This window comes from Eschrichtius robustus, chromosome 11 (genome assembly GCF_028021215.1).
Source record: "Eschrichtius robustus isolate mEscRob2 chromosome 11, mEscRob2.pri, whole genome shotgun sequence".
Classification (NCBI taxonomy): Eukaryota; Metazoa; Chordata; class Mammalia; order Artiodactyla; family Eschrichtiidae; genus Eschrichtius; species Eschrichtius robustus.
Window position 1 is genome coordinate 82,639,243 of NC_090834.1, and position 144,179 is coordinate 82,783,421.

General features: G+C 38.2%; 1 protein-coding gene across 1 annotated transcript; it reads left to right on the forward strand.

Moving 5' to 3' along the window:
* Nucleotides 1-10,616: 10,616 nt before the first annotated feature.
* BBOX1 (gamma-butyrobetaine hydroxylase 1) lies at nt 10,617-92,224 on the forward strand. Its single transcript, XM_068554793.1, has 7 exons — nt 10,617-10,929; nt 12,150-12,264; nt 30,182-30,380; nt 60,461-60,566; nt 65,364-65,560; nt 89,791-89,957; nt 91,716-92,224. The coding sequence occupies exons 1-7, from the start codon at nt 10,711-10,713 to the stop codon at nt 91,874-91,876; spliced, it is 1,164 nt and encodes a 387-aa protein (XP_068410894.1). The 5' UTR covers nt 10,617-10,710; the 3' UTR covers nt 91,877-92,224.
* The last annotated feature ends 51,955 nt before the right edge of the window (nt 92,225-144,179 follow it).

Sequence of the window (144,179 nt, forward strand, 5' to 3'; positions counted from 1 at the left end):
CCCTATTACATAAACAGCGCTGTGCTAGATCCAGCTGTTATCAGCTCAGGAGAGCCAACTGTATGCATCTCTTCCCAAATTCACATTCAGTAATGTTGCATTGGCAGTTTGAATTTGGCTGTGGTGGGAGAATTTACACCATGGCAAATGGAAAACACTACAAATTGGTTCATTGTTGTTGTTGCTGTTGTTATTTTCAGAGAGCCTCTTGTTAAACATTTACCAGCATACCACTGCTTATGACAACCTAACTGTTGAATAAAATATGTTCTATCCCCCAACCTTGAAAAATATACCTTCAAAATAATCTAGGAGACCAAGTTTGAATTTATAATTCCCAGATTCCTGTTGTTCTGCACCAGACTTTGACAGGGAAGGGAGAGCCAGCCCCTAGACTCTAGCCCCCAGCCTGCAGCCTGAGGCCACAGCTCTGTCCACTTCTCATCAATCTCACATTTCACCCTTCACTGGGAGGAAGATCATGTGGACACTCCAGAAAACACATGTAAGCTCATCTATCTACACACCACACACACATGTAGAGCTGCCCCTGGACCACCCCTTGGACCTAGGGTTTTTCATATCAGGGGTGCTGTACAACCTCAGTGGCCTAGCGGAAGAGAAGAGAATGGTTACAGACCCTGGTAGCAGACACACGTCTTTGCAGGTCTGAAATGTCAGGGTCTGGGTTCACAGAGCATCATCTAGAATGGAGGGATGGTACAGGCTCCAGGTGGGTCCCCTGGTCCCACGTGAAATCACCTATGGGGAGTGGTATGGATGCAGCGGGGCCAGAGTAGAGGCCCCTAAAACACAGGGCACAGCGTAGAGTCCTCTATTGTTTGTTCTAAGAATGATACTAAATACAGAAGTCTCAAAGTCCTCATGGAGCTCATATTTCACTAAGAGGACATATAATAGTTTAAATATCAAATATTTAAATATTTAAAACAAATTATTTTCAAGATCAAATTGGTTATATTACCACCCCTCTTTAAGATTAGTAGTGACTATTAATCATAAGATTAATAGTGACTATTTACGGACAGATTATTTATTCAGAAATTACTAAGTTCTTGGAGACTGAATGACTAAAAATTCAGAGCTTGGCTATTGATTTTAGTTTACAAAATGATTACCAATATTTACGTTTCATCACAGTATTTGTTATGATGTCTGAGGAAGGACTCAGGACAGCTTCCCACTCAATATAAGTGTTCCTTCTACCTACCTGAATGAGTCCTTTTGCAAATTCTGGGCTGGGCTTGCTCCTTGCTCATGGGTCCCATCACCCTAGATAATGAAAGTATTTTTGTTATTTACCCGAGAATTAGAAACTTGTGGGCACAGAGAGCTGGTTTTTCAGTGCTTACCAGCATACCACTGGGTTACACATATGTGTGGTAAATACTTCAGTGTAGACTAAAAAAAATTATTAACAGCTATTGCTTTTGGGAAAAGTAATTCAAAAGAAAGAGAAGGAAGGCTTTTCATTGACTGTATTTCCATATTTTTCTTAATAATAATATGAGGTCAGTGGGATTATGGGCCATTTTGGTTTTATTCTTTATAGAGAAGTATGTATAAATTACAGTCTTTTTAATATCAGTAAATATTTTTTGAGTTTTCAACCTTTATGAAATGACTAAAATTTAAACAGAAAGAATGCTACTATCTATTGACTGTATAGGAAGTATCAGGTGCAAACCCTATTAGTTTTTCCTCCTTCAAAAGTGGAAATGGTATAAGCAGCAGAATCTTTCCATAGGCACTAGATTTCACTGAAACTAGAGTTCTGCCAGTTAACAATGTTTTCTTAAGCCCAAGTCACCCTGCTTAACATCACCAGATGCTTCATATGATACAGGTATGTTGCCACTGGAGTCTCCAGGCTCCAATAGCTTTCCTCCTCTGGAAACACCACCCACCTTCAAATCTGCGAGTGAGATCTTGCTCAGTCTCATCAAATCCTGCCACTTGGACAACACCAAAGAAGGCTTTCAAGTAATCAAGACCATCTTTCATTTGGGCATGCTCACTGAAATGAGAGCATCATTCATTCTATTTCTGTTTAAAATAAAAACGGAGTTACAATGTGTTTCTAATGTCTAACTCATTGGCTGTACTTAAGTTCAATTAGCTGTACTTAACATGGAATTAACTTTTAAAATAAACTTTTCTTCAGCCTAAACCTAAAAGAAACACATGGGCAAAATATCAACATTTCTGGCTTGGGTATGGATGTCACCTCTTGTGCGTTTTGTGACCTTCTGTAGTCCATGAACCTCTACAGTCTCATTTTCTCTATCTGAAACCCAGAATTTTAATATTGTTTGCCACTGCCAGGATAGTACACTGAGAGACCATATATGAAAGCAAGCTGAAAACTGTAAAGGGTTAATACAGATAGAAGAGAGGCCTCAGGGAAACGTTTATTTTTTTTTTTTTCAATCTTAAAGAAGCTTCTCACAGTCAAGAGAAGGATTTGTCTGTCCGCTTTCAATGTCGGAATTAATTCTTTATGTGCAGGTGTTTAGACTTTAACCTTAACAGGTTTGTTTGTTTATTGTTGTTTTGTTTTCTTTCACTCTTCTGTTAGAAACTGTGTTCATGCAACCCATTTTTTTCAACAACGTTCTGAAAGCTGGAACAGAATTTACCTAATTTATTCCAGTAATTGTTACTAAAGCACAAAGTGTGAAAGAAAAGTCAGTGGAGTGTATGGACACCAAGGGGGGGGAAAGTGGCAGGGGGCGGTGGTGGTGGTGGGATGAATTGGGAGATTGGGACTGACATGTATACACTGATGTGTATAAAATGGATGACTAATAAGAACCTGCTGTATAAAGAAATAAATTAAATTAAATTTTAAAAAGTCAGTGGAGTGTATTTCTACAATATTATGTCATCTGAATGTTTAAAATATAATTAACTGATTGCTTCTGGCATACCTATCACCTCAGTTACTGTGGGTTTAAAGTGCTGGCAACACTGAGGAAGGACCCCCATGTCCACACACCTTCTCCTCCCATATGTGGGAAACAAAACCTGCCTGATTTTCACTGGATTCCTGCGTGTCAGTCTTTTGACCTGGAGACTTGGGGGAGGGAAGGAGGAAGATGGAGGAGGAGACCACTGATGAAGGGACACAGTTTAAACTTTACTGTGAAAGAGCTGACAGGGCATCATTAATGGAGGGGACGCTGCAGTTCTGGAAGCGGGGAGTTGTCCTGGGCAGGAGACCTTAGAAGAGGCTACGGAGAGTGGATCTGCATTCCCTCTCTCTCGCTCCTTCTCTCTCATTAGCTCTTTTGTGGCCGCCTGTCTGAGTCTCACAGCTGTGGAGTCCTTCAGGCAAGAATCAACAAGTTGTGGGCGGAGGCTCTTTGGGTGTCTTCCTGGGAAGGGTGGTGTTTGGTGGGAGGAGGGTAGAGGGCTCATAGGTCACTTTCCTGGACTTCAGTTGCCACCTGCAGACCTTCTTTTAATGGAATCTGGACCCCCGTTAAGAACTAGGACTTGAGACTTGCCCACCAGCCCTCCCCCTGCACCGGGCACGCACCTACTGAAGGCCCGGAAGCCAGGCTCTGGGTCCCTGGCAGGCTGCCCACCCTGGCCTTTCCCTTTTGTTGCCCTAAGGGCTGTGTGTTGGGAGTCAAGTCACTTGGCAACCAGGTGCCTTCAGAAAAGCCCCATGCTCTCTGGCCGTTACTGTTCACTCCAGCCAAAGCGGCAGAGAAAGGAGGGCATCGGGCTCAGGGGGGACCATCCCAACCTTCCTCCTAGCCCCTGAGAACTAGTCAAGCTCCCTCCAAAGAGACTCATATGGAATATTCTATGGGCACGGAGATACCACCTCATCTCCGCTCACCACCTCATCTCTGCTCAGGTGGGAGCTAGTAGCTCCTCCCTGTTAAACGTGCATCTCAATGTCTTTTCTCCAAGTGCGTTTTTCAACAATAAAGCTGCTGCTGTGAACAGGTGAGACAGGAGTAAAGGAGTTCCTTCACTTGCTGCTGCTGGCTCAGCGGCAGGAGGTAAGACAGGTGAGAACTGTTCTCCTTCTAACTATGGTAATGCATTGCACTGAGTCCTGGGGTTTTGTGGTTTTAGGCACTAGTAGAAGTTTAAGTATTTTCTCTTTCTAACTCCTTCTCCTCTAGGCCATAAAAGGTCTTTACTTTTTTTGTTTGTTTGTTTAATCTCCAAGCTCCCTTCAGCAGTTGCTACACCTTCAGATTGGGACATCCTGCCTCATTTGCAAACCTCAGCTGTGTCTGGGGGCAGGGCAGCAGTGGAGCTGCCAGGAGCAGGAAGGCTTCCAAGTCAGAGCACTACATCAGACGTAGGGAAACTGGGGGCAGATATATCTGGAAGGTGACGGGCATCAGGAGGCTCCCTGCCCAAAGGACATTGAAGATCAAAGCTGATGTTTTCTTTCCTTGGTAAATTTCGCATGACTTGGCACACAACGCACATCTGAGAACAGGTATAATTGAGCTCAACTTTCCCTTATTTTGAAGAGCTTGTGCATTCGGGTCTACGGATTGGGGGCGGGGTGGGGGGGTAGTAAACAATTGGAAATCCAGTCACATGTATCTCACAGCCATGTGGGCTGAGATGGGGATGGTCCATCAGGCATTAGGAATAGGCTTGATTTTGGAATGCAGTGGATCTGATTGCTTCTTGGCACTTCCTTTTCCCAATTATGTTTGGCTTAGTCTAGTAGTAAGATTACTTTGCAGTCCCTAAGCTGATCCAGGAAGCATACAGAGGGCACAGAGAGGATACTGTCTAAAAAGTAGACTGGGTGATGGGGGAGGGAGGGTTCTGGCTGGAAATTGGAAATGTTCACTAACTAATCCACAACCCAGCCCAAAGAAAGTGACTGTATATTATAGCTTGGCCCTTTGTTAAGCCCCCAAACTGAATGTAACATGCTTTTTTAGAATATTGGTCAATTAAGGCTATTGTGCCCTCTTTCAATTACTTTGCTTCCTGAATATAGCTCAAGAAGACATATGACAGGTATTTTGAATTGATTTTATTTGAAAACATAGAATTTTTCATAACGAATATATGTTCTGTTTCAAAGATTTAGAAACCTTCTTAAAATCTAGACCCAGTACTCTGTTTTACCTTGGTAAACAAATGAATTGATAATTTGAGTTTCAATCTGAATATAGTAATCCCACCAGACTGAAGCTAAAATTTTCCTTTTTATAATTTAGGAAGGAAGTGTTTGCATAAAATGTGATACTTAAAAAAAAAAAATGTGGCTTTAAATAAGGGATCAGTCAGAAGGGTAAACCTACTCAAGAGAATGGGCCAGTTTTACTAATGGCTTCATAGAATTCATTATTCCCATGAGAGTACATTCATGAATTATTAAGTAACTCAGCCACTTATTAAATCAAGTTAGAGAAAAAAAAGCAATAACTTCTAAAAGTTGAAAGGACTTAGGTAGCAAATGTAATGAGTAGAGTATGTATGTATTCAAACCATATTAAGGTTCACACACTACAAATGTAGTTTGGTCAATTTCTACCTTACCAAGTGGAAATTGAGTTTTATGAGTTAAAGGTTGTATATAAAGGAATAATAATATTTTAAGCCTTTATGGTGTAATGTCTGAAAACTTCTTCCTGTCCTCTCCTTTCAATGATGAAATGTCGGATGGTGAGGTCAACCAACAACCAATAATCATGAGAGTTAGCTGCTATTTTAATAGTACCTTTTTGGTAAATTGAAGTTATTGCCTGGAAAATTATTCAGCCACAGATTCTCCATGAGGTAGTCCTGTGTAGCGGTCACAATTTCTATTTCCTGTGCCTTCAAATCAGTTTCTTTACCTCTTGAAGCTTAAGATCATCTGTAAAAGGGAAGTTATGGCACAGATCTCACAGTGTTTTCTGGAGGATTAAATAAGATTTATGCAATCAAAAGCATCATTAGAGCAGCTAGAACATAAAAAGCGCTAAATACATGGTTTTGTGATATACCTCACACACCTACCCATATGATTTGCATGTTTCTTGCATTTTGATCATTTTTTTGATCCTAATACCACCTAAAAGCAGAAGGTCAAACACAGAGACTCCTGTTCTATGACAGCAAGTCTGATGACTCACCAGAGGAAGAGAAAATAGATATTAACAGATCCTGACATTTGATAACATGAGTCCACTCTATCTGGTCTTCCATTATAAAAATCAGTCCAAAAATGACAGCCTTTTATTTTGGATGGTGAGTAATCTAGTAGATGAATCAGCCTTCTCAGGTGTATATTATTAATCTCCAGCAATTTTAATTTTATATATAGTAACTATGCAGTTTCTGCATCAACTTCCTGAGAATCCTAACTAAAACCTCTGATTCAAAATTAGTTGTAATTCGCATTTGAGGAATTTTTGCAGTCTGTTGTATAGGACCAGAAGTTGTTCACTTTCTATGTGTGTACTGGACTGGCAAATCCAGGTTTGGGACAACCTCTCCTACTAGCCAGCAGTATGTGCTTGGACAAATCATACCCAACATCTCTGAGCTTCCACTTTCCTTGCATAAAAAAAGAGGCCACTTAACCCAGTGATATTGAAGATTGTTTCTTTCCAGCTCTGAGAGTTCTAGTTCTAAGTTTCTTTTATTTCCAAGATCAATACATAAAATAACTTTCAGAGCTACTTTCTTGATTTTCCAAACCAGCTGACAAAATTTGAGTTTATAAAATTTTAAAGATGACAAAAGTCACACCCATGGCTTCAGTAAGATAATCTCTAAAACAATTTAGTTGTGCAAAACAGGAGTGCCAAACACACTTCCGTAACTCTGAAAGGGAAAAATATGGTGAGTGAGGAAGGAAAACAACAAAAACAACAACAATGACACAGACACATCAAGTGATGGGATGAAATTAACAGAAATCTGTCCCATCAGATAGCAATCCCCCCTGACCCCCATCCAAGGTCTATTTTCCAGGACAGGTAAAACTACTTCCTCCCACAAAAGTCAAGCTGATATTTCATAAACTAAATTATAATTGTGAATAATAAGCAGAATAGTTAAGTATAAAATAAATAAACATTTTCATTTTATAGGACCTCTTTAATTCAGCAAAAAGGTCACACTGAGATAGATATAAAGATATATATATATATATCTAGGAGCATCAAACTTTTTCTTTTTTTCTCTTTTCTTCAGAGAAACACAACAGTTTATCAAATAACTAAATGGTCATTATGCTTCAACAGGGCTCAATTTTATTTAACATCTTTATTGAAGTATAATTGCTTTACAACGTTGTGTTAGTTTTTGCTGTATAACAAAGTGAATCAGCTATATGTATACCTATATCCCCATATCCCCTCCCTCTTGCATCTCCCTCCCACCCTCCCTACCCCACCCCTCTAGGTGGTCACAAAGCTCTGAGCTGATCTCCCTAACAGGGCTCAATTTTAACAAGTCAAATTGAAAAACAGATTGCAACAAATCACACACACGTACAGGCCTATTCATTTTCATGAAGAATCTGCTTTCAAGTTCTGATGATCCTTGATGGTTTCTTCCTGTTTAAATTTTCAGCCCATTTGCCCCAATACAGCTTTAAATAAATCAAGAAAAGTGGAAGAAACTATTTTCCCATTGCTCCCTGCTTTTGTTTGGATTACCATTCACATTTGTCATGACGTTGAGAAAGGAATTGTGAAGTGTAGAAATAACCCACCAAGTTCCTTCATAGATACCCAAACAATTTAACTTCAGCAACACCCAGGTCTTTCCAGTTCTTCCACCCTCTCCCAGGTGCCTCAGGCAGCCTCCATCAACCACCCTCCTGATGTGGCCACCGCTCTATACCCTCCTCAGAACATCCATTTCAGGAGGGCTCGGGGGAAGAGTCTCAGGTTCCCCTAATACCTGGGAATGCACTTTCCCTCTCCAGTTCAAATTTGCTAGGCAGAAGAAGAAAAATAAAGAAAAAAGAGAGAGAAAGCCTAAAAAGGAAGGTTGGATTGTAGTTAGTGTCTGTTAGTGCAGATACATCTATCGGTGTGATCACTTCAACAGTTAGTGGGACTTGGCACGGTGCCAAGTTACGTACAGAACAGTATTTATTGTGGTAGGAGATGCACCCTTCAAACAATGTATCCATTAAGAATTCAATGTGTTACGACCCAGCAATCCCACTACTGGGCATATACCCTGAGAAAAGCATAATTCAAAAAGAGTCCTGTACTGCAATGTTCATTGCAGCTCTATTTACAATGGCCAGGACATGGAAGCAACCTGTGTCCATCGACAGATGAATGGATAAAGAAGATGTGGCCCATATATACAATGGAATATTACTCTGCCATAAAAAGAAACGAAATTGAGTTATTTGTAGTGAGGTGGATGGACCTAGAGTCTGTCATACAGAGTGAAGTAAGTCAGAAAGAGAAAAACAAATACCATATGCTAACACATATATATGGAATCTAAAAAAAAAAAAGGTTCTGAAGAACCTAGGGGCAGGACAGGAATAAAGAAACAGACGTAGAGAATGGACTTGAGGACACAGGGAGGGGGAAGGGGAAGCTGGGACAAAGTGAGAGAGTGGCATGGACATATATACACTACCAAATGCAAAATAGATGGCTAGTGGGAAGCAGCCGCATAGCACAGGGAGATCTGCTCGGTGCTTTGTGACCACCTAGAGGGGTGGGATAGGGAGGGTGGGAGAGAGATGCAAGAGGGAGGGGGTATGGGGTTATATGTATATGTATAGCTGATTCACTTTGTTATAAAGCAGAAACTAACACACCATTGTAAAGCAATTATACACCAATAAAAATGTTAAAAAAAAATTCAATGTGTGAAATTTATAAAAGTCCTTTCTACCAAGACATTTTCAAGCTCATTAATAAACACTTTATTGACAATGAGTTAAGCTTAGCATATACACTGATACACATGAAAGTTTAATGATAAAAATAAGAAGGATTTTTTTCCTTAATTGTCTTACTCCTTGGGAGAACTTAAGATGGTATCATCTGTATTCTGATATTCCCCAACCTCTTTCTCCTGCTGTTTACTTGGGTAATTGCCATAGATTTTTCACTGGGCAGTGATGGTTCCAGTTAATTTGGGATAATATAACCAGACACTTAAATAGCATATAACACATAAGAACAAAAAAAGTAAACATAGTAAATTTTTCTCTAGCTCAGAGGTTGGCAAATATTTTCTGTAAAAGGGCAAATATTATATTTTTTGGCTCTTCAGGCTGTATACATTTCCTGTCACATGTTCTTGTTTTATTTTTTCAAACCTTATAAGAATGTAAAAGCTATTCTTACCTCATGGGCTGTACAAAAACTTCTGGCCCACAGGCAGTAGTTTGCCTGTCCTTGATCAAGTTATGTAAGTCATGCTTTTACTTCAGTAGATACAATCTTACTTAAATACAGAATAGAGTTCTATTTTTCCTCCTCATATGTAAAGCTAGAGTTATCATTCAAATATATATTAAATATCTTCTATGTGTGCACTAGAGGATACAAAGATCACCATGAAGTTTCAGACCTCAAAAAAAAAGTGAGATAATTATGAAAGTAAACAAAAAATAAGGAAGACTGGGCACAAATGGCATTGCTATTTGTCTGAAAGGCTCCAAAACGCCTCCTTAAAGATGTCTATATGAGTAAGTCTTAAAGGATGTGATCAATGCTGCTGAATGCATATTAATTCTATCTTATTTTCCTTCCTCACTAATAAAACATTGATTTCTGCAGAGCAAGCATGTGACTAGTAAACAGCTATGTCTCCCAGCTTCCCTTGTAGCTAAGGTTAGATTGTGATATAATTCTGGTCAGTGAAATATACTTGGAAGTAGCTAGATGGGGAAATGTTTAAAAATGAGGTACACTTAGCTGCCACATGATGTTTTCCCTTTTCTCTTCTTCCTCTCTGGAATGTAGATGTGGTATCGGTGATGCAGCAGTCATTTTGCAAACATGAGGCAAGAAGTAGAAGGAGAAAATCTACCAGTAGCCTGGGCTTCCCATGGTTCTGTGAAATCACATTACCATTACTGGACAGTCATGTTGGGACTTCTTTTCACACAAGAAAAATAAACTCCTTGCTTATTTAAGCCTCTATTTGTCAGATCATCTGGATACAGATAGGTTGGCTCATGAAAAGAAAAGTTTGTGAAAGGTCATCCCAAGCAATGGGGGCAGAATGAGCCAAGGAACTGAGATTTGAAAGTATGGAGGTTGAACAATAGAAAATATTTAGTTTGGCTGGAGCCAGTGTACTTGGGCATCAGTTAAAATAGCACAGGTATGATTATTACACTTTCAATTTGTGGAGTATTTTTCTCCCTTAAAAAATTTCCAGAGCTTTTATGCAAACATAAAAGTGCCTGTGTCATTGGTTCTGAACTTATTATCTAAAATTACTGTGAGAAAAACAAGGAATTCTTTTCATCTGGATCCTGACTCAGCACGTTTATCTTGTTTACTTTTAGTCACTGTGTTTCTGTTTACAGCTCATGAAATTCATCAGAACAAAGGTCCTAGCATTGATAAGTGAAACTGCAAACTCAAGCAAATAGCAGAAGCCAGAGTCCATTTGAACTGAAGTCAAGTTCAGAGCCGATCTTCCTGAGAGTCCTTTTAACACTGATTTGTCATAGCAGGTAACTGGCAAGATTTACCCTCAAGGACCAGAAACATGCACTGTGCCATCCAAAAGGCAGAAGCGCTGGATGGGGCTCATTTGATGCGAATCCTCTGGCAGGATGGTGCAGAGTCTGTCTACCCCGCTGTTTGGCTGAGGGACAACTGTCAGTGTCCCGACTGCTACCTGGATTCTGCAAAAGCACGGAAACTTCTCATCGAAGCTCTTGATGTGAACATCGGTATCAAAGGCTTGACGTTTGACAGGAAAAAGGTAACTATCTCTAAATTATCTCTCCCTTCTCTCTCACCTTAAATAAAGGAACTAGTCTCCAATAATTTACATAATGAATTATATTTTATTTGATCATATTTTATATGTAAAACCGTGATTGCATAGTCCTTGGTGCAAAGTCCACATGCTTACTGAATGGAAGCTTCTGCTATTATTATTACTATTTTTATTACTACTGCTATTATTTTTAATAAAATGTACAGTGTGGCTCATTATTCCTTCAGTGAGTGGCAGCCTTGAAGGCACAATCAAACTATGTCTCTAATAAAGGGAATGCCCCTGGGCTTCAGTTTACTCATCTAGAAACGAGGGATACTAACAAAATTTGTTCCTAGAGATGATGTGAAGATTCAATGAGCTAATACGGGTAAAAATCTTAGCATGTGGCTGGCATATGGTGAGCACTCAAAAACTTGTATTGATGAGTATTTTTAGTCAAATTCGTGAGTAAATATGTAAGGCTTTGTATGGGATTCCTGAGAGCGTAGCTGTCAAAACCACAAACTAGATGTGGCCTCACCCTGTGTTTCTCTCTTCCAAATTTGCCAAGATAGTTATCAGAAGCGCAAGTGTGACCATCAAGGTCCTCTCCCACTCCTGTCTCCATCTCGAATTAAAGACTTTACCCCCAGGGTTCGCTGCTTGCTAGCTGTGGGACCTTAGGTGTGTTATTTCCTCTTACTTTGCTCACCTGAAAAAGGTGAATATTAGTTATTGCTTCTCCCCCAAGTTGTATGAGGACTAAGTGGGTTATATTTATAGTGCTCATTGTAGAGTATACACTCAAAATGGTTTTATTCTTACTATTACTATCTGCCTCCTCATCAACATTACTATTTCTGACACTCTTGGCAGGAATATTAATTGATCTCTAACTTCAAGTCATCACAGAAAGTTTAGGGACCACAGGTTTTCAGAATATAGAACAAGAACTCAGATCTAGCCAGGTTTTATTTCTTTGTGATATTTAAAGGGCCTCAGATCTCAGCTGTATCCCCTTGGCTTTCAGTTTCCTTGTTTTCCAAAAGCTTATTCTATGCCTGTGAGTATATAAGTTAAAAAACAGAAAGAAAAAAGAGCAAGGGCTAATTCGATTCCCTGATAACCTTAAATAACATTCAGAAACAGCAAGAGTGGAGAATCAAAGTACGTAGAAGCATAATATACGTTTACATGATACTTGCTTTCTGTATTATAAGGTTCATATCACGTGGCCAAACGACCACTACAGTGAATATGAAGCTGGTTGGCTGAAGAAAAGATGCTTTTCACAGCAGGCCAGAGAAAAACTCCAGAGAGAATTGTTTTTGCCAGGTAACCTTGCTATGATCTTCAATGTCCTTTAAAACTTGTCCGGTAAGAAATTTGCTCAGAAGCAAATTAAAACCCTTGTGCTTTGGTTAAAATATTATTGTAATTTACGTGGAACGTTTAATGATTTACCAACACAGATCATGTAGGTAGAGATGGAAAGAAACATAGAGCAGTTCTAGACATTCTAAAGAGACAGAAAGAAAAGAAATGCAGCAAATATATATCCTTGTCATCTAACACAAAAACTGGCACACCGTAGACACTCCATAAGTGTTCCCTGCAAAGGAGCAGGATGAACCAGAGGCAGACTTGCCCTTAATAATTTTATCTAAGGCCAGAACCACACAAAATCAACAAGGCAGAAATTCCTAACCTGGCATCACATAAAACTATGTGATCCATGAACCTCATGAAATGATATACACAACATTGACAACATTGAGTGTGCATGTGAGCATGTGTGTGTGTGTGTATATGTGTGTCAGGCTTGTGCACGGCAAATTGCTTGGGGAGAGTTTATATGAATCCCAAGGGAATCTGTGAACACAGAAACATTCAGAAAATCTCCAGTAGACAGATTCGGTCGAAAAAGACTTTATTCTTTGTTGGTTTTTTTAAATTTCCTTTCAGTCTTTTTTCTTTTTTTATTGAAGTATGGTTGATTTACAATGTTGTGTTAATTTCTGCTGTACAGCAAAGTGATTCAGTTATACATATATATATACATTCTTTTTTATATTCTTTTCCATTATGGTTTATCACAGGATATTGAATATAGTTCCCTGTGCTATACGGAAGGGCCTTGTTGCTTATCCATCCTATATATAATAGTTTGCATCTGCTAACCCCAAACTCCCACTCCATCCTTCTTCCACTTCCCCCTTGGCAACTATGAGTCTGTTCTCTATGAAGAAGACTGAATTTTTGATCTGAGAGACAAAGTAAATACTTAATATAGATAAAAAGTTATTTTTTAAATACGACTTTTTGGAGATACACAGTAATACAGCTCAAACAGAGGTGCTGGGGAGAAGTGGGAAGTATTAATACTTTGCCCTCTGTGTATTTTGAAGATTTGTGTCATAAGATGATGTGGGTCAAAGGTCCACAAATTCATGTTTTCAAATTCTGAAAATTTGTATTTTCATATTTATTTACTAGATTCATATGTATTTACTAGAACCTTGACTTCTACAAACACACTAACAAGCCAACTTTCCCTGAACATTCTTTTCCGCTGTTTACCAGATATATCGGACCACTGTCCCTTTGGGCAACTGACCAGCCTTGTTGGATTTTACACACACCTCTTCTGGGATTTCTGGGTCATACACCAAGACAGAGATTTTATCTTACTCCTTTCAAATCTGAAATTCTCAAACATGTGTGGTAACCGCATGGTTTTCAATGTTAGACTTACAACAGTTTACTGGGTGTGTGGAGATGTTACTAAATAGCCAACTTGAGCCCCACAGCTTCACCTTGTCCCATGGTTATCAATAGGGTATGACGTGGTCCCCTTCCTGTTCAAGCATAGTCCAGTCTTATCAAGAGCTAGCTTCCTCCATTCTCTTAATCTCAACATTCTGACAACTGACAATGTTTTGCTCTAGTGCTTTCTGTCTAAACCACCAGGAATCCATTTTCCTCTTTATCTAGTCCAGCTAGCTGGTGGAATCCAGATGGATATCCAGGGAAAGATGTTTTTCCTGCCTTCCCCCAGTGAGTGCTTTGCTAGATTCTTCAAAGAGTCTTCAATTACTAAACTGAGTGGCAACTGTCTGGGTCAAATAGCAATATCACAAGTATATTATTATTTTTTATTTATTTTAGATTTCTTCTGGTACTCAAAATATTTTTCCTTAACTCTGCCCTCATTTTGTAATCCCGTTGGATTTTACTCTAATTTCCTTCGAGTTCTTCTTTTGATTATTTCAGGGAATAAAAGCCAACTTTTTATTATTACAGCTTATGCTTTTAAGCATTGTAAAAGTATACGGCCACCTCCTCCATTAATATTTCTTGATGAGTTCAGTTTTATAGCTTACATTTCTCAGTACTATCAGGCAGTAGCAGGATGGAAATGATACTACATTCAGTTAAACAGTGGAAAAAACTAGTCACACTGACAGGCTGCAATCATGAATAATATAAGGAGGACTGGCTGCTATTTAGACAACGGAAACTATTTTAATGGTTTAAAACAAGATCAGATTTTGAAAATATATTCTCAAGCTGTGCAGTTGGTAGGTGAAAGAAGAAATTAATGGACCATTTTTGAAATATTGCTTCTATGGCTTTTTGCCTGTAGAATTTGACACCTTATTTCCCTGCCATTGCATATTTTCAAACATTCATACTCAGAACAAGTAAACAAACTCAGTTACATTTCTCAAAGAATTTTGTTTTTAGTCCTCAGTGGCAATGTTTCCTCTGCTGCTCTTTCCTTAGAGTGAGGAAAGACTTTTAAAATCTGGCCTCAAGATGCAGATCACTTTTACTTGATCTTCACTTGGCACTAGATGTTGAACTCAAAAATGAAAAAAACATCAGCCAGAAAAAAACTTTTGTCATGGGACAGCCACAGCTGGAAAGAAGGCATTGGTAATGATTATTCCGTCATAAATTTCTATTCAACTGCACGTATATCGCGCACCTATCTTGTGTGAGAAGCTGTAAGGAAATACCGAGTTTTAAAAAGACATGGATTCTGCCCTAGAGGATTTATCCAGTCTAGGAGGGGACACTAGCCATGGAAACAAATAAGTATAGTACATCATTTTAAGTACATGGAAGTGTGCATAGAAGGTTAACTAGAATGTAGAAGGACTCTGAAGAGACAAGGAAATGGGACTCAAATAAGAGCTAATACTTGAGCTGGGTTTTGAAGGATCTGTCAGACAAAGATAGAAGGAAAGGAAATTCTCAACAGAGAAAAGGGCATGTAGAAAATCAGAGAAGCATAAAACAGCAGGGTAGGTGTAGGAAACTGCAATTAGTTTAAAATATGGGTGAAGTTAAAATTGCTAGGCAACAAGGAAGGAAGTGGCTTAAGTACCCTACTAAGAAGTTTAGCCCTAAACCCTTAGGCAAGGGAGTTTGCTCAGCACAGAGGTCAAGTATGTTTCCTTCCATTAGTTTCTCAGGCTGATTCTCTTCCTAAAATTCCAGAGAAATGAGTTTAAGGTTTTTATAAGTTTAAGAAGATTGCTTTACTTATTTTCTTTAGGATGCATTTTATATTTTCAGAGTTGTATCTTTCTGATTTTTACCAAATGCATATAATTTCGTAAATGCCTACAAGGTTGTGAATGTCTTCTTAGCTTCCTTTTTCTCTTGATGCATTCTCTCCCCCTCCAGTGTACCCCTTTGGTTCTTGGTTTGTACTTATCTTACTAAAGACGGTGAAGTGATCAGTGCTGTGTTGTAGAAAGGTCTTGGTCATGGTCATCTGTGCTGGATGGATTGGCGTGGGGAGTGCCTGGGAGCAGGGTAACCATAGCATGGCCTAGAAATCGTCCTGTAAGAGCCATTAAGAACTTAAACTAGGGAAGTAGCAGAGAGGATGGGGGTAGAATTTGTACTCAAGAGAAACATATATTGACCTGGAGGACAGGAGGTTGCCGGCCCTCTAATCTCTACCAATTTAAAAACAGACTGTTGAAGCCTCACATGTGAATGTTTCCAGATAGGTGGATGAAATGGAAGACTTTAATAAAACATTGGAAATATGAAGATTTTTTAATGTAATTGTTTTTTAGCCTCCATGTGAAATTGACATAATTATACACTCATTTTTTGTGACTAACTTCATGATGCAAAATTCCCAAAATAAAATTGATAAGACTAAAATGGGAAAAAAAATCAATCCATAGCATGATCTTATATATATGAACCTAAATATCTGTTCTTCTTATTAACACTCAGAGGCAGAATGAATGCTTGTTTTCCTATCTGTCTCCTTGAATTGGTACTGAAATGTTTGTATATTATTCTCTGACATCAATAGTATTTGTCATTGCAAATTAAGATTTAAAATGTGGTAATTTGAAGAAAATCTTTTGTTCTATGGAAGTGGTCTGCTCAGTTTTCTCAGCAGTGCAGGGAGTGAGTACATTGCACGGTCAGAGAAGGATATTTCCCCTCGTTTCAATATGCCCCACTTTAGCAGAGCAAGTCTTCACCTGTGTACTTTATCAGACTACAACCCTTCAGTGCATAGCTATGACTCCCTCTTTTGTTTCGAAAGGAATATGCCACAAGAGGAGTGAAAACTCTCAAGGAGATATAAGGTCCCTCTAAGATCTCTGTGCCTTGCACATGGTGAAAAACAAAAAACAAAAAACAGAGCTCCCCCTTTCTTACAGATGGCATGTGTTTCGTTGAAGATGAAGCTTTCTATTATAGTGCAAAGAACAGAATTGGTTTGGTACCCAGGCTATTTTTACAGAAATTTTCCAAAAGAGAAAAAATCACTATCTTTTAAAAAAATTAACAAGTAATGTACACAATAAACATGCCTAACTCCCATGTAATATTGCACCTATGTCCCTAAGCTTTGCCCCATTCTTCTGCCTTTCTTAAACCCCTAGAGGTGGGAATCTGCAGTGCATGTCAGGGATGGGTGAGGGCATTTGTTTCACATATTACTTGGTAATTATAAAAAGGACTGGGAGTTTGTTTGTTTCAAGCTGCCTTAGAATGTTCCAACTGTATCAGAACTGCCAGGTCAGAATGGCTTCAGAAGAGCTCTGTTAAATCAGCTGCATTAGAGCAATCAATTCACCATGTCACATACCAAAATACATTCCCTTCCCAAGAAAGACCTTATAAAAATTCCTTCCCTGAAGTCATCCAGGCTCACACTATCTGATGCACAGGTGGGAGAATGGTTCAATGTCTTCGTAAGTTTAAGAAGCAAGTCTGTATTCTACTTTGCCTGCCATATGTGAAATGAACCTATTGACTTTCAGAGAAATGTCTTTGGGATTTTGATGAAACGAATACAGGTATCTTAAATGCTTGTGAGTTTACAAATGCATATTTTGCTTCACTTTTTCTCTGTGCCATAGTGATGTCTTCCAATGTGTCTTATTCTTTTCTGAATTACATATCATTTATCCCACTCAGTTTCTGCATTGTACTTGGTAAACATGGGCGTAATATGTAAAGGGTCTTATATCCCTCCATGGACTGTGAGTCAGTGAGTACAAGATGGGAGATTCACAGCCTGGGAAGTACCCTGAAGTGCTGTGTACCCAGCAGAGGCCCCGAATCTGCAGGTTGTTCCCACAGCCATCTGCCTAGTTTTTGATTCCACTTGTAAACTCTAGGTCAAATCCTTTTTCTTTTGCCTTTTCTCATCTCCATCCATACCTCCAATTAGAAAATACATAACCACATACTCAGAGATAAGTATTGGGTTGGCCAAAAAGTTTGTTCGGGTTTTTCGTAAGATGTTATAGAAAACCCGAACAAACGTTTTGTCCAACCCAATATTAAAGATGTCTATTTTACAACTAGATACATTACAGAAATACTGGGGGAAAAAGGCCTGTGTACTACATCTATTACTTTTTATAATTTAAGAAACATTAATTATATTCTTTTTAAAAAATCATTTTTTATTACTTAACAACTTCATAAAACAAAGTATCATGTCATCATCCAATGTTAGTGCGAAATAGTATTTTGAAAAGCTGGTGTCTTCAAAAGCTGATATCTTTAAAAGACTTGAAAATGTTTGAGGATATTTTTGAGAACCTAAAACAAATCTATTTTAAGGAAGAATTATTATGTTGTATTCCCTTTCATATTTTTTCAGTATACTTACCACATCAAAAATTAAGAAAAATATACCAACTTTTTTTACTCTTGGAAAAGTAATTTCTAGAGTTACACTAAAGTAAATTTATTTCTTTTCCTTCCTTTTTCTTTTCAAACAGGGTAGAGTGGGCTTTTTTCAGTGAGTGAAGAACTTCCATTTCTCACAAACAAGACTTACTTTTTCTTGCAGCCCAGGAATAAGTTTTATAACATTGGCAATTGGACTGCAAATTTAGAATTTATAAATTTAGAAAATTCCAAAGTGTGGCAATTTCAAGAAGTAAAGTTGGATTGCTTTATATGCTGGCTTCACTTTTACCAAACCTACACATAAGTTATAAACAATTACTTCTCACTTCTGGTTCTACTTTGTTCTTCAAGATGACAGAACACAGCAGAACAACTATAGTTTTGGGATAGTAGATATCTTCATCGTACTTAAATTTCTCCCTTAAGATTCCATTCCCAAACTTTCAAATATGCCCATGGAAAACATTGATTTTTAATTTCTTTTTAAAGTTTTCTATCCCTGTAGGAAAAAAATTGATTTTTAAAAAGAATTTTGATGTTGCTATTTACCCATTCTGTGTATTTGCCTAATATCTAGCTGAGCAAATTAGATAAATAATTTTTAATCACTGCTCCATTGAATGAATCCTCTAACTTTATTCTTTTCCTCAAAATTCTGTATTTTTCTCAATCTGTAACTTTGCTCTTAATCAAAAGAGCAGTGTAGCACTGAAATTAAAAGTGCTCTTGAACTTAGGTCTTTCTAGGTCTGTGATCTTGAGCAATTTACTTAACCTGTCTATGCCCCTAAATCTTTAACTGCATGATGGTACCTACTTATCACCTTGAGTAGCACCATGTTGAGAGAAAAACAATGTCTCACTTTACATATTAACTCACTTCATCTTCACAAGTTTCCCTTAAAAGCAGTTGTAAATAACTACAGAGAACAGCCTTGAGAGGCTTCTTGAACTTCTTGAACAGTATATGTTTACTGTTCAATGAAACATATGAAACAAAAAAATGTAGAATCCTATTAGTAAAATTCTTTCTCCTTTTTTCCATTAGCTGTCAAGCTTCCATGCACATCGCCTGTTTGCCCAGAGAAGACTGACATTCAAAAGGTTTTAGGGGGAAAAAGTTGTATAGGTTGTCCTTCTTGCCAACAACTTAGTGGAAGCCTTTTATTATCTCACACCTGAATTACTGAAATAACATGGCCTCTGTGTTCACTCCCAGCTTGCACAACTCTGCAGGGTAATCTTCCCGATGCCCACCATCGTCTTTCTTCCCCCCTGGCTCTGGTGTTTCACTGCAGCACAATAAAGTCCAAAGTCTTCCCTGGGACTTTCTAATCATCCCACAATCAAGTGCCCCCTCAGCAAGCATGTGGATTCTTACTTTTGCCCAAACTCCGTTAGTTTCTCAGATCACTTATTCTATTCTTTCTGTCTGGCCAAACTTCACCTTTCCATCCTGCAAGGTCCAACTCACATCCCAAAGAAGCCCTTTACCAACCTACCCGATATTTATATTTATCCCCAAGTCAAACTACAAAATAAAGGCCAGAAAGAAAGCAAGCCCAGGAAATGGACATAATTTCACTGGTAACACTAAAATGCAAAGCTATAATATAACAATGGAAGCATATATATTTTTCTAGAAGAATTTTGTTAGAATTCATTAGGAGAAGAAGTGAAAGAATGTGGTCTGCTAGGAAAGTGCTTCCCCCCGTGAAACAACACAGTGTTTCGAAAGGAGAACAGTTTTGGAGTCAGCAGAGGGGCTTTGACTTTCTGCTCTGTGAACTTGACCTTGTGTCATAAATGATCTGACTCTTACTTTTTCCATATGTAAAAGAGGCAATGCCTCTCAGCTCCAGGATGTGAAGAAAAAATGGGAAAATGTAAGTACTTTGCTTAGCTCAGTGCCTGCCACACTGTGGATGTTCAAACCCTGTTAGGTCTTTCCCTCCCCTTCTCCTTCTACTTAGAGAGCCATGAACATAGCAGAGGCATAGTAAAGAGCATTTAGGTAAGGTCAGGAGAGAGAAACAACAGTGGCATGATCACCTCTTATGCGTGAGTTCCCCTTACTTGACGAATAATCATGTATAATTCCAATTAAACACTTGAGAGTGACTCAGAGGTGAATTATTGCCACGAAAAGGATTTTAGTTATTCAGACATTGGTTTGAAGTCTGGGCCAAATTTTTACCTACCTGACAGATAGTTTCCTTTAAATAATACTAAGGAAGGCAATGAAAAGACTGGTCAACTATGACCCTAATTCCAATCAGTGCTGTAAAAATGTTTACTGAAGCTGGGATGATCAGCAAACTTGGGGAAAAGTGGTGAGTTATCTACTAGTTAGTTAAGGATCACTACAGATGAAAATACCAGCACTCAGTAGATATATTTCATGTACAAACCTAGATACCTGGATGAAAAAAATTCCAGACCCATCTAGATGCAGTCCCATCACCATATAGAAAACAGATAATATGAATAAGGCAGACAGAGGAAAGGTATCTAAAGAGAACAATGTGCTCATGCACGGAGGAAGCAGAGTCTCTCAACTCTAACTTCACTGAGACATGATGGAAGTTTCTAGCCCAGAACAAATTGGTCAAGCACAGTATATGATGGACAACCAAAAAGGAGATTTATAAAGTGATTTACTTGGAGCAATAAGAAAAAATGAGGAAAACCAGAGAAAAGGTGAATCCTCTGATGGGAGCAGATGGTCTTAGATAATCCTGTTTCACACACAGTCGTTCCCATCTCAGTTGATGGCAACCCCATCTCTCAGGCAGCAGGATCATCCTAGACTCCTTATTAACCCTTATACTACACACCCAATGTGTCAAGAAAATCTACTAGCCCTATTACCAAAACAATCCAGAATCCATCCACATCTCACTATCTCCACCACCAACCCTCCATCTGAACTACCAACATCATACGCCCTCTTCCTCCCCTTCCTCTTCCCCTACTCCTTTGCCAGTCTTCCTTCTTCATATCTTTAAAGCATTGCTATATGCCAGTCACAGAGCTCAATGCTTAATATGTATTACTCTATTTAATCCTAGCAACAACTTTACAAAGGCAACATCATTGTAACCAGTTTACACATGAGGAAAATAAGGCTGATAAAAGTAAGTAACTAGTCCAAAATCAAAGAGGCAAAGAAGTAACAGAGCCAAGATTTGACTGAAGAACACCTGCTTTATTGAATCCCTTTCTATCATCCTCCATCTCTTCTATGTGCTTGCAGCAATTTGTGCTGGCTACTCTTTTTGTGTCGCTGCAATTATCGCACTGAAGGGTCAGTGTCGGTGTATTTGACTGTCATCCCCACTAGACAATTGGAATCCAGCGAAATCGCTAATATTAATAACAGGTACCATTTATTGAACATCTTCCATGCATTATATTTATTCAGCAAGTACTTAATGAGTGTCAGCTATGTACCAGCTGCTGTTCTAGGTACTGGGAATGCAGTGATGAACAAAACAGAGGTAGACTTTATCTGTAAGGAGTTTACATTTTGGTAGAGAAAGAGATCACGAAATTTACAAATTTATCTACATTACATCAAGTGGCCATAAGGACTTGGACACAGGCAGGTTGGTCGATGTGGCGATGGGGTGTATGGAAGTCTCTTCTGAGTCCTTCTAATTTTTTACTGAAATATGAAGCAAAGTTATCAGCTAAGCATGAGTAGGAGGAGGAAGTGTGGGAAGTTTGAGGACAGGGAACGTGAGAAACAGTCAGCTAGGGGAGTATGAGATAGAGTTAACTATAGATTAATGGGTGTGCAATAAAATCGGTCATCATGGTATGTTTTCCTCCAGCCATGTTCAGCTGCTCTGGGTCAAGTGCAGATTTAATTAAGTATACAATGTCAAGTTCTTTCTAGGTATCATCTCATTTAAATTTCCCAACAACCCTGCAGGTTGTTTAACTCTGTATTTTCCAGATGAAGAAATTGAACTGAGAGAATGCATCACTTTCTGAAGGTCATGTAGACGGAAAGTATCAGAATTCAGATTTGAATCCAAATCTGTCACCTTCAAACCTTGAGTTATGAATTTTGACACAAAGTCCCTATCAAATTGGACCCACATCCTCAACTCTATATGTGCTTAGTATGTTCTCAGTGAACTAGCTTCGGAAACTTGGCTGAGGAGGAATTCTTACACATTTTGGTTGACTGAAAAGTTAATATGCATCAACAGACTTGAGACTGCCAAAACAAGGTTAATTAGATTTAGGCTGCCTGAATAAAAATGTAGTAGCAAGCCCACCGTGCTGGCACGCCTGTAGTATTATGTCTGATCTGAGACGCCCAGGCTGTTATGGGACATCAGCAAACTTGAAAACATCATCCAGAGGAGAGCAGAGAGGGTAGTGCAGGGCTTGGGAGCCACAAAACATGAAAAATATGAGACAGAAAGAGACTATTTAGCCTTGGAAAGAAAAACTTAGCTCAGTGACTGTCTTTATACACATCTCCAAGACTGCCATATTCTGTGTGATTCTGGAGCACAGAATTAGTGCCTAAAAGAAGGTGACAGAGGTAGATGTGCCTCTGCATAAGGAAGAAGATTGTGTTGATTGGAGCCGTCTGGAACCAGGATGAGCTGTGCCATAGGGAGATGTGTGCTCTGGAATTAAAAGCCATCAAGAGGGTGTTCTATAACCTTTTGAGGGATGTCAGAGGGGATAGTCACAACAAGGACAGAGGGTGAAACTGAATTTTCTGTTAGTCCTGCCAATTCCAAGGAAGTCTGAGATAATAATCTCCCTTCTCAACATCCTTTGGTGTTTGTTATCCTTTAACAAATTTTTTTCTGAACATCTAGAGTCTAGTTCTTTGTGTGGGTATCCCAGCTCTGACATATATTAGCTGTGTGATGTTGCATAACTTAGGTATGATCCTGATGTCTGTCTAATCTATAAAGGGGGAATAATATAGAACCTCTATTATGGGGTTGTTGTGAGGATTACAGGCATCACTCCATGTAAAGTGCTTAGAAGGGTGCCTGGAATTATAAATGTCCAATAAGTGTTCACTCTCATTTTTTCAAGAGTTTTTCACACACTCCCCTTTAGTGCTGCTTCATTATTTCATGAGTTCTTGTTTTTTCCAACTAAATCGTCACTCTTGTCATAGGGCTGAGCATATATATATTACCGGGTACTTAATAGTTCAAAACAAAAATGTGTTTCTCTTCTTTCAAGCAACGTAAACTTGTTTAGAAGCATCTTTTGTACGTTCTCAGGGAGACTTTTCAAGTTTGGTGGGATTAGCACCTAGAGGAAAGGTTTTATGGATTTCTCCATCTTTTAAAATACTAAAGTGTGCTCAAACACTCCTTTTTCAAGGGTTGTTTCTTGTTTCCAGTCATCATTAGGAAATAAGCTAAGATTTGTTTAGGATACAGAACATAGCAGTTTTCTGAAAATCTACTGGGTGCAAGCCCTAGGCTATATACCAGGGGGGAGGAAGAGTAAGGGGGCAACAGTGGTGAGGAAATAAAGATAAGCAACAGGATCTCTATAGTTTGCAAGGATCGTACAGTCCAGTGGAAAAGAGAGAAAGATAAGGACCTGCCTGACCCACACTTGCTTACTTTTTCCCTTCATCTGCGACACCCACCTCTTTGTCTCATGGGTCCTAGCTTCAGTGACTTTGAGTTCCTCCAACAATCTAAGAGATCACCCCTCTTCCTACTGTCTTTCCTTCTTAGACACTTTCCCTGCCCTTTGCGTGACTGGCTTCTCTCACCTCTCAGGATGTGGCTTAAACAGCTTCTTTTCAGTTACACCTTTCTTATCTGCCATGTCTAAACAAATAAGTTCTCCAGCCCACTCCCAATGATTATTTGTCAATATACCCCATTCGTTACACCCATGACACTTGCTACAACGTTTATTTTTATGTATTTATTTGTTTGCTTCCTTGTTTATTCACTTTTTCCACCCCAAAGGCAGCAATCACATCTATTTTTATTCACCAATGCAACCTCTTTCACAAAGCCAGACTTTCTACGTGTGGAGTAAGTGAAAGATCCTTTCAGCATAAGGTGGTGAGCACAGGGTCTGAGGTGTGTATTGGTGCTGGGGATCACAGAAGATAGCCATCTAACCCAGTCTTGGAGATCCTGAAGGAGGGCATTGCAGAGGCTGTCACTGCCCCATCAGACCTCCTCAGCACCCTTCCCATACTTGCCAACAGTTTGCTATTGCAAGACTGCCAAGCTCCTGGAGGGTTCTCTCTGCCTGAGGGAGCATGCTTGGCCAACACACAGGGAAGGCCAGAAAGACCAAGGAGTGAATGCCCAGAAGCAGCTCTCAACCAATAAGGGGTAGGTGGGGGGGGCCTCTGCATCTCAGCTTCCTTGCCGCTGGGTGGGACAACTCTGTATCTGAGTAGAGTCTACAGTGTTGCCATGAGGTCCAGCAGGGCTGAGCCCCAACTGCAAAAGCAGTAACCCGTTCATTAAAACACCTTCCAGAGGCCCCCTTCCCTTTCTCACTTCCCCACTTCCTATTGGTGCCTCCAGGGAGACCTCCTTAGTAAATCGCTTGCATTCAAATCCTCATCTCAAGGTCAGCTTCTGGAAGATCTCAATCTAAAAAAGGACAAGTGACCAGAATCTTGAAAGGTGTTTCGAGTTCACTAGACAAGAGGTAAAAGAATTTCCAAAGAGGGCAGGATTTCCTTAGTGCAGAGAAGAGAAAGTCCCAAAATCTGGGGGTCAGGTTTTGATTATGGCTGGGCCCCTGCAAGATATTTATAGGAAAAGATAGTAAGCAATCAGCTGATCCTCAGCACATGAGATTAGCTGTTTCAGAGCCAACAGCACAGTTCCGTGCAGGTAGACAGAAGGTCCTAAACTCTTGAAATAACACATTGCAACCCTGCATGCTGTACTCATGAATCTTTAACTGAAGAGCTTCTTTGTGTCTTTTCCTTTTTTGAAATACAACTCAGGATCCAGGAATGTGAGGCTTAATCCTGAAAAGGAAGCCTTGTACAAATGGTTTCTTGAAAGCCAGCGTGCAGCCTGTTCATAAATTTTATGATGTGTGAAGCACATGTTCAAGGAAGTATTTATTAGTAAGGCCATAAGTTAAATTAGAAAGGGTGGTTCATGCCTTAAATATTCCGTCATTTTCCATACTGTTTATGTTTCCAGACCCAAGTGTGAAATTTAACTTTTCTTTTAATGTATTCACCTAACAAATGATTTACTCTAGGCCAACATGTTTTCTTATGGTCCCCAGTAGTGATGTTTTGCAGTTGGGGGGAGACTGGGAAAATGCTTCTAAATTACTTTTTCAATGTCAAAGTTTCTGTGCAGAAATCATAGAATGATCTTACTGGTGGATTTATTAAGAAGATGTAGTTTATTTCTCCCGGAAAGTTGGAGTATTTTATATTGGGGATGTTTTGATGAATTTGGAAACTGGCTAGTCATTGTGCTGTCTCTGAAAGTCACAATTGGCATAACTGAGTCTGTGAGTGGCTCGTATTAGGACACAGATCCTGTGATAGGCTGTGGCCCTTGGTCACTGATTTTTTTCAAAGCTCCTGCCAAGGCACACCAAAATAGGAGCTATAGTTGGAAAACTGTAAACTCTGTAGAACTTAAAAGGTATTGTGACCAACTCCTGATAGTAAAATCCTATGAATTTGAAATTATTTACAGTACAGACTATGCTATGTATGATATTAACAGCCTTATACTGAGCTTTATACTGAGTCTTTGTGTGAATATGGTTAATTTTACACATGTAAAGAGTAACAAATTTATTAAAAGAATCTAACTCATTTTGTATTTTTAAAACAAAGAATATCATGTGTGTATGTGCATGTGTGTTTGAGAGCGTGTGTGTGTGTGTGTGTGTGTGTGTGTGTTATTCTATAATGGGAAAATGAGTCATGTAGAAACAAAAATTCATTAAAATATGCTATCATTATATATAGATGTATATAGTGTGTGCCCTTAGCAGAGCCTTCTTGAATCCACAAAATGCTCAAAATACAAAAGTTTTGAAAATATTTGCATCTTGTGAAAGTGTTTTTTACATCTCTATTTATTACATTTCCCTGCTACACAGTCACCAGAACTCTCTGGAAAGTGATAAAGGCCTTAAGTAAAACCAGACTGGATCACTGACATATACTGGCATGAATTTTTAAAAAGAAGCTAGCTGATTTTTAAGCCTTGGTTCATTTCACAAAAGCAATGAATAGCAATGTTGTCAAAGAGTTGTGCCATGAAACCTAGTCATAAAGCTTTTTCTGCATTTAAAATCCTGACTGGGAGCCAAGGTTTATCTTTAAACACTCATGCTTGAACATGTCCAGACAAAGTGTTCCTAATTGTAACTGGCCCTGCTTTCTTTTTCATCTAGAAAGTAGATTTCCTTTGTAAGGGATAGAATAAGCTGTGGACATTCAGACAGAGGACTTAAGAATACATGTAACCACAGTATTTCAAGGCATTAAGTGTTTATTTTCTGTGTAGTTGTTGAAATTACAGACTTTGGAATTAGTCACCTGAATTTGCCTAACTAGCTCTGCAAATCATTAGCTGAAAGACTTGGATCTCTGTTCCCTTCTCTGTAACATGGGAATACTGAAAGCATCTATCGCATATATTTATTATGGACATTAAAAGAAATAAGGTATGGAGAGCACCTAGCACTGTGCCTGACACCTAGAAAGTATTCAGCAAATATTAACTATTATATTAATATTATTATTATTATTATTAGTCTACTATGTGCCAGGCACTGTACCAAGCTCCTTGCATAATCTCGTTGCATGGTCAACATATGACCTGCAAGGTAAATATAAGTATGGTTATTTTATAAATTAAGAGATGGAGGATCAGCGAAAAGATAAGGAAACAAGCTGGTAAGAAGCAAGACAGTGACTCAAACCCAGGCCTCTTTAGCTCCGTGTTCTTTATTCTATTCATGTCCTGTTTCATACAGTATCAGTGATATGTGGCTACTTAAGTTTAAATTTAAATCAGTTTGAATTAAATGAAGGAAAAACATTTAGTTCCTTCGTTCCACTAGCCACAGGCCAAGTCTCGATAGCCACATGTTATTAGTAGCTATGATACTGGATGGTACAGATAGAGAATATTTCCTTCATCTGTTCTATTTGACAATATTGCAGTCTAGACCATACTATCTCTCCAGGCTGGTTTGCTCTCAACAGGACAAAAATTTTTTTCTTTTAAATATTATAACAAAGGCTCATCAATTAATTACTTAACCCTTTGTAATAAAGAAAACACATTGCTATAGATGGCCATGTAGATCGTAGCTAATCCATCTAACAGTCTACACAGGAATGAAAAATTTGCCCTTGGCCAGATCATCACAGTGCCCAAGACCTAGGAGAATCCTCAGCTGTAATCTAGATGATCTCTTTATTCAATAATAAGAACCCATGGAGATGGGAAATCCTAAAGCCAATGTGAAAATGCAAGATGAGTCTCCACCTCTCATCTACCTCTAATACTCTGTGGACCTATAACTTTCATCTGGGGCTCAACAAGCTTAAAGCTGTTTTCAATATTTTTTAAGTTTCTGGGTGTAGTCTACTTAGGTGTAAGCTTTGGAAAGAGGAGATAGTGATTAATTATGTTGTTAACACTGATATTTTGCCCAGGAAATTTTTCTCTTAACTGGAAGCCAAATGACTTTTCTAGCTAGGTAGCCAATAAGCAATATTTATGATATTTATCACCTTCTTTTCACGGACCTTTTTGATTAGTATCAGATATTACAATCTGGAGACTGTAAATGCAAAGGGCAAATGGGAGTGGCAAAGCAAACAACCATATAATCCAATATTCAAAACAAAATCAAATAGATTGCCTCTTTGAACAGAAGCTCTTTCATATAAAGCCAACTCTTGTTAGAGAGCAGAGTGGTGCAGCAGAACCGCGCTGGGCCCATAAAACCAACTTTGATTTCAGAAGAAATAGTTGAGGCATGAGGGACAGACCTGAGGAACTTCATGCATATAAAAGAGCAGCTGGCATCGTAGAAGGAGCATTAGGTAAGGGATCAGAAGATCTGATATCTCCATGGTATCCCGAACGTACTTCAACTATAGCATCTACCATATTATGTTTTAATTGTCAGTTTCCGTGTCCAAGTCTCCCATAGACTATGAGTTCCTGAAAACCTACTGCCTATCACAGTGTCCCACGACATGGTAAAATATTAGACTTATTGAAAAAATAAACCAACAAATAATTATTGGGTAGCTAATAGAATCAAGGAAGACCAAGAACCTGTATTTTACACCATACACCCTCCAAAAAAATTATGCTTATATCCCAAACCCTTCACACCCCATTGTTATCGCTTTAGCCAACTTGCTCTGGCCCATGTGCTGACCTGCTTCTCTTTGCCAAGCTGACTTGGTTTAATAGTAAATTCTAAGGTTTTTCTCTAAAAGCACTTGATAAGCAACACTGAAAAAAAAAGGAACAGAAACGGCTATAGTTCTTTCAGTTATGGTTAGTCCCACAGAGAGAAGCGTTAAAACAAAAATTAGGAACCAGTGGCTGAATATAAACTCGACTTCCTGAGAAGATACAGTAAGTCACTTGGGCCTGTGGAATGTATTCAATACTGAAGAATATTAACATTGTCCAAAATAATGAATGCAGCCACTAGGGAGGACTCATTTAGAGTTTGCAAATTAGGCCCTGAAAATTCTGCCTCATTATGCATTATGCAATATTATGCAAACTTTGGCAATATATGTGTTTATAATCTGATTAGTTCTTCCCCCCGCCCTGCCCCAACACACACCTACTCATCTCTGTGAATGTCCTCATGCAACTCGCTGGTAGGAGATCAGGAAGTGGCTTCCTGCACCTGTAAGTATCTTTGCTACTACTAAACCAACATCTGACTCCTAAGAAATCCCTGGTTCTGCAGAAACAGCCATGCTGACATCAAAGAAGAAATGATTTCCAATCTACAACTACTACAAGGGAACACTGACCCAATCTTTTATCTTAAACTGGAGGCTCTGGGGTTGTTTTCTGTAACATGACGTATATTTCCCAGTTAGAAAAAGGAGGCATTGCACAGGATGATTTTGAGATCATAAGTCCTCATTCCGTCACTTGTTAGGAAGGCTTGCCTTCCTAAGGCAAATTCTTTCCCCCAAAATGAAGAAATCAAGTGGATTAGCTAGAGTGGTCTTTGCTGAATGCAATTATTAATATCTGAGTTATTTTCCTTGGCAAAATTATGTTTCCTCTGTGTTCTACCTCCTTTGAGAGAGCCTGGTTTGTAAGCAAATTATTTTCTACATTTGTTTTCCTTTCTGTTTTTTCAAGTAAACACTTTTATGAGTAATAAATCATGAGGAATCAGAAAACAAAGAAAGGCATTTGACTTTATCTCATGTGGCATTGTCACCAAAGTGTTTGTGCATGCCATGAGCACAACTTTCACCTTTTCCTCCCCATGGACAGCTTTTGCTGACTCCTGTGAACAAGTTGACCCTAGAGAAAGCTTCTTATCAGGTAAAATAAGAGGAAGAAGGAGAGTTCCTACCATGGCAAGCACTTCTCACCCCGACCCCCAGGGATAGGCATATGCTGTTCTAGCACGTGATTGTGATTTTATCTCTATTTGGAATTGAGCAATATAACTTGGCTGTTAAAATACACAATATTTCAAGGCTATTTCTAAGCAATGTCCAGGCAGAGAAGCCCTAAGGACATATGCATCAAGAGCCATCACAAGCTAAACAACATTCTCTTGTGTTATAGTGTGTCTTGTGTTATAGTGAATACCTGTCATGGGTCTTCCACGGTTGTAGGCAGAAAGCATAGAGTAGACTGGCTTGGGTCCAGGGAAGAAGAGCTGGTAACCTGGGCATTTCTAATATGACTGAAATTTAATCAATTCCATGATAGAACAAAGGTCAGCTTCAATGAACTAGTCCCTTCTCTGAGGTTCTCACTGTATGTTAAAAACAGTGCAATCCCATCTGGTTTCTTCTTTTTCTTAATTCACAGAATGTCAGTACTGGGGCTCAGAGTTCCAGCTACCTACTCTGGATTTTGAAGATGTTTTAAAAGATGATGAGCATGCATACAGGTGGCTCTCCAGGCTCAAGAAAGTCGGCATAGTGCGACTCACAGGAGCATCTGACAAACGAGGAGAAGTTTTAAAACTTGGGAAAAGGATTGGTTTCCTTTATCTCACATTTTATGGGTGAGTCACCAAATAGTTGGTATTCTGCCATCATATATAGGGTTTGATATACTTCCCAGACAGGGGACTCTTTTGATTGATGATATAGAAATTTCCACAATGTCTTGACAGGAAGTCAGATGAGAGTCTAAAAGTGGGATTTCTCTGAGAATGCCTGGAATGACGTCAGACGCCAAAGACAGGATAGTTAAAGGTCGAGGATTAGTTTGCTAGGGCCGCACAGCAGAATACCATAGACTGGGTGGCTTGAACAACAAAAGTTTATTTCCTCATAGTTCTAAAGGCCAGAAGTCCAAGATCAAGGTGCTGGCAGGTTTGGTTCTTGGTGAGTGCTCTCTTCCTCGCTTGCAGTTGGCCAATTTCTCACTGTATCTTCACATGACCTTTCCTCAGAGTACCTGCACTCCTGGTATCTCTTCCTCTTCTTATAAAGACACCAGTCCTATTGGATTAGGGCCCCGCCCTTAAGATTTCATTTAATCGGGAATTCCCTGGCAGTCCAGTGGTTAGGACTCCACGCTCTCACTGGAGAGGGCCCGGGTTCTATCCCTGGTCAAAAAAGAAAAAAACCAAAGATTTCATTTAACCCTAATCACCCCCTTAAAGGCCCTTTCTCCAAATGTAGTCACACTGAAGGTTAGGGTTTCATCATATGAAATTGGGAAGGACACAATTCAGTCCATACCAAGTGGGATAAAAGACTGTTTCTCTAAGGCTTTTTAAAAATATTCAGCTTTACAACTGTGAACGTTTATTAAAGTTTTACCTCCCAAGAGTTGGCACAAAATTAGGTTGGGCCCTGGGGAAATGAAACCAGCCACCAGATGTTTTAAGTAAAGCTAACATGCAGAAAATTAAGTCTACGCACTTTAGCAAGTAACAGGAAATACAATTGATTTTAACTTTGGAACAAGAGGCTGTTTGCATAAGAACTGCCTGAGAGGTAACATTAATTATGGATAAGAAAACATTAGCAACAGGAAACACTACCTGGAAGTGGGGGTATGACTGTATTTCTAATCTTTAGGGTGAGCCTGTCATTTGCGATGGAGACACTTATTCTTGGGCTCAGAGTAGAGGGCACTAAAAGTGAAAAGGACCTGCAAAATGCAAAGTTTGCAAACTGGTAGCACGCAGGCAGTATTCAGATGTGTTTTGTTTGGCTCACATGATGTTGAAAAAAAATGGAATCAACACTTAAAAACTGGGAGATTTTACATTAAATATGGAGCTGACTTTTCTTGAAAAATCAAATGTAGCAACAACTGAGCTTAAACCCTGCTTGCCAGCAACCTGCTGGAGGTAAGAAAAGGCTGAGCCCTGAAGAGAGCATACTCTCACTCTCCAATTTCACAAATTCTGCCCCCAACTCCCACCTCAGACCTGCAAGAGCCCTGCTAGCCTTTGACTTTGCCCCTAGGTTTGCTAATCTAGAGCAAGACCTCGTCTGTAGGTAAACAGAAGGTCAAAAATATTCAGTCACTTGCCTCCAATGATTTGAGTATGTTTATTCATGGCAGAAGACTCTATCATGTTTAGGCTTGGATGACCCAGTCCCCACTCCCATCCCAAGAACAAACTTTTACCATTAGCGAGTTTGTGTCATACAAAATTTTTATCTCCCCTACATCTGTAAGAATTTAAGCTGCCTTACAGATTACAGCAGCAGCAACAAAGGAAAGAGGAAGAGTCTTGAAATTATTAAGAGCCCCAACTGTATTATTTGCTCTCTATTTATTTTTCACAACTTTCTGGAATAGATATTATCCCTGAGTTCACTAATGAGGAAGCTGAAGCCCAGAGAATTAAAGTATAAACCCAAGTTTCCACAGATAGTAAACAAGGAACCAGAGTTGGAATCTGTGTCTGTCCCATCCCTGGGCTTTCTAATCTACCTCACTATCAATCATAGTATGAAGGAAGAACACGGAAAAGATGCTTTAGGGCGCTGGAGGTAAACAGAGCACTTCAAATATCTTCTAAGTTGTATTACTTCATTTTTATTTGCTGACAACAGACTTTTTGCATTGATGCCAACACATTTCACAGTTTCGTTACAGTGGCCAAGTTTGGGGCTCTTTGTTATGGTTCCCTAACTTCCACCCCTACCCATCACATTAAGGGTCAGATTCTTAGTCCTGATTTATGACTTGTGTTTTATTTTGTTTTGTTGTTACAAATCCTTAAAAAGGCTTAATAATTTGGCCACTGATCTAATATTGTGAAATTTATTGGAATGAATACTAAAGGTTTGTTGTCAAAACAAATCAGATTTCCTACTACTCTTCCATTCCCTTTGTCCAAGATCTTTGCATCTGACCACATAGTTTACCTACACAATTTCACCTTCAGCAGTTGATCACATTTCTTCCCTAAATCTCTCAAACTATACCACACTCCAGAGAATGCCTTTCTTTCCACCTTACTGCTTCTTCCACCAATGATTACCAAGATCTCTTTTTTTAATTTTCATTTATTTATTTTTTGGTAATTTCTAATTCCCTACCTCAAGAACTTAAGTCGTTGTTGTTGTAGCTCTGATTTTGTTTGTTTGCTTACTTGTTTCAGGGGGTTTTGTCAACAGAATGAGAAAAGTGAATATTTTCCCCGAAGTTATTTGCCGTTTCTATACTGAAGTTAGGGTAACATGAGATTTTTAAATAAGGGAGATATTTAGGACAATGTTTCTCAACCTAGGCTGCACAGTAGAATAACCAATTTAAAAAATACTGACATCTGGGTCCAATCTCCAGAAATTTTTTTTTTAACAGGACTTGGATTTGGCCTGGGTATCAGGAATTTTAGAAACTCTTCAGGTGATACTCATTTGCAGCAAAGGTCATAAGCCTCTGGTTGAGAGGAAGGGTAGTTCAAGAGAAGGCAGGTCACAGGTGGTGTGGAGCTTGGGTTCTTTACATTCTCTGAACTCACAATTATGTAGACTAAATGGCACTTGTCATGTTCTTCTTTGTACTGTGGTAATGCCTGGACATGATTTAGAACAGAATCAGTAGCTGCCTTAGACAGGGTCTCTCCCTTTCATATTTTTGTTTCTCCACTGGCCTTACTCTTGTTTGAAAAATAACTGGTTGGTGAGTGAGTAAACGGAAAGAATAAATGAAGGCAATAAATAATGAAGGCAATAATAATAATGCCAGAAAAAGGAGAGGGACAGAGAAAGGAAAGTGGGAAATGTTAAAGGTAAACTTTGCTTTCCGGGTAGATTTTTCAAGGAGCCTGGTTTCCGCTCTTGCTTAGTTGCCAAAAACAATAATAGCTTGGTGCTACTTCACACGTGCTTGCCTTGGGGAAACTAACCTAGTACTTTTCCATTCGAATAGGGTTACTAGTTTAGAGAATTTGAACTGCGTGTGTCTAAAGTGAGAATTATAATGTCTATTTTGGGGTTTTGGCTGCCATCTACATTGTTAGATTGTTGGTTGGATAAACAAAAACAGTAGATTCCAGAACTTTCTGTAGTTTTAGCATATGGTAGGCAAGGAATAAATGTATAATGAATAAATTCACACCTAGTTTTTAATAGACTATAAAGCAGCTGACGAATGCAATAGTTATTAGAGCATTTCATATTATAAAATTATGTTCACCTACTAAATCAAAATGGCAATAGCTTTGAGGATAAATGTTTACCTCATTTTCCATAGCTGTATTTTCTCAGATACTTGCCATTTTTTGACAGTGCATCATCTAGGCAATATTTTTTCATGCAGCTATGTGAAATGCTCAGTAACCTTACTGCCTTAAGGATGAAATCTTTCCTGGGAGAAAAGAATAAGAGTTGGTAAAGAAACCCCCATTGTCAATTTTGTCAAATACATATACATGTGGATCAGTATGTAAAAAGATGACCTTTTCAGGAGGATTTAAACCTTTGACTTGGAACAATGTAGTTTTTGCAGAGTGAGGCCAAAAGCCTCATCCCATGTCCCTGACCACACCCCGCCCCCACAAAAGGAATAAAAACAGCTTTCTGGATCATTTCTTTATTGAACAAAATATCTGAATTTTATGACGTAATTTAACCCAATGGGAAATAGTCATTGTAAACTACACTCCACTGCCATCTTCAATGACTGAATGCAAGTTAGAATAATGCATTCGACAATGCATCCCACAGAGTAAGTCTTAAAGAAAGTGCAATCACTGTCAATGAAAGAGAATGTCCTGGTTGGTGGTATTGTCGTCTTGCTCATCCATGCAACAACCATTCCTTGAATACTTTACCACGTGCAAGGCACCATGCCAGGCATTTTGTTCTGAACTAGATCTGGGTTTCTACTTTATGGAAAACTATCTTTGGTGATTGCTGTATATGGGTGATTATAAAGAGTTGAGTTGACTTCATCTAGATAATCTGGAACAATAAATATTCCATAAAACCAAGGAACAAACTGTAAAGTACCCCTGGACTTCTGGCATTACAAATGAGGGAACAAGATAGTCAATACATGCCAACAGTAATTAAAAGGTAACACATAGTGGAAGGGTGATACTCTCCCAGCCTGGTGAAAGCATGGTGAAGATGGGGCGATATTCAACTATCAATATGGCAACTAGAGAGAATGAAGCCAGACTCCTCAAACTTACACAGGCTACCACTGTATAAATAGGTGTGACATTACTACATACATATTTAATTATGACTATATAATTCCATACAGCTCCTCCTCCCCATCTCAAGCTAGCCCAACTTAGATGCAAACCATTTTATCCACCAAAGAGAGTTGGTAGGGAACGACTAAGCCATAGTTCCTTTCTCACTTTGCTCAGATTGCTTTCCTCCCTTCCTACTTAACACCTTCTTTCTTGCATGCATCTCCCTCGCTTTTGCATCTCCTGACCTTTATCCTGTCTACAAACAACCTGTTCCAAGTCCTCCTCTGATTTTGGCTGCTTTTTGGCCTTTTGTGCCCTAGTTGCTTGACCTATTAATCTTTCTCCTCCTGTGTTCCAACCACCATCCCTGCTACATCCTCCCTTGATCTGGTAGCCTCTGAAGTTTTAAGGGAGAGAACCCCTCTCCCAGCCTCAGCTCTGTGAGATCACTACCAGTGCCACATCCCCATGCCCAGGCATTACAAGAAAACAAAATAAGTACTTTACTACTCATCCTAGGAGCTAGTTTTGCATTCTGAACCGCCCATCCAGAAAGAGAGGTGGAAATTCCCTTCTCTCCCATATATTCCTAATATCTTGTTAGGCAATTTCTGTTTCCTGTGGAAGATTCCACTTTTAGGGATAATGCATGCAGTGTGAAAGAAAATAAACTACTGTGTTGTAAGATGTCACTACTGTTAGTTTGCTGGGTTGTAGTAATATTTGCTAGTCATCATACTTTGAGACTGTAATTATAAGACAACAATGAGAAGTTCACATGCTCTTCCCTAAAAAGGCAAAAGTATAACCTGAGAATTTCTTCTCTAATTAGTTGGACAACTAAATTAACTGGTGAGGTTAGGGTATTACTATTTATATATACTTGTGTGTGTGTGTGTGAGTGTGTGTGTGTGTGTGACACAGAGATGGGGTGGGGGAGGAGGGCTCAACATCGTATTTTTTAGTGTTTACCACTAATATTGTATATTAACTAGTTATCTTGCTTGTGACTACTAGCCAGGATAACCTTTGAAAATAAGGCATGTGTATCTCATTGCCATTGCCACCGTCATATTGAGCTCTTTGCAGGCAGAAACGGTGGCCTGCTCAGTACTAGCTTGGTGTCTCACACACACTTATCTCTCAGGAAACGTTAATGAAAGGGAATGTATGCTACGATATTGAGAAATTCCATTTGATCAAGACATCAAAAATTCTTTCTTAGCATTGTCGATATTTATCAGTCCTTAGAAAATTAACCTCATGAACAACTCATCAGAAAGTCAAGAGGAAGAAAAATACAAATTTCAACCGTAGCTAGCAAAACTCCTCTTTTCCAGATCAGAGCTCAGAAGTTCAGTTCTTTCTTCTTCTTTCTTCTTTCTAAGAATATTTTATTTTCTAGCACAAGCAAGATGCAGTAACACATGTAACAAGGATTAGACTAAGAAGAATAATCAGCTGAAAATTAAAAAATATATTTTTCTGAAACACTAACATCAGGAATAAAATAAAGATGATGAGAGATAATGAGGAATAGGGGTAAAAGCAAAGAAATTTATGAATCTTGGTGGTAGTCAAATTTTATCTTGTGGAGACAGCATGAAAGCTATGTAAATGCTGAATAAAACTTATAAGGCCACAAATTGTTGTGGAAAATAAATAAATACTTTGAAACACTTCCTTCCGAAAAGTTTAGGAAAGAATTGAGGACCCAATGCCCCAGGACATCTGTATTGCCTTACTGCCCAGAGAGCTGCCCACGGCACCAGTAGGGAAGCAGAGCTTAATCATGGCTTCACCACCAGCTATTTGTAGGTGAGAAGTTGGTCTAAACTTTTCTTTAGTTTCCCAGAGTTCTATGATTCTCCTCTACTGAGGCCTTGTTTCTCTTTCTAAAGGAGTGTTTTAATACCTATCATGCCCTTTGAGGCCTTCGGATGAAAATTTGCTGGAAAAATCTAAAAATGCTACTATTACTGCTGAGTTTTGCATTTGCATGAGTACCTTGCATGCAGGCTTCATGAGATGAATAACATAATGTCAAACAGCAAATGTTTCTATTGGGCTGTTTGTCAAATGCACCAGCCAAGCCAGTTAAGAATTAACATTATTGAAATAGCCTCTGGGGAGAACAAACATATCTCCTTTCCAGCATTCACTGGATTTCTGCTAGCATTTCTGTAAGCCAGCCCAGCAGCACTTCACACATTAACTTGTATTAGAGATTGAGGACGTATGAGTGAAAAATATGATTATTCTTTGGCATCTGGCTCCTTAGAAATTGCTCCTACCATTAGTACTCCCTCCAAATCTGACTTTGAAACAGCTACTTGCTTGATATACATGTTACTAGAAAACGTTTGTGAAGTGTGGGGACTGAAGAGGGGAAGAAAAAACAAGTTTACCCATTTTGCTGAAGTTTCTAGCCAAGAAATTGCTTGAGAAAACCACACAGCCCTTCTTGAATAAAAATGGCTATAAAATAAAAACTAACCTAGAAGCAATTCAGACTTGGGAAGAAAACAAAGAAAACTTGTCTGAGTTCTGAATTGAGTTGTAATTTCATCCTACTTCGTGAAAAATCTACACTGAGATTTCTTAATGAGTTGTTTTAGATTTAGTACTGATCACAGTATTTGAGGATTGGGTTGGGGGGAGCTTTAAAATGTGTATTCTTCTGAGTATTAGGGTTTCCCAAGCAGAGAAACAAGCTGTGTTCTTTCGGCCATTGTGAATCCCAGTTTATGTTATCAGCCAAGAGCCAGTCCCCGGAGTTCCCTTTGTAATATTAGGTTTCACGGTAAAGTAGCTGCCAACAAAACCACTTGAGTATGAGGTCATCTCATGAATGAAAGGAAAAATAATTTCTGTATCTGATGCTCCTCTAGAAATCACTTGAGGAAATTTATAGGCTACCCTACTAAGGCAGTTGCTTTTCCACAAGCCCTCCAATCCCCATTACCTCCTTGGTTATACTCTGTGCAGCCAAGACAGGCAGCTGCTGTTATTGGGATGGGAGAAAATAATTTTCTGTTAAGCACTTTTTATGTGCTAAGTATTGAGCTCCATGCTTTACCATCATGATCTTGAATCTTGACAATTCTGATAAGAATCATTATCCCCATTTTAAAAGTAAGGAAACTGAGGCAGAAGAATCAGCTACAAACTCAGGTTTACTTGACTCAACAGTCTGTAATCTTTCCTTTACAGCACGCCACTATGGTGGTTTGTTGATATTAACATTTTCCCATAGTCCCTAATGCCATAATAATTGTTGACTATCAAATGTGGCTTCGACTCATACTGCTAGCCCAGATGCAAGGGAATAATTTGACAGGATTATGTGGAAAGTTCTCAAACTAAACCATAATGACAGTACCAGACTATTCATTCCCTTCCCCTCTATTAAATTCAAATTAGAGCCAACTGTTTATGCAAAGGGAAGATGACAGTTGACAAACAGATAACTTGTCACAAGAGAAGATAAAGTTTATATTTTTTCCTTTTTTTTAATATTTAAATTTTATTTTATTTATTTTTTTATACAGCAGGTTCTTATTAGTCATCAATTTTATATACTTCAATGTATACATGTCAATCCCAATCGCCCACTATGTCACACCACCACAGCCACCACCCCGCCACTTTCCCCCCTTGGTGTCCATACGTTTGTTCTCTACACCTGTGTCTCAATTTCTGCCCTGCAAACCAGTTCATCTATGCCATTTTCCTAGGTTCCACATATAGGCATTAATATACGATGGTTGTTTTTCTCTTTCTGACTTGCTTCACTCTGTATGACAGTCTCTAGATCCATCCATGTCTCTACAAATGACCCAATTTCATTCCTTTTTATGGCTGACTTATATTCCATTGTATATATGTACCACATCTTCTTTATCCATTCCTCTGTCAATGGGCATTTAGGTTGCTTCCATGACCTGGCTATTGTAAATAGTGCTGCAATGAACATTGGGGTGCATGTGTCCTTTTGAATTATGGTTTTATCTGGGTATATGCCCAGTAGTGGGATTGCTGGATCATATGGTAATTCTATTTTTAGTTTTTTAAGGAACCTCCATACTGTTCTCCATAGTGGCTGTATCAATTTACATTCCCACCAACAGTGCAAGAGGGTTCCCTCTTCTCCACACCCTCTCCAGCATTTGTTGTTTGTAGATTTTCTGACGATGCCCATTCTAACTGGTGTGAGGTGATACCTCATTGTAGTTTTGATATGCATTTCTCTAATAATTAGTGATGTTGAACAGCTTTTCATGTGCTTCTTGGCCATCTGTATGTCTTCTTTGGAGAAATGTCTATGTAGGTCTTCTGCCCATTTTTGGATTGGGTTGTTTGTTTTTTTAATATTGAGCTGCATGACCTGTATATATATTTTGGAGATTAATCCTTGGTCCGTTGATTCGTTTGAAAATATTTTCTCCCATTCTGAGGGTTGTCTTTTTGTCTTGTTTATGGTTTCCTTTGCTGTGCAAAAGCTTTGAAGTTTCATTAGGTCCCATTTGTTTATTTTTGTTTTTATTTCCATTACTCTAGGAGGTGGATCAAAAAAGATCTTGCTGTGATTTATGTCAAAGAGTGTTCTTCCTATATTTTCCTCTAAGAGTTTTATAGTGTCTGGTCTTACATGTAGGTCTCTAATCCATTTTGAGTTTATTTTTGTGTTTGGTGTTAGGGAGTGTTCTAATTTCATTCTTTTACATGTAGCTGTCCAGTTTTCCCAGCACCACCTATTGAAGAGACTGTCTTTTCCCCATTGTATATCCTTGCCTCCTTTCTCATAGATTAGTTGACCATAGGTGCATGGGTTTAACTCTGAGCTTTCTATCTTCTTCCATTGATCTATGTTTCTGTTTTTGTGCCACTACCATATTGTCTTGAGTACTGTAGCTTTGTAGTATAGTCTGAAGTCAGGGAGTCTGATTCCTCCAGCTCCGTTTTTTTCCCTCAAGACTGCTTTGGCTATTCGGGGTCTTTTGTGTCCCCATACAAATTTTAAGATTTTTTGTTCTAGTTCCATAAAAAATTCCATTCGTAATTTGATAAGGATTGCATTGAATCTATAGATTGCTTTGGGTGGTATAGTCATTTTCACAATATTGATTCTTCCAATCCAAGAACATGGTATATCTCTCCATCTGTTGGTATCATCTTTAATTTCTTTCATCAGTGTCTTACAGTTTTCTTCGTACAGGTCTTTTGTCTCCCTAGGTAGGTTTATTCCCAGGTATTTTATTCTTTTTGTTGCAATGGTAAGTGGGAGTGTTTCCTTAATTTCTCTTTCAGATTTTTCATCATTAGTGTATAGGAATGCAAGAGATTTCTGTGCATTAATTTTGTATCCTGCAACTTTACCAAATTCATTGATTAGCTCTAGTAGTTTTCTGGTGGTGTCTTTAGGATTCTCTATGTATAGTATCATGTCATCTGCAAACAGTGACAGTTTTACTTTTTCTTTTCCAATTTGGATTCCTTTTATTTCTTTTTCTTCTCTGATTGCTGTGGCTAGGAGTTCCAAAACTATGTTGAATAATAGTGGCAAGAGTGGACATCCTTGTCTTGTTCCTGATCTTAGAGGAAATGATTTCAGTTTTTCACCATTGAGAATGATGTTTGCTGTGGGTTTGTCATATATGGCCTTTATTATGTTGAGGTAGGTTCCCTCTATGCCCACTTTCTGGATTGTTTTTACCATAAATGGGTGTTGAATTTTGTCAAAAGCTTTTTCTGCATCTACTGGGATGATCGTATGGTTTTTATTCTTCAGTTTGTTAATATGGTGTATCACATTGATTGATTTGCATATATTGAAGAATCCTTGCATCCCTGGGATAAATCCCAATTCATCATGGTGTATGATCCTTTTATTGTGTTGTTGGATTCTGTTTGCTAGTATTTTCTTGAGGATTTTTGCATCTATATTCATCAGTGATATTGGTCTGTAATTTTCTTTTTTTGTAATATCTTTGTCTGGTTTTGGTATCAGGGTGATGGTGGCCTCTTAGAATGAGTTTGGGAGTTTTCCTTCCTCTGCAATTTTTTGGAAGAGTTTGAGAAGGATGGGTGTTAGCTCTTCTCTAAATGTTTGATAGAATTCACCTGTGAAGCCATCTGGTCCTGGACTTTTGCTTGTTGGAAAATGTTTAATCACAGTTTCAATTTCATTACTTGTGATTGGTCTGTTCATATTTTCTATTTCTTCCTACTTCAGTCTTGGAAGGTTATACCTTTCTAAGAATTTGTCCATTTCCTCCAGGTTGTCCATTTCATTGGCATAGAGTTTCTTTTAGTAGTCTCTTAGGATGCTTTGTATTTCTGCGGTGTCTGTTGTAACTTCTCCTTTTTCATTTCTAATTTTATTGATTTGAGTCCTCTCCCTCTTTTTCTTGATGAGTCTGGCTAATGGTTTATCAATTTTGTTTATCTTCTCAAAGAACCAGCTTTTAGTTTTATTGATCATTGCTATTGTTTTCTTTGTTTCTATTTCATTTATTTCCCCTCTGATCTTTATGATTTCTTTCCTTCTACTAACTTTGGGTTTTTGTTGTTCTTCTTCCTCTAGTTCCTTTAGGTGTAAGGTTAGATTGTTTACTTGAGATTTTTCTTGTTTCTTGAGGTAACCTTGTATAGATATAAACTTCCCTCTTAGAACTGCTTTTGCTTCATCCCATAGGTTTTGGATCATCGTGTTTTCATTGTCATTTGTCTCTAGGTATTTTTTGATTTCCTCTTTGATTTCTTCAGTGATCTCTTGGTTATTTAGTAACGTATTGTTTAGCCTCCATGTGTTTGTGTTTTTTACGTTTTTTCCCCTGTAATTCATTTCTAATCTCATAGTGTTGTGGTCAGAAAACATGCTTGATATGATTTCAATTTTCTTAAATTTACTGAGGCTTGACTTGTGACCCAAGATGTGGTCTATCCTGGAGAATAATCTGTGCGCACTTGAGAAGAAAGTGTAATCTGCTGTTTTTGGATGGAATGTCCTATAGATATTAATTAAATCTATCTGGTCTATTGTGTCATTTAAAGCTTCTGTTTCCTTATTTATTTTCATTTTGGATGATCTGTCCATTGGTGTAAGTGAGGTGTTAAAGTCCCCCACTATTATTGTGTTACTGTTGATTTCCTCTTTTATAGCTGTTAGCAGTTGCCTTATGTATTGAGGTGCTCCTATGTTGGGTGCATATATATTTATAATTGTTATATCTTCTTCTTGGATTGAACCCCCTTGATCATTATGTAGTGTCCTTCCTTGTCTGTTCTAACATTCTTTATTTTAAAGTCTATTTTATCTGATATGAGTATGGCTACTCCAGCTTTCTTTTGATTTCCATTTGAATGGAATATCTTTTTCCATCCCCTCACTTTCAGACTGAATGTGTTCCTAGGTCTGAAGTGGGTCTGTTGTAGACAGCATATATATGGGTCTTGTTTTTGTATCCATTCAGCAAGCCTGTGTCTTTTGGTTGGAGCATTTAATCCATTCACGTTTGGGGTAATTATCGATATGTAAGTTCCTATTACCATTTTCTTAATTGTTTTGGGCTTGTTTTTGTAGGTCCTTTCTTCTCTTGTGTTTCCCACTTAGAGAAGTTCCTTTAGCATTTGTTGTAGAGCTGGTTTGGTGGTGCTGAATTCTCTTAGCTTTTGCTTGTCTGTAAAGCTTTTGTTTCTCCATCAAATCTAAATGAGATCCTTGCCGGGTAGAGTAATCTTGGTTGTAGGTTCTTCCCGTTCATCACTTTAAGTATATCATGCCAGTCCGTTCTGGCTTGTAGAGTTTCTGCTGAGAAATCAGCTGTTAACCTTATGGGAGTTCCTTTGTATGTTATTTGTCATTTTTCCCTTGCTGCTTTTAATAATTTTTCTTTGTCTTTAATCTTTGCCAATTTGATTACTATGTGTCTTGGTGTGTTTCTCCTTGGTTTTATCCTGTATGGGACTCTCTGCACTTCCTGGACTTGGGTGGCTATTTCCTTTCCCATGTTAGGGAAGTTTTTAACTATAATCTCTTCAAATATTTTCTCTGTTCCTTTTTCTCTCTCTTCTCCTTCTGGGACCCCTATAATGCAAATGTTGCTACATTTAATATTGTCCCAGAAGTCTCTTAGGCTGTCTTCATTTCTTTTCATTCTTTTTCTTTATTCTGTTCCACAGCAGTGAATTCCACCATTCTGTCTTCCAGGTCACTTATCCGTTCTTCTGCCTCAGTTATTCTGCTATTGATTCCTTCTAGTGTAGTTTTCATTTCAGATTGTATTTTTCATCTCTGTTTGTTTGTTCTTTAATTCTTCTAGGTCTTTCTTCAACATTTCTTGCATTGTCTCGATCTTTGCCTCCATTCTTTTTCTGAGGTCCTGGATCATCTTCACTATCATTATTCTGAATTCTTTTTCTGGAAGGTTGCCTATCTCCACTTCATTTAGTTGTTTTTCTGGGGTTTTATCTTGTTCCTTCATCTGGTACATAGCCCTCTGCCTTTTCATCTTGTCTATCTTTCTGTGAATGTGGTTTTTGTTCCACAGGCTGCAGGACTGTAGTTTTTCTTGCTTCTAAAGTTTATATTTTAATGTTTCACAATAATAATCTAAACTAGCATCCAATTCTTGTTCTGATGAAATAAATTAAGCACAGTTTTCCTTTCACACCCCAAAAAACTATTAAATATGCTTAATGTGGAAATCTCATAGTTTTTTGGGTTTTTTTTTTTTTTTGCAATGTAATACATTCTAAGTTTTTCCTAATGAAGGCCTTTTGAACTTTGGAGCAAATTGCTGTAACGTTTTTCTTTATGTTTTTAGAGGCAGCTGCCATCTTTCTATCATTACCTGTCTTCATTTTTATTGTTGGGAGTATTATTAACCTTTAAAAATAAATTTTCAAAAAATACTTCTCATGGTAGAATATAGATACAGAAAAATCACATAAAACAAATGTATAGCTTAATGAATTACTAAGGCAAACACCCTTAAATACCATCCAGGTCAAGAAATGGAACATTGCCAGCCACTCTACAACCCATCCACAAATCCTAACCAATCACAAGCCTCTCTTTTCTCCCCACATGTAATAGCGCCCCTGAATTTTAAGGTATTCACTCTCATACTCACTTACATTTTTTTCTAGTTTAAAGTATTAGCACCCAAGTGTGACTTCCTTAGCACTACAGTTTGGTTTCCCAACTTTTTAGTTTTCTGATATCTTTCTTCCTTACGTACAATCAGTTCTATTTGTAAACATAAATTTATTAATCAGCACCAGTGCTACGTCAATGTATTTCTGTTCACTTCGGTTGCCTGAAGCCCATTCTCTTGTAAATTCCTCAGGAAGAACTCATGGGAACACTACTCCATGAATTCTTGCATATTGAAAGCAACTTAAGAGCTTTATACTTGGAAATCAACTTGGCTAAATATCAAATTCTTGGCTCACAGCATCTCTAAGATGTCAGTATGGTTTTATTGGTAATCTAATTTTCTTTTCCTTATAAATAATTTGATATTTTTACCTAGATTCTCAAAAGATTTTATTTTCTTTGAAGACCAGTAATTTTATAGACTATTTCTTCATGTTGGTTGCTCTGGGGTAACTTTTTCAGGGAGTGTATGGGTTGATCTTTCAGTGTGCAGTTTCGAATCTCATTTTTTAAATTTCAAGAATTTTTTTGAGTTGTAGATTTTAGTATTTGTTCTGTTCTTTACTTTGAGTTTCTTCTCTTGAGGACACCTATTATGTGTATATTAAATCATCTTTGCCTATCCTCTTAATTTGTTACTTTCTCTCAAATCCTTCTTACCTTTTTAAAAAATTTTTTTTAATTGAAGTATAATTGATTTAGAATGTTGTGTTAATTTCTGCTATACAGCAAAGTGACTCAGTAATACACATATATACATTTTTATATTCTTTTCCATTATGGGTTATCCCAGGATATTGAATATAGTTCCCTATCCTATACAGTAGCACCTCATTGTTAATCCATTCTATATGTAATAGTTTGCAGCTCCTTACCCCAAACTTCCAATCCATCCTTCCTCCAACCCCCTCCCCCTTGGCAGCCACAGGTCTGTTCTCGTGATCATGGTATCTTCCCTGCCAGGTAAGTATACAAGTCTGTTCTCTATGTCTGTGAGTCTGTTTCTGTTTCATATATAAGTTCATTTCTGCCATATTTCAGAATCCACATATAAGTGATATCATATGGTATTTGTCTTTCTCTTTCAGACTTACTTCACTTAGTATGATAATCTCTAGTTGCATACATGTTGCTACAAATGGCATTATTTTGTTCTTTTTTTATGGCTGAGTAGTATTCCATTGTATATATGTACCACATCTTCTTTATCCATTCATCTGTCAGTGGACATTAAGGTTGTTTCCATGTCTTGGCTATTGTGAACAGTGCCAACATGAACATAGGGGGGAATGTATCTTTTGGAATTATAGTTTGGTCCAGATATATGCCCAGGAGTGGGATTGCTGGATCATATGGTTATTCTATTTTTAGTTTTCTAAGAAACCTGCATACTGTTTTCCATAGTGGCTGCACCAGTGTACATTCCCACCAACAGTGTAGGAGGGTTCCCTTTTCTCCACACCCTCTCCAGCATTTGTTGTTTGTAGATTTTCTGATGATGCCCATTCTGACTGGCGTGAGGTGATACCTCATTGTAGTTTTGATTTGCATTTCTCTAATAATTAGTGGTGTTCCACAGCTTTTCATGTGCCTCTTGGCCATCTGTACGTCTTCTTTGGAGAAATGTTTATTTAGGCCTCTGTACATTTTCTGATTGGGTTGTTTGCTTTTTTGTTGTTGAATTGTATGAGCTATTTGTATATTTTGGAAATTAAGCCCTTGTCGGTCACATGATTTGCAAATACTATTTCCCATTCCATAGGTTGTCTTTTTGTTTCATTTACGGTTTCCTTTGCTGTGCAAAAGCTTGTAAGTTTGATTAGGTCCCATTTGTTTATTTTTGTTTTTATTTCTATTGCCTTGGAAGACTGACCTAAGAAAACATTGATATGATTTATATCAGAGAATATTTTGCTTATGATCTCTTCTAGGAGTTTAATGGTGTCATATCTTATGCCATTTTGAGTTTATTTTTGTGTATGGTGTGAGGGTGTATTGTAACTTCGTTGATTTACATGCTCCTGTCCAACTTTCCCAGCACCACTTGCCGAAGAGACTGTCTTTCTCCCATTTTATATTCTTCCCTCCTTTGTTGAAGATTATTTGACCGTAGGAGTGTGGGTTTATTTCGGGGCTCTCTGTTCTGTTCCATTGATCCATATGTATGTTTCTGTGCCATTACCACATTATTTTGATTACTGTAGCTTTGTAGTATTGTCTGAGTGTGGGAGGGTTTTGCCTCCTGCTTTGTTATTTTTCCTTAGGATTGCTTTGGCAATTCTGGGTCTTTTATAGTTCCATATAAATTTTAGGATAATTTATTCTAGTTCTGTGAAAAATGTCATGGGAAATTTGATAGGGATCTCTCTTTCTTTTTTTTAACATCATTATTGGAGTATAAGTGCTTTAAAATGGTGTGTTAGTTTCTTCTGTATAACAAAGTGAATCAACTATACGTATACATATACCCCCATATCCCCTCCCACTTGCGTCTCCCTCCCACTCTCCCTATCCCACCCCTCTAGGTGGTCACAAAGCACAGAGCTAATCTCCCTTTGCTATGCTGCTTCTCCCCATTAACTATCTATTTCACATTTGGTAGTGTATATATGTCCATGTCACTCTCACTTTGTCCTAGCTTACCCTTCCCCCTCCCCGTGTCCTCAAGGCCATTCTGTACGTCTGCATCTTTAGTCCTGTCCTGCCCCTAGGTTCTTCAGAACCATTTTTTTTTTTTTTTAGATTCCATATATACGTGTTAGCATACAGTATTTATTTTTCTCTTTCTGACTTACTTCACTCTGTATGACAGACTCTAGGTCCATCCACCTCACTACAAATAACTCAGCTTTGTTTCTATTTATGGCTGAGTAATATTCCATTGTATATAAGTGCCACATCTTCTTTATCCATTCATCTGTCGATGGACACGAAGGTTGTTTCCATGTCCTGGCTACTGTAAATAGTGCTGCAATGAACATTGTGGTACATGACTCTTTTTGAATTATGGTTTTCTCAGGGTATATGCCCAGTAATGGGATTGCTGGGTCGTATGGTAGTTCTATTTTTAGTTTTTTTAAGGAACATCCATACTGTTCTGCATAGTGGCTGTATCAGTTTACATTCCCACCAACAGTGCAGCAGGGTTCCCTTTTCTCCACACCCTCTCCAGCATTTATTGTTTGTAGACATTTTGAGGATGGCTATTCTGACTGATGTGAGGTGATACCTCATTGTAGTTTTAATTTGCATTTCTCTAATGATTAGTGGTGTTGAGCATCCTTTCATGTGTTTGTTGGCAGTCTGTATATCTTCTTGAGAGAAATGTTTATTTAGGTCTTCTGCCCATTTTAGGATTGGGTTGTTTGTTTGTTTGATATTGAGCTGCATGAGCTGCTTGTATATTTGGGAGACTAATCCTTTGTCAGTTCCTTCATTTGCAAATATTTTCTCCCATTCTAAGGGTTGTCTTTTCATCTTGTTTATGGTTTCCTTTGCTGTGCAAAAGCTTTTAAGTTTCATTAGGTCCCATTTCTTTATTTTTGCTTTTATTTCCATTACTCTAGGAGGTGGGTCAAAAAGGATCTTGTGATTTATGTCATAGAGTGTTCTGCCTATGTTTTCCTCTAAGAGTTTGATAGTGTCTGGCCTTACATTTAGGTCTTTAATAAATTTTGAGTTTATTTTTGTGTATGGTGTTAAAGAGTGTTCTAATTTCATTCTTTTACATGTAGCTGTCCAATTTTTCCTGCACCACTTATTGAAGAGGAAGTCTTTTCTCCATTGTATACTCTTGCCTCCCTTGTCTGAGATAAGGTGACCATATGTGTGTGGGTTTATCTCTGGGCTTTCTATCCTGTTCCATTGATCTATACTTCTGTTTTTGTGCCAGTACTGTACTGTCTTGATTACTGTATCTTTGTAGTATAGTCTAAAGTCTGGGAGCCTGATTCCTCGAGCTCCATTTTTCTTTCTCAAAGTTGCTTTGGCTATTCAGGGTCTTTTGTGTTTCCATACAAACTGTAAAATTTTTTGTGCTAGTTCTGTGAAAAATGTCATTGGTAGTTTGATAGGGATTGCATTGACTCTGTAGATTGCTTTGAGTAGTATAGTCATTTTCACATTGTTGATTCTTCCAATCCAAGAACATGGTATATCTCTCCATCTGTTTGTGTTGTCTTTGATTTCTTTCATCAGTGTCTTATAGTTTTCAGAGTACAGGTCTTTTACCTCCATAGGTAGGTTTATTCCTAGGAATTTTATTCTTTTTGTTGCAATGGTAAATAGGAGTGTTTCCTTAATTTCTCTTTCAGAATTTTCATCATTAGTGTTTAGGAATGCAAGAGAGTTCTGTGCATTAATTTTGTATCCTGCTACTTTATCAAATTCATTGAGTAGCTCTAGTAGTTTTCTGGTAGCATTTTTAGGATTCTCTATGTATAGTATTATGTCATCTGCAAACAGTGACAGTTTTACTTGTTCTTTTCCAATTTGGATTCCTTTTATTTCTTTTTCTTCTCTGATTGCTGTGGCTAAAACTTCCAAACCTATATTGAATAATAATGGTGAGAGTGAGCAACCTTGTCTTGTTCCTGGTCTTAGTGGAAATGTTTTCAGTTTTTCAACATTAAGAACGATGTTGGCTGTGGGTTTGTCATATATGGTCTTTATTATGTTGAGGTAAGTTCCCCCTATGCCTACTTTCTGGAGGGTTTTTATCATAAATGGGTGTTGAATTTTGTCGAAACCTTTTCTGCATCTATTGAGATGATCATATGGTTTTTCTCCTTCAATTTGTTAATATGGTTTATCACATTGATTGCTTTGTGTATATTGAAGAATTCTTGCATTCCTGGGATATACCCCACTTGATCATGCTGTATGATCCTTTTAATGGGCTGTTGGGTTCTCTTTGCTAGTATTTTGTTGAGGATTTTTGCATCTATGTTCATCAGTGATATTGGTCTGTAGTTTTTTTTTTTTGTGACATCTTTGTCTGGTTTTGGTATCAGGGTGATGGTGGCCTCGTAGAATGAGTTTTGGAGTGTTCCTCCCTCTGCTATATTTTGGAAGAGTTTGAGAAGGATAGGTGTTAGCTCTTCTCTAAATGTTTGATAGAATTCGCCTGTGCAGTCTCTGGTCCTGGGCTTTTGTTTGTTGGAAGATTTTTAATCACAGTTTCAATTTCACTGCTTGTGATTCGTCTGTTTATATTTTCTGTTTCTTCTGGGTTCAGTCTCAGTAGGTTGTGTTTTTCTGAGAATTTGTCCATTTCTTCCAGGCTGTCCATTTTATTGGCATATCATTGCTTTTAGTAATCTCTCATGATTCTTTGTATTTCTGCAGCGTCAGTTGTTATTTCACCTTTATCATACCTAATTCTATTGATTTGAGTCTTCTCCCTTTTATTGTTGATAAGTCTGGTTAATGGTTTATCAATTTCATTTATCTTCTCAAAGAACTAGCTTTTAGTTTTATTGATCTTTAGTATGGTTTCCTTCATTTCTTTTTCATTTATTTCTGATCTGATCTTTATGATTTCTTTCCTTTTGCTACTTTGGATTTTTTCTGTTCTTCTTTCTCTAATTGCTTTAGGTGTAAGTTTAGGTTGTTTATTTGAGGTGTTTCTTCTTTCTTGAGGTAAGATTTTATTGCTTTAAACTTCCCTCTTAGACTGCTTTTGCAGCATCCCATTGGTTTTGTGTCATCGTGTTTTCATTGTCAATTGTTTCTAGGTATTTCTTGATTTCCTCTTTGATTTCTTCAGTGATCTCTTGGTTATTTAGTAGCGTATTGTTTAGCTTCCTTGTGTGTATTTTTTCCTGTAATTGATATCTAGTCTTATAGCGTTGTGGTCGGAAAAGACACTTGATATGATTTCAGTTTTCTTAAGTTTACCAAGGCTTGATTTGTGACCCAAGATATGATCTATCCTGGAGAATGTTCCATGAGCACTTGAGAGGAAAGTGTATTCTGTTGTTTTGGGATGGAATGTCTTATAAATATCAATTAAGTGCATCTTGTTTAATGTGTCATTTAAAGCTTGTGTTTCCTTATTTATTTTCATTTTGGATGATCTGTCCATTGGTGAAAGTGGGGTGTTAAAGTCCCCTACTCTTATTGTGTTACTGTAGATTTCCCCTTTTATGGCTGTTAACATTTGCCTTATGTAGTGAGGTGCTCCTATGTTGGGTGCATAAATATTTACAATTGTTATATCTTCTTCTTGGATTGATCCCTTGATCATTATGTAGTGTCCTTCTTTGTCTCTTGTAATAGTCTTTCTTTTCAGGTAGACTGCCTATTTCCTCTTCATTTGTTTGGTCTGGTGGCTTTTTACCTTGCTCCTTCATCTGCTGTGTGTTTCTCTGTCTTCTCATTTTGCTTAACTTACTGTGTTTGGGGTCTACTTTTTGCAGGTTGCAGGTTCGTAGTTCCCATTGTTTTTGGTGTCTGCCCTCAGTGGGTAAAGTTGGTTCAGTGGGTTGTGTAGGCTTCCTGGTGGAGGGGACTAGTGCCTGTGTTCTGGTGGATAAGGCTGGATCTTGTCTTTCTGGTGGGCAGGACCACGCCCGGTGGGGTGTTTTGTGGTGTCTGTGAACTTAGTATGATTTTAGGCAGCCTCTCTGCTAATGGGTGGGGTTGTGTTCCTGTCTTGCTAGTTGTTTGGCATGGGGTGTCCAGCACTGTAGCTTGCTGGTCGTTGATTGGAGCTGGGTCTTAGCATTGAGACAGAGATCTCTGTGAGAGCTCTTGCCAATTGATATTACATGGGGCTGGGAGGTCTCTGGTGCTCCAATGTCCTGGACTCTGCTCTCCCACCTCAGAGGCTCAGGCCTGACACCCGGCTGGAGCACCAAGACCCTCTCAGCCACAGGGCTCAGAACAAAAGGGAGGGAAAAAAAGAAAAAAATAATAATAAATAAAGTTATTAAAATAAAAAAATAAAAAATATATAATTAAAATTTTAAAAATAATAATGTAATTTTAAAAAAAGAAGAGAGCAACCAAACCAATAAACAAATCCACCAATGATAACAAGCGCTAAAAACTATACTAAAAGAAATGGACAGACATAACCTTAGGACAAATGGTAAAAGCAAACCTATACAGACAAAATCACACAAAGAAGCATACGGATACACATTCACAAAAAGAGAAAAAGGAAAAATATGTACATATATATATATTAAAAAAAAGGAAGAGAGCAACCAAATCAATAAATAAATCTACCAATGATAATAAGCTCTAAATACTAAACTAAGATATACATAAAACCAGAAACAAATTAGATGCAGAAAGCAAACCCCAAGTCTACAGTTGCTCCCAAAGTCCACCGCCTCAATTTGGGGATGATTCGTTGTCTATTCAGGTATTCTACAGATGCAGGGAACCTCAAGTTTATTGTAGAGATTTAATCCGCTGCTTCTGAGGTTGTATGGAGAAATTTCCCTCTCTCTTCTTTGTTCACACAGCTCTGGGAGTTCAGCTTTGGATTTGGCCCTGCCTCTGCATGTAGGTCGCCTCTGGCATCTGTTCTTTGCCCAGACAGGAGGTGGTTAAAGGAGCAGCTGATTTGGGGGCTCTGGCTTACTCAGGCCAGGGGGAGGGAGGGGTACAGAATGCAGCGCGAGCCTGTGGCAGCGGAGGCCAGCATGATGTTGCAATAGCCTGAGGCGCGCTGTGTGTTCTCCTGGGGAAGTTGTCCCTGGAAACTGCACAGTGGCAGGCTGCACAGCCTGCACAGGGTCCCAGGCGGGGAGGTGTGAATAGTGACCTGTGTTTGCACACAGGATTCTTGGTGGCTGCAGCAGCAACCTTAGCGTTTCATGCCCATCTCTGGTGTCCGCGCTGATAGCCGCAGCTCACGCCCATCCCTGGAGCTCGTTTAGGCAGTGCTCTGCCTTCTGTGGGCACTCGGGGAAGGAATGCCCTCTCCTCCCACACCCCAAAACAATGGTCTCTTGACTCTTAGGCAGTTCCAGATGTTTTCTCGGACTCCCTCCCAGCTAGCTGTGGCGCACGAGGCCCCTTCAGGCTGTGTTCACACAGCCAACCCCAGTCCTCTCCCTGGGATCTGACCTCTGAAGCCCGAGCCTCAGCTCCCAGCCCCCACCCACCCTGGCGGGTGAGCAGACAAGCTTCTTGGGCTGGTGAGTGCTGGTCGGCACCGATCCTCTGTGCAGGAATCTCTCCGCTTTGCCCTCTGCACCTCTGTTGCTGCACTCTCTTCCATGGTTCTGAAGCTTCCCTCCTACCCACCCCCTGTCTCTGCCAGTGAAGGGGCTTCCTAGTGTGTGGAAACTTTTCCTCCTTCATAGCTCCCTCCCAGAGGTGCAGGTCCTGTCCCTATTCTTTTGTATTTTTTTTTTCTTTTTTTCTTTTTTACCACCCAGGTACGTGGGGAGTTTCTTGCCATTTGGGAAGTCTGAGGTCTTCTGCCAGCGTTCAATAGGTGTTCTGTAGGAGCTGTTCCACGTGTAGATGTATTTTTGGAGAGGAAGGTGATCACATCTTACTTCTCAGGCCATCTTGAAGGTCCCCTATCTCTTTCTCTCTTTTTTTTGACATTTAAATTTTCCTCCCTTTCATCCTCTAGTCATCCAAAGGCATTATTTGTTATGCTTATTTGATCTTGTATTTCTTCTAATTTAGTTTTCATTTTCTAATGATTTTTAATTTTTTTTTCTTTTCTGAGTATATCATCCCATTTTTGAATTTCTGCTTCTTATGTAAGTTATTCTTTCATATATTGTACCAAAGTCTTCTGAATTCATTAGAAGTAGCTATAAATAGAAAATAGAAGTTAGAAACAGAAAAAATATATTTTTCATCTTTTAGGGGCATATCCTTCTATCATGTATTTTCTGTATGTGTGCTATTTCACTATTTTTTTCCTTTTATAAATTAACTATGAGACTAAACCTTAATCATTTGTATGTTGCTTATCTTTATATAAAATGTGTTTTCTTAACTATTAAAGGGAGATGTGATTCAGAAACCTTTTATAAGTTATGGTTTTAGGCTATATTTCAAAATTATGGACGATAACGTTCTAAGACCTCCCAGTCCTTCTCCTTTACTTTCATCTAGACCTTTTTCTTTTGTCCCTGTAATGCTCAATATAGGATCTTTTTCTCAGAAGGAAGCTTTATCATGGAAGGGAATTTGGTAAGTTTTTAGAGTTCATGGTGCCCAGACTATTCCAACTCCTTACCATAGACCTCTTGTATTCAGCTATAGTGGAATGTGAAAATCCCCTCCCAGATTTAATTACCATTCTCAAATTTCCCTACTGCACTTTCCAGTGAATATCTGTCAGTAATTTGGGAATTTTTCAGGTCCATCAGATATCTAGTTGCTTCCCTCTGCTTCCCCCTACACAGTTGCTTTGGAAGGCCCATCTCTATACTCACTCATTTTGGGGGTTCATGGAAATATCTTGTCACCTAATTTTGATTAGATATTGTCACTGAGTTTTGGGGTTTGTACTCAAGATGTCTTGCAGAGAGAATTCAGAGAGATTAAAACTTTGTCACCACCAACATTCCAGAATCCTCCTTGTTTACTTCATATCTTTATGTTTTATGGAGCTGTCAGTTCCCTGCTGTAATGAGATTCCTTTTTGTAAGATTTTACAGGACTATAGGGAAGCAGAAATTTGGAGGGAAGCCAAGAATAGCCATTGAGCAAATCCTCCTTGCTCCAGCCCGGTTGACCATCTCTCACATCCTCTGATAGACCATATTCTTTCCCTCCACTGGGCCTTCTCACAAGCTATTTTTTCTGCCTGCAATGCCCTTTACCCTTCTAAGTAAATCCTACTCAATCTTCAGGTCTCCACCTGACTGTCACTTCTTTACTGTCATAACACCTTGTACGTTAGCTTTGGAAGATAAATCATACTAATCTGTCTTCCACATAGACTGTAAGTTCCATGAAATGCAAGTACCATGTCTATTCTATTCACTCCTGCATCCTCAGTTCCTGGCCCGTTGTATGTGTCTAATAAATGATAATGGAAAAATAAATATCTGGATGTCTGATGAGTGACTGCATCTAGCAAGTCACATGTGGAAGCATTACAACTATAGTTAGAAATAATAAGCAATATGGTATTCCTTTAGATGGTTAACTATAAAATTTTTTGGTTTATTTTAGCTAAGAGAGCGTTTTCCATGTTAAAACTTAAAAAATAAAAATAAGATATGAACATTATGTTTTCGATACAATGGGATAAGTAATGATGTTCAAAAAAGGGCATTCTTTCTTATATCTGACAATAAGAGTTTGCAGCAAGTCAACATTAGAGGTTGTAGCTGCTGGGGAAAATAAATCCAAGTTGCAGGTTTAGAACATCTTTTCATATAAATAGTACTTCAAAAAAGAAAAAGATTACAAATAAATTCAGCATGATTTTCCAAGTGTGAGCCACTAACCAAAAGAGTATAAAATCTATCACCTAGGGTATAAAGAAAAAATCTAATGAAAACAAAATTTCAGCATTCCATATATACTGAAGGATTCAAATTTGTCACAAAACACTATTAATATCATGAAATACTATGGTATCTATGACTGGCCATCTAGATTAGGGTGAATCTAGTAAATTAGCATTCAAACCAATTCCATGATATACAGTGGTACCTTAACATCATGATTTTAATGTACAGAAGCTTTTGACAAAACTCTTGAATAGATGAGGAAAAATAGGGAAAGTTCTAATTAAATGTTGAGAATGACATGAATAGCTCAGTGAAAATACTTAGGCTTGTTTAATAACATCTTTGGCAAAAGCAGTATTATTTGTACAGCGACAATTACCTGCCCCAGTACAATTCCAAGCAAGTCTACACCATCAGATTTAGATGCTATACTGAGCCTGTTTCTTCAGCTTTAGAACAATTTGGTCCTGCACCTCTGTTTCATGACAGCTCCTGATAATCTGCTTGAGTTGTTTCCTTTCTTAGAACAACCTAAGAATATGTCACTAATAAGAGGTGCACGTAAGTACACCCTAATCTCACTAAGGCCCCACAAGTGGGCTTTTTAAAAATGCTTTCTACACAGGCCGATGGATCATGCTTGCATTTATTTCTGCTGTGTTTTATTGGAGATTTGGATTTGAGAAGGACAAGTGAAAGCTTAGAGTCATAGACAATCAGCAGCAGCCTTCCTGGCATGACTCATTTCTATAAGAAGGTAGAAAGGTAAATCAAATGACATTTCTAGGATTTTTCCAGACTTATGCTATAACTATTAAGAGAATGTTTTATGATTGGAACTGGCAAACTCCTTTCCTGGGATTTATCATTATGTGTGAGCATAGACTTTTAGGCTATATATCCCATACCGTGCCTAAGACACTTCAGGGCTATAAAATTTTTACCATCCCCTGCCAGTTAGCTCAGAGGGCTGGAGAACTGCTTTGAAGAAGCCAAGTCACAAGCCCCATCCCTGTAGAAGCCAGTTAGTGTCAAAAATAGATCTGTTCCCTGCCAAAACCTTGCACCTTGAATCTCAGCCAGCTCTTGGCCACAGCAAAACTCAGTTCATTTACCCTTGATCATAGGAGGAACCAGGAAAGAGAATGTAGATGGATCAAAGCAAAACCATCATCACTCTTGGACAGAAAATCTAAATAAAGTCATTTCCTCCTGACAGTGTCAGCAGCAGCATCTTCTTAGAAGACATTATATATTCTATAATTTGATGAAATTACTCTTTTTGTATCCTTAAATCCCTTCCTATATGTAGATTATTCTTAGAATGCTGATGTTGACAATAGTCTGAATCTGTATTATATATGGACCATGGAGTGACATGAACGTCATAGAGAACATGTATCTCTTGGCTATAGTCACAACAATATAATGGATTGCCTGACTCATACTTGAGTTGCAGCAGGCTATACATACCCTTTTCTCCTTTCACTAGGTCTCTTTCCAGTTCATGGCCACATATGGATGGCTCTTTAATTTTAATGAAAGATATAACAGGCTTTCCACCCTAAATTTAAATGAGATAAAAAACAAAAACAAAACAGAGCAAAATAGCTAGTTTCATTCTCAGTCCCAGAGAATGGAGAAGAAGCCCAACCTTTTCATTTCAGATTCCTCTGCCTCAAATACATCTCTCAGACATTCACATTTCTCCTTCCCTTATTTAATTCAGGTTTCTATGAAAAATTTCAGCTCTTTCTAGAGTACTTCCCAAAGTATCATTTCCACCATGATGTTCTCCTGGCCCCAAACCTTATCTCCTTGCCTTGCTTTATTTTCTTTATAGCACTTATCTCTATCTGATATTAGATTTGGTGATTACTTGTTTGTCCTTTTTGTTCCCTACTAGATTACTAATGCTAAAACAATACCTGGAATAGAATAGGTTTTTTCAATATATATTTATTGAAAATGACTTAATATGAACATAAATTAACAAATAGACATTATAACAGCAATAAAATTGCATTCATGTATAGTGACATCTTTTCAAATCAGCTTTGGTTTATTTTGAGACACAGCTTCCTTCCAATTACCCATTATTTCAATCTTCCAAGGAAAAGCCTTACAAAATCTGAATAATGGTTGCTTCTCTTACCACAGAGTTGCAAGTAATCTCTAGTTATTTTTTTAATTAACTTTTTATAACGTTTAAGTCAAGCTGTTTTTTGGTAATAGAGGTAAAATTCACATAACATAAAATTAACCATTTTAACATATGCATTTCTCTGTCATTTAGTACATTGGCAATGTTGTGAAACCATTACCTCTATTTAATTTTAATCCATTTTCATCAATGATGTTACTTTTTAAAAAAACTTATTAATCATCTTGGAGTGGTAGAAAACTAACCCATTACATAACAAAATGGTAAATAAAGAAAAGAATCAAGCATTTATCTCATCATCCCTATTTAAGCTATTATATGGGGTAAACAAATAGTAGATGAGGGAAAATGAATCTTTTTAAAAGTATTCCAACTGATAAATAAAAAAGAAATTATTAATTTGGTATTTCACTATTTGGAATCCCCAGTGAATTAGTGGGTCTAGCCATTGAGCACGAGCAACAAATATCACAAAAAGAAAGACATCTAGATATTCTGTGCCTTGTAATAAAAGAACACAATCACATCTATAGTTTTGTCAAAGAGAGAAGAGAAAGTCTGCCCAAGCCTCTGCATTTAGCTGCCAATTTTCCACAAACACAGAGGACAGGGAACATGTTGAACTACACCATGAGTTTACAATCTACAAAGTCCAGACTGTGCGGAACTCTTTAGAGCAAATTCACTAACTTCTTCAAATAATAAATTGTAAGAAGAATAGGCTGGAAGAGAAACATATAGATTAAGAGACTTAAAAAACATAACAATTGTTTTTAATGGGCAAGATTAAACATAGTATCTTAGGATACACGTTCAGGGAATAAAAATGTAAAGAAATGCAAAGAAATGATAAATATAGAAGTCATGGTCATGGTTATTCTAGAGAAGAGAGAAAGGATGGTGACTGGGACAGGGCATATATTTGAGCTTAAAGTTCTGTTTCTTGATCTGAGTGAAGTTACAAGAGTGGAATTAAAAATTCATTAAGTTCTCCCTAAGATCAGGAATAAGACAGAATGCTGTTTCTTACCACTTATATTCAACATTGTACTAGAAGTTTCGACAAGAGCAATTAGGCAAAAAATAGAAATAAAAGCATCCAAATGATAAAGGAAGAAGTAAATCTATCTCTCTTCCCAGATGGCATGATCCTGTATGTAAAAAACCCAAAAGAATGCACAAAAAAGTTACTGGAGCTAATAAATGAATGCAGCAAAGTTGGAGGATACAAGATCCATGCAGAAAAGTCAGTTGTTTTATGTATATCAGCAATGAACAGTCTGAAAAGGAAATTAAGAAAACAATTCCATTTACAATAGAATCTAGAAGAATAAAATACCTAAGAATAAATTTAACCAAGGAGGTGAAAGACTTGTAAAATGAAAACTACAAAATGTTGCTGAATGAAATTAAAGATCTAATAAATGGAAGGACATCCCATATTCATGAATTGTAAGACATAATATAGTTAAAGATATCAATACTAACCAAAGTGGGCTACAGAGTCAATGCAGTCCTTGCCAAAATTCCAATGGCCTTTTTGCATAAATGGAAAATCCAATCCTCAAATTGATAGGAAATTGCAAGGGGTTCTGAATAGCCAAAGCAATATTGAAAAGAACAAAGTTGGAGGACTTACCCTTCCTGATTTTAAAACTTACTACAAATCAACAGTAATCAAAATATTGTGGTACTGGGATAAGGATAGACATATAGACTAATGGAATATAAGTGAAAGTGCATAAATAAACCCATACATCTATAGCTGATTGATTTTTTTTTTTTAATAGGGAGCATTTTCTTTTTTCAAATTTTATTTATTTATTTTATTTATGGCTGTGTTGGGTCTTCGTTTCTGTGCGAGGGCTTTCTCTAGTTGTGGCAAGTGGGGGCCACTCTTCATCGCGGTGCGCAGGCCTCTCACTATCGCGGCCTCTCTTGTTGCGGAGCACAGGCTCCAGACGTGCAGGCTCAGTAACTGTGGCTCACGGGCCCAGTTGCTCCGTGGCATGTGGGATCTTCCCGGACCAGGACTCGAACCCGTGTGCCCTGCATTGGCAGGCAGATTCTCAACCACTGCGCCACCAGGGAAGCCCTATAGCTGATTGATTTTTAACAAGGGTGCTGAAACCATTCAATGGGGAAAGAATACTCTCTTCAACAAATGGTACTAGGACAGCTGTATACCCACATGCAAAAGAATGAACTGGGACCTCTTACTCACACCACTTATAAAAAAATAACTCCAAGTGGATCAATTATAGAGCTAAAACCATTAAATTCTTAAGAGAAAACATAGGGGTAAATATTCATGACCTTGAATTAGGCAGTGGATTCATACATATAACACCAAAAACAGCAACAAATATAAATTAATAGGACTTCATCAAAATTAAAAACTTTTGAACATCAAAGGACATTCCAAGAAAATGAAAAGACAACCTACAGAAGAGGCAAAAATATTTGCAAATCATGTATCTAAGGATGTAGTATCTCAGATATATAAAGAACTCTTACAACTTAACCAAAAAAAAAAAGACAATTTTAAAATGGGAAAAATACTTGAATACATTTCTTTAAAGTAGATATACAAATGCCCAACAAGCACATGAAAAGTTGCTCAACATCGTTAGTCATTAGGATATCACGAATCAGATCCGCAATCTACCACTTCACACCCACTAAGATGGCTATAAATAATTTTAAAAAAACAAACAACAGAAAACAAGTGTAGTGAGGATGTGGAGAAATTGGAACCCTCACACATTGCTGGTGAGAATGTAAAATGGCTGTTGTGGCAAACAATTTGGTGGTTCCTCAAAAAGTTAAAGATATAATTATGACATAATTCCACTCCTAAGTATTAACCCCCAAAAAAATTTGAGAACAGTTATTCAAATAAATGCATGTTCTTGAACATGTTCACATGTTCAAACCAGCAATATTCACAATAACCAAAGAGTAGAACAGTGCAAATGTCCATCAAATGATGAATGGATAGACACATTGTGGTATATCCATACAATAGGACATTACTCAACCATAAAAGAGAATGAAGTACTGATACATGCTACAACATGGATGAATCTCAAAAATATTATGTTAAGTCAAAGAAGCCAGACACAAGAAGTCACATATTGTATGATTCTATTTACATTAAATAGCCAAAAGAGGTAAATCCATAGAGAGAGAAAGCAGATTGTTGTTTGCCAGAGACTGGGAAGAGGACAGAATGGGAAGAAACTGCTTAATGGGTAAGAGGTTTTAGTTTGGAGTGATGGAAGTATTTTGAAACTACATAGAAAGAGGTGTTGGTTACCAACATTGTAAATGTTCTAAATGCTTCTTAAGTGTTCACTTTAAAGTGGTTCATTTTATGTTCTGTAAGTTTTGCCTCAATAAATCATTTTTTCAAATGCTTTAAGCTATTAAGAAACATAACATACACCCATATACACCTCTTTATAAATTCTGCACTCTTTTTTGGAGAGGAGAAGAGAAATGAGGAGATGCTGATTCTGAAATGGTTACTTTGGACAAAGAAAGGTCAGACTCTTTACCTGACTCATAGTCATTATGGTAATTATTTCATAAAATGAAGTTTCCATTTGCCCCATGTCTCAAGTTCATTCTAACACATTTCCTCTGGCTTAGTGACAGCCTGTTTAGACACGTTTCTTGTATTTTACAGACACACTTGGCAAGTGCAAGACAAAATCGACGCAAACAATGTGGCTTACACAACTGGGAAGCTAAGCTTTCACACTGATTATCCAGCCCTCCATCATCCACCTGGGGTAAGGTGAGCCTCAACATGTTTTCCACAAGGCAGGCCAAGGACTAATATGCTCCTGCATTTTGAGCCTAGAAGATTATATGTTTCACTAGGTAATTTGTCTTATGTAGATCTTTCTCCAAACACAATCCAAACTCAGAAAATCTCTGTACTTAAATCCTGAATAGCCTCATATTCCCAAGGAAGAGAAGATTTTCATGTTTTGTTTTGGGTTTTTTTTACATTTCTTCATTTCTCCCTGGAAATAACTATTGGCATTTGTTGCTTTGCCAAGGCATTTTACCACAGTGGTATATCTTGAGGTCTTTTTGCACATTTACCATTCCCAAGAGAATTAAAAGAGAAAATAAAACCAGGGAACACAATGTAGAGTTTTTCCCACAAAGTCACATGGCCACCATTAATATCAGTTAACTATTGCTGCAAAAAAAAAAAAACCAAAAAACAAAAAACAAAAAAAAAAACCCACTCCATAACTTCACAGCGTAAAAGAACAGCCATTTACTTAGCTCATGTTTTTACAATCTGGGCTATGTTCAGCTGGGTAGTTCTGCGGCTGCTGAGTCTGCTAGGGACTTGTTGACCTAGGTGGTAGCTGAGATGACTTGCCCCTGCTCCGTCTGATCTGTCATCCTCTCCCCTCAATCAGCAGAATGTCATCTCTGCCATGTTTTATTGGTCAAAGCAGGTCGTAAGTTTAGCCCAGATTCAAGGGGTGAGGAAGTAGAGGCCACCTTTTATGGGAGAAGCTGCAAAGATGTACTACAAAGGGATATGAATACAAGAAGCAGAATAACCCTGGCTGGTTGTGGAAATCATCTACTCTCCCAGCTATCAGATACTTCATTGAGGAGGGGCATGTTCACCATGGAACCACAAATCCTGCAGATTTTCTGGAAGCCTCCTCTTCCACTACATTGTTACAAAATTACCATTTTACTAAACCAGCTACATTTTTACAAAAGCATCATTTTGTTAAACCAAGAAATAAATGGTCAGGAAACTACCTTTGAAAAGATATTTTGTTCCTATTTTTAGAGCTAAATGGGACTAAATGAAATAGCCACACAGAAATTTATATCTTCAAAGGTAACTGAAAGTGGAAATTTGGGGCAGTTCTCTAGCTAATGAAGGTGAAATGGGAGAAAATCAAAATTCCTGTGTTTTTCATCGTATTGACTGGACACATTTTCCCTGTGCCTTTGTTACCCATTGTCCTCATCAGTATTAACTAAGCTAGTCTAGTATTTGACTTCACATGTTTTAAGTTATTTTGTTGATTGTAAAACACCACATGATTTCTCTGAACTAAATGACGACAGTGAAATGACCCTCAATAGTCACCTTTTTGGGTAGGGATTGAGGGGAAGTCACACAATGTGATTTGTTTTAAATGTGGCCCAGAAATTTTCTAAAACCCTGAGGGTTAAAAGCCAAACTAATCAGCTCAGTTCATCTGCCAAAGAGGTTGGAGAAGTTAAATGGAATAAAGTTTTTAAAATTAGACTAGAAAACTAGGTTCTATTTAAATTTTTAAATTATCTGCTTTTTATGAGTTTATGTTTGTTTCTGGGTTAAAATTGAAAGCCTATGGAAAAGTGATTAAATGACTTCATAAATGTCCCCGAAGTATAAGGCTTGACATTTTCATAGCATTTTATATTATTTTTTTCTGCATTTTATATTCTTTCAAAGCATGTTTACTTATATTGACTTATTTGATGCCTCTTAGAATTCCTTTAAGGTACACAGGAGCCATCATGTCTTTTTATGTTAAATGACGAAATGGCACCCAACATGGTTAAATACTTTCACAGGGTGACATCTGATTAATAGGGAACTTGAACTTGAAACCAGGCCTCCATCAAGTTTTTTCACCACACCATAGGGATCTTGAGTTGGACTTTCTAATTACCATAATTTCTATAAAATATTGATTATTTATAGACATTGTCATATATTACAAACTCTTGAAATACAGGAATTGAATCTTATACTTCCATAAATTTCAAGACTTAACCCAGCACCTTGAATGTAATAGAGACTTAATAAATATGCCAAAAAGAGGTTGAAAAATGCCACAAAATTGTACCAATCTCTACCAGCAAGTGAAATATCCAAATCTAAGTGATCTGACAGGAGATTTTTAAATAAAAAATGATTCCTGAAATGTCTAGATTCTGGTAAAATAATGAATAAAATGTAGCCACCTGCTTGTGCTATTGTTTAAATTTCCATTTTGAATTATTCAGGGGTTGAACCAAAGTTTGAGCTCTTTTATAACAAATAAAATAAATCAATGCTCTTTTCAGTACAGATGAAATGATCTGGATAATGAGTTACCTGTTGAGAGTTCAGTTTGATCAATTTCAATCACGTGGGGGAGGATAAGGAGACATCTTTAATGAAACACAGATGTTGCTTCCTTCACTGTCTTTGTCTGGGCCAAAAGTCACATGCTGCCATAAAGTAACATTTAAAAAGAAAATATTTTTGGTTCTGAATGACTTACATGACATCAAATTGGGTTTTATACACATCAGGCCTATATTTACCTTTTGAATTCGCGATGAATGTATTGTCTGGCTCCATCGTCTTTTTTCTTTCATAAGATGGCATTAAAATGTAAATGTACAAAAGAAGATTATTAGTTGGCCTTGCCACATGTAAAAGACATCAGCTGACCTTTTTTTTTTAAGGTTTGTATTTGAAATATTCTGTGACTTCATTATGGTAGAGTATAAAAGGATTTAAAGAGCACTCAGATTCTCCCAAAGACAAAGTTATGCTATTGCTTTGCCTTCTTGGAGTTTGGAAGACTTGAGTTTGATATTTCCATTTCATCTTCTTTTTAATCATGCTGTTTCACCCCTCATTGCCCTGGCGATGAGATAATTCTCTACAATGACTTGGTCAGCTTATGCACATATTTTTTCAAGCTTAAAAAAATAGCATCAATTTAAGGACCAACCATTATTCATTTAGATAAGTTATCTCCTAATAGCAGAAAATAAGGTATTATCAACCTGTAATGGAAGTTTAAGTTTACAAAACACATAAACACACACACCACACAATACCAAATTAGTAAGAGTACTATAAAGGGACTTCTCCTATTACAGGAAAGGAACTTGCTGTATGAGGACTTTGAAGCAAATAGGCTGAGGTTTGAACATTAGCTTTGCCATGTATTAGCAGAGTTCTTACCAGCTGGCCAGTGTTTACACCTGACTCTCAGTTTCTTCATCTATATAATGGAGATGAAATTATCGAATTCTAAGGACTGTTGTGAGGAATTAATAAATATGCATTATAACATCATAATTTAAGATCAAGTATGTATAAAATTTTAAATATTGAGAAATTTTGTGTGGATTTGGGAGGAGGCAGAATTTGTGTTCTAGATCTGCACTATCCAATATAGTAGTCACTAGTCACCTATGATTGTTTACATTGTAATTTAATCTAATTAAGTCACACTAACCACATTTCAAGTGCACAGTAGTTGTATAGGACTAGGGACTACTATATTGGGCAGCACAGAAGAACATTTCCATCATCACAGAAAGTTCTAATGGACAGCACTGCCCTAGCCATCTACGGAGATAACCAAGCCAAATAGATATTTTCCCCACTTATACTGATATCCCACTAGTCTGAGTATTTGATCATATTTGCCTCTTCCTTTCTACAAGAACTGTCAGACACTGGCTTTTATTTTTATTTTATTCAGTAAAGAGGAAGTTTTAGTTTATAGTGTTAGTTTCTTTAAGCGGAATAGTGTTAGTTTCTTTAAGCAGAAAAATTACTATCTAAATTTAGGTATTAAAATTTTAGGTATTCAAAATCACCCACCCATGCTGACTTACCAAAAAGAATCATATAACCGAGGAAAACAAATCAACTCCATTCAAAAGAATATTGTTAAAATATTACTACATTTAGTTTTTCAAAATGAAATAATGTTAAACATTTTTCCCTAACTCTTAGTAAAAGTAACTAACACTTACTCCTTTTGGTTTCTCATTCCCAGTGTATCTTAGGCTTATTCATCCTCATAGCCACATCCTTCCTCATTCCCTTATCATTACGCTTGAACTACTGCATTAGATTCTCAAGTAGTTACTCTCTCACTAGTTCCCCCCCTTAAAAAATGTATCTCTTGTCAACACCACTAGACTAATAATTTCCAACTCAGTCTTGACTACGTTACTTCCATATTCAAAAGACTTTAACGATTCCCCTCTGTGCACAAGAAAGTCCAATATCTTTCATCTGACATTACAGACTCTCCCTGATGAAATCCTAAATTACCTTTCCAGCTGGATCTACTGTTCCCAGCTGTGACCCTCTACTGCAGCCAAACTTTTTGAGACCCAGTGAAGTATGCATTTTTGCATACCCATCAACTCTGCCACCTGATTAGCTCTGGCCATTCTATTCTATGTATCCAAAATTTTATCCATCCTCCTTTGCCCATATTAAATCCTACCCCCTCTGTAAAGTCAACACAGGGTGCTCACTCATAAGGTCATTGCTCTTATGATCTGTGCCTTTTGTTTACTAATGAACATAATATGCCTGTGCCCTTGTCTTCAACTGTAACAATGTTTGAACTATAAATTATTGATTACAAGCAACTTTTTCTCCCTAACCTCTTTCTCTGTTGTCACCAAAGAGACAGATATAAAAGGTTTGCTGATTTTAAGTCAATTACTTTTATGAATCTTTCCTTAAAACTGTCAAAAATGTTAAGTGCATACCATTTTAAAACATAGTCCTCTGTTTCTTTTCATAGGTTCAGCTTCTGCACTGCATAAAGCAAACAGTCACTGGGGGTGATTCAGAAATTGTAGATGGATTTAACGTATGCCAAAAGCTCAAGGAAAAAAATCCTTGGGCATTCCAGATTCTGTCCTCCACCTTTGTGGACTTTACAGACATTGGAGTGGATTACTGCGATTTCTCTGTACAATCCAAACACAAAATTATAGAGTAAGTACTGTTTCTAAATTTGTCAGAGCAGTAAAACTGTTGACAGCAAAGGCTTCATTAACCTAAAGCTTAAACAACAGAAAAATTCAGTTAACTCCCAAGCTTTAGTTTTTATTAACTGTTTAATCCAATTCTTGAATGAAAGAGGAAAAAAGAACCCTTTCACCATTAAAAAAATTCTTTATCAAATTCCCTGTTCTTAATCAATATAAAAAAGTAAGTAAGACTTCATGTATACCTCATTTTTAAAATATAAGTTCTACAGGGTTATAATCAGTGTGATTGTATGCTAATCGGGACCCTTTCAGAAGTGAAAAAATATAACTCAAATTAGGTAGGTCCAGGAGTTTAAAAATATCATCTGATATTGATCTCTTTTTTTCCTTCACCTCTTAGCCAACATATTCTCTGTGTTGGCTTCATTTTCAAAGATAATCAATAGAAGCTCCAAGTTGTTATTAGAGCTGGTAATCACAGCACACAGAAAACACTGATTTCCCAATAGCTAACACAAAGATGTAGATTCGCTGCTCAACATGTGTTCAAGTCTATACTGGAAGCAATCACCACGGCTAGGAAGTCAGAGAATTCTTTTTTTTTTTTTTTTTCACACACACACACACACACACTATATTTTATTTTTACAAGAGATAAATAGACTGACACCAAGCATTGTACATGGATGACCACAACAAAAGCAACAATGATTGCAATTACCAAACATGAAACACACTCATACTATGTCATAATATTGACATTCAGTCCAGTAATCCTCTACTGTAACAGCTCCTTTACTTTGCAGTGAAAATTGATTTGTATATTCTTTGCCTCTGAGTCCTTGTTGGATTTTTTTTTTTTAATTCAGACAGAAAGTCACAAAAATTATACTCATCCTCATCAGTTCACTCAGTCCCATGTAATTAATTTTTTTTCATCTTGATCTTTTGTTAGCACTTTTATGAGTTCATCAGTTTTTCATTAGAGTTCTGAAAATTCAGTTCTGCTTATTCATTCAGTTCAGCAGTACAGTCAGTTACCAGAAACCTGTACTTGTCAGAGTCTTTTCCATGAATTTCTTAAAGATGAAACCCTTTTATAGGAACATATTTGCAATAGCATCAGAGTACACACAGAACTGTCTGTAAATGACAAAAGACTTAAAAATGACCACAGTTAAAAATTTGATGAAAGTTCATAATAATGCAGTTGACAAGAAAATTAGTTATTTCTGAGATATACATTTTAAGGTAATAACTAGGATTATGACTTATAACATTATACCAGAACATATAAGATTTTTAGAAATTTCATGTAATGTCTGAAACATTTATATTAACATATTTCCATACAAATAACCCAATGAAAGTTTAGTATTAGTTGTTTTGTTTGTTTGTTTTTTTATACTGCATGTTCTTATTAGGCATCAATTTTATACACATCAGTGTATACATGTCAATCCCAATAGCCCAATTCAGCACACCACCATCCCCACCCCACCGCAGTTTTCCCCCCTTGGTGTCCATATGTCCGTTCTCTACATCTGTGTCTCAACCTCTGCCCTGCAAACGGGCTCATCTGTACCATTTTTCTAGGTTCCACATACATGCGTTAATATACGATATTTGTTTTTCTCTTTCTGACTTACTTCACTCTGTATGACAGTCTCTAGATCCATCCACGTCTCAACAAATGACTCAATTTCGTTCCTTTTTATGGCTGAGTAATATTCCATTGTATATATGTACCACATCTTCTTTATCCATTCGTCTGTCAATGGGCATTTAGGTTGCTTCCATGACCTGGCTATTGTAAATAGTGCTGCAATGAACATTGGGGTGCATGTGTCCTTTTGAATTACGGTTTTCTCTGGGTATATGCCCAGTAGTGGGATTGCTGGGTCATATGGTAATTCTATTTTCAGTTTTTTAAGGAACCTCCATATTGTTCTCCATAGTGGCTGTATCAATTTACATTCCCACCAACAGTGCAAGAGGGTTCCCTTTTCTCCACACCCTCTCCAGCATTTGTTGTTTGTAGATTTTCTGATGATGCCCATTCTAACTGGTGTGAGGTGATACCTCATTGTTGTTTTGATTTGCATTTCTCTAATAATTAGTGATGTTGAGCATCTTTTCATGTGCTTCGTGGCCATCTGTATGTCTTCTTTGGAGAAATGTCTATTTAGGTCTTCTGCCCATTTTTGGATTGGGGTGTTTGTTTCTTTAATATTGAGCTGAATGAGCTGTTTATATATTTTGGAGATTAATCCTTTGTCTGTTGATTCGTTTGCAAATATTTTCTCCCATTCTGAGGGTTGTCTTTTCGTCTTGTTTATGGTTTCCTTTGCTGTGCAAAAGCTTTGAAGTTTCATTAGGTCCCATTTGTTTATTTTTGTTTTTATTTCCATTACTCTAGGAGGTGGATCAAAAAAGATCTTGCTGTGATTTATGTCAAAGAGTGTTCTTCCTATGTTTTCCTCTAAGAGTTTTATAGTGTCCAGTCTTACATTTAGGTCTCGAATCCATTTTGAGTTTATTTTTGTGTATGGTGTTAGGGAGTATTCTAATTTCATTCTTTTACATGTAGCTGTCCAGTATTCCCAGCACCACTTATTGAAGAGACTGTCTTTTCTCCATTGTATATCTTTGCCTCCTTTGTCATAGATTAGTTGACAATAGGTGCGTGGGTTAATCTCTGGGCTTTCTATCTTGTTCCATTGATCTATGTTTCTGTTTTTGTGCCAGTACCATATTGTCTTGATTACTGTAGCTTTGTAGTAGAGTCTGAAGTCAGGGAGTCTGATTCCTCCAGCTCCGTTTTTTTCCCTCAAGACTGCTTTGGCTATTCGGGGTCTTTTGTGTCTCCATACAAATTTTAAGATGATTTGTTCTAGTTCCGTAAAAAATGCCATTGGTAATTTGATAGGGATTGCATTGAATCTGTAGATTGCTTTGGGTAGTATAGTCATTTTCACAATGTTGATTCTTCCAATCCAAGAACATGGTATATCTCTCCATCTGTTGGTATCATCTTTAATTTCTTTCATCAGTGTCTTATAGTTTTCTGCATACAGGTCTTTGGTCTCCCTAGGTAGGTTTATTCCTAGGTATTTCATTCTTTTTGTTGCAGTGGTAAATGGGAGTGTTTCCATAATTTCTCTTTCAGATTTTTCATCATTAGTGTATAGGAATACAAGAGATTTCTGTGCATTAATTTTGTATCCTGCAACTTTACCATATTCATTGATTAGCTCTAGCAGTTTTCTGGTGGCAGTTTTAGGATTCTCTATGTATAATATCATGTCATCCGCAAACAGTGACAGTTTTACTTCTTCTTTTCCAATTTGTATTCCTTTTATTTCTTTTTCTTCTCTGATTGCCGTGGCTAAGACTTCCAGAACTATGTTGAATAATAGTGGTGAGAGTGGACATCCTTGTCTCGTTCCTGATCTTAGAGGAAATGCTTTCAGTTTTTCACCATTGAGAATGATGTTTGCTGTGGGTTTGTCATATATGGCCTTTATTATGTTGAGGTAGGTTCCCTCTATGCCCACTTTCTGGAGAGTTTTTATCATAAATGGGTGTTGAATTTTGTCAAAAGCTTTTTCTGCATCTATTAAGATGATCATATGGTGTTTCTTCTTCAATTTGTTAATATGGTGTATCACATTGATTGATTTGCGTATATTGAAGAATCCTTGCATCCCTGGGATAAATCCCACTTGATCGTGGTGTATGATCCTTTTAATGTGTTGTTGGATTCTGTTTGCTAGTATTTTGTTGAGGATTTTTGCATCTATATTTATCAGTGATATCGGTCTGTAATTTTCTTTCTTTGTAGTGTCTTTGTCTGGTTTTGGTATCAGGGTGATGGTGGCCTCATAGAATGAGTTTGGGAGTGTGCCTTCCTCTGCAATTTTTTGGAAGAGTTTGAGAAGGATAGGTGTTAGCTCTTCTCTAAATGTTTGATAGAATTCACCTGTGAAGCCATCTGGTCCTGGACTTTTGTTTGTTGGAAGATTTTTAATCACAGTTTCAATTTCATTGCTTGTGATTGATCTGCTCATATTTTCTGTTTCTTCCTGGTTCAGTCTTGGAAGGTTATACCTTTCTAAGAATTTGTCCATTTCTTCCAGGTTGTCCATTTTATTGGCATAAAGTTGCTTGTAGTAGTCTCTCAGGATGCTTTGTATTTCTGCAGTGTCTGTTGTAACTTCTCCTTTTTCATTTCTAAATTTATTGATTTGAGTCCTCTCCCTCTTTTTCTTGATGAGTCTGGCTAATGGCTTATCAATTTTGTTTATCTTCTCAAAGAACCAGCTTTTAGTTTTATTGATCTTTGCTATTGTTTTCTTTGTTTCTATTTCATTTATTTCTGTTCTGATCTTTATGATTTCTTTCCTTCTGCTAACTTTGGGTTTTGTTTGTTCTTCTTTCTGTAGTTTCTTTAGGTGTAAGGTTAGATTGTTTACTTGAGATTTTTCTTGTTTCTTTAGGTAGGCTTGTATAGCTATAAACTTCCCTCTTAGAACTGCTTTTGCTGCATCCCATAGGTTTTGGGTCGTCGTGTTTTCATTGTCATTTGTCTCTAGGTATTTTTTGATTTCTTCTTTGATTTCTTCAGTGATCTCTTGGTTATTTAGTAACGTATTATTTAGCCTCCATGTGTTTGTCTTTTTTACGTTTTTTTCCCTGTAGTTCATTTCTAATCTCATAGCATTGTGGTCAGAAAAGATGCTTGATATGATTTCAATTTTCTTAAATTTACTGAGGCTTGATTTGTGACCCAAGATGTGATCTATCCTGGAGAATGTTCCGTGCACACTTGAGAAGAACATGTAATCTGCTGTTTTTGGATGGAATGTCCTATAAATATCAATTAAATCTATCTGGTCTATTGTGTCATTTAAAGCTTCTGTTTCCTTATTTATTTTCATTTTGGATGATCTGTCCATTGGTGTAAGTGAGGTGTTAAAGTCCCCCACTATTACTGTGTTACTGTCAATTTCCTCTTTTATGGCTGTTAGCAGTTGCCTTATGTATTGAGGTGCTCCTATGTTGGGTGCATATATATTTATAATTGTTATATCTTCTTCTTGGATTGATCCCTTGGTCATTATGTAGTGTCCTTCTTTGTCTCTTGTAACATTCTTTACTTTAAAGTCTATTTTATCTGATATGAGTATAGCTACTCCAGCTTTCTTTTGATTTCCATTTGCATGGAATATCTTTTTCCATCCCCTCACTTTCAGTCTGTATGTGTCCCTAGGTCTAAAGTGGGTCTCTTGTAGACAGCATATATATGGGTCTTGTTTTTGTATCCATTCAGCAAGCCTGTGTCTTTTGGTTGGAGCATTTAATCCATTCACGTTTAAGGTAATTATCGATATGTATGTTCCTATGACCATTTTCTTAATTGTTTTGGGTTTGTTTTTGTAGGTCCTTTTCTTCTCTTGTGTTTCCCACTTAGAGAAGTTCCTTTAGCATTTGTTGTAGAGCTGGTTTGGTGGTGCTGAATTCTCTTAGCTTTTGCTTGTCTGTAAAGCTTTTGATTTCTCCATCAAATCTAAATGAGATCCTTGCCGTGTAGAGTAATCTTGGTTGTAGGTTCTTCCCTTTCATCACTTTAAGTATATCATGCCAGTCCCTTCTGGCTTGTAGAGTTTCTGCTGAGAAATCAGCTGTTAACCTTATGGGAGTTCCCTTGTATGTTATTTGTCGTTTTTCCCTTGCTGCTGTCAATAATTTTTCTTTGTCTTTAATTTTTGCCACTTTGATTACTATGTGTCTCGGCGTGTTTCTCCTTGGGTTTATCCTGTATGGGACTCTCTGCGCTTCCTGGACTTGGGTGGCTATTTCCTTTCCCATGTTAGGGAAGTTTTTGACTATAATCTCTTCAAGTATTTTCTCTGGCCCTTTCTCTCTCTCTTCTCCTTCTGGGACCCCTATAATGCGAATGTTGTTGCGTTTAATGTTGTCCCAGAGGAGTCTTAGGCTGCCTGCATTTCTTTTCATTCTTTTTTCTTTAGTCTGTTCCGCAGCAGTGAATTCCACCATTCTGTCTTCCAGGTCACTTATCCGTTCTTCTGCCTCAGTTATTCTGCTATTGATTCCTTCTAGTGTAGTTTTCATTTCAGTTATTGTATTGGTCATCTCTGTTTGTTTGTTCTTTAATTCTTCTAGGTCTTTGTTAATCATTTCTTGCATCTTCTCAATCTTTGCCTCCATTCTTATTCCGAGGTCCTGGATCATCTTCACTATCATTATTCTGAATTCTTTTTCTGGAAGGTTGCCTATCTCCACTTCATTTAGTTGTTTTTCTGGGGTTTTTTCTTGTTCCTTCATCTGATATATAGCCCTCTGCCTTTTCATCTTGTCTATCTTTCTGTAACTGTGGGTTTTGGTCCACAGGCTGCAGGATTGTAGTTTTTCTTGCTTCTGCTGTCTGTCCTCTGGTGGTTGAGGCTATCTAAGAGGCTTGATGGGAGGCTCTGGTGGTGGGTAGAGCTGACTGTTGCTGTGGCGGACAGAGCTCTGTAACACTTTAATCCACTTGACTGTTGATGGGTGGGGCTGGGTTCCCTCCCTGTTGGTTGTTTTGCCTGAGGCAACCCAACACTGGAGCCTACCTGGGCTCTTTGATGGGGTTAATGGCAGACTCTGGGAGGGCTCACGCCAAGGAGCACTTCCCAGAACCTCCGCTGCCAGTGTCCTTGTCCCCACGGTGAAACAGAGCCAGCCCCCGCCTCTGCAGGAGACCCCCCCAACACCAGCAGGTAGGTCTGGTTCAGTCTCCCCCAGGGTCACTGCTCCTTCCCCTGGGTCCCGATGCGCACATTACTTTGTGTGTGCCCTCCAAGAGTGGGGTCTCTGTTTCCCCCAGTACTGTCAAAGTCCTGCAATCAATTCCCACTAGGCTTCAAAGTCTGGTTCTCTAGGAATTCCTCCTCCCGTTGCCGGACCCCCAGGTTGGGAAGCCTGACGTGGGGCTCAGAAGCTTCACTCCAGTGGGTGGACTTCTGTGGTATAAGTGTTCGCCAGTCTGTGAGTCACCCACCCAGCAGTTATGGGATTTGATTTTACTCTGATTGTGCCCCTCCTACCGTCTCACTGTGGCTTCTCCTCTGTCCTTGGACGTGGGGTATCCTCCTTGGTGAGTTCCAGTGTCTTCCTGTCGATGATTGTCCAGCAGCCAGTTGTGATTCTGGTGCTCTCGCAAGAGGGAGTGAGAGCACGTCCTTCTACTCCGCCATCTTGGTTAATCCTCGGAAGTCAGAGAATTCTGACTGGCTGTCCCTGGATCACATGTTCATCTCTGGAGTAAGGTCAGCCTCACCTGAACCACAAGGGCTGAGAATTAAACAGTGACATCTCCCCAGACTGATGCCAAAAACTCATATGTTCCCTACACAGAATGTTTTGTGTTCTTTTTTCATTTAACATTATTTCACAATAATTTTTCAAGTATCTACAAAGGCCACACATTTATTCTCTTATATGAGAATTATCCTACATTGTGTTTCTAGGACATGTTTTATTTAATCCAACCTCAGTTAATGAATGCTGGGGTGTTTCCAATTTTATAACTGAGTTTGTATTCTTCTTTTAGGAGAAATAGCCAAATAATATGAAAATAAACTCATTTAATAAATAATCAAATCCTCAGTATACTAACTCAGCTTTCTTATATACACATATGATCTTCATTTATTCATTCAACAAATATTTACTGAGGCCAGTCACTCTTCTTGGTGCTTGCGATACATCAGTGGACAAAACAAAGATTCCTGCCTTCATGTAGCTTACTTTCTAATAGGGGTGGGGAGAATTAGGAATTTTAAAATATATGAGTAAATTGCAATGAATGTTAAAACATTTTAAGTGCTTAAGAAAAGAGGAAAAGTAAGGCAGGATAGGGGAATATGTAGAGCCAAAGACTTAGGGAGGATGAAATTTGTATCATTAAATAGTGTGTCAAGGATAAGCTTTACTGAGTAGGCGATATTTGAGCAAAAACTTAAAGGAGTGAGGAAGTTTGTCCAGAAGATGAACAGCTAGAGCAAAGTTCCTAGGATAACCCTAAGAAGATGCTCGGTGTGTTCAAGGGACAGCAATGAGGCCAATGGGGGGATAGTATTACAAAAGGAGGCCAGGTGGGGGTAAGTTTATACAGAGCCTTACTAGTCATTGTAATAACATTAGCTTTAATTCTTAGTGAAATAAGGGCTTGCTGGAAGATTTTGACCAAAAGAGAGCCATCTATATTTATATAAAGTCATTTACATTTTAAGTGGATCACCATGACTGCTGTGCTGAATATAGTGTATAAGAGCAAGGGCAGGAGCAGGAAGACCAGGTTGGAAGCTCCTACAGGACCAGAGGTCAGAGATGAGGGTAACTTGAGCATGAGTGGTCCAGGTGGCGATAGCAGCAGTATGGAGAAGGGTCTACTTGGGGATATATTTTGCATATTGAAACAGCATATTTTCATGACAGATTGAATGACGGTGTGAGAGAAAGACAGATGTCAAAAATAAATCCTAGTTCAGAATAACATGCCCTGAGAGGTAGGTCATTGGGGTGGGAAAAAGATAAAATAGCTCCTGAGATTCCCAGTTTTAACAGGACAGCTTTCACTGTTTAAAAGTTAACTTAGAGGGCAGACAGCAGAAGCAAGAAGAACTACAATCCTGCAGCCTGTGAAACAAAAACCACATTCAAAGAAAGATAGACCAAATGAAAAGGCAGACGATTATGTACCAGATGAAGGAACAAGCTAAAACCCCAGAAAAACAACTAAAGTAAGTGGAGATAGGGGAACTTCCAGAAGAAGAATTCAGAATAATGATAGTGAAGATGATCCAGGACCTGGGAAAAAGAATGGAGGCAAAGATCGAGAAGATGAAAGAAATGTTTAACAAAGACCTACAAGAATTAAAGAAGAAACACCTAGAAAAATTAAAGAACAAACAAACAGAGATGAACAATAAAATAACTGCAATGAAAAATACACTAGAAAGAATCAATAGCAGAATAAGTGAGGCAGAACAACAGATAAGTGACCTGGAAGACAGAATTATGGAATCCACTGTTGCAAAACAGAAAAAAAAAAAAAAAAGAATGAAAAGAAATGAAGACAACATAAGGGATCTCTGGGACAACATTAAACACACCAACATTCACATTATAGGGGTTCCAGAAGGAGAACAGAGAGAGAAAGGACCTGAGAGAATATTTGAAGAGATTGTAGTCAATAACTTCCCTAACATGGGAAAGGAAATAGCCACCCAAGTTCAGGAAGCACAGAGTCCCAGGCAGGAAAACCCAAGGAGAAACACGCTGAGACTCATAATAAACAAATTGACAAAAATTAAAGACCAAGAAAAATTATTAAATGCAAAAAGGGAAAAATGACAAATAACATGCAAGGGAACTCCCATAAGGTTAACAGCTGATTTTTCAGCAGAAACTCTACAAACCAGAAGGGAGTGGCATGATATATTTAAAGTGATGAAAGGAAAGAACGTACAACCAAGATTACTCTATCCAGCAAGGAACTCATTCATATTCGATGGAGAAATCAAAAGCTTTACAGACAAGCAAAAGCTAAGAGAATTCAGCAGCATCAAAGCAGCTCTACAACAAATGCTAAAGGAACTTTTCTAAGTGGGAAATACAAGAGGAGAAAAGGACCTACAAAAACAAAAACGAAACAATTAAGAAAAGGGTAATAGGAACAGAGATATCAATAATTACCTTAAATGTGAATACATTAAATGCTCCAACCAAAAGACACAGGCTAGCTGAAAGGACACAAAAACAAGATACATATATATGCTGTCTACAAGAGACCCACTTGAGACCTAGGGACACGTCCACACTGAAAGTGAGGTGGTGGAAAAAGATATTCAATGCACAGAAATACAAAGCATCATAAGAGACTACTAAAAGAAACTCTATGCCAATAAAATGGACAACCTGGAAGAACTGGACAAATTCTTAGAAAGGTATAACCTTACAAGACTGAACCAGGAAGAAAGAGAAAATAGGAACAGACCAATCACAAGTAATGAAATTGAAACTGTGATTAAAAATCTTCCAACAAACAAAAGCCCCGGACCGGATAGCTTCACAGGAGAATTCTATCACACATTTAGAGAAGAGCCAACACCCATCCTCCTCAAACTCTTCCAAAAAATTGCAGAGGAAGGAACACTCCCAAACTCATTCTATGAGGCCATAATCACCCTGATACCAAAACCAAACAAAGATACTACAAAAAAAGAAAATTACAGACCAATATCACTCATAAATATACATGCAAAAATCCTCAACAAAATACTAACAAACAGAATCCAAAAACACATTAAAAGAATCATACACCATAACCAAGTGGAATTTAAACCACAGATGCAAGGATTCTTCAATATACACAAATCAATGTGATACGCCATATTAACAACTTGAAGAATAAAAACCATATGATCATCTCAATAGATGCAATAAAAGCTTTTGACAAAATTCAACCCCCATTTATGAAAAAAACTCTCCAGAAAGTGGGCAAACAGTGGGAACCTGCCTCAACATAATAAAGGCCATATATGACAAACCCACAGCAAACATCGTTCTCAATTATGAAAAACTGAAAGCATTTCTCTAGATCAGGAACAAAACAAGGATGTCCACTCTTGCCACTATTATTCAACATAGTTTTGGAAGTCCTAGCCATGGCAATCAGAGAAGAAAAAGAAATAAAAGGAATACAAATTGGAAAAGAAGAAGTAAAACTGTCACTGTTTGCAGGTGACATGATACTATACATCAATAATCCTAAAGATGCCACCAGAAAACCACTACAGCTAATCAATGAATTTGGTAAATTTGCAGGATACAAAATTAATGCACAGAAATCTCTTGCAATCCTATACACTAACAATGAAAGATCAGAGGGAGAAATGAAGGAAACAATCCCATTCACCATTGCAAAAAGAGAATAAAATACCTAGGAATAAACCTACCTATTAAGGTAAAAGACCTGTACTCAGAAAACTATAAGACACTGATGAAAGAAATCAAAGATGACACAAACCGATGGAGAGATATACCATGTTCTTGGATTGGAAAAAACAATATTGTGAAAATGACTATACTACCCAAAGCAATCTACAGATTCAATGCAATCCCTATCAAATTACCAATGGCATTTTTTACAGAACTAGAACAAAAAATCTTAAAATTTGTATGGAGACACAAATGACCCGAAAAGCCAAAGCAGTCTTTAGGGAAATAAATGGAGCTGGAGGAATCAGACTCCCTGACTTCAGACTTTACTACAAAGCTGCAGTAATCAAGACAGTATGGTACTGGCACAAAAACAGAAATATGGATCAATGGAACAGGATAGAGACCCAAGAGATAAATCCATGCACCTATGGTCAACTAATCTATGACAAAGGAGGCAAGGATATATAAAGGAGAAAAGAGAGTCTCTTCAATAAGTGGTGCTGGGAAAACTGGACAGCTACATGTAAAAGAATGAAATTGGAACACTCCCTAACACCATACACAAAAATAAGCTCAAAATGGATTAAAGACCAAAATGTAAGACCGCACACTATAAAACTCTTAGAGGAAAACATAAGAAGAACACTCTTTGACATAAATCACAGCAAGATCTTTTCTGACCTACCCACTGGAGTAATGGAAATAAGAACAAAAATAAACAAATGGGAACAAATGAAACTTAAAAGCTTTTGCACAGAGTGAAGTAAGTCAGAAAGAGAAAAACAAATACCATATATTAAAGCATATATGTGGAATCTAAATAAATGGTACAGCTGAACCAGTTCGCAACGCAGAAATGAGACACAGATGTAGAGGACAAACGTATGGACACAAAGAGGGAAAAGCAGGGGGGTGGGGTGGTGGTGGTGGGATGAATTGGGGTATTGGGATTGATATACATACACTAATATGTATAAGATGGATAACTAATAAGAACCTGCTTTATAAAAAATAAAATATAATAAAATTCAAGAAAAAAAGAGAAAATAAATGGTAAGATTGTAGATTTAAACATGACCTTATCAATAATGACATTAAATATAAATTGGCTAAATACAACAATTAAAAAAAAGTTACCTTAAAACCCCATGACAGGGGCTTCCCTGGTGGCGCAGTGGTTGAGAATCCGCCTGCCAATGCAGGGGACACGGGTTCGAGCCCTGGTCTGGGAAGATCCCACATGCCGCGGAGCGGCTGGGCCCGTGAGCCACAATTGCTGAGCCTGCGCGTCTGGAGCCTGTGCTCCGCAACAAGAGAGGCCGCGATAGCGAGAGGCCCGCGCACCGCGATGAAGAGTGGCCCCCGCTTGCCACAACTGGAGAAGGCCCTCGCGCAGAAACGAAGACCCAACACAGCCATAAATAAAATAAATTTAAAAAAAAAAAAAAAGATGGCTAGCAGGACATCAGAGCCATTTAAAAAAAAAAAAAAAAAAAACCCATGACAAATTACCATTTTGTTGTGACACAATATGGTTGCAGATTCTTCAGGGCTAGAGAACAGAGGCAAAAAAACAAAAACAAAAAGAAAAAAAAACTTAGCTATTGAGTGAGATTTTTTTAACAGCTTTACTGCAGTATAATTGCTTTACAATGGTGTATTAGTTTCTGCTTTATTACAAAGTGAATCAGCTATACATATATATATATATATATATATATATATATATATATATATATATATATATATATATATCCCCATATCTCCTCCCTCTTGCGTTTCCCTCCCTCCCCCCTATCCCACCCCTCTATGTGCTCACAAAGCACCAAGCTGATCTACCTGTACTATGCAGCTGCTTCCCACTAGCTATTTTACATTTGGTAGTATAGATAAGTCCATACCACTCTCTCACTTTGTCCCAGCTTGCCATTCCCCTTCTAATGTCCTCACGTCCATTGTCTACGTCTGCATCTTTATTCCTGTCCTGCCCCTAGGTTCTTCAGAAACTTTTTTTTTTTTTAGATTCCATGTATATGTGTTAGCATACGGTATTTGTTTTTCTCTTTCTGACTTACTTCACTCTGTATGACAAACTCTAGATCCATCCACCTCACTACAAATAACTCAATTTTGTTTCTTTTTATGGCTGACTAATATTCCATTGTATATATGGCCACATCTTCTTTATCCATTCATCTGTCAGTGGACACTTAGGTTCCTTCCATGTCCTGGCTATTGTAAATAGAGCTGCAATGAATATTGTGGTACATGACTCTTTTTGAATTATGGTTTTCTCAGGGTGTATGCCCAGTAGTGGGATTGCTGGGTCATATGGTAGTTCTAGTTTTAGTTTTTTAAGGAACCTCCATACTGTTCTCCATAGTGGCTGTATCAATTTACATTCCCACCAACAGCGCAAGAGGGTTCCCTTTTCTCCACACCCTCTCCAGCGTTTATTGTTTGTAGATTTTTTGATGATGGCCATTCTGACTGGTGTGAGGTGATACCTCATTGTAGTTTTGATTTGCTTTCCTCTAATGATTTGTGATGTTGAGCATCCTTTCATATGTTTGTGGGTAATCCGTATATCTTCTTTGGAGAAAAGTCTATTTAGGTCTTCTGCCCATTTTTGGATTGGGTTGTTTGTTTTTTTGATATTGAGCTGCCTGAGCTGCTTGTGTATTTTGGAGATTAATCCTTTGTCAGTTGCTTCGTTTGCAAATATTTTCTCCCATTCTGACGGTTGTCTTTTCATCTTGTTTATGGTTTCCTTTGCTGTGCAAAAGCTTTGAAGTTTCATTAGGTCCCATTTGTTTATTTTTGTTTTCATTCCCATTTCTCTAGCAGGTGGGTCCAAAAGGATCTTGCTGTGATTTATGTCATAGTGTGTTCTGCCTATGTTTTCCTCTAACAGTTTTACAGTGTCTAGCCTTACATTTAGGTCTTTAATCCATTTTGAGTGTATTTTTCTGTATGGTGTAGGGAATGTTCTAATTTCACTCTTTTACATATAGCTGTCCAGTTTTCCCAGCACCACTTATTAAAGAGGCTGTCTTTTCTGCATTGTATATTTTGCCTGCTTTATCAAAAATAAGGTGACCATATGTGCATGGGTTTATCTCTGGGCTTTCTATCCTGTTCCATTGATCTATATTTCTGTTTTTGTGTCAGTACCATACTGTCTTGATGACTGTAGCTTTGTACTGTAGTCTGAAGTCAGGGAGCCTGATTCCTCCAGCTCCGCTTTTCTTTTTCAATATTGCTTTGTCTATTCAGGATCTTTTGTGTTTCCATACAAATTGTGAAATTTTTTGTTCTAATTCTGTGAAAAATGCCATTGGTAGTTTGATAGGGATTGCATTGAATCTGTAGATTGCTTTGGGGAGTATAGTCATTTTCACAACTTTGATTCTTCCATTCCAAGAATATGGTATATCTCTCCATCTGTTTGTATCATCTTTAATTTCTTTCATCAGTGTCTTATAGTTTTCTGCATACAGGTCTTTTTTCTCCTTAGGTAGGTTTATTCCAGGTATTTTATTCTTTTTGTTGCAATGGTAAATGGGAGTGTTTCCTTAATTTCTCTTTCAGATTTTTCATCATTAGTGTATAGGAATGCAGGAGATTTCTGTGCATTAATGTTGTATCCTGCTGTTTTACCAAATTCATTGATTACCTCTACTAGTTTTCTGGTACCATCTTTAGGATTCTCTATGTATGGTGTCATGTCATCTGCAAACAGTGACAACTTTACTTCTTCTTTTCCAGTTTAGATTCCTTTTATTTCTTTTTCTTCTCTGATTGCTGTGGCTAAAACTTCCAAAACTATGTTGAATAATAGTGGTGAGAGTGGGCAACCTTGTCTTGTTCCTGATCTTAGGGGAAATGGTTTCAGTTTTTCACCATTAAGAATGATATTGGCTGTGGGTTTGTCATATATGGCCTTTATTATGTTGAGGTAAGTTCCTCTATGCTTACTTGCTGGAGGGTTCTTATCATAAATGGGTATTGAATTTTGTTGAAAGATTTTCCTCCATCTATTGAGATGATCATATGGTTTTTCTCCTTCAGTTTGTTAATATGGTTTATCACATTGATTGATTTGCATATATTGAAGAATCCTTGCATTCCTTTGATAAACCCCACTTGATCATGGTGTATGATCCTTTTAATGTGTTGTTGGATTCTGTTTGCTAGTATTTTTTTTTTCACACACACACACTGTATTTTATTTTTACAAGAGATAAATAGACTGACACCAAGCATTGTACATGGATGACCACAACAAAAGCAACAATGATTGCAATTACCAAAAATGAAACACACTCATACTATGTCATAATATTGACATTCAGTCCAGTAATCCTCCACTGTAACAGTTCCTTTACTTTGCAGTGAAAATTGATTTGTATATTCTTTGCCTCTGAGTCCTTGTGGGTTGTTTTTTTTTTAATTCAAACAGAAAGTCACAAAAATTATACTCATCCTCATCAGTTCACTCAGTCCCATGTAATTAATTTTTATTTTATCTTGATCTTTTGTTAGCACTTTTATGAGTTCATCAGTTTTTCATTAGAGTTCTGCTTATTCATTCAGTTCAGCAGTACAGTCAGTTACCAGAAACCTCTACTTGTCAGAGTCTTTTCCATGAATTTCTTGAAGATGAAACCCTTTTATAGGAACATATTTGCAATAGCATCAGAGTACACACAGAACTGTCTGTAAATGACAAAAGACTTTAAAATGACCATGGTTAAAGATTTGATGAAAGTTCATAATAATGCAGTTGACAAGAAAATTAGTTATTTCTGAGATATACATTTTAAAGTAATAACTAGGATTATGACATAACATTATACCAGAACATATAAGATTTTTAGAAATTTCATGTAATGTCTGAAACATTTATATTAACATATTTCCATACAAATAACCCAATGAAAGTTTAGTATTAGTTGTTTTGTTTGTTTGTTTGTTTATACTGCAGGTTCTTATTAGTCATCAATTTTATACACATCAGTGTATACATGTCAATCCCAACCGCCCAATTGGGTGTTTGCTAGTATTTTGTTGAGGATTTTTGCATCTATGTTCATCAGTGATATTGGCCTGTAGTTTTCTTTCTTTGTGACATCTTTGTCTGGTTTTGGTATCAGGGTGATGGTGGCCTCATAGAATGAGTGTGGGAGTGTTCTTCCCTCTGCTATATTTTGGAAGAGTTTGAGAAGGATAGGTGTTAGCTCTTCTCTAAATGTTTGATAGCATTCACCTGTGAAGCCATCTGGTCCTTGGCTGTTTGTTGGAAGATTTTTAATCACAGTCTCAATTTCACTGCTTGTGATTGGTCTGTTTATATTTTCTATTTCTTCCTGGTTCAGTCTCTGAAGGTTGTGCTTTTCTAAGAATTTGTCCATTTCTTCCAGGCTGTACATTTTACTGGCATATAATTGCTTGTAGTAATCTCTCATGACCCTTTGTATTTCTGCAGTGTCAGTTGTTACTTCTCCTTTTTCATTTCTAGTTCTATTGATTTGAGTCTTCTCCCTTTTTTTTCTTGATGAGTCTGCCTAATGGTTTATCAATTTTGTTTATTTTCTCAAAGAACCAGCTTTTAGTTTTATTGATCTTTGCTACTGTTTTCTTCATTTCTTTTTCATTTATTTCCGATCTGATTTTTATGATTTCTTTCCTTCTGCTAACTTTGGGGTTTTTGTGTTCTTCTTTCTCTAATTGCTTTAAGTGTAAGGTTAGGTTGTTACTTTGAGATGTTTCTTGTTTCTTGTGGTAGGATTGTGTTGCTATAAACTTCCCTCATAGAACTGCTTTTGCTGCATCCCATGGGTTTTGGGTTGTCGTGTTTTCATTGTCATTTGTTTCTAGGTATTTTTGTATTTCCTCTTTGATTTCTTCAGTGATCTCTTGGTTATTTAGTAGTGTATTGTTTAGTCTCCATGTGTTTGTATATTTTGCAGATTTTTTCTCCTGTAATTGATATCTAGTCTCATAGCGTTGTGGTTGGAAATGATAATTGATATGATTTCAATTTTCTTAAATTTACCAAGGCTTGATCTGTGACCCAAGTTATGATCTATCCTGGAGAATGTTCCTTGAGCACTTGAAAAGAAAGTGTATGCTGTTATTTTGGGATGGAATGTCTTATAAATATCCATTAAGTGCATCTTGTTTAATGTATCACTTAAAGCTTGTGTTTCCTTATTTATTTTCATTTTAGATGATCTGTCCATGTGTGAAAGTGGGGTGTTAAAGTCCCCTACTATGATTCTGTTACTGTCAATTTCCCCTTTTGTGGCTATTAGCATTTGCCTTATATATTGAGGTGCTCCTTTTTTGGGTGCATAAATATTTACAATTGTTATAACTTCTTCTTGGCTTGATCCCTTGATCATTATGTAGTGTCCTTCTTTGTCTCTTGCAATAGTCTTTATTTTAAAGTCTATTGTGTCTGATATGAGAATTGCTACTCCAGCTTTCTTTTGATTTCCATTTGCATGGAATATCTTTTTCCATCCCCTCACTTTCAGTCTGTATGTGTCCCTAGGTCTGAAGTGGGTCTCCTGTAGACAGCATATATATGGGCCTTGTTTTCGTATCCACTCAGCCAGTCTATGTCTTTTGGTGGAGTGTTTAATTCATTAACATTTAAGGTAATTATCGATATGTATGTTCCTAGTACCATTTTCTTAATTCATTTGGGTTTGTTATTGTAGGTCTTTTCCTTCTCTTGTGTTTCCTGCCTAGAGAAGTTCCTTTAGCATTTGTTGTAAAGCTGGTTTGGTCATGCTGAATTCTCTTAGCTTTTGCTTGTCTGTAAATGTTTTACTTTCTCTGTCAAATCTGAATGAGATCCTTGCTGGGTAGAGTAACCTTGGTTGTAGGTTTTCCCTTTCATCACTTTAAATATGTCCTGCCACTTCCTTCAGGCTTGCAGAGTTTTTGCTGAAGGATCAGCTGTTAACCTGATGGGGATTCCCTTGTAGGTTATTTGTTGTTTTTCCCTTGCTGCTTTTAGTATTTTTTCTTTGTATTTAATTTTTGATGGTTTGATTAATATGTGTCTTGGCGTGTTTCTGCTTGGATTTATCCTGTATTTGACTCTCTGTGCTTTCTGGACTTGATTAACTATTTCCTTTCCCATATTAGGGTAGTCTTCAACTATAATCTCTTCAAGTATTTTCTCAATCCTTTTCTTTTTCTCTTCTTCTTCTGGGACCCCTATGATTCGAATGTTGGTGAGTTTATTGTTGTCCCAGAGATCTCTGAGACTGTCCTCAATTGTTTTTATTCTTTTGTCTTTATTCTGCTCTGCAGTAGTTATTTCCCTTATTTTATCTTCCAGGTCAGTTATCCGTTTTTCTGCCTCAGTTATTCTGCTACTGTTTCCTTCTAGAGAATTTTTAATTTCATTTGTGTTGTTCATCATTGTTTGTTTGCTCTTTAGTTCTTCTAGGTCCTTGTTAAACGTTTCTTGTATTTTCTCCATTCTATTTCCAAGATTTTGGATCACCTTTACTATCAATACTCTGAATTCTTTTTCAAGTAGACTGCCTATTTCCTCTTCATGTGTTTGGTCTGGTGGCTTTTTACCTTGCTCCTTCATCTGTTGTGTGTTTCTTTGTCTTCTCATTTTGCTTAACTTACTGTGTTTGTGGTCTCCTTTTCGCAGCCTGCAGGTTCATAGATCCTCTTGTTTGTGGTGTCTGCCCCCAGTGGCTAGTGTTGGCTTAGTGGTTTGTGTAGGCTTCCTGGTGGAAGGGACTAGTGCCTGTGTTCTGGTGTTTGAGGCTGGATTTGTCTTTCTGGTGGGCAGGTCCACGTCCAGTGGTGTGTTTTGGGGTGTCTGTGACCTTATTATGATTTTAGGCAGCCTCTCTGCTAATGGGTGAGATTGTGTTCCTGTCTTGCTAGTTTTTTGGCATAGGATGTCCAGCACTGTAGCTTGCTGTTTGTTGAGTGGAGCTGGGTCTTAGCGTTGAGATGGAGATCTCTGGGAGAGCTTTCACCATTTGATATTACATGGAGCCAGGAGGTCTCTAGTGGACCAATGTCCTGACCTCAGCTCTCCCACCTTCTCGGCTCAGAAGTAAAGGAAGAAAAAAAGAAAGAAAGATAGGAAAAAAATAAATAAAATAAAATAATGTTATTAAAATAAGAAATAATTATTAAAAATAAAATAATTAAAAAGTAATAAAAAAAGAGAGCAACCAAATGAAAAAACAAATATACCAATGATAACAAGTGCTAAAAACTATACTAAAAAAAAAAACAACGGACAGACAGAAGCCTTCGAAAAATGGTCAAATCAAAGCTATAAGACAAAATCACACACAGAAGCCTACACATACACAGTCACAAAAAGAGAAAAAGGAAAAAAAAAAAATATATATATATATATATATATCGTTGCTCCCAAAGTCCACTGCCTAAATTTTGGGATGATTCGTTGTCTATTCAGGTATTCCACAGATGCAGGTACATCAAGTTGATTGTGGAGATTTAATCCGCTGCTCCTGAGGCTGCTGGAAGAGATTTCCCTTTCTCTTCTTTGTTCGCACAGCTCCTGGGGTTCAGCTTTGGATTTGGCCCCGTCTCTGCGTGTAGGTCACCTGAGGGCATCTGTTCTTCGCCCAGACAGGACGGGGTTAAAGGAGAAGCTGATTCGGGGGCTCTGGCTCACTCAGGCCGGGGGGAGGGAGGGGTACGGATGCAGGGTGAGCCTGCGGTGGCAGAGGCCGGCATGACGTTGCACCAGCCTGAGGCGCACCGTGCGTTCTCCCGGGGAAGTTGTCCCCGGATCACGGGACCCTGGCAGTGGCGGGCTGCACAGGCTCCCGGGAGGGGCGGTGTGGATGTGACCTGTGCTCGCACACAGGTTTCTTGGTGGCGGCTTCAGCAGCCTTAGCGTCTCACGCCCGTCTCTGGGGTCTGCGCTGAAAACCGCAGCTCGCGCCCATCTCTGGAGCTCGTTTAGGCGGCACTCTGAATCCCTTCTCCTTGCGCGCCGTGAAACAAAGAGGCAAGAAAACGTCTCTTGCCTCTTTGGCAGCTGCAGACCTTTTCCCGGACTCCCTCCCGGCTAGCTGTGGTGCACTAACCCCCTTCAGGCTGTGTTCACGCCGCCAACCCCAGTCCTGTCCCTGCGATCCGACCTCCGAAGCCCGAGCCTCAGCTCCCAGCCCCGCCCGCCCCGGCGGCTGAGCAGACAAGCCTCTCAGGCTGGTGAGTGCTGGTCGGCGCCGAGCCTCTGTGCGGGAATCTCTCCGCTTTGCCCTCTGCACCCCTGTAGCTGTGCTCTCCTCCGTGGCTCCGAAGCTTCCCCCCTCTGCCACCTGCAGTCTCTGCCCGTGAAGGGGCTCCTAGTGTGTGGAAACCTTTCCTACTTCACAGCGCCCTCCCACTGGTGCAGGTCCCGTCCCTATTCTTTTGTCTCTGTTTTTTCTTTTTTCTTTTGTCCTACCCAGGTACGTGCGGAGTTTCTTGCCTTTTGGGAGGTCTGAGGTCTTCTGCCAGCATTCAGTAGGTGTTCTGTAGGAGCTGTTCCAAATGTAGATGTATTTCTGATGTATTTATGGGGAGGAAGGTGATCTCCGCGTCTTACTCTTCCGCCATCTTGAAGGTCTCCTTGAGTGAGATTAACTGAATATCTATCATCATAATTCACTTTTGTTATTTTTTGCAATAAAATTCCAGAATTTGGCCATTATCAAGGTCTCAGGGATATCCCTAGAGAATATCAAGTGGTTAACATTAATTCACTTAAAATGTATTTTTAACAACAGCAGATGAAACAAAGATAGTTTTCAGTTAATCAAGGGCCTTGGTCCCCTGAGTGTTTGGGTTAACTTTCCTGGTGGTCAAATCTTTTAAGTCTTTTGAGATGCTTATGTCCTATCTAGTACAAAAAGATCTTGGAGGCTGTTGAGAAAGTTAAGTATCATGCAGTACAATAAAAAACAAAGTAACTAGGACGAAAATAATAGTGAGATTAAGCTATAGTGTTGCATCCTACTGGTTACAAATTCAGTCACATGAACACAACTCCTCTTTTTATCTGTGAGTTGTTGGTCAAGTGACTTATTCTTGCTAAGCCACGAAAAGGAGTAATTGTCAGTAAAAAAAAAAAAAAAAAAAGGAATGATATTAATACCTACCACATAACAATTATAGTGGGAATTATAGAGATAGATAATATACAGACAGCCCTGTCAGAGTGCCTGGATCAGAAAGGGCAGAATAAATTTTAGCTAGCCATAATTTTCATAATCCAACACATTTACTGGTGATAGATTTTAATTTCAGCTCTGAGTATCTAAAGACCAAAGCAAGGAGGGAACATAATCTGTTTGCAAGATATGAGATGCTTTTAAAGTCTGAAATAAATTTTTCTTGCATAAAATGTGATGTGGTGGGCAAGACCATAATGATATTCTCACAACAAATTCACATCACATCTCTCAATGAGAAATAATATTTTAACTAACGAGGCGTATCCACAGCATCCACTTGGATTGTAGGAGATGATTCTACCGTCTTTTCCTTGGGTTCTTTTATTGGCATCACTGATGATGTTTTGCTTTTACTAATTTGCAGTCACCATGTAGCTTGTTTATGTTTAAATGCTTGTCCTTTATGCATAGCTAATACATAGCTGGTTATTCCTCATCTTTGGGGGCTTTTTACCCTTCCTCAGCATATAATCCTACATCAAAACCTTCCTTTCATTCTGTTTTTGCACACAGCATATCCTGCTTACTAAGATTCAATTTTGCATTTTAGGTTGATCTTCAAGATGCCAGCCACTCATCTCCTCTAACATTCTTCAATCCTCAGGATAACATCTTCTCTAGACCTCATAACTAAATTTACTTTCTATTCCTCCTCAGGTCATTACTGAGAATGCTAAATAACAAATTTGTTTCTTATTTTCTCATATAGAAAGTAGATACCAGGTGAAAAGAGACAGAGGCTGTGTTACACACACGTACACACACAGAGAAATTGCTTATTTTTGCCCACATGTGTGAACTCTGGGAAATGAAAACTTAATACAATGTACCATGGGACACACAATTCCGATTTCATGAGATTAATGAATCGCGAAGTTCCTTTCAAAGATATGTGAGGATACATACGTGGACTCCAAAAGAGAGAGCTCATAACTAGCATAACCATTCCCATGCAAGAATTACGGTGTTAGTGGAAAAAGAAACATCACCAGAGTGGCTGGGATGGAAGACCCCAAGAAGTTTCAAAGATGTGACATACTTGTCAGTATCACGGAGGATGACACAAAGGGTGTCATTGGTATATGTACGGAACATATGCAGGGGGAGAGGAGGGAATGTGGGTCAGGAGCAGTCAGGCTAGAATTTTAAAGATAAGATGAAAAGGCAAAATGCCCTCAGAAACTGTGAAAGGGGCCTGAAACCAGCAGTATGAACACTAATGGGGCAATTGAAAGGCCAAGCACTGTCCTTTGTACCCCTCAAACCCAGAGGTCCACAGTCTCTTCTGCTGACTGACCTCTTCCTTGATTCTTTGTTCATAAAGCCACGACTTGCAGGCCACAGAGTATCCTTTATCTATGTGGAGAAGATGCAGCAACAGGGGAGGGCCCTTCACTGCCTATTCAGTCATATTTGTATTTTATCAATGTATATAAAATTCAAGTTCTAAGAGCCTTTTTTGAAAACCTGTTCCTTTCTTACATTCTTCCCCTATATGGTTCAATAGGTAGTTTTCAGTCACTATTCAATAAGCAAAGAGTTGCTGCTAATCACTATTTCTTAGAGTTTATCATTACATTTGCCATTGGCTCAGAGGATTGACTATTAATCTGAGGCACAAAGCACAGGGGCCCAGATAGCCATACTTTGTATACCACAGGCCATTGCATCCGTCCTCCCATAACCTAGCTTGTTGATAATGGTTCACTCTGTGTGAGCAGCCAGCTAAGTGTAATCTAGACCCCAAATCAGTGTCACCAACCCCTGGAACATGTGACAGTCTGTTCAGTTTGACCCATCAGTCAGCTGTTGGTTCACATTACCACCTCCTAAGCTGGCCCAGGAGTAATTCTTGGCACTTTGTCACCATCCTTGCCCACCTTCAGTTTTTATCCATCCCTCCTGTACCTAAAGAAAAGGTAAAGTTGGTTGATGTTTTAGAACTGGATAAAAGTCCACCTTCTGAATAAGCTAAAAAAAAATTTTGTCTCTTCCTTTTGTCTCTGTGTCTAAATGGTCATGCCTTGCTAATTATAACCAGCAAACTTAAATTTAGAAATAATGTTATCATTTGTTACATTGAAAACAGTATTATGTTACATTGTCATGATCATGATTTATATTCTAGGAAAGAATATAGAGCTCACAATATTAGGATCTCCCAAGGTACTAAAAAGACCTTGGTACTCTCTAAATGTACTGAAAAAATATATACAAAGTTACATATGCAACAAATATTTAATAACTGCCTGTTATATCCAGGACCTATGTTAATTGCTGGGAATACAACATTAAATGAGATTCAGTATCAGTCTTCTAGAAGCCTATACACTAAGATACATAGTATAGATGGAAAGATCCAAAGAAAGAATGTGCCTCAGGCTAGACTCTTCTTTCTCTGTGCCTCGGTTTCCCCATCTATAAACTAGGGGTTGAAATAGAACAGAGTATTTCCAATTTTTAAAAAACAAATTTTTCTTCCCAATATTGTTCCAGTAAAATCATATTTAAAACCTCCATAGATGAAACATGCAAAGTGATTGACCTATGAACTGTAACATAAAAATGTTTTAATATGTAAAATGTAAATATGTAAAAGCTACTGTTTGTAAAAAGCTACAAACATATGTAAAATATGTTAATAATATGTAAAAGCTACTGTTTTAAAGAATAAAGAATGAATTTATTTTCCTAAACAAACAAACAAATTTTAACTGGAATTTCTCAGAAACATTTATTTTAAATTAATTTGAATCAATTCTGGCACTTATGTAGTAAGATTTCAAAAAATTCTTGCTAAATGAATATGTGAAAAAAAACAAATGAATACATTGTACCACAGATACCTTAATATCTTCTGTACATGTGTTTGGATTCTTTAATATTGTATTTCAGAAATATCTTCCAAGATGAAATGACCCTTACAAATGTAAAAAGATACTTCATGACTTCTATATTTTAACTTTTTCTCTTTGAAAAATAGATTAGACGATAAAGGCCAAGTGGTTCGCATCAACTTCAATAATGCAACTAGAGACACAATATTTGACATACCTGTTGAAAGAGTTCAGCCTTTTTATGCTGCTCTGAAGGAGTTTGTTGACCTCATGAATTGTAAAGAATTCAAGTTTACTTTCAAGATGAATCCAGGTCAGTGAACACATTTTCTCAGGCAACTGAAAGAATGCATTTTCTTCAACCTTAACCATTTAGCACAATATCTAGAGCAGTGTTTCTCAAACATGGCATGTGGAACACTAACATCAGAGTCTTGGTGAGCAGCCAACTTGCTTAAATAGCAGACTCCTGGCCCCTACCCTTCCTCTAAATTGACTCTCCAGACTTTAAAGTACTCATTTTAATAAGTTCCTAGGTAATCCTTAAGCACACCAAAATTTAATAACCTCTAACCTAAAGCATAAATATTGAAAGACAAGCTACAGACCAAATAAAATCTCATGTCTGATATGAAGACTGATGACTTATATTTTCTATTCTGATAGCCAATCAATACAAACTGAAATCTGTACTTAATTTTTCTATCTTGGTAAATAAACAAAATTATCTCCATGAGCCCCACTCTAAAGTACATGAGTAGGGTTTACTCATTACGCTTATCTGATCTGGCAAACATGGTGCTACCTGAAATAAAGAAGTACTTGAAGTATTCCAGCCACTTGGATAAAGGAGCAGAAAGCACTATGGTTTTTCTGGACTATCTCTACTCAATGAAGTGACATCAAACTTGAGGCTTTTGATATCTAAAATAAAAAGCATAATTTCTCCCTCCTGCTGATTGGGCCAAGTGGAGATACTTTTCATGTGTGATTATTTTTTGAATTGATCTTTGGTACAATAAGGTAATACTAGAAATCTCCATAAATCTGCTGCTATGAAGTCAACACCAAGTTGAGTTTAAGAGCAGTAACATGTAAAATGGAAATACCATGGGAGAAAAATACCCCCAAAATAGGAGTTGGAATTCAAGCTTCACCATTCAATGACAGTGTATCTCCTGGCAAGTGCCTCAACTGCTCAGAGCAGAGTTTTCTCATTTATGAAAATATGATATAATACTCTCCTTTCAAGATTTTTATGAGGCATAAAAATTATGTACATAAAATACTAGGAACATGAAAGACAAACCAAGAATCACTATCCTTATAATTGTTTGAAGCTGTTAAAGTAGAAATAAATACTTCTTAAGTCAGAAGGAGAAAAACAAATACCATATGATATCACTTATATGTGGAATCTAAATTATGACACAAATGAACCTATATGTGGAATCTAAAATATGACACAAATGAAACAGACTCACAGACATAGAGAACAGACTTGTGGTTGTCAACGGGGAGAAGGTTGGGAAAAGGGATGGATTGGACATTTGGGGTTAACAGATGAAAACTATTATATATAGAATGGATAAACAACAAGGTCTTACTATATATCACAGGGAATTATATTCAATATCCTGTAATAAACCATAATGGAAAAGAATGTATATATAACTGAATCACTTTGCTGTACAGCAGAAATTAACACAATATTATAAATCAACTATACTTCAATTTAAAAAAAAAACACTTCTGAGTAAGAGATAAGTAACCATCAGGAAGAACAATTCAAAAGTTTTATACAGAGATAATACTTTAAGTAAGAATTATAAAAGTATCTACAAGCGCCCGCCAAGCTCTGTAGTTCAAATGTCAAAAGGTCTAAAGCAGTCTCCATTCAGTGGGCCTGATTTGTATGAAAAAGCAAATGTGCAGTTTTATGTAAAGAAATAAACATATTGCGTCTTGATGTGAACCAAGTAGCAATGCTATTTTGCAGTTTACATTTTCTAGCTCAGCAAATCATTTACACACAGAATTATATTCATATTGAAAAAAATCTTTTGTCTAGGTGATGTGATTACCTTTGATAACTGGCGCTTACTTCATGGCCGACGGAGCTATGAAGCAGGAACTGAGATATCCCGCCATCTAGAAGGAGCTTATGCCGACTGGGATGTGGTCATGTCAAGGCTTCGTATCTTAAGGCAGAGTGTCCGGAATAGAAACTGAATCTCCTGTCGATAAGATTCCAGTGAGTGTATTTTATAAGATATGGCAAGGTTATTTGTCTTCACAGGCCATGAGCCATGTCAGTAACACATTAATTTCTTTAACACAAGAGTTCTCTTTTCTTTGTAGTCATATACAGTGCCAACTTTTTAGATGTTGTAGCCATGCTCTCTCTTTTTCAAATAAAGCATCTCCTCTGTCCAATTGCATATACGATCTAATTTCTTTTGCCCATCTGTGAGAGTCTCCAGAATGCCTTCAAATAGTTTTGTATCAAAGTCTTTCTTCAAGTAAGGCTTCTTTTAAATAAAGCTTTTGTTTCAAATAAAGGTTGTGTTTCAAATAAAACTTGTCTCAAAACATGTTTCTGCTCTGTTGCCTGGAGGGTCTCATTTTTCATGACTGCATATGGCTGTCTTTAGCATGCTTGGGAAGAGGCTTCATATCTTCAAAGATCTCTTTTGTTTACTCTTATTACAGAATTACGTGACCCCAATTTCCAGACCTCACCAACCTGGTGATCTCAGCATTTCTTTTAATACATAAATTATGATACCAAACCCAAGAATGTGCCAAATGAAAAGAAAATCTAGTTCCACCCCCCACCAAGTTGCTCTTGCCCCAAATAAATACTCCCAAGGACTGCCAGCATAGCTTACCCCTGTCCATGGATCAGTTCTCCTCACTCCTTGCCTTCAACTAATAACTAGAAAAGGTAGAAACAAGATGCATGCAACACTCATAAGTGGACATGATGTTTGTTAACCTCTGGACAGCTTGACCTGCTGGTCTTGGCTTCTTATATGGCCACTGCCTTGTCTCCAGTGATGGAACACAGGTGTCACCACCGGCCATGAAAGTTCCACTCCGGTTGTGCCCAGTCCCTTCCCTACCTCTGCCGAAAAGGGGAGTCTCAGCATTTCCTCTTGCTGAAATCCTGGTAGTACATAGATTTTTAGTCCGTACATTTTGGGACCTAACCAAGCCTCCTATTTCAAAAGTCTTAATCACTGCCACCGCTGTAGGGCTCTACCTGTCACCTTAAGACCGAGTGATAACACTACTTCCATCCATGCTTTAACTTTTGTTTCACACTCATAGTGTGCCCATGGCACTGGGAGTCTGGATCAAAAGTGTCTTAGGCCTATGTCAGCACACCCCTCTATTTTCTGAACTCTGGTAGTAAGTCCACATCGCCTGCCCAGGCTCCTCTTTCTCTTGGAACACTGTCCCTTTCTGGGGCCTTCTTTGTCCTTTCCCATCATCTGGTCTTGCCTGGAGCTACTATAGTACACCACACATGTTTGATTCCTCTATACTTCAAATGAAATGGGTTGGTTTCCCAGTCCCACCTCTCCTAAGAGAATCCTAGAATGAAAACAGGTAAGTTCATGGGGGCATGGTTTGATTTGAAGAGGCTGCATTCAATACCTGAAAACAAATAAGTTTCTGGAGTAACCCTAGCTCCATCCATTTACAGCATCTAAACCACAAGCACTTGCAACACTAAAGTGACTTGTTACACTTTTATTCATTCGACAGATATTTAATCACATACCTGGTATATATTAGGCACACTGCTAGACTAAAGACATAGAAGGACTTGGGATGTGCCTGCTTATAGTCTGGTAGGGGAACAGATAAGGATGTAGATGACGATGTGTTATGCTAACAGAACGGTTCATAGCAAGGCAACCAATACTGGGGAGGTTAATGAAAGCTTCAGTGTAAATTGAATGAGTATTAACAGTTTTCCTGGCAAAGATGGGAAAATGACTTTCCAAGTCAAAGGGCAGAAGAGGCACAGAGAATTGAAAGGAATCACAGTGCATGCACTGAGAGAGTAGAGCATAGCAGGGGTGTAAATCCTGGGATTGGATGCCTAGGTTCAAAGTGTAATTATGATAATCAGTTAACTATGTGTCTTTGGACAAATAACTTCTTCCCTTAAGCCTCATATTTCTGTCTATAAATGAGACTAATAACAGTTCTTATCTCATTAAATTTTTCTGTGGATTAAGTAAAAGTTCATGTAGAGCAGTGTTTCCCCAAACTTCTCAGATGATGAGTCGTGTGTGTGTGTGTGTGTGTGTGTGTGTGTGTTTAATACAACTTCCCAGACTCAGTCCCTGAAGACTATGACTCAGTGGATCTGGGCTAAGAACTAGAAACTGTATTTTGAGCAAAGATCCCAGGTGATAGGCATCAGCAGAGAAGTTTGGAAAATATTAATGTAAAGCATTTAGCATGGTTCCTTGCTGAGGGTAAGCACTCAATAGATGTTAACTATAATTAGTTATAATAACAGAGGTTGTAGAGGGAGAGGGTAGATAAGGATGGAAAGAGATATATGATGCCAGAGACGGAGATAGGGACCAAGTCATGAAATGTCAAAATGTATGTTGCACTAAAGAGTTGACATTTTATCTTGAAAGCAAATGAAGAGCCATTTAAATGTTTTTAAACAATAAAGTGACTTGGTCAGATATTCATTTTTTTAAAGATCTGCCTGGCTACATTGTGGAGGAAATTGTAAATGAGCAAGGCTAAAAGCTATACATCCACTTATGAGGTTATAAATCTATTTACTGTAAGAAGCCAGGTGAGAGATTAAGAAGGATTGAATCAGAATGCTGGGAGAGGGAATAGAGAGGTACTTAGAAGGCTAAATCTAGAGAACTTAGTGCCTCTCTGCATGTAGAGAATGAATGAGATGTCCAGGATGCCTGCTGGGTTTCTAGTTAAGAAAAATGGATTAACAGTGATTCCATGCTTAAGAAGAGAAACCACAAGAGCAGAAGAACGCTTGTGGGCAAGACAATGAATCCAGTTTTGAACAGACTGAACTTGAATTGTCCTTGGATTAGTCCATTTGGCAGTTGGCTCTATATATACATACAGCTCCGGACAGAGACCTGGATTGGAGATCTGCATGTGGAAAGTATACAAATGATGGATGAAATCATTACTTGTTTTCCTGGAGACATTTAGTGATCATGACCAAGATTACAAGCCTCATGATATGATGATTAACTAATGATATTGGCCTAGTTTGTGGAATCAGTTACACCCTGAACATATCAGCGGTGGCTTACATTCAAAATCAGCTAGACCTCTTACATATCGTATTTTGTCACTAGACGACAACATTCCAAACCAGCGCCCCATGGACTGGCTGTTTCCTTCTCTGCTGAAAAATTATTTCTGCCCTGGAAAGAAGGGACAAAAGGATTGGATGCCATTGCAACAATTTCTGAAGTGTTATATAGGACACGACATATTATGGGCTACGGCAGCTGGTGCTGACTGAAGATGATTAGGTTTCCTGGATATAATAGTCTAAAGATTTGACTTTCCTCCAAACTCATAATAGATCTGATGCAACTTGGATTAGAATTTACCCCTATTTGGCAGCGTGGACTCTTACTGTCTGTTCTATTTCTCCGATTTGACTTGCAGAATATTAGCTTCTTGGCTGGTTAATCAGAATAACTTCACAGGTCACCAGAATGACATGTCACAAGGTATCTTTGTTGTTCTCTATTTCTCCCCCTAATGGACCATTAAAAGGTAAATAAATGAGTTTCATTAGAGGGAATTTATGCAAAAGAAGGAAACACATGGAAAAGCTGAGTGACACTGAGGGTAATTTCTCTGTTCAGAATTTAAGCTAAGAAACAGGAGGCACTTTATGAACAAAAATACCCTTTTATGTTAAATATCATTTTGAGGATAGATTTGAATCAAAAGTTCTTGCAATGAAAATGTGATCCGTTCGGACTAAATGGCTTAGAACATACCTCTGTGTCTCTGCACATACTTTTCCAACTGTCTGGACTACTCTTCCCTACCACCTTTTATGCCAGGAAAACTTATCTTCCTCCTTTCACCTCTCTTGTGAATCCTTCCCTGATTCTCCCAGTCAGGCTTAAGCACCCTTTCCTCTGGCTCCCAGTGAGCTTTACATAAATGTTTGTATATTCATCTATTTAATCTGTCAATATTCATGAGCACCTACTGTGTGCCAGACACTATTCAAGGCATTGGTAATACAGTGGTGAGCAAGACAGACATAAGGGCCCTCATAGAGCTAATGGTCTAGTGGTAATATCGGGCATTGATCAAGTAGTCACAGAAGTAATTAATTACAAATTGTGGTAAATGCTATAGATGAAAAGTCTAAGAAGATACAAAAGCATAAAATAAGAGAATAGGACTAATTTGAAGGGAGTGGGGTTCAGCCTTCCTTGAGGAATTGACTTTTGAGTTGTTTGATGAAGAATGATATACAATAATGGTACTTTTGACATCAACAGAAACTCTTAATCTAACAATAAAGAAATTTTTTATCTCACAAATCATGAAGTCCAGGAATGAGGCAGTCTCCCCACTTCACATTTCCTCAGTCCCACTCCTCTGTAGATCTCTTGCTTCTGCCTCACTTCATATGTGTGCTTCATCCTCAAGTTGGTAAAATGGCTACAGAAGTTCCAGGCATCACATCTAGAAATGGCTGTGTGAAAAGGAATAAAAAGTCTGATATTTTTCTTGGAAGCAGAGAAAGTTTTCCTAGAAAGCTCTCTTTCTTGGAAGCAGAGAAACTTTCCTAGAACTCCTCCTACAGGCTTCCTCTCATGCCTTCTCAACCACAATTGTGTCAAATACACTCTCCTAAACTAGTGACTGACAAAAGAAAATGAGATTTCCATGTTTAACTTAGATGAATCAGGATCTGCCCTTGGACAGGGGAGGTAGTCTCTATCACTGGTGCAGATGGTTGTGTGGAGAAGAGCAAATAACTAAAACATCAGGATGAAGATTAAGGTTAGATGATGTGTAGGCAACCACCAGTGTCTGCTCTAGATAGGAGAGACTTGTCTAGGTGAAGGAGAAAAGCAGGCAAGGAGAGCATAGCAGGCAGAGCAAAAAGAGTAAAGGCTCTGATCTGGAAGGCAAGATGGTACCTCTGAAGAAATAGATGAAAGCCATGAGTCTAGAAGCTGAGTAGCCAACCAACAGTGTCCAATAGATTTTACACTCTTTAGACAGAGATATTTTCATTAGTGTACCCCCAGTGCCTAAGTATGTGGAATAAATGAGTGAAGCTAGGGCATACTAGTACTCTCCATTTTACATCCTAGGTCACAACCCCAGAGCCTCAGTCATCTAGAAAAACCTCAGTTTTTGTGCCAGGTGGGACCTCATTTTTTTCCCCTCTTCCACTTGTATAACACATTTTTCTATGCACGTAACCAATTTTAGCCTCAGAAGCTTTTTCCTTCTCTACCAGGGTCAGTCCATTCACCAATTTAAACATCCCAGCAGGAAACTTTCAGTTTTCAGACCAGCATGCAAGGAGCTTCAAAGCCCTTGCTCTCTTTACAACAAGTAAAAAGCTAAACAAACTGAAAAATCAACAACACTTCCTAGATCCATCAAACAAGTGAAGTCACAGGGCAAACTGCTCTGACAAACTCTACAGACAAACAAGCAAGTACAGAAAATCACAACTTATCAGAGCAGAAACTTCCACAGCACCAATGCCAGGGTAGGAAACCCTAATTTATAATTGACAAATTGCTAGAGGCTCAGAGTGGACATATCTAAGAGGGAAGATCTCTAGGGGACCCCAGTCATAGGGAGGCCCTCACAATTTTGTGAGTTTTACCTTCAGGAGCTCTACAAGTTCTCATAGTGAATATCAGAGAAAATTCCCCTGCTCTTCCAGCAGGGGGAGGGAAAAGGAACCATTTTAAAATGTGCCAGATTATTCTGTTCTTAACAAGGCCTGCCCTCAGTGGAAACTATGTTACCAGAGCCTAATCTGTTGGTGCTATATCGATCAGAGCCTAACCTACCTGAGGGAAAGGAAACACAGACCTCCATACCCCTCCAGCCATCCTGTCTCACCTAAGAGAGCGAAACTGAGATGTACTGGTGAAGTTCACAGTCCAGGGGCATAAGTTCACCAAAAGACTGAGAACTAATCATAGGACTATGGAACCCTATCCTCACTCACCATCTTACCACTACATTATTAAAGGCCTATTTACTAGTTTCTTTTACCTAGTGTATCATGACCACATTTCAACAGAAAGTTACAAGGCATCCTAAAAGATAAAAACACAGTTTGAAGAGACTGATCAAGTATCAGAACCAGAGTCAGATATGGCAGTTGGAATTATCAGACCAGGAATTTTTTAAAGTTATGATTAATATGCTAAGGGCTTTAATGAAAAAAGGAGAAAACTTGCAAGAACAGATGGATAATATAAGCACAGAGATGGAAATTCTAAGAAACAATCAAAAATAAATACTAGAGATAAAAAACACTATAATAGAAATGAATAATATCTTTGATGGGCTCATTAGTAGAGGGGACACAGCTGAGGAAAGAATCTCTGAGCTTGAGGATATGAAAATAGAAATTTCCAAGAGTATTAAGTAAAGAGTGAAAGGAATGAATAAAAAGAGAACAGAATATCCCAAAACTGTGATACAACTACAAAAGATATAACATATATGTAATGGAAATAGGAGAAGAAAGAGAGAAAGGAATAGAAACAATATTTAAAGCAATAATGACTAAGAATTTTCCCCAAATTAATGTCGGACAACAAACCACAAATCCAGGAAGCTCAAAGAACACCAAGCAAGATAAATATCAAAAAAACTACACACAGTCATATCATATTCAAACTTCAGAAAATCAAAGAAAAAGAAAAAATCTTGAAAGAAGCCAGAGGAAGGAAACAACTTACCTATAGAACAGAAAGGATAAGAATTACACGTGACTACTCCTCAGAACCCATGAAAGCAAGAGATTGGGGTGAAATATTTAAGGGGTTGAAAAGAAAAAAAAAAATACTAAAATTCTACAGAATGCAAAATTTTCTTTCAAAAATTAAGGAGAAATAGAGACTTTCTCAGACAAACAAAATTTGAGGGGATTTGCTGCAAGTAGTCTGCCTTGCAAGGAATCTTAAGAAGTTCTCCAGAGAGAAGGAGAATGATATGTCAGACACTCAGGTCTACAGAAATAAAGGAAGAGCATTGGAAAATGGATAAGTGAAGATCAAATAAAATATTCCAGCACCTGGAGCAGCAGGTAGGTCCTCAAGTATTTGGTTAAATTAATCCCTCAGCCTCTGTCTCTGATGACAGTCCACTTTTTACTAGATTCTTTTAGTCAGGACCTGAAACAATTTGATCCAATCATCTTCTCACAAAACATTTTTCTTGAATCTAAGTAGATAGCACTGAGTGTTTTCCATATTGATAATGTTGATACAGGGCTATAGTATTAGCCTGTTGATATCAGACTCTAGTCATTATATTGTAAAACCAAAGAATCTTACTCTCTCTTTCATGGACTTCTATGTCCAGTGATTTGACTTTGAGAATTACATGAATACCCTGAAAGTATATGTAAAAGTCTGGGTGTATTTATGTTTGTGGTATGTGTGCACATTTTTCTGAGTCAAAGGATCATAATTTTATCAGATTTTCATAGATCACTTAGATCCCTTGTAAAAATTAAGAAACTATTCTTATAAATTCTCATTATGTCCTTAAAAGAAAAAAATATATAATCTCTTAGGCGATTAGTCTTTTACAACTTTTGAAAACACTTTCAATCTATTATCTTATCCCCCCAACAGCTCTCTGAAAAAGGCAGAAATTGTTCTACCTTTTTCCCAGTAGATAATACAGCCTTCTCATCTTATTTAGTAGAACACTACATCCAAATGAGATGAGTTTGTGTTCATCTTTACTTTTTCAATACTACCAGTTAACAGAAAAAAATTCAGTCCCATAGAGAGTTGTTAGTCTTTACCATAGGTAGCTTTGACTATCCTTTTTATTTTTACTAAAGAAACCAATTATTATGTTATTGTTTTGTTATTACAGAACTGAATTCTTTTGATGAAGGAGATAAAAGACCTATACTCGGAAAACTGTAAGACTCTGATGAAAGAAACTGAACACAACACAGATGGAATGATATACCATGTTCTTGGACTGAAAGAGTTAATATTGTTAAAATGACCATACTACCCAAAGCAATCTACAGATTCAGTGCAATCCCTATCAAAATACCAATGGCATTTTTCACAGAACTAGAACAAATAATTTTAAAATCTGTATGAAAACACAAAAGACCCTGAATAGCCAAAACAATCTTGAGAAAGAAGAATGAAGCTGGAGGAATCATGCTCCCTGACTTCAGACTGTACTACAAATCTATAGTAATCAAAACATTATGGTACTGGCACAAAAACAGACACATAGATCAATGGAACAGTACAGAGCCCAGAAATAAACCCACACACTTATGCTCAATTAGTCTATGACAAAAGAGGAAAGAATATACAATGGAGAAAAGATAGTCTCTTCAAACTGGACAGCTACATGTAAAAGAATAAATTTTCTCATACCATATACAAAAATAAACTCAAAATGGATTAAATACCTAAATGTAAAACCTGAAACCATAAAATTCCTAGAAAAAAACATAGGCAGAACTCTTTGACATAAATTATAGCAATTTTTTTGGATCTGTCTCCTAAGGCAAAGGAAACAAAAGCAAGAATAAACACCTAACTAAATCTAAAAGCTTTTACACAGCAAAGAAAACCATCGACAAAACAAAAAGACAACCTACTGAATGGGAGAGAGCATTTGCAAATGATCTAACAAATAAGGTGTTAATACCCAAAAATATATAAACAGCTCATACAACTCAATATCAAAAAAATAAACAACCCAATCAAAAAAATAAACAACCCAATCAAAAAATGGGCATTTTTCCAAAGAAGACATACAAATGGCTAATAGGCCCATGAAAAGATAATCAACATTGCTAATTATTAGAGAAATGCAAATCAAAACAACAATAAGATATCACCTCACACCTCTCAGAATGGCTATCATCAAAAAGACCACAAATAACAAATGTTGGGGAAGATGTGGAGAAAAGGGAACCCTCATACCCTATTGGTGGGTTGTAAATTGGTGCATCCACTGTGGAAAACATTATGTAGGCTCCTCAAAAAACTAAAAGTAGAACTACCATATGACCCAGCAATTCCACTCTTGGGTATATATCTGAAGAAAATGAAAACACTAATTTGAAAAGATACATGCACCCCAAAGTTCATAGCAGCATTATTTATAATAGCCAAGATATGGAAGCATCCTAAGCGTCCATCAACAGATGAATGGATAAAAAGGATGTGGTCTATATATATATGTAGACCACATCTAATGCACAGCATTGTGATTATAGATAACAATACTGTATTATTAGTATTTACTTGAAAGTTGTTAAAAGATTAGATCATAGATGTTCTCATTACAAAAAGAAATGTTAATTATGTGATGTGATGGAAGCGTTAGATAACACTATGGTGGTAATCATATTGCAATATATAAGTGTATCAAATCAATATGTTGTATACCTCAAACTTACACAATATGTCCATTATATCTCACTAAAGCTGAAAAAATGATGCACAATAAGTATACTGTGAACAGGTTTCGAATTTCATTTATGCTAAAACTGTAATTTTTTTCTAATTCTATTCTAGTTTTAATCATTTGAAAAAAGAAACAGATGGAGTTAACAGATGTTATTAAGGAAAATATTTCTTGCTTAAATACTGTATACTTAATATAACCATTTAATTAAATATTTGAGTAGCATTAAATGCCATTTATTTTGAGGGAAAAAAAGTCATTTTTTTTCATAGCTTTTGTTATGAAATTTTTGCCTGATGATCCCCCAAGGTTGATTTTTCAGAAATTGTTTCTCAAGTTGAAACTCTTTTTTTCTCCCAGAAATAATGAAATAATTTTCATGACACTCCAATAAGTCCTTAGATTTATAAAACAGAAAATGGTCTTAAATACCATTGAATTAGCTGTTTCCCCAAGTATGGTAACAATAATATTAAAAGTAGATTTGATTATTTTAGCACTTCAGGGATAGACTTTTTAAATTTTTAGTTGTTATATATTTTATACTTATGACTTTCTAATTATAGTGATGATTGGTTTTCCATTTATGGTAATGATATAAAGTTCCTTTTTCAAATTAAACTTAAGTAACAATTAAAAGAAAAATATTTCTTTTTTTTTTAAGTTGCTGGGATTGGGATTTAGTTTTTTTGTGTTTTCTTGTGGTTTTTTTTTTTATAAATTTTATTTATTTTATTTTTGGCTGCATTGCATCTTCGTTCCTGCATGCGGGCTTTTCTCTGGTTGCAGCAAGCAGGGGCTACTCTTCATTGTGGTGCACAGGCTTCTCATTGCAGTGGGTTCTCTTGTTGCAGAGCACAGGCTCTAGGTGCGTGGGCTTCAGTAGTTGTGGCACGCAGGCTCAGTAGTTGTGGCTCACGGGCTTAGTTGCTCCGTGGCACGTGGGATCTTCCCGGACCAGGGCGGCTCAAACCCGTAGCCCCTGCATTGGCAGGTGGATTTTTAACCACTGCACCACCAGGGAAGCCCAAGAAAAATATTTCTAATAGCACAGGTGATACTATTTTTAAGGTGATACTCCACTGACTGAAACTGGGAAAATGAGGATCATCTTATGAACAAGCAAACAGAAAGAGAGAGGAGAAATTACTTTCCATGGTTATACATAGTGAGTGACAGAGCCAGAATTCAAACACATATTTTGGTTTTCCGTTCAGTATTCTTTCTACTTTTTCACATTGTGAGGATTTCAGTTTCACATGGAATTAGGCTGGCTCCTTGCTGCTTCCAGATTTCTGACCAGTGGCTTCACTTTACTTTCCCTGTGAAGTAATCCCAGAATTGATTCAGAGACAAAAGTGAAAGGGCACAAAGGTCATTTGAGGGTCTAATAAACAAGAGAATCTAAATCAGTGCAAAACTCTCAAATTATGGAGCACGTAAAAATCACTGGGAAGCTTGTTTAAAATGCTGACTCCCGACACATCCCCATTTGGATTCAGTAGACCTAGGTCTTGGAGTCTTGATATTTAACAAGCATACCAGGCAACTGGCTGTAGGTGGTCCATGGATCACACTTTAAGAAACACTCTTCTGAACACATGGTCCAAAGGAAGCATTGCAACCCTGACTGAAAAGGCCTCTGGGACTTTTAATAGCCATACATTGTTTGCACTTGTTTCACTGTCCTCTCTCAAAGATTTCCCTTATTTTCCTTTGGTATAACAGTAGCAAAAGAAGTGTCACAGAGAGGGTCTCCTTACCCTATTCCATGTTAGTAGAGGTCAGCAACTACATCTGTATGTCAGCCCCAAGAAGTCATATTTCTTCCTCAGCCTCTTGTCTACCACACATTTTCTTTATAAACTGAACATTTCCTCGGAAGCATTTACCATAGCTGCAATACAAGGGTTTTCTGAATAACTAATTATTTGTGTTTATTTTTCTCCCTGGACGTTGTTATACTCATAATACACAGTATACCTGGCACCCAGGAGACGCTCAATGAAGGGTTGCCGAATAAACAAGCAGAGTATCACTTTGGGATACAAACTTTTGAAAATGATCCACATTTCACACTTTGTAGGTAGAAGAGAGGAAAATTTTCCCTTCCTTTTATTTTTGGAGAAAGTGACATTTCCAAATGTCATCCTGTGATATGGCCTGGAAGATACTGGTTATAAATGTTCTCAAATTGTTGAAATCAATATAATGAAAAAACATTTACCATGAGTGCAAAAATGGTGTTTTGGCTTGTTTATGTATGATGTGAGCAGTGGCACTGAGCCAAGCTTTACATTCCCTGGAAACCATATGGAAAATATCACTGTCTACGATGCTTGATGAGCCCAAATATGCTATGGTTTCTCTCCAGGAAATAGCAGTGTGCTGACCCAGCTGCTTAGTGTTCATTATGTATTTAAAAATACAAATCATAAGGTTTCCCTTTTAATACATTTATGCAGAATTACAGATCTTACCACCTGAGTTTTTCTAGGTTAAGTCATATTCAGAGAAACCTAAATCATCGTAAAGAGCTAGGTGGTGAGGAAGCAGGGTACAGAAGATGCAATTCATATAGATATGTGTTTTCATTTTAAGACATAAATCAAGCATTTCCTTTTTAATACACTTGGGCAAAATTGCAGTCCTAGTTGTTTTGAGTTAAGACATACATAGAGAGACTTAATTCTTGGATCAGTGGTGGGCCAGGGCCAGATGGAAACAGGATGCAATGAATATAAATATGCACTTGAAAAGCAACCTTATTTAGTGGTTTCTGTTTTTCCCCCATACAATTTGCTTTCAAATTTTAGGCAGTATCTTTGAAATGTGGGATTCAACCAGCATTAAAATGAAACCCTTGTGAAAGCTATCATTTAATGATTTCTGGAAAGTCCTGCACTCTTTCTTGGATACCACTGAAACCATTGGTGGTGATAAATAATGTACCTTCTTTCCCAGGAACCAAAGGAACACCTGATATCAAGTTTGCAGAAGCCCACATCTGAAGCAATCACCAAGGTGTTCCCCACTGGGATTATCTGCTGAAGAAACTGAACCAGGATCCAACTGGAAAGCCTCTTAAATGAGACAATCTAAGATACCATTTGCTTTCCCTTAGCAGCAACCACTAATAATGTAGCTTTTTAAATTAACTTTAAAAAACAATGAGGTATTTAAAAAGAAAAACAGAAAAAGGTACGATTTGCTTATCAATAAGTCAACCAAACTAGATGACCCTTACGTCAAAAGCTTATTTTTGGCAAATTTTATTTTTAATATTTTGGCATATAAAAAATGATTCAGCAAGTATATCCAATTAAAATAGGGAGCCATAGCCAGCATTAGTGACGCTGGATATGAGTCTCATCCTTGGTGATAGGACTGTCCTGAGAGTAACTGCAGCTAAGTTACTACTGATTCAAGAGCTTAATAACAAAGCCACTTTATTTATTATGGTATTGGTACTGAAATAGCCAAACAGAAATAAAAGGATGAATACCTTATTAAGTGATGATAAAACAACTGACTGTCTTCCTGGAAAAATAAAATAGAGACATCCCTATCCTAATCTAACATCATCCACAAAAATAAATTATAGATGGATAAATGACTTTAATTTTTTAAAAAGAATAAAATCTTGAAAATAAACCTAGGAAACTGCATGCACAATCTGCATTGAAAACCCAGAAGTTATAAAATAGAAATTATAGCCATTTGACTATGTAGAAAAATTTTTACAAGTTTTTTGTCTGAATAGAAAACCAGCAGGGGTTGTTGCTGGCTCCTTGCCAAATGTCAAACCTGATAAAACCATAGACATAAGAAGGAAATATGGATTCCCAGAATCATCAAGAAAATGTGAGAAACCCTGGAGAGCATGATGACTGTCTTGACCCAATTGTATAAGAAACAGATCAATGCAGCCTGGGGCCAAAGATGGTCTGAAAAGCAGTGAGAAGATAAATTGGAGAAAATCTTTAAAGTTCTCTTCTTGTTCTCGGGCTGTTACTTTGAAAAAATCATGGCCTGTCCCTTCAACACTCAAATCTACAGCAATAGCACAGACACAGGGGTCAGCTAGGTAAAATCTTGATTTTATGACAGCTCAGTAGCCATAATGAGATGAAGAATTATTGAAAATGGGTACAGCTGCCAGATTCTATCCTTCTACTCTAAAAACCCCAGGATTGGCAATATTACCACCTATAGTGTTGACATCCTCACCATGCTATTTTTTCCTAAGAGTTAAAGGAGAAGTTACCTGGTAGAGTGGCACTAAACAAGAACGATCTTATGGTGCTATGTTGTAAGCCCTCTTTCTTCCCCTCTCCTCAAACTAACTGAGGTGGACACAGACTAGGGCCTGATCTGTGGCCCTTCATTAATATTCATTTCCAGTGTAATTGTTACCCCTAGGTCAATGTGATCTCACAAGATAAAATAATAAGTCACCTGAAGATATGGGCATTATAACAGAAAGGGAGCAACTAAAGAAACAGCCAGAACAAATGGCTAATAATTTTAAATAAACATGAAAATATATATTTAAGGAGATAAGGAAAGATAGTAGTAATATGAGTAATAATAATATTCATAAAAAGAAATTAAGAAAAATAACAGATATGAAAAAACACAGTACTTAAAATTGAGAGCATAATATATGAGACAAACAGCAGGATGAATTCAGTTAAAAATAAACTAGGGAATTCATCATTAGGACAATTCAATTAAATAGAAATAAAAAGACGATATAGTAAAATTTTTAAATGAAATAGAATGACAAAAATCAGTCCCAAGTTAACTGCAATTAGAATAAATATAAATGGATTAAGCTCACAAATTAAAAGAATGGGAATTCTTTTTTAATTTAAATTTTTGGATTTTATTTTATTTTTTTATAAAGCAGGTTCTTTTTAGTTACCTATTTTATACATATTAGTGTATACATGTCAATCCCAATCTCCCAATTCATCACACCACCACCACCCCATCACCCCACTTTCCCCTCTTGGTGTCTATACATTTGTTCTCTACATCTGTGTTTCATTTCTGCCTTGCAAACTGGTTCATCTGTACCATTTTTCTAGATTCCACATATATGCATTAATATACAATATATGTTTTTCTCTTTCTGACTTACTTCACTCTGTATGACAGTACCTAGGTCCATCCACGTCTCTACAAATGACCCAATTTCGTTCTTTTATGGCTGAGTAATATTCCATTGTGTATATGTACCACATCTTCTTTATCCATTCGTTTGTCGATGGACATTTAGATTGCTTTCATGAGCCGGCTATTGTAAATAGTGCTGCAATGAACATTGGGGTGCATGTATCTCTTTGAATTATGGTTTTCCCAGGGTATATGGCCAGTAGTGGGATTGTCATTTGCCTTATGTATTGAGGTGCTCCTATGTTGGGTGAATATATATTTACAATTGTTATATCTTCTTCTTGGATTGATCCCTTGTTCATTATGTATGTCCTTCCTTGTTTCATGTAACATTCTTTATTTTAATGTCTATTTTATCTGATATGAGTATTGCTACTCCAGCTTTCTTTTGATTTCCATTTCATGGAATATCTTTTTCCACCCCCTCACTTTCAGTCTGTATGTGTCCCTAGGTCTGAAGTGCGTGTCTTGTAGACAGTATATATATGGGTCTTGTTTTTGTATCCATTCAGTGAGCCTGTGTCTTTTGGTTGGAGCATTTAATCCATTCACATTTCAGGTAATTATCAATATATATGTTCCTATTACCATTTTCTTAATTGTTTTGGGTTTGTTTTTGTAGGTCTTTTTCTCCTCTTGTGTTACCCACTTAGAAAACCTCCTTCAGCATTGTTGTAGAGCTGGTTTAGTGGTACTGAATTCTCTTAGTTTTTGCTTGTCTGTAAAGCTTTTAATTTCTCTGTTGAATCTGAATGAGGTCCTTGCCGGGTAGAGTAATCTTGGTTGTAGGTTCCTCCCTTTCATCACTTTAAATATATTGTGCCACTCCCTTCTGGCTTATAGAGTTTCTGCTGAGAAATCAGTTGTTAACCTTATGGGAGTTCCCTTGTATGTTGTCATTTTTACCTTGTTGCTTTTAATAACTTGTCTTTAATTTTTGTCCATTTAATTACTATGTGTCTCAGCATGTTTCTCCTTGGGTTTATCTTTCCTGGGACTCTCTGTGCTTCCTGGACTTGGGTGGCTATTTCCTTTCCCATGTTAGGGAAGTTTTCAACTATAATCTCTTCAAATATTCTCTCAGGTCCTTTCCCTCTCTCTTCTCTTTCTGGAACCCCTATAATGTGAATGTTGGTGCGTTTACTGTTGTACCAGAGGTCTCTTAGGCTGTCTTCATCTCGTTTCATTCTTTTTTCTTTATTCTTGTCCGCAACGGTGAATTCCACCATTTTGTCTTCCAGGTCACTTATCCGTTCTTCTGCTTCAGTTATTCTGCTATTGATTCCTTCTACTGTATTTTTCATTTCAGTTATTGTATTTTTCATCTCTGTTTGTTTGTTGTTTAATTCTTCTAGGTGTTTGTTCTTTGATTCTTCTAGGTCTTTGTTAAACATTTCTTGCATCTTCTCGATCTTTGCCTCCATTCTTTTTCCGAGGTCCTGGGTCATCTTCACTATCATTATTCTGAATTCTTTTTCTGGAAGGTTGTCTATCTCCACTTCATTTAGTTGTTTTCTGGGGTTTTATCTTGTCCCTTCATCTGGTACATTGTCCTCTGCCTTTTCATTTTGTCTATCTCTCTGTGATTGTGGTTTCGTTCCACAGGCTGCAGGACTGTAGTTCTTCTTGCTTCTGCTGTCTGCCCTCTGGTGGATGAGCCTACCTAAGAGGCTTGTGCAAGCTTCCTGATAGGAGGGACTGGTGTTAGGTAGATCTGGGTGTGGCTCTGGTGGACAGAGCTCAGTAAAACGTTAATCCGTTTGTCTGCTGATGAGTGGGGCTGAGTTCCCTGCTGTTGGTTGTTTGGCCTGAGGCAACCCAGCACTGGAGGCTACAGACTCTTTGGTGGCGATAATGGCAGACTCCAGGAGGGCTCATGCCAAGGAGTACTTCCCAGAGCTTCTGCTGTCAGTGTCCTTATCCATACAGTGAGCCACAGCCACCCCCTGCCTCTGCAGGACACCCTCCAACACTAGCAGGTAGGTCTGGTTCAGTCTCCTGTGGGGTCACTGCTCCTTCCCCCAGGGTCCTGATGTGCACACTACTTTGTGTGTGCCCTCCAAGAGTGGAGTTTCTGTTTCCCCCAGTCCTGTCAAAGTCCTGAAATCAAAACTCGCTAACCTTCAAAGCCTGATTCTCTGGGAATTCCTCCTCCCATTGCCGGACCCCCAAGTTTGGAAGCCTCATGTGAGGCTTGAACCTTCCTTCCAGTGGGTGGACTTCTGTGGTATAATTGTTCTCCAGTTTGTGAGTCACCCATCCAATGGTTATGGGATTTGATTTTATTGTGATTACACCTCTCCTACCATCTCACTGCAGCTTCTCCTTTGTCTTTGAATGTGGGGTATCTTTTTTGGTGAGTTACAGTGTCTTCCTGTCGATGATTGTTCAGCAGTTAGTTGTGATTCCGGTGCTCTATCAAGAGGGAGTGAGTGCACATCCTTCTACTCTGCCATCTTGAACCAATCTCCTCAAATGGGAATTTTTAAAGTTTTTTTAATCTAACAATATGTCATTTATCAAAGACATTTAAAAGGAAAAAAACACAGAAAGAGTGAAAAAATGATATATGAAGAAGATATGAGACAAAATAAAATTTGGCAACAACCTGTAAAAATAGTGTTTAAACCAAAAAAACCCACAAGACACAAAGGGGAACACTATACTACCCTGTGCATAGCAGTGTACACTGTGGACCACCACCAATATTCCCCTTCAGGAAAAAGACATTCATTCACTCCATTACCGAGAGTATTAGCTTCTAACAGCTCACAGCTGCGTGCCATAATCCACTAAAATAAATTAGGAATTCTAGGAAAAGTGGTTGATTCCAGAGCCATCAAAAAAGAATAATTCCAGATCCAGAGGGAAAGTACAGGTGAAGCTAGAATATCTTGTGCCAGAAAGAAAGACGTGCTTTAAGCATCATAGTCATGTCAAAGTGATATAAGAGCCAGCTTGAAAGTGTTCCACTGACTGAATATGGGACGATTTGAGTATCAAATAAATTATTATGGTGACAGATTGCGTAGAGTAATATCTGAGTCCATATTAATATAAATAAATAGATGGAGATTAATGGAAATCTCTACATTGCAACAGAATGTCAATTAATAATGTAGAAGGGGGACTTCCCTAGTGGTGCAGTGGTTAAGAATCCATCTGCCAATGCAGGGGACATGGGTTCAATCCCTGGTCCAGGAAGATCCCACATGCCATGGAGCAACTAAGCCCGTGTGCCACAACTACTGAGCCTGTGCTCTAGAGCCCACGAGCCACAACTACTGAGCCTATGTGCCACAACTACTGAAGCCTACGTGCCCTAGAGCCCACACACTGCAACTACTGAGCCCACACTCCACAACTACTGAGCCCATGCACTGCAATTACTGAGCCCACGTGCTGCAACTACTGAAGCCCACGTGCCTAGAGCCCATGCTTCTCAACAAGAGAAGCCACCACAATGAGAAGCCCACGCACTGCAATGAAGAGTAGCACCTGCTTGCCACAACTAGAGAAAGCCCACACACAGTAACAAAGACCCAACGCAGCCAAAAATAGAATTAAAAAAAAAAATGATCTTCTCAAAAATAATAATAATAATGTAGAAGGAATAATGGAATTAGAAAACTACCATGATAGTAATAACTGATTCAGATAAAAAATCATCAATTAATATTGAAACTGATGGGTGAAAATTTGTTGAAGAACAGGATATTTACATAATCTCAAAGTAGCTTCCTATAAGTTATTTATTAATTACTTATTAATACAATTTTTTATTGATTAATAAGTAAAATACTTATAAGTAGACTCTAACCTAGAGAAATCTTACAGACACCATCTTAACCAAGTAATAAAAGTCAATATCAAAAGTGATGGTTGGGGCTTCCCTGGTGGCACAGTGGTTGAGAGTCTGCCTGCCAATGCAGGGGACACGGGTTCGAGCCCGGGTCTGGGAGGATCCCACATGCCGCGGAGCAACTGGGCCCGTGAGCCACAATTGCTGAGCCTGCGCGTCTCGAGCCTGTGCTCCGCAACGGGAGGGGCCGCGATGGTGAGAGGCCCGCGCACCGCGATGAAGAGTGGCCCCCGCTTGCCGCGGCTGGGGAAAGCCCTCGCACAGGGGCGAGGACCCAACACAGCCATAAATAAAATAAATAAATAAAACTAAAAAAAAAGAAAAAAAAAGAAAATGCTCCCTATTTCACTTACAAAATTAATTAAAAAAAAAAAAGTGATGGTTCAAATAGACACCATCTGCTTCCTTATATGAAGAAATGAGAACACAGCATCATTCTGTGATATTCGTGCCCAAGGATAAAAAGTGTAAAACATTAATTAAACATGAGAAAATATTAGATAACCCTAACTGAGTAACATTCTACAAAGTAACTTGCTTTTACTTCTCAAAAATGCCAACGTCATGAACAAGGTAAAAATGAGAAACTCTTCCAGAATGAAGGAAACTAAAAAGATCACAACTGAATGCAACAGGTGATCCTAGATCCTGGAGAAAAAGGAAAGGGTGCCATTTACAAAGACATTATTGGGGCAATTGCCAAAATTTAAATGGGGTCTGGGTTTGAATAGCAGTATTATTTCAATGTTATTTGATTCTAATAGATGTCCAATAGTTCTGTAGGAGAGGGTCCTTGAAGCACTTAAGAATAATAAGGCATTAGGTTTTCAACTTATCCTCTAATGTTTGAGAAATAATAATACAATAATAAAAATTATAAATTAAATACATAGTGGAAAAATGAAAAGATAAATATAGTAAAATGTTAACTTTTGGAGGATTTGAGTTAAGATTATACAGATTTCCTTTTTACTATTCTTGTAACTTTTCAGTAAATTTGAAAGGAGAAAGGAAAGAAGGAAGGAATCTTTGAAATGAAGATAATATCTACCTTGTAGATTTAAGTAATATGTGTAAAGTGCTTTGTGTTGTGACTAGAATCTAGAAGATGCTCAATAAATGATAGCTATTTTACAGCCTGAAGCTCTCATAATATACCTATGCAGTGGTTCTAATGGACTTTTGAAAAAGGTTTCTGACAAGTTTTACTTCTCTTTAACTTAAAAGGATATTGTAACATACAGGGATATTTGAGTTATAGGAATCTTCCAGAGTTTATTAAGTGCATAAAAATGTGTACTCACTCACCATTTTCCCAAATGTTTTAGTGAAAAGATTTCTACTGACAGTCCTTTACATTCATATAATGCATATTCCCAAATGCCATCTCACTGGATACTCATAATGACCCTGTGTGTAGTTAAAATTATTGCTCCCATTTTACAGATAAGAATCTAACAAAAAAAACCCCTTATGATTACATATAATATGTAAATTATTTACATATAATAAATGATGGGCGCAATCTCATGTTTCATGATTCTAAATCTAGCATGTTTTCTTCTACTTAGAATTAATGTTACCATATTGTTCAGCATGACAGAATATTATATAACTCAAACAAATCAGTTCCTCTGAGGTGAGTAAAATCTTGCTGAAACAAGACTGGCAGTACCATTTAGAGAAGACAATTTTAAAGGAAACTAGACTATATAGGAATAAATAAATCTAGCAACAAACATGAAAGATTTAGATAAAAAGCAATGTTAACTTCACTAAAGTGCTTTAAAAGACCTGAACACTGTAGAGATACCATGGTCCTGGATATAAAGTTCAATATTATAAAAATGTCAGTTCTGTTCCAGTTAATAAATTCATAATAAAATGCAATTAGAACCATAATTCCAACTGGATCATCTATAAACTGTGACAAGTTAATTCTAAAATTTATGTAAAGATAAAATGTGTAAGTATAGCCAAGAACATTAAAAACAGAATAAGGGGAGGAAAGGGGATTCTTCCCTACCAGATGTCAAAGCAAACTGTGTTGTAGTGACAAAAACAATAGTATTGACACAAGAATAGAAGACTCTTTCATGGTATAAGATAGATTCCAGAAACATATCTATAATTTTATTTATGATAAAGGTGACATTTCATATCAATGGGGAAAAGATGATCTTTTCAATAAGTAGCATCAAAAACTATTGGCCATCCATTTTGAAGGCATTAAATTTAGACACCCCCCCACCTCATTCTATATACAAAACTAAACTCCAGATACATTATGGGGCTAAGACAAATGCACAAAACATGAACATATAATAAGAACTATAGGAGAATATTTTATAACCATGGAGGAGGAAAGACCTTCCTTGACAAGACACAAAACCTGGAAAATAAAGGAAAGATTGGACCTCCGCAAAATGTAAAACTTCTATACAAGAAACATCATCATACACAAAGACAAAAATCAGATGACGGACTGAAAGCAAATATTTGCAAAATATTTAACAAATGGCATTATAGGGAAAATATATAAAATCACAAATCATTTCTTAAAAATTACTAATAAAGAAATGGTAAAAAGACATGAACAAGCAGCTCACAGAAGGAGAAATGTGATTGGCCAATAAATATATAAACGATACTCTATCTCACTAGTAATTGGGAAATTATAAATTAAACAACAGTGAGATATTTGTATCTATCAGATTGGCAGAATTTTTTTAAAAGACTAATATCAAATAATGAGTCAGAAGTGAGGAAAAGCCTACTCTAACCCAGAGGAGTCAGAAAGACAAGGCTGGTGAGATGTGGGAGGACAAGCAGAAGTTCTAGATGAGGAAAGATGAATAAAAACAACCACGCCTCCTTTCCTGAAGCAAGGCCAAGATGAAATAGGGAGGAAGCCTCAACTTTAAATCAAAGCCAGATTTTTGTATTACTACTTGGAATTTAGCATGGTAATTAGTGCACTGAGATGGTATTTTGTGACTTGAATTGACTAGAGAAGGCACAAGACCTAAATGTGCTCTCATCCAGGGCAGGGGAAGAACTAGCTCCCCAGATAAGGACCGGTGGGAATACAAATAAAATTGCTCTATGATTACCTATGAGTTATGCTTAGTAACCATTGTATACATATATATAAACAATATATGTATTATGTGTGTATATGTGTATGAAAATATACATATACTAAAAAGATACAACTAAATTGTTGCCAGAGGTTTCCTCTGGAGAAGGAAGTGGGAAGGTGGGAATTCTCATAAATGGTGCATCTCTTTCAACAGTGGTTCTTAAGCAATTGTTACTAAATAGCAGCAGCTTAATTCTGTGGCATAATGAATTGAAAGAAAGAAGGAAGAATGATTCTGAGGCTAACAAAACCATATCTTATTCAAATAACAAAGAAGGAAAGATTCCATCCTAACTCATGCCCTCATCATTTCTCACCTGAACTGTTGGAATCAGTCAGAACTTGACTCAGTTCTTTACCCTGGTTTCTTATTGGCTGTGTGATATTGGGCAAGTTACTTAGCTTTTCTGAGCCTAAATTTCCTCACTTGTAAACTGAGCTTAAGATTGTTATATTTACCTCTAGATATTATTGTGCAGATTAGATATTATGCAAGAAACAAATGACATTATGTTTGAAAATTAGCCCAGTGTCTCAATCCTTATGCTTAATATAAATATTTAACACTGAATACTTATGATAGTACAAATACTTAATACTTATATTAAATACCATACTTAATGCTCAGTATATGGTAGCTATTGATACTGTAAGAAGTTCCTAACTGACCTCCCTACCTCTAATCTCACCACCATCTAATCTCACTATGACAAAATTTCCTCTCCAAAATAACAGTTACGTCAACTCCCTATTTTAAAATTTTCTGATGATTTTTCATTACATTCAAGATGAAGTCCAAAATCCTGAATAAACATCCAAGCCACATTTTCTACTCCTTCCCCTACCACCTATGACCCCTATACTCTACGTATAACAATTTCCAATCTCCCAAATATGTCATATGCTTTGGAACCTCTGTGCTTTTGAGTCTATCCTTCCTTCTCATCCTCTAAGCCTCAGCTTGGACATGTCTCCTCCAAGAAGCGCTCCCATTTCTTTCCATACTGTGGGAGATAGTCCTTCTTCATGGCGCCTCTGTATAACCCTCTGTTAAAATCTATTTCATTTTACCTCATATATGTAATCTCCCTTACTTGGTGGAGCCATACAAAGTGAGAGAAACGAGCATATACTGAGTACATCTAATGTGAAAAACCCTGCTTAACATTCCACATTATGTTTTTAAATTATCCTTAACAGGTAAAGAAACAGATGCTAAATAGCTTGCCCATGGTCATTGGGTGACTCAGGTGGAGAGTTGCTAGAGAAACCCAGTCTTTCTACTATAAAGTCCAGATTTCAACTCCTTGGTCTTGTACCTCTTGGTGTTCCCAGAACCTGCTACATGATTTAGTAAATACTTTAGTAAGTACTAGGGATGTAATGTACAACATGATAAATATAATTAACATTACTGTGTGTTATATATGAAAGTTTTTAAGAGAGTAAATCCTAAGAGTTCTCATCACAAGGAAATTTTTTTTCTTTTACTTTATGTCTATATGAGATGATGGACATTTACTAACCTTATTGTGGTAATCATTTCATGATGAATGTAAGTCAACTCATTATGCTGTACACCTTAAACTTATACAGTGCTGTTTGTCAACTATACCTCAATAAAATTGAAAGAAAAAGAAGTCAACCCCAAAATGACCCAGATTCAGGGATTATCAGACAATGATTTTCAAAAAGCGATTATGACTATGCTCAAGAGATAAAAGAAAATATGTCTTAATAAATCAAAAATGAGGAAATCTCAAGATATGGATGCAACCTGTGTCCATCAATAGATGAATGGATAAAGAAGATGTGGTATATACATACAATGGAATACTACTCAACCATAAAAAAGAAAAAATTTTGCCATTTGCAGCAACATGGATGGACTTGGAGGGCATTACACTAAGTGAAATAAGTCAGACAGAGAAAGACAAATACTGTATGATGTCACTTATATGTGGAATCTAAAAACTACAACAAACTAGTGAATATAAGAAAAAACAAAGAGTCACAGATATAGAGAACAAACTAAAGGTTACCAGGGGGGAGAGGGAAGGGGCGAGGGGCAATACAGGGGTAGGGGAGTAAGAGGTACAAACTACTAGGTATAAAATAAGCTACAAGCATGTACTGTACAACATGGGGAATAGAGCCAATATTTTATAACTATAAATGAAGTATAACCTATAAAATTTTTGAATCACTGTATTGTATAACTTAAATAATAGTGTACAGCAACTATACTTCAATTAAAAAGAAAAACTTTACTCTTGCAAAAAAAGAAAAAGAGGAAATCTCATCAGAGAAATAGAAAAATTTTAAGTGGACTAGACTGAAATTTTAGAACCAAAATATACAACATCTGAAATGAAATTAGCTGAATGTGCTTATGATCATAATGGTAATAAAGAAAATACTCAGTAAACTTAAAGATAAATTAATAGAAATTATCCCAGCTGAAGAAGAGAGAAAAAAATATTGGCAAAAAATGCACAGAGCTTTAGGAACTTGTAGGAAAAACTCAAAATGTCCTAGCATGTGGATAATTTTAATCCAAATGAAGAAAAGAGAGAATGGAGAAGAAGAACCTATTTGAAGAAAGAATACTGAAAAATTCCCAAACATAGTTGAGGATATATATACTGATCCACAGTTTCAAGAACCTCAGCGAACACTAAACAGGATAAGTATGAATAAAATCACATCTAGGCATATAATAGTCAAACACCTGAAGCCAAAGATAAAGAGAAAAAATCAAAAACAACCAGAGAAAAATATATTTCATAAAGGGAAACAAGGATGCAAATAACCATGAACTTCTTATCAAAAATTATGGAGACCAGGAACTAGTAGAGCAACATCTTTAAATTGCTGAAATAAAACTGTCAATCTAGAATTCTATATCCAATAAACACATTTTTCAAGAATGAAAGTGAAAAAAAGCCACTTTTTTATAAAATTAACTAAGAGAATTGATGGCTGGCAAATCTACAGTGAAAAAGGTACTACAATAACTTCTTCAGACTAAACAGATTTGATAGCATAAGAAAACACAGTTCTTTAAGAATGAGCAAAAAGCATCCAAAATAGTAAAAACTGAGTAAATTAAAATCCAAGTTTTCTTTCTCAATGTCCTCCAAATACATATAAATACTTAAGGCAAATATTCTTGTGATACTTAATTTTTTGTGTCAACTTGACTGGGCTATGAGATGTCAGGTAACTGGTAAGACAGTATCTCTGAGTGAGTCTGTGAAGGTGTTTCTGGAATTTTTAGGACAGTGGAAGTTTTCTGTATGATACTATAGGGGTGGATACATGTCATTATATGTTTGTCAAAACCCATAGAATGTAATACACCAAGAGTGAACCCTAATGTAAACTATGGGCTTTGGGTGACAATGACAAGTCCATGTTAGTTCATCAATTATTACAATTGGACCCTGCAGTGCAGGAGGCTGTGGGTGAGAAGGAATGATCCATCCTTTCCACTCCATTGTGCTGTGAACTCAGAACTCTTAAAAATTGTTTACTAATTTAAAAAATAATAAATAAATATAAACTCTAAAAGCACATTTACATGTTCAATACATCTGTCCTCCTCTAGCTATGGGTCTAATGGAAATACAAAAACAGCAGGCTCTAGTATTGTTAAATTCCCAAGATTTTGCTTTTTAATATTTTATTTAAAGAGGTCCTGACTTCGATCCAACCACTTAAATGAAAAAGAATCTGGACTGAATCAGAAACTAAATTTTATATGGAAAAGTTTTGAACAGTTTCCATCATTTGATTCTTTATAAATGCATCCCTTAACCACTCCCTGATTTTCTATTTGGGGAATTCTAGGTAGAGAAGGTGTTTAGGCTACTGTATAGTCATCAGTGCCTACTGATATAGGAAGAAAGAAGACAGGGAGGAAGAGAAGGACGGGGTGGGGAAGGAGAGAAAGAAGGAAAATGTAGTTTTAAGTACTCTCTTTTTATAACTTTGCCCTCAGCTTCTACAACAGATTATAATTTGATAGCCTAAAAATAACCATTTTACTATTGTCAGATCCTGTCCTTATGGAAAAGGTCTTTTTCATAAAATTTGGGTTTAGAAAAAATACAGGCCAAATTTCAATTTTGCCAGGTGCCTTATCTGTGTTGTACTGTCAAGAAATCTCTCTGTAGAATCACAGCAAATGAAACCAGCATGTGTTGTATCTAAGAGGGTTTATAAAAACTTATTTTGAAGGAAAAAAATAAAGAAAACATAACTCTTAATAGAATCATAATGGAAAAGTTTTTTTTTTAAGTGATCTTAAATACCACCTAAGAACTATCTGGACCTAATACAAAGGAGAAAGAGATTAGACTAGAGGGCTCCAAATTTAATAAAACAAAATCTACATACAGAAGTGCTGGCAGGCTAGCAAAAAGGGACTTAGTCAACAGTTATGTCCCCATCACAGTAGGCACAATTACAAGCCCCTTAAGCTGGGCTTGCACAAAATGGTACCCTTGATGCAGAGATCTTTTCCATTCCTGCATAAGGGGTTTTCCCTTTCCTTGAGTACCAGAGTTATTCACTAAGCTGTTAAAGGAAAGACCCCCAGAAGGTCTAATACCCCAACCAAGTTAATTCTACATCTTCCCTGCATACTTCATACCTGCTTCTTTACCCTGTCTCCTAACTCAGTGAAGAACTCCATCATCCATCCCATTGCCCAAGCCCTAGGAGCAATCAATCCATGGCTCTCCCTCTCCCACAATCTCAGCATCCAATCACTCACCTAAACCCCTTTGATTCTACATTTTAAATGGAGTTAAACTCTGCACACTCTCCTACATTCCCCTTGTCACTTCCCAAGTAGAGGCCCCATCATCTCTTTCCTAGTCTAATATTCTCCTGCCCAGCATCCCTCGAATCTTGTAGGGATGCCTCCCATCTATTCTGCCCTTGACAGCTAGGTCAACTTACAACACACAAATCCAGCTCATCCTTCGCTATTATGTAGCCATATTGCCATAACAGTTGTTTAAGACTGAGTGGTCATTGCATTTTACCGGTTGTTAAATACTGAATATCAGCCTGATTGATAATCCTATCACTCTCTTCCTTAAAACCATTCTCTTATCTAAGATTTATTGCCTTCAGGACATAGTCCAAACTGCTTAGCAATACAAATAAGGCAAGATAATTTCCTAAAATATCAATTTTTGTTTGTTATTGCCATTTCCACCTAATGCTTGTTCCAAACAGGTAACCAAGTTTTGTAATTTCTTGCTTTGGGAATGCCCAAGGAAGAAAATTAGAAGTTGAAGTGTTTTGTGAATGTCTAAACCTTTTAAAGAAATTAGATCATGTTAGACTGCCTGGAAAGTTAGGGGAAGAGAGAAGTGATAAAGTCACAGGAAACAATTGTAGGACACTGGGGGGAAGGAGAGAAGTTTATGAACAGTAGGGATCCAAGCCCTACACCTCAACAGTAAAGCAAGAAATTAGAAAGACCTTGAGAAGGAAGGCAGAACGGCCTAATCTGGGAAACCGGATCCTAGACACTAGAGTTCCCACCTCAACAAAGATTCTCCTGGGTGACGGGAAAACAGCATATGCACAGGAACCATGAAGGCTGAAGCAAAGGGTTCTCCATGACAACCACTGTGAACAGATGACCGATACCCTAAGAGGCCTCACTAATGGCATGACCCTGGAAGCATGGGATGCTTCAAGAATATCCAAAGTGTTGCCTCTCTTATGCCCTCCTAAGGCATCCTACATTATATTTCCTTCCACGGTTTTTACTCTCAATGCAGTTACTATTTATTTGTCAGCCCAGTGGATGGCAACCTTTCTTTGTAAAGGGCCAGAAAGTAAATATTTTAGCCCCAAATCACAATCTATGCAGTCTGTTGCAGCCACTCAACTCTACCAACGTTGCATGAAACAGCCAAAGACAATATAAATAAATAATGGGTGTAACCCTGTTCCAACAGAACTTTACTTATGAGTCAAAGTGGTGAGCCAGGTTTGGCCCAGGACCAGATTTTTCCAACCCCTAGTTCAGCATATTAAACTATTAGTTCACTGAAGTCAAAGATTGTATCTTTTTCTAATTCAGCAAAAATTTATTGAGAATTTACCATCAATATCCCTGAAAAGCTAAGCATCGGGGTTTAGTAGTGAATAAGATAAAATCTGTGCTCTAATGTAGCCTAGCTTCTAACACATGGGGAGAGAGTAAATAAGCAAAAATCAATAAAATCTGAGAGCAATCAGTCTAATTGACCGATGAGGTTCAGCTTCCTGGCCTAGCATTCAGTACCCATAAGGACTGAGAATACTTTTATTCAATGAACATGTTTGGTGCTAGGAAGTTTACACTCGACCCTCAGCGCCCCTATTCCTAAGCAGCCAGGGGCCTAAGCTGCTGAGAATTCTAACAGAAAGTGGATCCCCAAGCTAGCCCTAAAGCAGCTGGCTCAATCACTCATCATTTAATGAAGCCACAAGGCAGTACCTGCCTTCAGCCCCCACCAAGAGAGTGGTGAGGACCAGGAGCTGGAGAACAGCCATCTTCAGTGTGGGTGATTCTCCAGGACACTGTGCCACCTGCTGAAATGACAAGGGATAAATGCTTTTATGGTAAGCTGAATAAAGACCCCCAGATATATCCATGTCTTAATCCCCTGAACCTGTGAACTTTGCAGATGTGATTAAATGAAGGATTTTGAGATGGGGAGATTATCCTGGATCATCCAAGTGGGCCCAATCTAATCATAAAGGCCCTTCTAAGAGGGTTTCCAGAGGGTCAAAGTAGGGAGCAGAGGTAGGAGAGAGAAAAGGGGAGGAGGCAAAAGGTCAGGAGGGAGATTTGAAGATGCTATGTTGTTGGCCTTGAAGGTGGAGTAAGGAGCTAGGAGCCAAGGAGCACAGATAGTCCCTAGAAGCTAGAAAAAGCAAGGAAGTTATTCTCCCCTAGAACCTCCAGAAGAAGTTTCCAGAAGAAACTCACCCTCCCCACACCTTGATTTTTGCCCCATAAGACTCATTTCAGACTTCTGTCCTCCAGACCTATAAAATAATAAATCTGTGTTGTTTTAAGCCTGTGGCAATGTGTTATAGCAGTAATAGGAAATGAATACGGTCCCTCACGCCAGAGCTGGCACAACTCTGAAGATGCCTGCAGGTCCTTTGGGTCTTACCGTAGATGACCGGACCCACCATGCCAGCTCTGTGCTTATGGCCCCTGCTCCAGAGGCAGCTGTGCAGAGATGCCCAGGCACCACCAGAGAGGCTGGGCGAAGCGGGGGCCGGCCCAGGATTGTGCCGTGTTCTGCATCTTTCTTCCCCTTTGGGAGCATTCTCCATCTGCTCCAGCAAACCCAGCCCAGCCAAGGGTTCTGCAGGACTATCCTCCCCACTCCTCGCCTCCCCATCAGCCTTGACTCACACCAGGCCAGTAGGGCTTCCTGTGTCCTTGATAAGAAAATCCTGTTCTTGGACCCATCTCAGCTGTGCAGCTCAGCTCACTACAACCAATCCACCAGGCACATCAAACAAGCTTGTGTCAACTCCTAAATTTCAGATACAAGGAAAAGGATCATTTAGGAAGGTGCTGAGAGTACGATCTTTAATTGGACAGGTCTTGTAACCAAATGGTGTGGCCAAGAAATGTTCCCTACGCCTCCATCTATTCACCCCCATCACTGGAATTACACCTCTTTCTTCAATATAGGCCTTAGTTCACAAATCTATAGGCAGGTGATTGGACTAGATGTGTTTTCTTAGGAACCATCTACCACACCATGATCTGTGACCGCCACAGTCAATTAGGTTTAAGAGAAGGGTTTTCTTAGTAGACTGAAGCTGCATTCCAGCATCCACCTCACAGCCCTGAGGGCCCTCTGCCCTAGAGTTCTTTCCAAGGCGTCCTTCAAGGCCTCTCGAGTTTACAGGTCTGGCTTAGCCAGTAAGGCCAAGGTTGTTTTCACGTGCGTGGCAGGGCTAGAGAAAGAACTCCTATGGTGCCAAGTCCACATCTAATCTTAAATTGTTTTCTTTTTTATAAACCTAAACTTGCCCTTGCTTTTATCTCTGCTTAGCTTGATTTAGTCTTTGAATCTTTTATTCCTTTCATTTTAACTCTTTACTGTATTTCCATTGTCCTTGGTCTACTTTGTGTTTTTATTATTATTTATACTGCTTCCTCATCTTCATTCTTTTTAAGACCTTATCATGATTCAGTGTTATTTTATTGTTTTCTCCTGTCTGTTTTCATTGTAATTTTAATGTATTCTTTTTGGTTTTCTAGTCAATTTATTTTGTGTTTTATGCTTTCTGGTTTTCTAAGTTATATAATTGGAAAGCGTAAGGCTAACATCTGCAGGAATAACCCATCGTCCAAGCAAGAAAAGTGGAATATATTTTCTCCTCCAGGGACCTACCAATTTGTTCTGTGGGTAATTTCTGAGATGTTAGTAAGAATTACTGGCTGCCTGCTCTCAGTGTGAAAAACTAAAATAAAGTGCAATACAGAGTCTCTCTCTCTGAGAACTAGGAGCTTGAATCCCCTTCCTGTGGAGATTAACTGTCCATAAGTGGTTAGAATTAAGGGGACAATGAGATGAGAGGCTATGACCTTCCCCTGCGGGTGCTGTCGGGAACTCAGGGTCAACAAAGCGCACTTCTGAGCCCGACTGCCACAAAGGCCTTCTTGGAAAAAGTGAGTCTGATTATTTTTTAATACTTATTGATTGATCAACAAATTGGTTTTATTGCATGACTGGATCTATAAAATAGATTAATTTTAAAACTATATTTAAGTTCATTTTAAAAAGTTAACATGACATTCGTCTGTGTACATGCAACAATTGTTAAATCTTCTTTAAACTGATAATGTGAACCTTTAAAAAAAAATGAACAGAATATTCTAAGAATATGCACCTGGGTCTAATCCTGTGCCACACAATATGCTACTGAACACTTTGTTTTGCATAATCTTATTTTGAGTTTTTTCATAAAATTGTCTGAAAACTTCAAAGTAGCATTTTATGGTTATTAAATTGATAACAGCTTTAACTGACTCTTCTCAGTAGGTCGTTATATATTTAATTTGAAAATACTTTTTTTCTACAGGTGCTAAGGTTCCTAGAACACTCAGGGCAAAATCTACTAAATAGAGAATGTTAGCATTTTATTTTTTATTAAATGTATAAAAATTCAGCCCAAACGTGATCAAAGGCACTTTATTTTTGCCTCTATTTAAATCTTTATTTGATAAATATTTTATTATAAGGCAACAGTTATCAAAAAGCTTGTCTCTACGATTCTTTTGAATGTGTTGCCAAATTTAGATTCTACAAAATTATAGGCCTTCTTGTTTTTACTCCATTCTGGAACAGAATACAAACATACCCCATTAAAATTTAGAATCTCCTTCAAAAATATTCTTCCCAAAGTCAAGATATTACCAAGCACCATTCAGTTTCTCCTATGATTTTGTCTTTTATTTGGAGCATTTAGTCCTTGGCAAAATCTGTTTCTAATTTCTATCTCCCCAGCACCAGCACTGTAAGATTGCCAACAGCTGTTGCTTCTCCCCTCATCCCCTTAGATGCATGTTTCTCTTGCCTTCTCTGCCTCTCTATCTGGCCACTTAGAAATCAGTGAAGACCTCCAGGGGAAAAGGCAATTTAGAATGCTTGACCACCTCCATGGGCTTCCCTTCTCTCTGGGATCTTGGCTCCTTGAGTGCTGACTGCTTTAGTAACAATCTGATCCCTTAAAACAGATTTTTAAAACATCTTCCACCCTTTCTAGTATTTTTCTGTAGGAAGTATGGTCTGTTGTAAGCAAACCCAGCACAGTCTAAAAGAAATGGACCTAGATCTGGGATAAAGGCATGCATTTCTGATCAGCAGAGATTGAAGACAAGGGAAGTGCTTAAGCACAGGTGGTGAGACAGGAAAACATACAGTACTGGAGGAGTAGATCCTATTACAGCTTAGATATATGGGTCTGAGCACTGAGACTTCTAGAGGCCCCATGACAGCATGAGGCCTGTTCAAGAAACACTGAGACATTTTTTTTTTTTAATTAATTTATTTATTTTTTTATTTTTGGCTGTGTTGGGTCTTCGTTTCTGTGCGAGGGCTTTCTCTAGTTGTGGCGAGTGGGGGCCACTCCTCATTGCGGTGCACGGGCCTCTCACCATTGCGGCCTCTCCCGTTGCGGAGCACAGGCTCCAGACGCGCAGGCTCAGTAATTGTGGCTCACGGGCCCAGCCACTCTGTGGCATGTGGGATCTTCCCAGACCAGGGCTCGAACCCGTGTCCCCTGCATTGGCAGGCAGGTTCTCAACCACTGCGCCACCAGGGAAGCCCAACACTGAGACATTTTTAACAGAAGAGCGGGACTCTTGAAAAGAGAAGAGTCTTTTCAAGGTCAGCTGCCACTATGCTAGGAGCAGTTCCTCAACTAGTCCTCACAACAACTCCAATTATCAACCCCCTACAACAGATGAGGAACTTGAGATCCAAAATGATATAACTACTTGCCTAGATCACACAGCTGATGAACAGTAGAGTGGGAATAGAAACTTGGATCTCCAGACTCCAGGTCCAAGACTATTTCCATGACCCGATAGCTGCTCACCTTTAGGAAGTCAACATGAATTTCAGGTTCTAAAAACAAGAGGATCCTATTGTCCCTTCTTTATTCTACAAGTATTACTGAACACTGACCCTGTGTCAGGAGATGGGGAAGAGAAAAAGAAGGTGACCTAGTACAGAACTCAAGGAAACGCTAATATTTAGGGTCATGCAAGGAGCCATAAGTGTTTACAGAATATCAAGTCCTCAGTGAGACTAGGTCCAGAGGCAGTCAGTGGACAGATGGAGGGGCCAGAAAACGAGCCCTGTCACAGGTGCCATGTCCTCCGAGAGCTTGCAACTATGTAGCATAGCAGTCACATATTTCCTTATCACACGGCGATGCAAATCTTTTTTGGGGCGGGGGGTGAGGGGAGGAGAGAAAATATCTAAAGAAGCAAATAAATTAACCCTACGAGCTTACAGGGGTAGAAGACCTCTGTACAGATATAAGACCCGCAAAGCCAAAAATGTTTACTATCAGACCTTTACAGAAAATGTTTGCCAGCTTCTGGCTTATGGTGAGTTCAGCCAATGGGAGGCATTACTGGGAGATTGAAGAGCCAATGAAGGGAAAAGCCAGGGTATTTCTCCATCCTGCTCTGCCTTGGGTATCATCTCAGATGGGGTATGCCTCTTCCCCATGGCTCAGGCTCCTGTTGTCAGCCTTCTCTGGCTCCGGGTTCTGATTGGTGACCCTAGCCCTTGGGCTCAGGTACCACCTTCTCTCTTTGTCCCTTCCAGCCTGGGGATAGTAATGACTTCTTGTTATTGCTGATCTCTGGGTTGCCTTACTGCCCTCTTAGGCATCATAGCTCTTTCATCACTTGTGTAACCAATTCCCTGCATTGTTTCCTATGTTTTAAATATGAACTCAGAGTAGCTTAAGTTATCCTGGTAGATCCTGGTGGTATTGCCCTGGTCTAGTTGGCTGCGATGGTAGGATACTGCTGCCCTCTTCCCAGTCTTGGACAGGGAATTGGGTGAACACACAACTGACAACCATGTCCCCTGCTGCTGACTTGCAGGAAGCGATGAGATAAAGAGAGACAAAACAGTGGCAGGGACCCTACCTGAGCACTGAGGACACTCGAAAGAAACATCTTCAGCCCCCAGTTGTCTTTCAGCCATCTTGACCTTGGTCAGCCCAGCAAGGAGGGATTCAGAGGCCATTTGGTATAATATTTCCCCAGGCTAACGTTAATGTAACCTAATTCTCCATCAGGCTAAGCAAGAAAACAAATCATTCTTTGTCAAGTGCAAAGTTGTCACTTTCTGACACACAAAAGGGAAACAGGCAGACCCTGTGAATTGTCAGTTCACTCATAAATCTCAAGTGTGAAGCTTTTTGTTGGAAAAAGTGTCAAATATTTCTGAATTTATAGCTCATTAAATCGATCGATAGTATGTTTAAATTCATGGAGTTTTATTTGCAGAATAAATGTGCACTTGCTTCTAGTAATCCTCGCAATAAAAATAAAGTCTGTCCCGAGTTCCTTAGCTATGGGGTAATTGGCATCAGTCAAAAAAACTCAACTCAACCCCCAGAAAGAGAGGTTAGCTACCTTCAGATTTATCTGAGTTCATTTACTGCCTTGCTTGCACTCAAAATTCTCATATTGAGAGAATTACCTCTATTTGCAAGGTTTCCTTTCAAGGAACAAAGAACGCTTCACAGGCAGCACTTAAAGCTCATAAAATGGAGAATAAAAGACAAAACTGGCCATTCTGACATTCAAAGGAATAAAGCGTGGAAAAAGTAAACATTCTTATGGTTGTCTAAGTGTAATGAACCATGTGGCACCAAATGACCCATATTTGGAGCAATTTCTGAGTAAGAAAATGGAGACTTGCTGAAGCAGATTGAGGGGAAGTGTGCTTAACGATGAAACAAGATCACAGGGCCCTTTGGGTAGATTAGGGTTTCACCCGGTGCCCCCAACTCACGTTTCCATCTAGAGGAGGAAGCTTGCAGATTGCAGTGCCTGGGCCTTCGAATGTGTTCTTTAGGCAGGACCTCCATCTAGTGGTTTGCCCTGGAAATTGTCCCACAGCCTTAATCTCACACACAAACACACACACACAATTTCCTTGCACAAACTTGTTGAAAATAGAAAAATAGATTTCTCTCTCGTTGCCTGGCAGGGTTCCCCTTGAACCCACTGAACCCTGTCCCTCCATCCCCAAGGACTGAAGATTCCTTAACCTCTCGATTTTGTCATACCCTGTCCATTCATGGCTATGTCATCCAGTTTACCTCTTTGCACATAGAAGAAAAGTGATTTCTAACGACCAAGAGGAGCAAAGCTGTGCGAGTGTGTATTGTGTTTGTAGGATGTAGTGTGTGTGTGTGTGTGTGTGTGTGTGTGTGTGTGTTGGGTTGGGGTGTGCTGAGGACGAGCTCAGTTGCGGAACAGAGTGGGCTATGGCAATTGCTAAAGGTGGGGATGTAGGATACAGATCAGTAAGAAAAACAGGAGAAGGAATGAATGAGAATGAATGAATGGGTAATGAGATACAAGTAGATACACAAACACTCAGAGTAGGGACAGCATGGTGCCTCACAGGACTGGGAAGCAGAGTGTGGCCGAAATGCGACCAATATCAGCCAGGACGTATGTGATTCATAGCCCTGAGCAAGTGACCTCGGGTTTCCAGAGCCCCCCTCCTCCTACCTGCATGTGACTGTGATCACATCTTTCTCTGGCTGAGCTTCTGACATTCTATCAGTGTATTTCAAAGATTCTTTGGCCACATACCACTTTACAGTTCTAAGTGTTATGGACCCTCCTGTGTGTGTGTGTGTGTGTGTGTGTGTGTGTGTGTAAAATTTGGTACACAATTTTGATGGTTTCAGGATGCCCCCCCAAACCATCCCAGATCTCTAGGTTCACTCTTCTGTAAATAATATGCCTGTGACAATTCTTAGCACTGGTGCAGTTTTCCCTGTTCTTTAATATTTCCTTACTTCCACCCTTCAATGTTTTTCAGTGTCTTCTTCGTGTGCTCTCACATATCATTCAACACCACTGACTCTGTTTTCCCCATCATTGTTTCTACTTGTGTTTCCCATTATTCATTTGTGTCTTTTCTCTCCATCTATGTGCTTCCTTTATTTGACATACCTCCTTTTAGCCACACAAAAAGCAGAAGTGTTTTTAAGGGAAATCTTTATGCCCACCAAGGGAGGATCAGAAAACACGACATGGGAAAGAAGATGAATGATAGTGGGTAGGGAAGGAATTCTAAGAAGCCATGAAGATGTGAAAATAGAGGGAGAGAAATACAGAAAGACATCAGATAAAAACCCATGGATTTTAGGGCAGCAGCTTTCAGCTTTTGTGAATTTATGGCACACTTTCAAATGCTAGAGTTTTTGGCAGCATAGCTGAGGTGAATGTGTGGCAGAATTTTTTTTGCAAAGATGACCAAAACCATGTCATTCCACAGACTCTTCTTAAAATGTGACCTTGGCACTCCACCCAATGAAAGGTGGGTCTATGTCCCCTGCCCTTGAATCTGAGTCATCTGGGACTCAGAAACAATAGGATGCAATGATAGTAAATCCAAAGCTGGCTCAGAAAAGGTGAGGTTCCCTCTGCCTTGTCCACTGAAATACCTGCACTGGGGCTGTTAATCAGTGTGCAAGCAGCCCAACTGTTCTGAAGCTGCCATGCTGTGAGGAAGCCAAACTAGTTCATGTGAAGAGACCACATGGAGAAGCCCCGAGGCTTCTAGAGAAGGAGGGATACAAGGACGAGAGATACCTGAGTGGTCCCCAGCTGCTTCAGACCCCTACTGTTCCAGCAGCAGCTGCCAAGTGACTGAAACCTAAGGAAAGGCTCCAGAACCATCCAACAGAGCCTTTCCCCCAAATCATTAACCCACAGAAACAGAGAGATAATAAAATAATCATTGTTTTAAACCACTAAGTTTTGGAGTAATTTACTGTACAGCAGCAGGTGGTTGGAACAGAATGAAAGACATAGACCAATACTGAACAAGTCAGGAATCATTAGAAGGTAGTCACTGCTACACAACCATCATGCCTCACACTGGCTACGAAAACATGCTCAATTTCTTCCACAGACTACCCTCTGCAGTGTTCGCTTTGGAAGATACTCAAGCTCCAGTAAATACTCTTTCTTGGACCCTGGCTTGATATTATTATCCTATGCCCTGCCCTACAGGGCCTCCCAGACCAACTCAACTTAGTGTTTCATTTAACAGACATTAACATGAGAGCAGAAGTATTTGCATCAAAATCTAGTGGCTCCCCCAGCCCCCACGCCTTGGTTTCGAATACCATTCTTCAGTAAAAGAACAAGGGCTCCTTGGTGGAATGGCCAATTCCAGAGCTGGGGCAGCGGAAATACAAAGTGGGTCTGGAGAATCTTGCAGTGACAGAAAGTAAATAAGTGCTCAAAAAAAAACCACACTACCAAATGTAAAATAGATAACTAGTGGGAAGCAGCCGCATAGCACAGGGAGATCAGCTCGGTGCTTTTTGACCACCTAGAGGGGTGGGATGGGGAGGGTGGGAGGGAGGGAGATGCAAGAGGGAAGAGAAATGGGAACATACTGTATATGTATAACTGATTCACTTTGTTATAAAGCAGAAGCTAACACACCATTGTAAGGCAATTATACTTCAATAAAGATGTTTTTAAAAAAAAAAAAAGAGAAAAAAAAAAAAAAAAAAAAACCACACAAAAAAACAAAAGAGGTGGGGGGGAGGAGGCATGTCAAAATTTAGGAGTTTGGGATTAACAGATACACACTACTATATATAAAATAGATAAACAAGGACCTCCTGTATAGCACAGGGAACTATACTCAATATCTTGTGATAACCTATAAGGGAAAATAATCTGAAAAAGAATATATATATATGTGTGTGTGTGTGTATGTGTGTGTATAACTGAATCACTTTGCTGTACACTTGAAACTAACACAACATTGTAAATTAACTATACTTCAATTAAAAAAATTAAAAAAAAAAAAAAAAACAGTCAACTGAAAGAGCTTGCAATGGCCAAAGCTGGAACAATTTCAGCAAAATAACATAGTATTAGATTATTACCCAAAGTACAAAATACGTATTCATGAATACCCCTCTTATAGATAACAGTTACATAAAAATCTTTAATAACAATAATTGCTTACATATATTACTTACTATGTGGCAGGTCCTGTCCTTAAACACTTTTAAATATTAATTACGTTAATCCTTACAGCATCCTATCAGGTAGATATTATTGTTATCATCATTTTTACAGATGAGGAACCCAAGATTTGTCACATCAGTGCACAAATAGAAAAGGATACAATTAGTACAGCACATTGTAGGTACTGGCAGCCATAAGAAACCATTCCTGGGTCCTGGCACCTTAGGCCGTCCAGCCACCCAAGAGCTGGGGGCATTAGTGTACCCTTTCAAGTCATACCAAGTGGCTCTGATATAATTTTTTCAATATCGGCCTAGGACTTAAACCTAGATGTCTCTGTCTAACAACAAAATGCAATCTCTTGAGTTCTCTGGCATACAACCAAAATAGTAAATGCCAACACTGTGATAATAATTGTATTGAGATTATATGAAGATGATACAATTTTACTAAGATGCCATGTAGAGTCTCAGAAGTTATATGAAGTCTCTAGGGCCCTGAGGAAAATGTTGTTAATAACCTGTTAAGTAAAGAGACAGTAAAATATCTGCCCAAGCAAGAGACCCGGAACAACCCACTCAATGTAGAAACACAGCGAAACCGCTCAAGCAGAACCCCATTAACCTGAACGCTCTGTTCCCAGAATTTTAGCTGAGTTCCACCTCTTGGAGGAGAAACGCACAGGGAACAAGCTGACTTTTTTTCTCTTGAACTAAAACAACAATCACAACAACATCCAGAGGTCTTCCAGGGTCAGAACAAAGTCAAGGTCCAGCCTCCAGCCCCTCCCACCGCATGCATATTACTGTAGTAGAACAAAGAATAATGGCTCCGTGGGGCAGAGCTGAGAGCAGGACTTGGAGAGGGGTGGGATGCTGGCTACAAAGTACCTGCTTTGTGCTAAGAACTGTGCCAGATATCATCCAGCATCCTTTATTGTTTCTCATAACAACCTTTTGAGACGAGTTTTATTAACACCATTTCACATGTGAACCCAAGGTTCAGAGAGGTAAAATAATTTGCCTTCAGGATTAAAAGTGGGATGTGTTCATCAAAGGCAAAACCCCCTTGGACAATTGTCCTTCCTCTTTCAGTGATTCCTTCTCAGAGCTCTTCCCTTCTTACTTATAGAAGTTTGAGTTTAGTTTTTTTTTTTTTTTAAAGAAATAATTCTCTTATCACACCACCCTACCCTCCATGAACATCCATGATTTGAAAATTCCAAACTCTAACAGTTTCTGCTCACACTATGTGAAAGGAAGAGTCAGAAGCACATTTCACAGTAAGCACGAAATGTGGCAAAACTAGACAGAAAAACACCCAGTGATGGCACAATTCTGTTAAGAGCAATGGGGCTGCTTCCTTTACCAGGCAGCAAAACTTATTTTAGAAGCATACCTATCTATCTATAAAACAAATTAGATTCTATAAAAAAATAATAATAATAATAATTTGCCTAAGGTGACACAGCTAAAAAGAGATGAAGATAGTATTTGAATCCAACCAAGACTGGCTCCAAATCCTTTGTTTCTCTTTGTAAAACCACAACAAAGGAAGTGTAGTTAAAGGTATAGGCAGACCCCCAAGCTTGAGGGAAGGCTAATTCCTAAAGACAAAGCCCCAGAAAGGACCTTGTGGCTCTATGACCAAATGCAGGCCCCAAACTCCATGTTTGTAAGTAAGGGTCAATCCACAACTGGGTAGTAGATGATACATCCTCCTAAATTATGGTGGGTAACTCAGCAGGAGATAGCCAATTGGGAGATAATCAGGGAATTGGGCATAGAAGGCTAGATTACAGAGGCAGGTTTCCTGTCTCTGGGGAAGTAGAGAATGAGTTTCATTTGCATATCCTTGAGCTCTCATCTGACTATAACCTAACACTTTTATTGAGTGCTTACTGTGGGCAGGATACTTTCCTGCTTTTTCTCATTCAGTTCTCCTTACCTCCGATTCATAATGAGAAGCTGAGAACTAAATTGCTTACCTAACAAACCCAATGTCAGAAAGTCAGGGTAGAGCCAAGTATTCTGTTTCCCGAATCCAAGTTCTTAATCACTAAGAGGAAAAAAACAAGGTTCAAATACTGAGGTTTAATCCATATTATTTAGTCTATTAAGAATATTAAGTTTTATTGCCATTACAATACTGAATTTTATTTTACTCTAGTAATAAATTTTATTAGCATTGAGTTTTATTACCATAGTTTTGAATTTTAGTACAACTACAATACTCGCCTTGCTATTAATACTATATTATATGTATTATTTTAGTACTATTATTTTAGTTTTATGACGATAATTATTATCATTTTTACAGTTCTAGACTTTATTATTGCTACCACGTTTCATGTTTTAGTAATAGTTTTTTTAAATTTTATTGAAATATAGTTGATTTACAATGTGTTAATTTCTGCTGTACAGCAAAGTGATTCAGTTATACATATATATATTCTTTTTCATATTCTTTTCCATTATGGTTTATCACAGGATATTGAATATAGTTCCCTGTGCTATACAGTAGGACCTTGTTGCTTATCCATCCTCTATATAATAGTTTGCATCTGCTAATCCCAAACTCCCAATCCTTCCCTCCCCCACCCTCCTCTTCCTTGGCAAGCACAAGTCTGTTCTCTATATCTGTGAATTTAGTAATAGTTTTATGGCCTGGGTAGAAATGGAAAATAATGACAATCATGGTATGAAACCAATCTCATGTTTGCATATGTTAAACGAAGAATGAGTAAATCTAGCGCGCTGCAAGCTGGTTTACCCAATACGTGTTCAAAAACCTTTCCCATATGCCTTCCTGTACGATAACTGCAGAAAGTGGAGAAAACTACATTTCCCAGAATTCTTTGCAGCTAGGGTACTCATATGACATATTCTATGAAGAAATACATCCACTCAGTCCTTGGAAAGCAGAAGCGACACAAGGTAGAGTAACATTATGTAGTCATCACACTCCATGAGACCATATCTGGGGTACTTGGTCCTTCTGGGTAGCTATAATTAAGGTTCTGGCATCTCAGATGATAAGAGCCAGACATCACTGGCAATGGAATTTCTTCTAGATGACTTCATTTTGCAGCCGGGAGTTTCTCCTTGCTATGTTCTTCCAGCTGTGTAACATTAAAATAAGTTTCCTGGCCCTCATTTAAATGTAATAAGCTTATTAATGTCCTATAACAAATCCCATTCCCAGAGTGGATTCTGCTATTTATTACTAAGATTCTTGACTAATACACACGCTTCCATTGACTGACAGACTTTTGAAGTGGGAAAGAATATTTAGAGGTTACTGAATTTGAACTATCTCCTAATGCGAGAGAACTTTTTAGAGTAATCTTGACATTCAGCCTCCTTTTTATTCCTTCTAGGAAAAGGGGATCACTTTTGCTGCTTGAAATCCTTCACAGTACACAATGCTTTCATCTGGCATTCCCTAAAATGTCTTCCATAAGAAAATTTTTGCATATACACATTTAGGATTCCGTGGTTGGATACATTTGGAGAATAACTGCTAAGTTAAATAGTTACATAGATTTCTTTACTGCAGAATTTCTCAGAGCCTTTCACATACTAATATTCATAGATAATCTTCAAGAAGTAGTAAACTGTGCAATTATTTTCCAAACATTTAACCAAACATTTTTCTTTTGTGATGAATCTCCAAGAATTGATGTCACACAAGATGCCTTTTATGATACTTGCCTTAAATTAGTGGGTTACCAGAAGAATAGGAATTTCAGCTTCAAAATAGACCAGTGAAGAGGTTGTAAACCAAATGCCATTTGGCCCCCTCAGAGAACATTACAGAAAAGCCACCAACTACCCAATCTTGAGTTCAGTACTTTTTTCCAAGATCCTCAACTCAAGAAGAACCCTGCTGGAGTGATCTGAGCTGCTGCCTCGGTTCTGGTGTTTCAGGTATCTGCTGATACATTACACATCACTCTGACACTGTTACAAAAATAGTATAGAGGGTTCCTACACACCCATCACCCAGGTTCCCCTAACCTTAATACATGACCACAGCTAAGCTAATGTGGTACAATGCTACTGACTAAACTACAGACACTATTAAACTTTGTCAGTTGATCTACTAATGATCTTTTTCTCTCCCAGAATCCTATCCAGGATCCCACATTATATTTAGTTATTATTTCTCCTTAGTCTCTTCCAATCTGTAACAGTGCATCAGCCTTGTCTTTCATGCTCTTCACACACTTTCGACAAGTACTAGTCAGTTATTTTGTAGAGCATCCCTCAATTTGGTTTTATCTGATGTTTCCTCATAATTGGAATGAGGTTACTGTCAAACTACATACATGATATCTGGCTTCTAAGAGGGAAGAGAGAAGCTGCCTGTCCTCTTAAAGCCTGCCAAGCAACACTTTGCTGCATTCAAAACAAGGCATAGAGCCACCCCAGATTCAAGGAGAGGAGCTGGATGCGAGGAGCTGATTGACTTACAACAATGGAAGTAATAGATGGTGGCCATCTTTGAAGACCGTCTATCACAACAGGGTTTTGAAAAATACTTTAAAAATCTGCTTAACAAGACAACCATGAAACCTGGGAATCTGCCATTATCACACTGAACATCTTTAATTATCTGAAACCTTTTTAAAATAGGGCTAGTAGTACCTGCTCTGCCTACTTACAGGGTGTGGCAGCCATGGAGCATTGCTGCTAAGATCTTTCTTAAAGAAGGAAAACTTCCAGGAGGAGTACAATTAGCCAACAACTTCCAGCAGCTGCACCTTGAGCATCTGTGATAGTATTCATGCCAGGGCCACACCCTCCCCAGGCTGCTTCTAGCTAGTGACTGAGTATGGCAGTGAACTAGAGCCAGACCATTTCTGCTTGTCACAGGATTCCTCTGTGGAGATCCCCGTCAGTCCATAGAGACGTACTCAGAGCTACACTGCAGCCTGAGGTTCTTCCTGCCCAAGCCTCCTTCCTCCTCTTGCCCCCTGACGGCTGTCAGACCTGCATTGTAGTTGAAGGTTCTCCTTGCCTACTTGAGCTCCCTCTCCCCATCATCTTTCACAGACATTTCCCTCAGTAAATCTCTTGCACTTTTAATTTCATCTTAGCTTCTGCTTCCAGGAGGTCCTGACTTGACACACAGGGTGCTGTGAGCATCAGATGAGATCATGGAGGCAAACATCCTTTGAAAACCATATCATGAGGAACAAGTATCAGGTATTATCTTTAAAAAAAAAAATAGGGAGCAAATTGTTTTATACAACTCATATTGTTACCCCATTCATCAATTAATATTGATGTTCTTTCTGGTTGTTGGTGTTCATTTAAAGAATAATTATATTTTTGTGACAGTGTTCGGTTTACAAAAGGGTTGTATTATACCTAACAGGCCCCAATGTGAGAAGGTAGTTAAATTTGTATTGAATTGAAAGAGACTTTCATCCAAAAGAGAATTTAGTTCTTAAAGGGATGTTTCAGTTATCTGGGATATTTATTCAAAGTGAAAAGCTTAGGTGTCTTTCTTTGTTGATCCTCTCCCTGGGACACCACCTTTTCCTGGTAATGGGGGGAGACATGGCCACCCCAGACTAGCAGTCTTTGTGGCTGAAGCCCCCACTAAGAGCCCTGAGATGATGAGGATCATTCCTCCTCTTTTTATTAGAATAACCCACAAAGCAGGAATCCTCTGCAGCCTGCCTCTTCCCTCGATCTACCAAATTTCATCTTGTTCCCATCCAGTCCCGTCCACACTTGAGAGAAGGGTTGTCGTTCTCCTGCTTGTTATCCTTGTTAGCGTAACACTCTTAGGATACAGTTGAAATGCCTTAAGACATTTGGTCTGACCACAGGCTACCACTTGCCCATCTCACCCTGCTTCCTGTAACACACACATACACACACACACACACACACACACACACACACCCTCTCTGCTTTAGCCATATTTTATCACTCTTGGAGATGCACATTTTTTTCACATCATAACACCCGCCCCCTGAGATTAGGATGCATTTAAAAATCGTTCTAGAACAGACAGCAGTTGTTAACTAATTGGTTTGGTCTTGCATGCACAAACATGAAAGGCAGCAGCTTCAAAACTGTCAGAATGGGTGTTAGCTTGGAAGAAAATCCCAGAAACAACAGTGGGCCACCTCAACCTCTCTGCACCAAATGTTGTGGGAGGTTGTGAATCAGAGGAGTTTAGCAACATTTCCCAAGTGGGACTCAAAGGACGGCTAAATCCATGCACTCACAAACCCAGCTGAAGAGCCCAGCCCCAATGGCGTTCAGCTCAGCCATGAGCTCTATCACCGAGGCTCTTGACCGTATTGTGTGGAAAAGCTTGACATCGATGTCTCTAAATCAAAAATGCCTTTCAGAAGAATCTAACTCTAAAAGTAAGTTTCAAGAATACTGAAAGCAAATTACTTCACATATATTTTTATTTTGCTATATTTGATAGAGCACTGTATGATAAAATGTACATCCAGTTAAGAATTTAATACACTCTTTCAAAAAGTATTAAAACCGTAAATGATAAAACTTTATGCCATAGTTCGACTGGCAATGTTTTTTCTTTCTTAAGGGTATATAAAATAAGGGCACATCTTAAAAATGAATAGTGTCTCAAAGTAGATGAAATACGGTAGAACCACTTGATCCTCTTGCTTTCTCCAATCGCTGGGTTTTCACATGTGTTCCTCTCTTCCTTCCTAGAACACTTTTCTCTCTCTTTGCCGGTTATTCCTACCCATCCTCTGGGTTTCAGCTTAATTATCGCTTCCAAGCAGTCTTCCTTAACTTCCCTACCTCCACCCACAAACTACGTGAGTACCCCTGCTGTGTGCCTCCACGGCACCCCATACTCCGCTCTCATAACTCATAATCATCCTCTAACTGCTTGTATGATTTTCTGTGCCCCCCACAGACTATAAACTCCTTGAAAACAGGGAACTCCTCTGTCTTGCTCACAGGGTGCCCCGCACAGCTGGCACTCAATAAAAATTCATTCAGCAAAGAATAAATTATCAAACGAATGAGTGTCTCCATTGCATAGCATATAAATAAACTCAATCAATTTTTAATGGGGAGCAATGAGGAAACTGAGGCACAGCGAGTAAGAGGCTAATTAATGATAGAGACAAAACTAAAACGTCTTAAGCTTCCACATAATAGTAGGGTTCCCTGACATTTATTAGGTATTTACTGTGTGCCTGGCAGAGTTCTGACCTCTGTGTATGTATAATTTCACTTAATTCTCATAATCACTCAGGGTTAGGTGATGTTATTCGTATATCCCATTTTATGAAAAGGGAAATCGGGGTGCAAAGGGGTTGAGACACAAACCAAGGCAGACTCCCAAAGTTCTACTCTCAATCACAACATTAGAGAGCCTGGTAAACTGGGTCAGAATATTTAGCAATAGTAAATACTGTTAGTTACTAGCAGATGACTTCTTAAGAACATGTTTTCAAGCTGAGCCAAGACAAATCGCTTTATCTCAGTGGATATTGATACCAACCAAAACAGAATTACGTCTAGTATGGTTGGAAAGTCACTTTAATACAAGTTAGGAGCCCTCAGTTCTTTCTACACAGCCTGAAACACAGCCACATCAAGTGGCTATATAAGCCCGGGTGAATCACTTAACTTCTCTGAAACTCAGTTTCTTCCCTACTTAAGAAAAAAACAGTGGGGTAATGCAAATGAACTCACAATCCTCTGTTGGGGTCTGTCACTTTATCTCAAAGCAATTAACAGTTATATCAAGTGGGAGAGATCAACAGTGATTATTATCCTATGCCAACTATTGAATTCGAGGATGTAACTTAAACTCCAGTGTTTGTTCTACAGAATTCAAATAATGTTTGGCAAGGTGAAGGGCTCTTGATCCCCCACCTGAAAGCATAGGTTTTCATATTTCAGCCATGGACTTTTTTTCCCTTTCTGCTATTAACAGTGTTTGCCTTAGTGGAGAGAGGGAAGTCCAGACTTGTGTTGACAGAGTTTGACTGTTGGGGCAAAGTACATACCTGGAGGGGGAACAGTGTTTAACAAGAAACAAGGTATCAGTCTCCACCTGACTCATTCCGAGCTGGGCCGCCCTCCGCTGTTGCTTTGTTCCAACACTAGATCAGAGGCTCGTGTGGAAACTTGTTGAAGTCAAACACTATCAGAAACTCCAGCCCAGCTATGCTGAGGAGGAAAACAAGATTCTCGCCAGATGGGTGTTGGAGCCAAAGCTACTGGGAAGAGCTGGAGACACTTATCAGGGCTCCAGAGAGTAACCGGCCCTCACTCCTCAGTGTCACAGGGCTGCTGAAACTATTCATATTCATCCAGTCCTTTGGGGATGCTTTTCAAATAGTCCCTGGAACCCCTTTTCTTTTCTTGGCTTGGTAAGAAGTGAACAGTCATAATAAGTCATCCCCAAGTTTTGCCTCCAAAGCCAGATTCTTATTCCAAGGCGTCCAGTATTTTCAGGCTTCGTGATTATACTTCGAGCTAGATAAATTTGGGTGATTTTCTCAACCTCTCAAAGGTTAAGTTTCCTCACCTGTAAAACGAAAATAATGATGCCCACACTTGAGAATTAAATGAGATTAAGAAGTACCCGTAACATACAGTGTGCTTAATAGAGGGAGCACTTTTATGATTCCTTTCATGAAGGGTACCCAAAGGTCAATCATTTTTTTAATCCTCTAAAACCAACCAAACTTGGGACAGAAGCCCTCCTACTAAAAGATTTTCTAGAAGATTGGTTTTTTGGTGGCTTACAACTATTCTTCTTCACAGAAGTAGGACCAAAAAAAAAAAAAGAAAGCTTAATAGATAAATGTATAGAGAGACAGATAAATTGCATTTCCAATTAAGTATGTAGTCATTCAACAAACATTTAAAAGTATCAGACTTTGTGTAGGATAATAACTGCTTCCTTTTTAAAGTGCTTTTAGCTTACAATGTTTTTGTTACAAACATTTATTCATTTGAAACCCCAACATACTCTGTGAGAATAGACAAGGATTTTTTGATTAAGTATAGTTGATGTACAGTATTATATAAGTTACAGTGTACAATATAGTGGTTCACAATTTTTAAAGGTTATACTCCATTAATAGTTATTATAAAATATCCGCTATATTTTCTGTGTTGTACAATATATCTTTGTAACTTATTTTATACACATTAGTTTGTACCTCTTACTTCCCTACTCCTATATATTGCCCCTCCCCTCTTCCCTCTCCCCACTGGTAACCACTAGTTTGCTCTCTATATCTGTGACTCTTTCTTTTTTGTTATATTCACTAGTTTGTTGTACTTTTTAGGTTCCACATATAAGTGATATCATACAGTGTCTATCTTTCTCTGTCTGACTTACATGGAAAGATACACCATGTTCTTGCATTGTTGTTAAAATGACCATACTGCCCAGCGCAAGCTACAGATTCAATGCAATTCCTATCAAAATACCAATGGCATTTTTCATAGGCAAGGATATTTATTCACCTATTAGAGGTAGGAGTGAAAGTCATAAGATCATAGTCTTTGATATCAGACAGACCTCCGTTTGAGACCTGGATCTGATATCAGCTCTGTATCTCATTGATCAAGTTACCTTTCTGCATCTCATTTTCCCCATCTGTGAAATGGAAATAATATGCCTATTTCATAGAGTTATTGGGAGGATTAAATGAAGTAGTACGTGGAGGGTACTTATTACGTACACTGTCTAACACACAGCTTCACACACTATCAGTTAGTGTTCATCGTGGTCATTATTATAGTGTTTATTATTGTTCAAGGTCATAGAGCTGAAATAGCAGAATCAGGACTAAAACACTTGTTTGCTAAATTCCAATCCAATATTTTCTGCCATACCAATAGTTTCCAAACATTTCAGAGCATCAAAATACCTCTTTAAGAGAACAATATTTTACATAGTTCACGTGTATATAACACAGCAGTGGTGCCCTTGTTAGAGTTGGAGGAGGGAAGCTAAAGTGCCTTCCGCCCATCGCAACTTCCCACCACCACAGACAAATGTCTCTCCACACCCCCCCACTGCATTAACTCCCAAGTTGGCTGCCTGCAGTCACCATTGCCTGAGAGTCCCCAGGGACTTCGTCTCAATGAATTAAGAGGACAGGTGGGCAGCAATGCTTCCATTTGCCTTGTCACTGCCATTTGTTTCTTCTCCTACTTGCCTTGCTCTGCTCCTAATTTCCTCTTGGTCCTTTGACTATCCACCTTTTTCTGACTCATGAGCTCCATCAACTTGACCACTTCCTGAGGGTTACTAGGACCTGAGGTCTCCCATTTTGTTCTGCCAACCAGAATCTGTGCTCTCCTTGTTCATGGACTCTCACCCACTTCACACCCACCACCCACCGCTGCCTGTAGGAGAGGGAATGCTTCCGCCCCTCTCCTTACATCATGCAAGGTTTTGCCATCACTTTCTAGCTCCCTCCCTAACTTTTCAAGAGAGGAAGAGTTATTCATCTGATTGATCAAAATTCTAGATCATTTTTCATGTCACATTTTCTTTGGAGTCATAATCCTGTGTGTTAAAGGTACAATCCCATCTATCCCTTTACCTTCTCCACGTGACTAGAAGTAGACAGCCAGGCGGGCCCACGATATCTCCATATGCATGCCTGAGCATGCTGGCCCTTGCCTCTCTATATAACTCAGCTAGTCAGAAGGATTCAGATTTAAGTTTTTAAGACTTTAAGCCCAACCTCGTCTTCAAGCTAAAGTCAGCATTTTGTCCAGAACTCCACAGTGAGGGTTATTGGGTACACCCAGGGCTAATTAAAGTCCTAGTTAGCTGCTATTTCTGACTTTATTTCAACAGGGAAATCAACTGGGAGAAGTGACTGGTGGGGTATAATTAGCCTTCCCAGGCCCCTGGACATAAAACCATTAATAATCCCACCTCAATTCCTAGCACCTCTGTGACCTTCTTCTTTAAGCATGTCCCCTTTCCTCTGCTCCTAGCCATTCTACAGGTCCCTCACCCTACAGCCATCCCCTGGTTAAACAGAACATTGCAGACACTGCAGCCTGTGATCCTCTGGACCCTGAGCCCAGCATGTCTTTCCCACCACAAATCCCTCGCCTACCTGAAGTCTTCCATTAGCCCTATCGGAATGAGGTCTCCCTCCTCTGGTTCACATAGCACGTACTTTTTCATTCAGTTATAGCATTTACTTCGTTTGGTCTCATGTTTTAAAAAGTTATTTACAACAGGTCAGTCTTTCCCTCAAGAATGGAGGCAACACAAAAGCAGGGAGCCTGGTTAATCACTTCTGATACCCCTCAGCTTCTACCATTGGGCTTTGCAAACCACAGATGCACAATAATATGTTGTGATTTGAGAGCCAAATAATGTCCCAATAAACCTGATCGAAGAATTATACATAGTATAATATATAATTAATATCATGATATACAGAATGTATCTGTAGTTTGCAAAGAACAATTATAAATAGGTAAATACTGATAGATACTTATATTTTATATTTTTATATTTATACTTATAGAAAAATAAATAAAAATTATATATATATACTTGACATATATATATATGCACATATATATATACACATATACATACATACATATATATGTATATATATACGTATATATATATACGTATATATATATGTCAGGTTGAATTGTTAAAGAACACAGTATTAGAAATTCCAGGGCCACTGGACACTTTTGGGCCTCCTGAAGCATGAATGGAGAGCACTTTGTCAGAAACAGGAAGGAACCCATCAAAGCAACCATCATCTTTGGCCTGTCTATGAGTCCACTTGTTTTCCTGGGGTTTTTTTCTCATTTTAATTTACAAACAAGCTGCCTCACGTGTTTCCTTTTTTTGCTACTGGAACCTGCTGTCAGCTTTGAGTGTTGGTCTAAACACTGATGCAGGAAGTGCTAGTCATCAAGGCTGGGCCTTGTTTCCTGAGGCACGCAGAGGGATTCCAACATCCTGGGCCAACAGTCAGGCTTCATGATGAGCTCCTGCTTCCCTCAGAAGGTCAGGTGGCGCTTCTGGGAGGTACTGGGAAGAGCACAAGGTGTGGAGACTGAAGGTTCTATTCAAGTTTCAACCCCGTCACTGGCTTCTTTTCTTTTCTTTTTTTCTAAAGATTTAATTTTATTTTATTTTTGGCTGCATTGGGTCTTTGTTGCTGCACACAAGCTTTCTCTTGTTGTGGCAAGTGGGTGCTACTCTTCGTTGCAGTGCTTAGACTTCTTCTTGTGGTGGCTTCTCTTGTTGCAGAACACGGGCTCTAGGCGCGTGGGCCTCAGTAGTTGTGGTGTGCAGGCTCAGTAGTTGTGGCTCACGGGCTCTAGAGCACAGGCTCAGTAGTTGTGACGCATGGGCTTAGTTGCCCCGTGTCATGTGGGATCTTCCAGGACCAGGGATTGAACCCATGTCCCCTGCATTGGCAGGCGGATTCCTATCCACTGTGCCACCAGGGAAGTCCCCCTGTCACTGGCTTCTTATATGACCTCGTGCAAGTTGCTTAACCTCTCTGAATCTCGGTTTCTTCATCTATAAACTAAGACCAATGAGGTTTAAATGAGTTCTTATGGAAAGGCAAGTATAGAAATATTTTGTAGACTCTGGTTCTCTGGAAAATAAGATGCTATCATTCTCATATGTCAAACAGCTTTGTCTGCTAAAGGGATGAATGTATCTCTCCTAGAAAGGAAATTGCCATGGCCCAGTTTGGGGTGAAGGATAAATAATTACTACTAAAACAGTGGGAACAGAAGGTCAGATACTAAGTCTCCTCCAAGGACTCACCAAAAATACAAGTGCTTAATGACTGGAAAATATGCTCTTTTGCAAATAGGCGGCTGCTTTCTCCCCACTCTTCCTTAAAACTCTCCCATCTGATGATGAGTTGGCTCTGAGGCTAGAAACGCCAGACAAAAAGGGGGCCTGCCTCTGGGTACCTCCGGAGAGACTAGCGCGTTGCTGTTGGCCCCCCTGCCAGAGGTCTGCTTTCAAGTTCAGTTAAGGAGGCCCTGGACAATGAGACTATGTTACCACCCAACATTTCTTCACTTGCCATAGGCAGGCAGGTCTGCACGTCAGCAGCCAACAGCTGTGTTTACAACTTCCCATCACCCTTGTTAATTAATGGATTCTGGGCCTGTTGCTCACCCTGAATAGACTTCTGCAGCATGGGATGGTGGCAAGTCATCCCTGCAGGAGACAGCATCTGGGCACTGGTCTTAATTGGGGGCAGTGCAGGGCATGCGTGGGGATGGGTAAAAAGTGGCTGAGACAACAGAACGCAAGCCTTATGCACAAAGGTTAAACATCCTAATAAAATTCACAGAGGCTCTCAGCTTCAGTTTCCACAACTTTGAAGACATTGGCTCCCAATTTACAAAAGTACAGCATATTTCAGATCACATGCCACACAAAGTGTCCCTGAAGATGTGAACTAAAAATTGTAACCACTTCCACTGAAATGATCGATTATTCCCTGGATTGTAAGATGTGCCAATAAATCTTATCAGAGGGTGTAAAGAAGCAGCTACCAGGTCCCATGGCAATTCCAAGGGAGAAAGGGAGTCTGTCTCATTTTCTCAAAAGCCCTGCCTCAACAGAGACTCCAACCTTGGAAAGCTCTAAAATGGAAACAAGGAGGGGGACTCCCCTGGTGGCGCAGTGGTTAAGAATCCACCTGCCAATGCAGAGAACATGGGTTCGATCCCTTGTCCAGGAAGATCCCACATGCTGCGGAGCAACTAAGCCCGTGCACCGCAACTTCTGAGCTGGCTCTAGAGCCCACAAGCCACAGCCACTGAGCCCACGTGCTGCAACTACTGAAGCCCGCGTGCCTAGAGCCCATGTTCTGCAACAAGAGAAGCCACCGTAGTGAGAAGCCCGCGCACCATCACGAAGAGTAGCCCCCACTCGCCGCAACTAGAGAAAGCCCAGATGCAGCAAAGAATACCCAATGCAGCCAAAAATAAATAAATAAATAAAATATTTAATTACTTTTAAAAAATAAAAAATAAAATGGAAGCAAGGGAAATTGAACTAGAAAATGGCCTCAGTCTTTAGAGTTTTACTCTAGAAACAAAAATGTCTATTTGTGTGATTATAATGGGAAATGAATTATATCCTCAAACCAGGTTGTTCTGTGTGACTAGAGTCAAGCATAAATAACATGACAGAACAGACTTGCTATCAAAATACTCATGTTTTAGAAGATTACCATGAATTGAAAAAACTTAGGTTTTCATAGGTAAAGAAATTATCCCTGTCTTTTAGAATGCAATAGATCTAACAGTCTTTGTGATTATCTAATAGAAAAAAAAAAAAAAAACCTGTAATACCAGGTGCCTACTAAGCATAGTTGAACTCAGGTTTTCCATCATAATTCTGGCTCTATCACCAGCCAGCTGTGTGACCCTCGACTGCTCCCCTCCCCGTCTAGTCATCACTTTCCTCGTCTGCAAAGTGACAGTAACAACACCTGGCTTGGTTCCTGCATTTCCCAGGGCCGTTGGTTCCTAACAGAGGATGGATAGGAAACTGATTGGCAAACATGAAGGAGGAATACGATGATGACGATTATGTTCTGGGGTAGAGTTTTTTAATGTTTTGCTGCTGCTGCTGTTGTTATTGTTGTTGTTGTCATTTTTCCTCCTTACAAGGAGCTTTTACAAGCTCTTTGTTTCAAAACATATTTTTTAAAGTTTGTTCCATTTTGGAATGTTTGGTGGCACGAGGCAGGGATATACTTATGAGTTGTCTCTAAAACATAATTTACAAGGACAGTAAAGGAATACCACCCTTT

Bases quoted from the DNA above. Each gene is read 5' to 3' on its own strand.
- BBOX1 (XM_068554793.1), top strand. From the start codon at position 10,711: ATGCACTGTGCCATCCAAAAGGCAGAAGCGCTGGATGGGGCTCATTTG. The intron at 10,930-12,149 runs GTAACTATCTCT...CTGTATTATAAG, and splicing joins TGACGTTTGACAGGAAAAAG to GTTCATATCACGTGGCCAAA. The intron at 89,958-91,715 runs GTCAGTGAACAC...TCTTTTGTCTAG, and splicing joins TACTTTCAAGATGAATCCAG to GTGATGTGATTACCTTTGAT.